Below are 144,179 nucleotides of genomic sequence, written 5' to 3' on the forward strand. Positions count from 1 at the left end.
TTTAGACAGGTGTTTGTGTGATGACAATACAATGCAAAATAACAAGTGCATGAACCAGGACACAGCTCTGCTCTCAAAGTGTGAGTGTAGACAGGCTCACAGGAAGGCTTCACAAGAGAGAGGGGCATCTGAGATGAGCTGGGTAATGTGTGGGATTGTGACGGATGGAGGTGGTTTGGGAGGGTGTTTGAAGGGGAGGAGACAGTATAGGCAGCACCCTGGAGTGTAAGGAGTGTAAACAGTGGAAGGAAGCATGAGCTCCTCAATTGACTGGGCTCAGAGTATAGACAGTGGAGCAGCAGCAGCTGAATCTAGAAATGGACAGTTTTGTGGAGAGCCTCGAATGCCAGAGCGAAGGGTGCTAACATATTTAGGTAATAAGGAGGCATTGTCGGTGTTTGAGCAGGGGAGGAAATTAACTGGACAGAGTATTCAGGTGGAATGGAGGAGAAAGAGATCAGAATGCGGATCCTGGTGTGGAAGAGGCACTGAGTGAGGACGCAGGCAGGGGGCAATGCGGTGTGACTCAGATACCTGTGCCAAATGCCTGTCCATGGGGGAGGTGTCTAGGGAGGAACCTTAAGGGCCAGGGTGACAAGATAAATGGCAGCACAAGTTACCAAATTAATGAGCCTAGGAGGGATAAGGTTTTTTTCATTTATTTTTGTTTGTTTTCATGAAGGAAGAAGAAAATCTAAAAATCAATTCAGTTTTGAACATTTTGAAGGTTTAAGATGCCAGGTCCAAGTGACAATGTTCAGCCAGGCTTGGAACTTGAGGACATGGCTTGGACAAGAGTCCTCAGCACAAGGGTGAAATTTGAAACCCCGGGAGCAGACTTAAATCGTGGAGGGGTGAGCATACCAGAGGACTCACCCTGGGGGCCATGCTCTCAGAGAATAAAGGTGAGGAGACGGTTCAGAGAAGGGTGTGGGGAGGTAGGTGAAGGTAACACCACAACACACATCGTGGGCACAGAGCAGGCTTCACAAGAAAGTCATAGCCAACAAGATGAGATACATGATCCCACCTTTTCATCCCTTCCCACAAGAAGCATTCAAGAAGCCAGGGCACAGCGCGGTGGTGTTCCAGGAAGGGATCCCTACGCTTTCATGGAGCAAGCGTGAGAGTTTGCCTTATAAATAATCCAGACTCAGGAGCCAGCTGTTCAGGAGAGCTCTCTTGGAATGTCAGCTACTAGCACCCTGTGTCCTTAGAGAGGCTGCAATCCTGTACAGCTCCTCCTGCTCAAGGAGAGGGAGCCACTGGTCCCAGATGGTTGTTGCCTGACAACCCAGATGGAACCTCCAGGGTCATTCAGTGGGCAATCCTGTCCCTCACTGCCCAGGAGTCATCAAAGGGGCGGTGAGAAGACAAGTGCAATAAAAAAACATTTATTGAGCACTTATTCTGGACTTAGTAGCCACTTTCCAGTATTACCTTGTTTAATCTTCACAACAGCTCTAGTAGGGATAAACTATTTTGAATCTTCATTATTCTGATGAGAAAACTGAGGCATGTAGAGTGAATAAGAAGCTTGTTCAAGGCGACGTAACCAATAAGTGGCCCTGACAGAATTCAAACCCAAGCAGTCTGGCTCCAGTGCTTAAGCTATATCACCACTGTAGCACACAGAAACGGTGTGATTGAAGTTGAAGGGAAGGTACAGAGTTTTTCTCGTTATGTCCACGGATCTTTTACTATCCATTTCTTCTCCTCTGGAGACAATGCATGTCTTCAGAGTTCTTACATTGTGGAAACATCCTCTACGTGGGAGGTGCTATGCTTCCTCTCTAAATTTAACAGCCTCAATTCTATGTACTCTGTTCTCTAATACTTTGATGTAGTTTCAATCCTTTTATCATTTTCTCCCTTCTTCTCTAGGCAAACTCTGGTTAATCTATATCCTCTAGCATCTGGCACCCAGGGGGCAAGAGAGGGACTATCCCCTCCCTTTGGACAATATATCCCTATTAACGTAGACTTCAAGTGTGCTAGTCAGACAGTGGTGGTATCAAGAGGTGACAGTGAGGGTGCTGATTTAGTCTTCCTTAATCTCCATCAGTCCCCCAACCCAAGCCACCCTGAACGAGCATACAGTCTAACTAAAAGCATTGTATCCTCTGTGCCATTACAGCTTCAAGTCTCCTTACCTCCATCCCATACTCTAAGCTCTTTCTATATTTTAATATCACTTTTGGAGCCAAAACACAATGATGGCTTATACTCTTTTTCTTTTCCCCCCAGCTCTATTGAGGTGTAATTGACAAATGAAAATTGTATATATTTAAGGTGTACAGCATGATGGTTTGAAATACGTATACACTGTGAAATGATTCCCACGGTCAAGTTAATTCTCACATCAATCACCTCACATAGTTACCCTTTTTTTCCTTTTGGTATACTGAGAAAACTTAAGATCTACTCTCTTAGCAAATTTCTAGTATGCAATACAATATCATTAACTACAGTCACTCTAGTGTGTGTTAGACTCCACAGAACTTATTCATCTTATAACTGAAAGGTTGTACCCCTTGACCAACATTTCCCTAATTTTCCCTCCCCACCCCCTACCCCCAGCTCCTGGTAACCACTGTTATACTCTCTGGTTCTATGAGTTTGACTTTTTTAGATTCCACATATAAGTGAGATCATGCAGCATTTATCTTTCTGTGTCTGGCTTATTTCACTTAGCATAATGTCCTCCAGGTTCATTCAAGTTATTGCAAATGGCAGGATTTCCTTCTTTTTCATGGCTAAATGATATTCTATTGTACATATATACAGGACATTTTCTTTATTCATCCATTTATGGACATTTAGGTTGTTTCCTTGCTTTGGCAATTGTGCATAATGCTGCAGTGAACACTGGAGTGAAGACATCTCTTCGAGATTGTGATTTCATTTCCTTTGGATATATATTGAGTAGAGGGTTTGCTGGATCACATGGTTGTCTGTTTTGAATTTTTTGAGGAACCTCCATATAGGTTTCCATATTAGCTGTACCATTTTACCTTCCCGCCAACAGTGTACAAATGTTCTCTTTGCTCCATACCCTCAGCAACACTTGTTATGGCTTGTCTTTTTTACAATAGTCATTCAAATAGGTGTGAGGTGATATCTTATTTTGGTTTTGATTTGCATTTCCCTGATGATTAGTGATGTTGAGCACCTTTTCAGGTACCTGTTGGTCATACATATGTCTTCTTTGGAAAAATGTCTACTCAGGTCCTTTGTCCATTTTTTAATTGGGTTGTTTGTGTTTTTGCTATTAAGTTGCATGAGTTCTTTACGTATTTTGGATATTATCACCTTATCTGATACATGGTTTGCAAATATTTTCTTCCATTCTGTAGGTTGCCTTTTCCTTTAGAAAGAAGAAAATGTAAACTAAACTATAGTGACAGAAAGTAAATCAATGGTAACCTGGGGATAGGGGAAGGGTTGGTAAAAAGGGCAGATAAAGGGGCATGAAGAAACTTTGGGGGATGGTGGATTTGTTTACTATCTTGATCGTGGTGGTTTTCATTTGTAAAACCATCAATTTTACAAGTGAAAAATATATGTCTAGGGACTTCCCTGGTGGTCCAGTGGTTAAGACTCTGTGCTTCCAATGCAGGGGGCACGGGTTCAATCCCTGGTTGGGGAACTAAGATCCTGCATGCCGTGTGGTATGGCCAAATATATATATATATATATATATATGCCAAAATGTATCAAATTGTACTCTTCAAATATGTGCAGTTTGTGGTATGTCAATTATACTTCAATAAGCCTGTTTAAAAAAAAAGCCCTTGAGTTTTTTGAATCTAAATGGAAGTCTCAATATGCCTCTGGAGCTCTTATTTTAGCACTAAATCTGAAGGGAGAGGCTGCTGGGGAGACACATCAAACAAAGGTGATATCTTGCCTGGATGTGTAGAGTGGCTGCCTCAATATTTGGAAAGAAACCTTGGGATAAGAATTGGGATAACTCCTTCATTAGGGAAAGACAAAGCTCAAAACGTTTCAAGACATCATCTTGTATAGCTCCTCATTATACAGATAAGAAAACTGATGCCCGGAGATTGGTTGTGATTTATACCAGGTCCATGATTGATAGTAGGGCAGGTTTAAGGATAAAAAGATGAGTAGACATGGCCAGGGGTTGGGGGGCTGCTCCCTATGAGCAGGGACTAAGTCCTCTGTCCCTTCTCCCCACCCCCTCAGTAGTTACTCATTGCATAGTCGTGACTGCTCAAGGGCCGTCACGCCTTTGAGTGGGTGGTCTTAGCTCCCGTTCCCCACCCCCGAGAATTAGTGAGAACCAGGTGGCCACTGAACACTCAGTATCCTGACCTGCAGTCTCTCCCAGGGCCTCACCCTTCTTCTGCCTCCCAGGGGAGGGCTCCATCCTGCAGCCTGGAAGATGGGCTTTTCTGCACCCCAGACGCTGCCCCAAGAGGCAGGAAATGCCAGGCACTTTCCTTCTCCCTACAGACCTTGTGAGCTCATTCTGGTAAAAGTTTAATGCCTAAAGTCAATTACACTTAAGACTGCTCTGCTGAGCCCCACAGCTCAGTGGCTCTTTTCTCAGAGCCACTGGGGCCTGTAGCTGCCTTCCTGCTCCCTTGATGAGATGCTGAGAAAACTTCCCTGCCCTTCCTCACAGTGCAGCGGGGGCCTGAGCTCTGCTTTGCCACCAACTTGCTGTGTGACCTTGAGCAATGCCCATGCCCTCTCTGGGCCTCACTTTGACACTAACAAAAAGGAAGCTGAGAGGGTATGCTCAACTTGCTCACCCTTGCAGCCCCTCATCTCTGGGTGAGAAGAGCAAGAACAGGAGGACACATCAAGATTGGAGGCCTGAAGGGGAATGGTCAGGAGCAGAAATGCCCAAAATACCCTGAATGGGCTCTGAAGTGCACCCTGCAGCCCCAGCCAAGTCTTGAGGTGACTGTGGCCCCTATGAACAGCTTGGTGACAACCTCATGAGAGTCAGAAGCACCCAGCTAAGGCACCCCCAGATTCTCATCCTGGAGAAACTATGTGAAATCATAAATGTATATTAAGTTGCAAAATGTTGGGGTAATTTGTAACACAGCAATGGGTAACTAAAGCAACTGCATCCACAGTCTGTAAATAGTCCTTCATTCAAGTTTCCTGAACCACCTGAGGTGGATTCTGCTTTCTGACTAGTACAAGGGCTCAAGGCAGCAGCTACTCCACAACTGGCACGGAAAATATTCAATATCTGATGGCTTTTCTCCCCAAGAACAAAAAAAATAACATGGGACTTTTATTTGCTCTAGGACTTGGCTGCTGTGGCTGTACTGATGTGCTCCATATGAATATCTTCTGACCCATTCATCAGATCTGGGCTTCTGGGGCAGAGCTGCTGTCCTTAGTGAGGGCCTTGGACAGGGAGAGCCTATGGATTGAGGAGGGAATAGGGCCAAGGGAGCGGAGGAGGACGGCGGGCGGGAAGGGAGAGAAAGGAAGTGAAAGGCAGACAGATAGGGAGCTCAGTGGCAGAATAGAAGATTCAGGTCTGAGTTAGTCCACAAGAACCCAGGAAGACATCTTCCCGGTCTCCACCGGCTCATCAAATGGGATCAAGATGAGAGCCAGAGAGAGTCCAGTACAGGTAAGAGTCCCTGGACTGGCAATTATGTGTGGTTAATTTAGCATTTCTAGGTGAGTTTTCTTCAAGGCGCTAAATCCTGACAGTGTTGGACTCTCAGCCTCACCGTGATGTCTGTCTCTGCAAGCCAGCATGGGCCCCTCAGAGAGCTCCAGCCTAGAGAAGACAGCGTCCCCTCCGTGGGCGGGGCACCTTCCTCCCTGCAGTCAGCCGGCAGCCTCATATTACTGCGCGAGGGTGGGGGTGGGCCCCCGGGTGCCCCCCCCACCCCCGGGGGCCCCCCGCTTTGTACAGCTGAGCAGCCTCGGGGCGCCTTCTGTGAGTCATTTCCTGTTATTCTCCTCAGAGAAGTCCTGCCATTCTTTAAAGCAAGATTTGACATTTTTACAGGACTAACTTCTGGGGCCTTTTTGTCAAGAAAAGAAGCAGGGATACTTTCTTTTATATTTACAAAGCCATTAATTGGCTTCTTTATAAAATTAGACTCCATTATAAGCTCAATCAGAGAGGGAGCACAGCTTTATTTAGCCCAAAACATCAAACAGTCTTAAAGGATTCTTTTAAATAACGAAGTGCTCAGGGGCAAGAAGACTAGTGAGGTAGGCTCCCCCGCCTTCTTCAGCTGAAAGCCGGCAGCATTGACTCCGTGATGCATTTGCTGTTCACCTGTGCATCTCAGGTGTGCCCACCTCTGCCCTGGAGAGGGAGAAGGGCAGGAAGGAGGGGTGGTCCAGAGCCATCACCGGAGCGCTGCCTGCAGCTGCGCTTCTGGCTCCAGGTACCCATCCAGCTCCAGAGAAGTGCCTGATGAGGAAGCCCCAAGTCTGATCCCGGCTCCAGACCTAGCCCAGGCACCCACAGCACCAGCCGCGTGGCTTACCACCCTGTGTTCTGCCAGTCACTGAGCTTTCAAAGGGAGTTTATCTCCACTCAGCCCAACCCAAGAAACTTCAGGAATCAGTGGTCTCCCAACATCCACATCACAGGCTGGGAACCTGGGACCAGTTGCCTAAATGACTTTGATTTCTCATTTCAGAGCACACAGAGCGTCTAGTGCAGGGTTTCTCAAACTTTAGCGTACAGATGCCTCACCTGGGGAGGTTGCCAAAATGCAGACTCTTCTTCAGTCACTCTGGGTTTGGGGGGACTGCTGAGTTTCTGCGTTTCTTCCAGGGTGATGCTGATGCTGTTGATCAAGACCATACTTTGTGGAGCAAGGATCTGGTGCAAACCCTTCCTGTAAACGGTTGGGAAGACCGAGGCCACAGGGGGAGAGTGACTTTCCCAAGATACTTCATCAGGCTGGAGGAAGGGTCTCAGGTGAGCACACCTGTCTCCTGTCACCTGGCCTCCCTTGTGATTCAATCTCACGGCTCTAGAGGGAAGTGCATCTGAAACTTTAATGCACCTGAATCACCTGCGGCCTGGTTAAAATAAAGATTCAGTAAGGCTGCAGGGGGACTGAGAATTTTCATTTCTAGCAAGCTCCCAGGTATGCCAGTGCTGCTGGTTCTTAGTGGTGAGGCCATGGACATCATACTTTATGAGGTGCTGTTACATGCATTAGCTCCTCTGAGGCTCACAGCAGCCATGGGACATGGTCAAGCCAAAGGTATTTATTCTCCCCCAATATAGGTGCTTTCCTACCTGAGGCCAGCCCAGAGACGGGCTGTGCTACTGAGGCTGCTGCTGGAAAGAGTTTAAGAGCAGGGCCAGGCTCACCTCAGGTTTCTGATGGTCAAGCCACTTACAGCTTAGTCTCTATGAAAGTGTTCCCCAGGGCTACCCTTAACTACTGGGACTGAAGTAGCCAAGGCAAAGTAAAGTTGTGGCAGAGGTGGTGAGGGGCTTACCCAATATCCACTCTCCTCTTTCGTTAGTAAAAGAAATCTGATTTTATTAGAGGTGTCAAAGTGCCTACCTTAAAAAAAATACGGTTTTAGGGCTTCCCTGGTGGCGCAGTGGTTGAGAGTCTGCCTGCCGATGCAGGGGACGCATGTTCGTGCCCCGGTCCGGGAGGATCCCACATGCCGCGAAGCGGCTGGGCCCATGGGCCGTGGCCGCTGAGCCTGTGCGTCCGGAGCCTGTGCTCCACAGCGGGAGAGGCCACAGTGGTGAGAGGCCCGCGTACCACAAAAAAAAAAAAAAAAAAAAAAAAATATGGTTTTAAGTGCCCACCTTAAAAAAATACAGTTTTAATTCTACCTTGAACCTAGGAGTAGACTTGCTCTAAGTTCTGGCCAATGAGTTATTGGGACATTGCTGAATGAGGCTTCTAGATAAGCTCCTTAAAAGAGGGGGCTAAATCAGTTGATATATGCCTTTTTATCCTTTACCACCTCCTCCTCCTACCTGCCTGGAATACAGATGTGATGGTGGGGCTTCAATAGTCATATTGTGACCATGAGGCGAACTAAAGAATAGAAGCCACATCCTCAGGATGGCAGAGGAGAAAGATAGAAAGAGTGTGAGACCTGAAGGGATCATGGCTCTGCTGCACTAGCTCTGAACCACCTACTTCTGCACATCACATTACGTTAGAGAAAAAGAGATGCAGATTCTTTAAGCCAATCTTTAGTGAGTCTCTGTTTCAAGTGATTGTGGGGAATTTCTAACTGATACAATGGTTCTGTCATCAACTTTGAAGGGTGACACAACATTTCCTATGTATTCCATTCCCAGAATGAAATAATTGAATTTAAATTGAATTTAAAATGACCAGAAATAGATAAATTTGAACCAGAGAGGGTGCCGCTGGGTCTGTGAGTGCAGTCTTCTCCCAGCCCTGTGCCATCCTCATTGCAAGGACTCTGCTGCTGTCTCTGGGCCAGAAACATGGGAGACAATGGCAGCTGCATGGGTCTCACATCCACGCTACCCAATAGTAGCGGGGTGACCTTGGACCCAGTCCTCAGTCTCTCTGAGCTTTAATCATTTTAAAAATGAAGACAATAATGACCATACCTATTTCATGAGGCAATTATGATCCTTAAGTGAGATATGGCTCAATTAGTATTAACATTACTATGTGTTAAGTATTTATTGATGTATATTGTTAGATTTCGAAGGGATTTGATGGGGATACAAAGATGACAAAAGAGTAGTCCGGTTCCCCCAAGGAATCTCCAATCTCATTCCTTTAGTCTTCATTCCTTGACTCTTGTTGCCTGTCTTTGATTGTTAGGAAATCATTTGGATGCTGCCAAAGAAACAGCTCTGCATCCTGGGACCCAGCCGCACAAGCATCTGGATGGACATTCTCCTGAGAGTCCATTTCCCAGGGTCCCTAGGGACTCTGCAAGGTGAGTTCTGAACGGGTTTCTCTAGTGTTCTGGACAGTGCAGAGGTCTTTAAGAAACTGGTCACCTCAGTGTCTTGCCTGGCCTTTCCATTTTGTCTTAGAAAAGGTTGTCCCTAAGTCAGTTTCCTTGGCATTAGAATGAGAAAGATAAAACCACTAGTGACTCAGGGCTGCTGTGAGAGCTCAAGGAGGCTTGTAGGTGAGAGATTGGGTGTGCTGCCCACCACCTGGGGACAGTCAGTGTCCGTCCTCCTTCTGGTGAGTCTGCCTGTGGGTCCTGGCCCCATGCAGCCCTCCTCTGCATCTCTCTGGCTGAGGGTCCACCTGCCAGGCCCCCCTGCAGCTGCCCAGAAGGTTGGTCGTGGAGAAATGCAGTAGCCCCCATGGTGCTGGGCCTAGAGGAACAGGAAGAAGGGGGAGTCACATGAATAATTGCAGCAAACTGACACTTACCCAAGTAAATGGGTCACTCCCTGGCAAGGCAGTCAGGGCAGCGCTGCCTCTGATGTCTGACTGTCTGAGGCCCATCTGTGCCCACCCCAGCACTGCTCCCCAGAGAAATACCTGCATAAGGGAACCTTTCCTTCCCTCTTTTCCAAGAGCTGCCTCGTTCTGCTCCAATGCCTGGTTGGGGCTGTCCCGGCACCAGCCAGGTCAGGAAGAGCCCCCCAGGTACGGGAAGGAGGGAGAGCATGGTTTGGGGGCCAGGACCAGCTTCCTTCCCATGCTCTCTCTCCACCCTGGTTGTTTAGCCATGGCCAGAAGGACACATACACACACTAGCTTCTCCCAACCAGGGAGACTCCCAGGTGATGGCTGAAGGGTTTTGGGGGTGAGTTCAGGGGACGACCCAGAACTTGCTTAGAACATTTCATCAGAGGAACCCGGGAGCCACTCTTGGTCCTCCTGGCCATCCCAGCCCCTCGGATGTCACTTGGCAGCTCCCTTCTCACTCGCAGCTCCACCACCTTTGTCCTCACTTCGTTCTGGGAATTAAGTGCAATAACCATGTAAGCCTCTTGGCACGTAATAAGCAGTGTCGGCTGGATCACTGTTAGTGTTGGTGCTATTCTCCCTGCTTTCACCGTCTGTCATGGCCTCAGCCTTCCTCCTTGGGTCAGAACAGCTCACTGGAGAAGTCAGTGTTGACCATGTCCCTGCCCAGGGCAGGGTGCACAGCTGCCGGGTCTCAAAGAAATGCATGAAAGCACTCCCCACTTTCCTAATGGCTCATGGATAAATCTCAGTCAAGCACTGTAGTTTTAATGCGGCTGAGGGAGCGGTCTCTGGATCTTCTCCCCCGACACTGCATCTGGTGGCCACCCATTCCCATTCTGAGCTTGATGGTGAGAGCTGGATGCTGTGGTCCACGCTTATCATTAGAGGCGGGAGGATGTGTGAAGCTGCCCGCTGGCCGGACACCAGAGCTCTGGGCTGGGCTTTTTACCCGATGTCCAGGGAGAACAGGCCTCCCAATGCTGACAGGGGTTACCTCGGTGTCTGAGAATGTGTGCACATATGTATGTGTGTGTACGTATGTTTCCCTAGGGCTTCCAGATCTACCACACATTTTCTGATGAAGTACATGGTAATTTTATGGTTAGTAGAACCAAGTAAATTATAAGATATAGTTGGAGCAGAGGAACCAGGCCCACATCAGATGAGAATGAAAAGAGCAGGGCCAGTGTGGGAGTCATGGGTGTGGGGGATCTGTTCCTGCCCTGGAACCTGCCTGCTGTGTGACCTTGGGCAAGTACCTTCCCCTCTCTGGGCCTCTGTTTCCTCATCTGTGAAACAAGGAAACTGATTAGATGAGCTCTTGGTTCTCTCTAGCGTTGACATTCTATGATCCTCTCGTTCTGGTGGAGACACTCTGGATCTCTTTTGGTCCCGTTACTTTTCAGACAGTTAGGAAATATGCTCCCTGGCTCTTTCTTGCCTTCCAGGGCTGGGTGACCCTGCATATTGTGCCTCAGGTTCCAGAGACCTAAATACTCCAAGGGAGCTGGTAGGGATAGACCATTAAACTCTGCAGTACAAACTCTCAGCTTCCACCAAATCACCAGCTTTCACCTGTTCCTCCCAAGCCCCTACCCAAGGAGGAGGTACAGCAGCGTCCCATCACAGGCCTGCTGGGCACAGATCACGGAAGACCTCCCCTCCCAGAGCAGAAGGCATGGAGTGGTGCAGGATCAATGGCCTGGGTCTAAGAATGAAGTGAACATTCCCTGGAACTAGGAAGGGAATTTTCTTGAACGATAGAGACCTCGGTACTTTGTACACTCTCTTCAGTTTGGCTGGGGAGAAATTTTGAGCTAGGGGTAATGAGGATGTTCAGGGGTCAGGGCAGAACCAGAGCAAAATACCCTTGTGATGTTCGAGGGAAGTTGCGTTCCAGGCCCTAGGTGTCCCAGCCCTGGCAAAAGATGTCTTACCAAGCAGGGCACCAAGCAGTCAGTTGCCACCTTCAAGAGACCATGCAGGTTTAAACAATGAGCATGACCATGGTGACTGGTGCAGGTGCAAGGCCAGGGCACCTTCCCAGATGCTCCAGACCTTGTAAGGAAGGCCTGGAGAGATCACTCGCTCCTGGGAGGAGGTAGAGAGAGGAAGCACCCCAGGGATGACTGAGATGAAGTTCTCATTCCTCGGAGGGATGGACATATGTCATTTAATGTTAGAAAAATAAAGTCATATAGCATTACTTGAGTTATAGTGCAGTAAAACCCCTGCTTGCTACATGCTGATCCTCAAATGGTCTGAAACAGGAGGCAGAACTGACATCAGTCATCCCTCTGCAGAAGATCCTTTGCCAGTCTTGGTCCATCTCACTGAACATCGTCCACCATCCTTGGCCAGGTATCCAGGCCCCAGTTCCCTTCCACAGGAGTGGCACCCACTGTGGACTGGTTTGTGTCCCCCGAAATTCATAGTTTGAAACCCTAACTCCCAATGTGGCTGTATTTGGAGATAGAAAATAATTAAGAAGATAACCAAAGTTACAGGAGGTCATAAGGATGAGGCCCTAACCTGAGAGTGCTGGACTTCTTATAAGAAGAAGAAGAAACACCAGAGATCACAAGTGCACAGAAGAAAGGCCTGGTGAGAACACTGTGGGAAGGTGGCTGTCGACAGCCAGCAGGCGAGCTCTCACCAGAAACGCAACCCTGCCAGGCTTGATCTGGAACTTCCCAACCTCCAGAACTGTGAGAAAATAAACTTCTGTTGTTTAAGCCACCCAGCCTGTGGTAGTTTGTCATGACAGCCCACGCTAATACAGTATCCAAAGTCTAATGCTTGACACACTGCATCAGAATCATCCAGAGTGAAATGCACTTGTGAAAAATGCAGTTTCTTGGAATCAACTGCAAACCTAAAAAAAAAAAAGAAGAAGAAGAAGAAGAAATCCCTAGAAATAGGGCTCTGGACTATACATTTTAGGATCACCCCTGGCAATTTTGACAGGGGCTGCTGGACAGGATACTCCTGTGAATGACATTTGGCTGCCCCTCTGCTGGTCCATTGCTGGGTCTCCATCCATCCTCGCTCTCTACCCTCCCCATCCAGAGGAGCCCAGATACAGCCCTGCCCCTTCCAGGAAAGCTCCAGCCTGTCCAGCCTGCCGTGACCCCCACTCCAGTGAAATCCTTCAATGAATTTTCTGCTCTGAGTGCCAGGAAGCATACCCTAGGGAGATCTGAGATGGTTTGTCATGTTCCAGTCATTTCTGACCAGTGAGAGGGGTTGTGGGCCAGGGTATACCTTTCTCCTTTGCATTAACAGCTGTTTCTCAACAGACACAGTTCCCACCCATCTGCCAGCTGCCCTTCTTCAGCTCAGCTCCAGCTCTGCTGTTTTATTGGCCACAGATGCAGACAGGTTGTTCTAGAATTACATGTGACAAGTGCATGAACCTTCACAGCCAAAACTGTGAGTTTGTTGAGGGAGAGGTCATCTGAGTGCCTCCCCTGGAACGCCAGCTCCATGCACAACTCCTGATACAGAGAGACTCGGTCCCAGCTGGTTCACCACCCCAGCCTTGCTGACCAGCACCTGTCTTCATCTTTCTCCCAGTGGTTGGGTCACAGGTCAGAAGGGCACCATCTCTGGCCTGGGAGAGTAGGTATCTCACTGCCCCTCACAGGAAACTGTCCCCGACCCAATTCTAATCTTATTCTGACTATTGAAGCAATTTCTTTTCACTGTAGAAAACCTGGAAAGCACAGGAAATTAACTGCATTGTTAAAAGTACATTTTCAGAAACCTCCTCTACCAATGAAACTTCATTTGTTCAATCATTCATTCAGCAAATACTTGAGCTAACGGTTCTTTCCCCAAATAAGCATTAGAGAGGGAGAAAATGAAGGTCACAGAGCAATTCTCTTTCTGCACGGAATCACTAACATCATTTTTGATTTAAGATATGTAGTTTATTTCAATTAAATATATATTATACTGAAATGCTCCTTGGACTCGTATTTCATCTTGGATTGAAATATCCATTAACATCCATTCTGTATTTCCTTTGTCCATTTAGATTAAGTTATATTCAGAGCTCCCGATTCTCCAGGGCCTGGCATAGCTCTTAGAGCACACCCTGCTTCTTCCAGCCCAGCTCTGAGTTTTTCCTCCAGCTGAGGGCTAAGAGGTTTGAGATCCCAAATGTTTTCTCTTCTTATAAGAATTTCTTCGGCCAACTTCTACTGAATCCATATCAGGCAATGCATTCTCCTCTGAACAGTGTTTTGTAAAGTGAAATGCCATTGTCTCAGGCTGGTGCTTTCTGATTTCACTGCCATCGCTGATTTAGGCATCTTTTCTTCTACCTATTTTTTTTCTCTTACTTTGAAATTATGAAAGTAGTTATCAATTATGACTCTAAAACAATTGTCATTTTAATGAATGTGCATCTATTTCAGAGATAATGTGAGCAACAGTGCACTTCTCCTGCCAGCACCGCCCCCATCCAATCCTATTGTAGCAAGGAACTCAGGGTACAAAATAAAATCACACCTCCTTTAGTATTCAAATTCATGTAACTCCAAGCTCTGTTCTGTTCCCTTTGAGGGGGTCTTTCTTCGCCAGTGCCACTGGCTCATGCAAACTTCAAGAATCTCAATGGTGAGTTCACTGTACTTAGTTCATCCAGCCAACTTGGAACCCCAGGGGAAAAGTCATGGTATCAATCCATTTCCTCCCAGATGACTCCTAGACCCTATGCAAATTGTCCCTCTTTCATCCCAGGCACCTTCCTATATCAGGAGTTTTGGTGGGATGTGGTTCAATGAATCTCAGCCCTGCAGAACCCCAAACCTCCCAAACAAATATCCTGTTATACCTTCCCATAGAGCAATGGGCACTCCAGGTCCTGAAGGGTGTCCCTAGTGCCTATGCCTTATCCCCTTGGGTCTCAGCTAAGCTCCAGGATTTAATCTTGGCTTTAGCACTTTTTAGCTGTGTAAACTCTGGGACTGCCTCTCTGATACCAGGCTTATTATCTGTAAAGTCTGCACAGAAAGCATATTGAAAATGGCAGCCACTCCCAGTCATAGCTCCTGGAGCAAGAGGGTCATTTCTCTCCTGCCTGAGTCAACAGCGGCCAGCCTTGGGAGAGGGGCCCTGCTTGGGAAGCCGATCTCAGAGTCTCAGAAAGCCGGTTGCTGGGGAGGAGGGGCCCGTGGAAACCACCAAACCAGTGCTCCTCACAGCAGGGCCAGGACCTGCTGCTTGTTAGGAACGGAGAACATGACCCACCCCCGACCTCCCCACCAGAGTCAGAACCGCTGGGGTGGAGCCCAGGAATCTAGTTGAACATGCCCTCCAAGTGATTCTAATGTACACTGAGATTTGAGAAACACGCTCTAAACTATCCCATCTCATCTTTCCCCTACTGCCACCTCCCTGGCCATTTTACACCAAGGAACCCCAAGACTCAGCCACGGGAGACCAGGTGTCCTGAGTAGTCCCCAGTGGGGTGCCATTCAGCACTGCCTTCTAAACCTGCTCATAGACCCCCTGTAATGGTCACCAAGCCAGCTCATCTAAACTGTCCTTTGCCCACAACTCAAACTCCCCCTCTCAAGATTCTGCTTCCGAAGCTCGTCTTGCCGTGGCTTCCGGAACAACCAGGCCCCACATCCCAGTAGCTCTGCATGACTTTCCTCTCCTTCCTGCTGAAGCCCACAAGACTACATCCTTCTCTAATCCTGGCCCCTTTACCTGAACCCTCTCTCAATCCCCTCAACACCACGGTTGAGCAGACAGACTAGTTAGATTCAAGTCCTGTCCCGCAATGGCTGTGTGACTCAGGCGAGTGACTTAATGCATTTGGGGCTCTATTTACCGCTCTGTGAAATGGAGGCGACAGCCTCTGTCTCCCAGGGCTGTTGTGAGAGTGAGATGATGTCCGGGCATAAGCCCTCGCCTGTACTGGCCGCTCAGTAAATGGGGGTGAGCATCTTGCTAAAGAATTAGCTGTCAGGAGGTGGAGAAGGAGGAACAGAGTCCACCTCACGGACGGTGCTTACAAGGGAAGAGAAGGGGATGCAGGCACTGGAGGAAGATTACCAAGTGAGTTACATTTCAGGTCCTCAGTGCTTGGCTCCCCACTCCTCCTCCACTTTGACTGAATGGAATTCTGCTTATAAACCCGACAAGTGCATTTCTCAGTGAGGGTATCTTTTCTTTTATGTGTCACTGCTCCACTCCCTAGACCCCAAGGACAGTCCCAGGCCCTAGCCATGGATGCTTGAGTAGGCAGTAGGTGGCTGGGGAAGGCGTGCTGTAAGCCTCACCCTGGTACCCGGGGCTCCTGGCAGGTAGCGACACCTCGTGGACTGGCCTGCCCTTGCATGACTGTCACATCGTCGTCCCTCAATCTTCCAGCGCAGTTGTGGAGCTGCAGTGAAGAAGGAGGCCATTCCACCTGGAGGTGAGACATTCTGCACAGGGACCAGACTCTGCCACTTAGGTGCTGGGGACCTGGTCATTTACTTCACCTCTCTGACGTTTGCAACCTCCTCTTCAAAGTGGGATAATAGGTGTGCCTATCTCATAGGCTGAAACGAGATGATATAAGTAGAGTGTGAAGGCCTGGAGTCTGCACACATGTCATAGGCACTCAGTAATGATAGTTATTTTTGCTGTTATTATCATCTCCCTGACTCGGGAGGCACCAAGCCTGAGAGGACTTTCCAGACCTCTTACTCCAGACCCATCAATTTTCCAACTGCGAGAGCTGCCCAGGACGAAGTTGTAGATGTGGGCGAGGTATGAACTGTGCACAAGTCCCCTGCACTGAGGACCCACCGCCCAGCTCTGGCAATGCTGGAGGCAGAGGCAGCTCCCACCTCTTGGGACAACCTCAGCGGCAGGCAGCTGCCTCCAGGTCCTGCTCTTCTGGGGATGGCCCACCTCTAGCGACCCACTAAGGGGGGGTGTGAAAACCTGGCCACCTGCCTGATGTAGGACGCCTCTGACGTGCACCTGAGTTCCAGAGCTGCCCATGGGTCGATCACAGCTGACCTTTCCTCCTGCCTAATCCTGCCACCGCCCCTTCCTCACAGGTGCTGACCCAGGGCTCTCCTCTGTAGGCTGACCTCCCTCCCTGAGAGTCTTCCTGACCTGTGGCAGGAGGTGGGCAAGGCATCTGTCAGCGGACGGCCATGTCTCCCGGCTCCTGGTTCCTGCCATCTCCACGCAAAGGTACAGAATTGACGCCTTTGGCCACACCTGGTGGGTAGGAGGCCCCTGACTCTGAAAGATTAGTCACAGCCTCTGCGACCTCACCAGAATTTCTGCACCCACCTCACTGTCCTCCCCACTGCTAATCTCCTCCTCCTTAAATCGGTCCCTTCACAGCATCCTTGGTGACCTTTCTAAGTCCAGCCATGTTGCTTTCCTGTGTAAAATGACTCCTCTTTCCCTATAAGATACAGCCCGAGCTGGGCTCAGTGCCGGGCTCCTGCCCATACCCCAGCCATGCAGCCTCCTCTGAGCTCTTTCCCCAACACCTGGAACTTGGGTATTTCATACAGCATATTCTTTCCTCTTACATTATTGCAGGAGCCCCTCCCTCTGTTTGGAATGCCTCCTGCTCCCCTTCTGAAATGTTTCCCAGAATTGAGCATCCCTCCGGCTTCTTGTTCTTAGTCCCACATTGCTGGCCCCGATGCACTGTCATTGCTAGCTTGATGGACTGTCTTGCTCGCTCCCCTTAAGGGTGGGGACTGTGCCTCAAGTCATCTTGGTGTCCCCAGGCCCTGGCACAGAGGGAATGCCCTGTACATGACACAGCCCCACCGGGCCAAGTTCTTAGATCCACCTTCGGCTGAGGGGTGGGTTAAAGGACTAAGGCATCTGAAACTCAATCTTTCTTCCAAAGTCTGTGAGCTCGAGAGGAGCTGCCTGAATTGCAGGGCAGTTCTGATCTGGGGATCTGACTGCAGGCAGCGTGTGCCCACCGCCGTCCCCATGGGAACCGTGTCAGGCAAAGCTCCAGCTCAGAATGAACAGCGTGCCTCGGGCCTGAACCTGGCGGGAGCCGACATGGGCACAGGGCTGGCTCGGGTCACCCGCAGCCCTCACCTCAGGGGGCCAGAGAGGGGCTGCAGCTGTAGGGACCGGGTGGGCAGGTCGCCATGGAAACCAAGCTGCTCTTCTTTCCCTGGTACTTGGAGTTCTGACAGGAAGGCCAGACTCCACAGAGCGCCCTCACCCCTGGGCTCCTCCTCACCCTCTCAGTCTGTGTCCAGGGCACATCACAGGCTGGGGCTCGGAGGAGCACGGAGAGCAGAGGGACCAAGAAAGTGGCAATGACTCTCTCCCACTGCCATGATTCCTGGGGATGGTTACTGCCTGAAAGAGTTGGCTTGTCCAAGGAGCAGTAACAAAAGGAGGCAAGAATCACATCTGGGGAACCTGTGGTGTCAAGAGCCTTAGAGTGGGAGACCTTGTGTTCTCATCCTTGTCCTCATACTTCAGAGCTGGGGGTCAACCTCTCCATGCCCAGTCTCCCCACATGTAAAACAAGGGCCATTTCATCCACCAGATGTCCATCAAGTATCATTATTGAAAGTAAAGTATAAGCTACAAATCCCTCGACCATGTAAGGAATTGGTGCAATAGCAGGCTAAAAACGTCATCTGTATTCAAAACAATTAGATAAATGAAAGCATGACAACTCGCTAATGGATTAAAAGGAACAATTCCTTTATTCCTTCGATTAGCCTGAGCTTAGTACCTCTCTATCCAGACAGGCATGGTGCCAGGGGCTGGAGACCCAGGATAAGTCCTGGACCCTGCCCTGGAGGGCCTCCCAGGCTCACAGAAAGGGTTTGTGTTGACCCACTTTGTGGCCAGCACTGTGAAGCATGCCAGAAGAAGCACAGCCACACTTTTCTCAAGGAGCACAAATAAAACTTCTTAGGGCGATGAACAGAAGATATATGAAACACAGAAGGAAAGTAGTAACTTACTGGGGAAGAAGACCTCCTTGGGTGTCTACTGAGGAAAGGAAGGTTCCTGGGATGAAATGGAGATTGAGTTAGAGGGGGTGAAAAATAATTCTCTGGTTGTCTAGAGCAAAAGAAATCTTTGCAAAATATGTTACTTTCTGGAAAATAATTCTCCTTTAATACACTAAAAGTGAGCACCCAGGTCCAGCGTGTGTGTGTGTAGGTTTCCCTCACATCAACAAGTAAATCTGGTTTGACACCCAACAAGCTGGGTGTCTTACAGTTCAACTCAATTCTGACACCATCTATGCAGAGATAGCATCAGATTCCACATGCTAAGGGCTCAGACCTGCAAGACTGCCCTCCCCTTTAGATGCCGATTGCAAGCCCAGGTTGTCACTTGCCCTTCTGACCAACTGGCTATAGAGTAGGGGTTCCCACCACCCTCTCCTTGGGTTGGATTAATTTGCTAGAATGGCTCACAGAACTCAGGGAAGCCATTTGCTCATGAGATCACAGGTTTATTGTGAAAGAATATAACTCAGGAACAGCCAGATGGAAGAGATACCCAAGGCAGGGTATGGGGAAGGGGCACGGAGATTCCATGCCCCCTCCCAGACCCACTCTCCCAAATCTCCATGTGTTCACCAACAAACAAGCTCCCCAAACTCACCCCATCCTTTTGGATTTTTATGGAGGCTTCATTACAGAGGCACTATTGATTAAGTCATTGGCCACTGGGGACTGATTCAATCTCCAGCCTGCTTCCCTCCCCAGAGGTTAAGGGGTGAGATCAAAAGTTCCAATCCTCTCATACATAGGTGGTTCTCCCTGCAACCAGCCGCATCCTTAGGTACACTCCAAAAGTCACCTCATTAACATAGCAAGAGACACCTTTATGGCTCTCATCACTTAGGAAATTTCAAGGGTTTCAGGAGCTCTGTGCCAGAAACAGGGAGATGAAGATCAAATATATATTTCTATTATAAATCACATCACATACATGCACCACAATGTTCAAAGCAGCACTGTTTACAATAGCCAAGACATGGAAACCACCTAAATGTCCATCGGCAGATGAATGGATAAAGACATGATGTATATATACTATGGAATATTAGCCATAAAAAAGAAGGAAATAATTCTATTTGCAGCAACATGGATGCAACTATTAAGTGAAGTAAGTCAGACAGAGAAAAACAAATACCGTATGATATCACTTATATGTGGAATCTAAAAAAATGACACAAATGAACTTATTTGCAAAACAGAAACAGACTCACAGGCATAGGAAACAAACTTATGGTTACCAAAGGGGAAAGGTGGCGGGGGGGGGGGAGAAACTAGGAGTTTGGGATTAACATATACACACTACCATATATGAAATAGGTAAACAACAAGGACCTACTGTGTAGCACAGGGGACTGTACTCAATATCTTGTGATAACCTAAAATGGAAAAGAATCTGAAGAAGAATAGATATGTATAATGGAATCACTTTGCTGTGCACTTGAAACTAACACAACATTGTAAATTCACTACACTTCAATTTAAAAAATCTTAAAATCACATCACATAATGCATTCACTAATTTCTTAGCTTCTTATTTTCTGTGCCCCCCTCCCCCCAATTTAGAATGTAAGCTCCATGGGAACAGAACTTTATCTTTTCATTTCTATAAGCTTAGCACTCAACAAAGACACATCATAGGCTCTTTTGAAGCACTAGTAAAATAAGTAAATACAGGATGAGGGCAGATAGGTATTGAACAAATGACTTGAAGAAATGCTTTATATTCTCAGTGAGGTAAATTGGTCACAGGGTAAAATCCTGTCATCAGGCCTTAAGTGAGTCCCAAAATGTTCAGTCATGTAGAATGTGTGTTGCATTATCACGTCTCACCAAGTGACCAGGATAAGCCAGGCGCCAAGGAGGGGAGCCAATCACTGATCGCTGTCTGTCTGAATTTGTATTTTCATGGGATACCTCCTCACAAGGCACATTATTGTGGTCATTTTCAGAATTATTTGTTCGATGTCTGTCTCCCGATTAGACTGTGCGCCCTTGGCACTTAGTTGGTACTCAATAAATATGTGTTGAGTGAATGAAAAACTTCATATGAGGGTATAACATGAGTTTGGTTTGGAGAGTCAGGGAATCTATTCTCAAGGGAGTAATATTCATTTTGAGGAAGAAGGGTCACTAGAAATGAGTAAGTGAAGGGAAGGGGAAGAAATGTATAAGAAAATAAGAAAGAACATCTGTAGAGTCTCCGAGTTGGAAGACAGTGTGGTGTGTTCAAGCATCTGTTAAGTGGCCCAGTATCACTGGGGCATGGAAATGGGGGTGAGGTGGGGGATTGTCATCCTGAGGCTAAGAGATCATGAGAGCTCACGAGCTACTTCTAGGATCTGGGACTTCCTTGTAACAGCGATGGGCAGACAAGGGGTTTTCGGCAGAGGTGTTTTCTGATCAGATTCTATTATAAAGAACATCCCAGGTGTTGTGTGGAGAGTGTGGAGTGGCAGTGGGAAAAACGAGGTTCAGAGAAATTGGATGACTTGTCCAAGGACACAAACGTACCAGCAGCAGAGCCCACCTTCCCTGATATCCAACCCAGAGCTGTTTCCCCAGACGATGCCACTTCTGAGAATTCTGAAGCCTGGGCTATCAGCTGGGAGGAGGAAAGAAAGTGGGAAAAGGGTGATTTCTAAAAGCAGAGAGCAGCCCTTTTCTTGCTGTGCAGATTCTGTCACGTGGTGATAATGGCACTCAGTCCTGAATGAAAGGACTCCCTGCTCCCAGCCAGCACTCCCTGCTCCCAGCCAGCACTCCCAGCTACTCCCTCTTACTCACCAGACCAGGACTTGCAAAACAGAGACCCTGGGAGATGGAGCCCTAACCATGGTCCTCAAATATTGTCTTAAAGTACCGTGTTTGTTGTAGAAAAAAAATTTTAATACGAAGAGAGTTTAAAAAAAAAAAAAAGGAAAAAAGAAAAATTACTCATAATTCTACAATATACATACAAACACATAAACTTTTGGTGTCTTACCTCCCAGGCAATATTCTCTGCAGATAGCTAGAATAGTTTTATATTTTCATAAAATATAACAGCCTGTTGTTAATGCCTTTGTATGAACATGTTTTAAAATGTAAAAAAAATTTTTATTGAGGTATAGTTGATGTACAATATAGTGATTCACAATTTTTAAAGTTATACTCCATTTATAGTTATTATAAAATGTTGGCTATATTCCCTGTGTTGTACATTATATCCTTGTAACTTATTTTATACAAATAGTTTGTACTTCTAATCTCTTACCCCTATATTGCCCCTCTCTCCTTCCCTCTTCCCACTGGTAGCTACTCTATATCTTTGAGTCTGCTTCTTAAAAACTTTTTGTCACAGAGATTCAAGCATACACCAAACTGGAGAGAATAGTATAATAAATCCTTACCTACCCCAATTCCACAATTATCTACGCATGGTCAATCTTGTTTCATCTTCACCCTTCCCCTCTTGAGTTATTTTGCAGTAAATCCCAGACATTTATGGGTCGAATGACATCATGTCATTCGACCCATAAATACTTTGGAAGTTTCATCTTTTGAGGCAGTTCAGGCAGTTCAGATGCCATTGCCTGGGTGGACCACAGGCAAAGCATCTTTAAGAGGTTGCCAGGGGCAGAAGACGTGCCATCCTCCTTCCCTACACCCACAGAGCTGTTGTGATGCCCAAACCCTCTAGCCTCCAGCCTTTCTACGAGCTGTGCCTTAGAGCAGGGGTGTTGGCCCTTCTTGGCCTGTCCCTTTGAAAGTTTTGGTTCCTGCAGGGGGAGACCAGCATTTCATAAGAACTGAATCCTGACCTGAAAAAGCTGTTTTTTGTTTGATTTGGGAAATTTTGTGTAAATGAAGTTATAATGCAATAAAACATCCAGCCAGTTTCTTGCAGTATAAACTGGCCTTGAGGAATGACTCCCACGCCAGCCCAGGGTGAACCAGGCAGCCTCAGAGTAGTCAAGATGGGCTGGGACCCCTCGGCTTCACTCCCCTCTCCCTCTTGGTCCATGGCCATGTGGACAGGTTACTTTCTCCTGCTCTTTTCTTTTACCAAATCTGAGGTCTCAGGCCTTTTTGGTAATTTCATTTGAAACTGTTCTTTCATAAGACCTGATCTATTTCTAAGTATACATGAAGAATAGGAAAATTACTCAAATACATTTTTCAATTAAATATTTTCAGAATACAAAAAATAAAATTTTAAAGTTTTAGTTGGGGAAGGGGAACAAAAATATTTTAATAAATGTGAGTGTTTGTTCTGGAGGCAGAATGTAGAGACAAGGAAGACACCCTGTGAATCCGTGCAGCCCTGCTCTCTGGGGTCAACGGTGGGGAGTTGCCTGTCCGGCTATTCGAGGCAGCCTTGCTCCAGCCTGGGCGGCTATTGTGGACGCCAGAGGCACTGTGATCTAAAGTGCAGCTTCTTTGCTTCGTCAGGTTTCAGCATTTCCCATGAGATCATTTAAAATCACATTTGTTACTTTACCATCTAATCACACATAAGCTTCTCCACCCCCTCCCCACGCCCTGCTTCCATCCAAGGAGAACACTTTCTGGAGCACCAGCAGCCAGGGTGGATCTCGTGACGGGAAAAGGGAATGACACCCAAGAAAGCAGGATTCCTTGCACTTCCAGTTGAACGACAGTGAGGTTCCCAGCAGACAGGCTGAACCACCTCCCTGAGGACAAACAAGTGTAAGTCTTCACAAAACTGGGGGTCCTGGACTTGCCTCCCCTCCCAGAGTCGCTCATAGCCTCCTGGCAGAGCAGACGTCGGTCAGTGTCTTACCATGCTTGATGTTAAGCTGAACGTATGTTCCAGGAGCTCATGGTTTCCAGTGGAGGCGATCTGGGGTAGAAGAGGTGACCTCTCATCTAGAAGACAATCAAGATTGAGCAGCAAAGGTATGACTGTGGGACTCGGGGGCCTGTCTATGGCTAATGGTGTAAAGATTTGTTTGGGGTGATATGGGAAGAATTATAGGCTTTGTCCATGATCCAAAAATGAAGCATGTTTTGTAGGCTGTTTGAATACATGACCTTCCCCAAACACCCATAGTTCGTAGAAAATAGTCACAATTAATCTGTTTGTGTAGAAGACTCTGCTGCTTCCCTTCCTCTGAAGAATCAGGGAAGAAATATGGCTAAATCCAAAAACTATCAAATATATATGCCACATTAATGTCAAGCTTATGCTCTTCAAAGAGTCACACTGATATAAAGAGATGTTTTATTAGCCAGTGTAATTTCAGAAATTTTACCAAAGCTGTGGTAACAGAGGACAAATATCCTAGTAGTATTGATGAAACTTTAAATAAGAATGGACATAGAAAGCAGAGAATGCATGGTCTTTGGGTAGGAGGTGATACACTCCTTCAGAGATAAGCCTTGCCTCAAACTTTAGGCAACAAGTCCTCTTGTTAGAGAAATACGAGTAAGGTTAAAAGCAGTGGTTTCCACTCTTGGTCACAAATCAGAATAACCGGGAGAACTTTTTAGAAGCAGACTCCTGGGACCCACTCGAGGCCTACTGAATCTGAAGGTCTAGGAGTGACTGCTAAGAATCTATAATTTTTTCAATGCTCTCCAGAACATTCTGATGGGCAACAAGGTTGAGGAATGCTTGTTTTAAGATTGTGGTGATAAAAGACAAACTCAGGTGACCAAGGGTGTTTTCCAAGCTTCAGGGAGAATTCATACATGTTCAGAAAGCTGACAACAGGTCGAACCAAAGCCACCTCTACTTCGTTTTTAGCCCCGAATCTGCAATCCAGAAGAATGACCCATTCAGAAGTTTCTATGGTTCTGGCTTTCTTTGGCTTTTTTTCCTCCCGTAGTTCAAGGGCACTTAGTGTACATTTGATTCTTGATCATGATTTGCTCTTCGAGATTACCTGATTGGATCAGTACCAGAAAAAGAGAGAAAAGTCTGCTATGATTTTAAAATGTAGTTTGAGTTGGCTTTCCTGGACTTGCAAAATGCAGCAGGCAGAAGCAATCCCACGTGTGTATTCTGAGTAACAGCAGCCTAAAGGTTGAGCTTTCCAGCCGCATGACATGGGAGGAAGGAGAAAATGATGGTGCGAAATGAATTGCTTTCAGTTTGATGGAAGAATTTGTTTTGAAATAGCAGAAAGTTGGTTTCAGATGTTAGGAGGATTTTAGAGTGGTCTTAAAAAGTAATTTACGGGTTCCCTGTCCACTCACTTAGCAATCAAATAATGGTGATAATAATAATAATGATAATAATAATAGTAACGAACAAGCATTTAATGTGAAACATCAGCAATTTTTTTTTGCCCCAGGCATAAAAGTGGATCTTTGCAAGGATGGTTTTAAGAAAATCATCATCAGAAGGAAATGGAAAAGGAGAAGGGTCTGTAATGGTAAATGGTGGATAAAGAGTCTTTCACAAACAAATATTGCCAAAGAAATGCTGTTCTAGGAGGAGAAAAAACACTGATCACTGACTCTGGGTGTGCATTCCCTTGTGTCAGAGCCCAATCACGCAAAAAGACTCCTGAGACATCAACTTTCTTATGAGCAGCAGCCCCATGGTTCCCATTAGCACCCGCTCCACCCCAAAACAGACCTGTCCTGGGTCCTACATACAAACCAATACCATGAGCTTGGAGTCCATGCCTCCTGGGCCCATGAAAGAAACAATCTCCCTTCCTCCTCTGCAATTGCTGTGCCCTTTCTGGTACATTGCTCATTAGAGGGCTTGCCCTTTCTGCATAATCACTTCCTGCCCAGATCTTACCTGTCCTTCAAAGTCCTGGATAGACCTTTTTCTCCCCTAAGGCCCTCTTTCCTCTTCTCTGCTTCTGCCTCACTGTTTCATTTATGTTTCTTTGTATGGTGTATGTCCCCTATTACAGCTCCCACCAGAGTGTGAGTTTCTGAATGGCAGGATCTCAGCATCCTTGATTTGTATACCCCCATCACAACTTTGTACACACTAACAGCTCAGTAAGTGCTTCCTGAATAAAAATCATGGCTTGGGGTTCTGGATCATATGGGAAGAAGATTCAAGCACAGTAGCACCTTTTCTCACCTTCCTGCTTCAAGCAAATGTGTTCTCTCCCTTGCCTGCTGGTATTAATTCTGGGAGCTTAGAACTCTTTGTCCTTGGGGAAGATGTCACTGTGGTCCATCTTGCTCATTAGACCCCCATGGTCACTCTTCTTTCCTTGCTATTCATTATCATGCTTTCCCCTGGTGCTCCAGAGAGGACTAGAGTTGTGTTTCATGAACTGGATCAGAAGAGCAGGAAGAGGTCACAGTGACCACAGGCAGGTAGAGAGAACAGTGACTAAGAGCACAGGCCTACAGACGGAGCTGGACCTTGGGTAGTGTCCCAGCTTTGCTGTTTATTAGCACATCAGGCAACTCTTCCCCTTCCTTTTGTTTCCTCAACCGTGAAATGGCCATAATAATACCTATTTCACAAGATGATTGCAAATTTTAAACAAATGTATAAAGGACTTAGCCCAGCCTATTAGCTACTATTCCTATTATTATTTAGTCCAATGCCCTCATTTTATAAAGAAACTGAGACCTGGAATTTCAGTTTTAGTGACTTATTCTTAAAGCCCACCCATTATTTAAGGTCACATAGCTGGTTACTGGCACAAGAAGCAGGGACCCATGTTGTGAGGTATTCCCCCTGCCACGTGGCACTGACTGGCTTCGAGGTGACAAGAGGGGAGCCCTCTTGGAGATGCTTTGTTCACATTCTGTAGGGAAGGGCCAAGGCACTCAAAGCCCAGCATGTATGCAACAGCAGATGTGAGCTTGACCTTGCATTAGACACAGTCCTAGGGAAAAGGAGATGGAGTGAGTCGCGGCATTATTATTATTATTATTACTATTATTATTGTTTGAGGGGCTCACAGAGCTGACAGGCAGGACAAATTAGGGATGCTTCAGGCAGAGGAAGGCCTTGTATAGTGGGTGGGCTTTAGATAGATGGAGAAGGGGGGTTTACTGTGCACAGAGGAGGGAGAGGTACAGCGAGGAGACATAGGCAAAGAATCAGAGAAACCTAGAAAGTGCCAACTCTGTTGACAAAAGTCAGGGTACTGGTTACACGGGGGAGTCTTCTGGGGTGCAGGAAATGTGCTATATCTTGGTCTTGGTACTAGTTACACAGGTGTTTGCATATGTTAAAAAAAAGCATCAAACTGTAAAGTTAAAATGAGTGCCTCTTATTTACTTTGTGTATGTATATATTACCCCTCCATTTTAAAGAAATCCCCCAAAATAATCCCCCCAAAGAATCAGTGTTAATATTTTTATTCTTCACCTTCTGGACAGAACAGATAAGAATAATGACTTAAGTCACCAATAGGCTCTGACCTTGGCTATGTCAGCCTCAAGGCTTTACTGCCTTATCTGTAGAAATGGGTTAATAATGGGGTCAGCTTGGAATGTCCTGGTTGGCCCACTGGTTCAGTGCTCATCCAGACACTGCACTATATCTCCTGCTCCCATCTATTCCAGTCCTGGCTCTGTGGAACATCAGTATGAGGGCAGGATAAAGGGAATCCTGGGGAAACTGACAGCATGATTGATGGATATCTGGGTTGTTGTCCCAGCTCTTCCTCTTTCTAGTTGGAGGACTTGGGCAAGATCCATTATCCACCTGGGTCTCAGAGTCTTTACCTGTCATCTAGAGACAGTTGTCCTACAGGGAGATTATATGTTTTGATGTGAAATCAGATGGATTATGTAGCACTTCTGGGTCAACTACTTAATAATTATGTTCCCTTGGGGAATACTAATGTTAACAGCAAACTTAATATATGTTCTAGTCATTGCTCTAAGCACTATAGATAAGCGTTGTTCTAAGCACTTATTTAATTCTCGTGATAATCTCTTAGTGCTCTTATTATGCCTGCTTTATAGATGAGAAAACTGAGGACAGAGGAGTTAAGTAAACTTCCCAAGGTCCCACAGTTAGTAATTTTGTAGAGCAGGGATTTAAACCCAGATAGTCTGGCTCCAGAATCCAAGAACTTAGCCATTACACATTGCCTCTCTACATACCGGTTTCTTAACCAATGGAAAATATTTCATTATACTGAGGGAGAGGTAAAAATGTGTTAAAAAATTTTAGAGAAATCAAATATTAGATGAAATCACATAGTGCATTTTAAAGATCTGAAACACTAAGCATGCACCATATAGGTTTTAAAATGTGACAATTTCACTGAGACCCCATTTTTACCCAGTGACAGTCCTTCATGCTTTACACTGTGCCAGGCACTGGGGGCCACAGAGCTGTGGACAGAATAAATTTGTTTCTGCCCTCACAGGACTTACAATTGACTGAGGCAGACAGGTATTAAACAAACACACAAATAAATTTAATTATAAACTGTGATAAGTGTCAGGAAAGGAAAGGATTCTTTGGGACATCATCTTGAAGGTACCTAATTTAGAAAGGCAAGATCAAGGAAGGCCTCCCTGAGGAAGTGACATTTACTCAGTGGCCTAAAAGGAGACACACTATTTTTGTTAGAATTTGCCAATTGAAAGCAGGATTTGAGGACCAAGTCAGAATGTGATTTGTGGAAAAAAGATTCCTTCAATGCCAAGAGCCACCCAGCAGCACCAGACTTTCTGAGTACCTTTTGCTTCCCTGGAATAAACTGATGGGCTACATTATATTGGTTGGCATTTACATAATATTCACAGTGCTCTTGCCTTAGAAACTTTTCCAAAACCCATTTCTACCTGTCAGAATTTGCATGTATTTTCTTTAGAAACCTAGCAAAGAAAAAGGGGGATTATTATTCATGAGAAGCATGTTTGACTCTAAAATAATTAATGTTTAAGAAGAAGATTAACAGCCATAGAATTGCCTCATGGAAAGAGGCCTCATATAGGTGCCACTGCTTTCAGGAGGTGTTCAGCCAAGGCCAGACAGAGAGAGAAAATACTCCAGTGGGAGCCATCAGCCTGGGTGTGAATTTGCATATTCTTTAGGGTCTCTTAGCCCACAGTGCACTTGTGCCTCTCCCAGCTAGAGTATGTGACATTCATATTACGATACATACAGTCATAAAAACACTCTAAAAACAGTAAGCCTTCACCAGTTTCTCTCATCTAGGTTGGTCCTGCTCTTCTTCAAAACCTTCAGGCACTTGTCTTTATGGCTTAAAAACTCCATGGTCAGAACCACATAATTTAGCCCTTATTTTTTTCCAATTATTTCCTAATTGTTAGGATTCTTTTCTCCCTGAGAAGTCTGAAAGGCCCCCAGAGCAAGAAACATGGCTTTTTGTCAAGATGGAAGGGCCTCAGTGTATACCTAGACCAATTCCCTCATTGTACAGATGAGAAAACTGAAATCCAGAGAAAGATAATACGCAATGACTGAGCAGGGTTTATTATAGACCTGTGGCTGCGGTTCCAGTCTTCTAACTTTTGGCCCAGTGCTCTTTCCTCTGCACCACCTCATCTTCCACAACACCTCAAAGAGCTAAATGCACATTAAGCCTTTAGCAATTACTGAGAATGGAAGAATTTCTGAATATTTGACAAAATGAGAAAGAGCTAAGTCTTCCTGACTCACCCTGCAACATCTAGCAGCTCAGCTGAACACTTCCACGCTATGGCAGTTTGAAGAGAACCTCTGAACCTTAAAGGCACAAGGCCATGTTCATATTTGACTGTAGCCAAGAGAACACAGATCTGTTGCCTCATTCCCTAGAGAGTCAAGAAGCAAAATAAATATGAAAGGCAATCCTCTTATTCCTCCAGGAGTTGCATCCAGAAAGAAACTGAACACATCAATCATGTCAGGGAGAAATAGTTCTACCAGGTGCATGATCAAGCCCAATCCTGATGTTTCCTACTGCAAAGTCAATCTGTCCTTAACTAGACAAAACCTTAGTTTCCTCACAAGATCACCCTCAAAATGAGTCAAAGCCATCGCATTACTTCCAGATTCATAAGACACCAGCACTCATGAAATCTCTAGCTTACTTAAATATACCTGGTCATGTTTTAAAAACTATAAGAACTCACAGCGCTTCTCAGCCTCCCTCACCGAAGAATTCTGAAGGTCTGTTAATGATATACTCTGATAGGAACCTGTTGAAGAGGATAGGAATTCTGTTGGGGAGGGTAATAGAAGTAGGAGAAAGAAGAAAGATTCTATATGTTTTTAATAAAAACTCTTATCCACAGCATGAATTCCCTTCACATTTTGAGTATACTGTAATTTGTATTATCTCATTAAATAAACACTTTTATTTGGGGCAGCTGAACCATATTAAAAAGTATTCAGGGGCTTCCCTGGTGGCGCAGTGGTTGAGAGTCCGCCTGCCGATGCAGGGGACACAGGTTCGTGCCCCGGTCCAGGAAGATCCCACATGCCGCGGAGCGGCTGGGCCCGTGAGCCATGGCTGCTGAGCCTGCGCGTCCAGAGCCTGTGCCCCGCAACGGGAGAGGCCACAACAGTGAGAGGCCTGCGTACCGCAAAAAAAAAAAAAAAAAGTATTCATACACTAAAGGTGGGGGATGGAGAAATAAAGTGGAAACATTATGAGGTTTTAATATTGTGTTTAATTGTAAATGATCTCAAATGTTTATTTAGTTTGTATGCTGAGAACTAGTGGTATGGAATTGAAATAGGCTAAATGGCTATTGGCTATTTTATCACACGTATAATGGGAAATTTTAAAGTTACATTGTGCCTTTGCACCGCATTTAGCTTACAAAATGCTTTCACATACATTACTCGATTCTCCCAACAACAGTGTCAGATTAGCAGGGCAGATGTTAGCATCTCCAGTTCACAAATCATAGAAATGAGGGTAAGACAATTCAAAAAAACCTAGTTAGTGTCAGAACCCAAGCTTCCTCCCTCCAATTCCAGTGCTATTTTAACAAAACCACACTACCTCTCTGTTTTGTTTTTGTTTGACTAATTATAACTTGAAGTCTCTAGAACTGACTCAATCCACCATCCTGAGTTTCTGGGTCCATAACACTCCAGATCAGGTGATGAGGAACTTGATTTCTTCCTTACTGACAAAAATATTTTCCTTCATTCTGATTCTGTTTTCAATGGGTTGGGGTTGTGAGACAAAGACCCTGAAGAAAAGAATATTTTTCTCCTCTTCAGCTTCATTTGGATCTCTGTTCTGTTGGGCAGAGATGTTTTGATTAAATCCTTGTTAGGCACTTTCTCCCAAACTTTCACATTTCTTTCTTCCTTGAATTACTCCTTTCTTCCACTTTATCTCCCACAGAAATTTGATTATTCTCAGCACTATAGCCTGACACACTCATTGAGCCCTACAGCAGTTACTCACCAAGCCTGGTAGAAAGCCATTCCCACTCAATTCTCTCACCCATCCCCACAGTTCTTGTTCAGCACCATGGACAGCTCAAGGGCATACTAGGCATTGCCTTGCTCTTTCACCAACGACTGATGGTGTATGTCGTTTTCACCACACTGTAAATACTTTTTGTTGTACTCCATACCTGGACAACAGATCAGCTAGCTATTATCTCTGAATCATTCGGAGGTAAATTATACTCAGCAAAGATTCCCATAGCCCCATTCCTTTAGCACCAGGGACAACTCAGGACTATTCAACTTCAAAGACAACTCAGTGATATTTTTCTGTTGTCCCAGATAGCTGAGGCTCAATCTCTGACTACTGGGCAGGAGCATGGATAATGTGGTCTCACCTTCATCACCAGAAACAGCTTATTGCACTTTCCCAGTGGCATCGCTACTTCAAATTCTATCTCTTCTCTGGATAGCTTACTCACATGTCCAGTTTCCCTGTTGCTCCAATCAGATGCCTAACAATTAAAAATTTCAGGGCAATGGACAGCTCAGTTAGACACATATCAGTATCACCAACTATCTAAAATGCTGACGCTTTAGGGACTGCTCTAAGTCTTCACTAATATGGCCACATCCCTCAAAACGGGACAATTAATTCCATATTCCCATTAGCATAGAGACCCCAGCAATATCCCTAGTGCTAAAGCTAGCTAGGTTGCTCATTACACTAACTAAAGAGCCTAACCACACTCTCAGCACCATGCACAATACAGTTTCACTCAGATGTGCCAGTCGCTTGGTTACTATTTCTCAGCACCAGCTTAGTCACATTCACAGTCCACCCATGAAATGTCCAACCACATTCTCAGTCCTAGTGACATCCTGATAATATGCTTGCTGTTCCACCAGGCATCCAAGTCATGGAAGCAGAACCTGAAGCAGCTTATTATCATGGTTCTACTTTTTGGATAGCCCTCATAACTAGTTTAATCATGTTTGTAGTTACACCCATACCCAACCACTCTCTTTCAAAAAATCAAGCGATATAGTCACATCCTTTCCACCCCATGGTACTTACTCATGCTCCCCCTGAATGCCCATGACTAAAACCATTCCCACCCCTAGAATAAGGCTCAGCAGTTCTTAAAACTTCTCTTCCTGCTCTTCTATGACACTGACAGATTTTGTTCTTCTTCTTTCTGGCTATAGCATCTCTGTAATGTTCAACACCTCTTCACCCCCATAGACCTCCAGGTTTCAGCCCTCACTGTTCTTCTTCCACCTTGAAGAACAAATTTTATCCAAATCAGGGTGGATTTTAGGAACACCAGCCTCAAGCTGTTAGTGAACAGAAACCACATTTTTCCCCCAGTAACTTGGAATATGGTCAGTTTCTGCCCACCCTGGTCTCACAATCCAAGTACCAGTGCTTTCTCTTCCCTTTTTCCTAAAACTCAAAACCACTATTCATTTAATAAATATCTGCTGAGTATTTACTAAATGCCAGACACTATGCTATGGCCTGGAGAATCAGTGCTGAACGGGATAAATGTGTTCCCTCACTGAGCTTACAATTTAGTGAGAGAAGTAGAAAAGCAAATGGCAATTACAAATCAGAGGTTTATAGAGAAAACACAGTGAGTTACAGCAGCACAAAATGGGAAGCCTAACAGAGACTTCATATGGGGTCAGAAATGGAGGAGTTATCTGAAAACCAACAGTAAAAGAATGAGAGGGGATTAATCAGGCAAAGCAAGGTGGGGGAGTAATTTCAGGCAAAGGAAATAGAACCTGGAAAGGTCTTAAAATGAAAAAGAATGGGTCAGACTCAAGGAGAAACTAATAAAAATGGTATGCCTCTAAACAGTGCTGGAGAGGTAAGCACACAGTTTGGGTTATCTTGAGGGCTGTGGGGAGCTTTAGAAGGATTTTAAATAAGAATATAATATAACCATATTTGCATTTTAGAAAGATCATTTGGTTACAGTTGGAGAATAGATGAAAAAGGACTAAAGGGGAAGCAAATATACATAGGGGGTCATTGGATGACAGTGATTTAACGACCAGTATGATGGAGAAGCTAAAGAGACATGGAGAGAAGATACTAAGGAGATGGAATCAACAGCACTGGATGTCTTATTGGATGTGGGAATGAAATAGAAAGGACATCACGATGATAGCTAGGTTATGGACAAGCACAGAAATAGGCTATTGGGGGCCATTCACAGAGGGAGAGAGTCTTAGAGGAGAGGCAGGTACTAGAAAGGGGTGGAGAGATGGTAATAAGTACAGTTCGGGACATGTTGAGTTTGAGGTACCCAGTAGACATTCAAGTGGAGATGCCAAATTTGGGTCTGATCCCCATGGGCATAATAAGAGCTGGAGATAAAGACTCAGGAGTCATCTGCATATACATGAGAACTGAAGCCATGAGTATGGATGAGATGCTCTCAGGAGGTGGTGTCAGACAGACCTGGGATTGAGAGTACCTGTCCTGCCACTTATTAGCTATGTGATCTTGGGGAAGTTAATTTTGCCACTCTAGTTTCTCATTTATATATTAGAGATAATACCTCATAGGGTACAGTGATGGTTAATATGTTAATGCATGCAAATTGCTTAATCCAGAATCTGGAATATAGTGAATCTCTGTAAATGTTATTATCAGTGCTATCGATGTTATTATTATTATTATCATTATGCAGAATTTTAAAAAGCATAATTTAGAGCCCCTAGAGTCATAGTCACATATGGGAGAAAGTGAGGAAAAGGAGATTGAGTGTGTCAGAGCAGTTGAGGACAGACTGTGTTTCAAGAAGGAGGAAGTAGTCAAAATAACCAATAACCCCATCAAGATAAGAACTGAGTTCTCCCTGAATTTAGGCAGAAGAAGGTCTCTGCTGCCCTTGCAAGGAGGCATTTTAGTGAGGTAGTGGGCACAGATGTTAAGCTGCTAAAACTGAAGAATGACCAGAGACAGTGAGTGGAAATGAGTCCTTTATGAAACTCAGCAGATAATGGGAGGAGAGAAGAGGGAAGAACTGAATGGGCTATGTACTAAGTAAAAATTTTTAAAGTTGAAAGAGACTTGAGCATCTCTAAAGGCTGATAGGAGGGAACCAGCAGACAAGTCAGGAAAGAGAAATGAGGTAGTGAAGGGATAAGATCCAAAACAGAAGGAAAAGATTGGCCTTAGCCAGAATGAGGAGTGATGTTCTCCCTGTTGTAACAGGAGGAGGGAAGATAGAAGGGTGTAGATTGCAGGTAAGTTGGAGGTTTGGGGGCATGAAGTTGAAGGAACTGTGTTTTCTTCGTGAGGTAGGCAATGTGGTCATTGTCTTACTGGAAGGGGAAATGGGGAATAGCAGTCAGGAAAGACAAACAGTATTTGAAATATCAGACTAGAAGAAACTGCTGCCTAGTGAAACCATATGATTCCTAAGTGACATTGTTGTTCCTCATCACCCCTCAACAGTACAGATTCAGAGAAACCTGAGTTAAACTCATTTAGACTGACCTAGGCTGGGTATTTAGGAGAAGGACAAGGGAGTGGTCAAAATGGTGGACCACAGGATCTGATCTGGATATGGAAAGAAGTGTTAAGCCACGGACAAAGAGAAAGCAGCCTGGGGAGTCCAAATGGAGTTCAGAGAGGGGGAGAAGCATTGAAAATGTCAATAAAAAAAGGTTGTGATCAGAAAGTAGGAGGAGACCCAAGATAAAGTAGATCATGTACCAACGTCTTTGATGAATGCAGGAGAGTGCCTGCTACTCAGTGGTCATAGAAATGAGGAGAGAGGGCAGTATGGCTGGATCTGGTGGGGGGCAGGGGGTACAAAAATGATGAAGGAACAAAGACTAGAAGCTCATGGACAGCATAGATACCACCCTGAGGTATGTGGAGTAAGATGAACTGACCAGCCTCCCTCGAGAATGCTGCAGGGCAGTGGGGTCCTGGGGGAGCTCGGTGTGAGTTAAGAAAGGAACTGAAGAGGTGGGGGGTTGGGGGGGAAGAGTTCTAGCAAGCAAGGTGGGAGGGAGAGAGCCAGTGGGCAGGCTGTTACTTCTCTGTGGTTATGTCCACTCTCATAAGAGTATAAATTCTTCCTGAAGAAGAATGAGAAGATGGAATTCCCCTCTGAGTCTCTGGAAACTACCAACTTCCATCGATTCACCCCAGAGTCTCTGGTGGAGATTGAAAGACGAATTGCTGCTAAGCAGGAGGCAAAGAAAGCCAAAGAGAAGTCCAAGAAACAGAAGGACCAGGAAGAGAAGACTCGGCCCCAGCTTGACTTGAAAGCGTGTAACCAGCTGCCCAAGTTCTATGGCGAGCTCCCAGCAGAGCTGGTCGGGGAGCCACTGGAGGATCTGGACCCCTTCTACAGCACACACCGGGTAAGGGCTACTGGCCGGAATGGCCATTCTCAGCTCTGGGAGAGGAAACCTCTGTCCCACCCAGCCCAGGATTCCTCCTGCACCGTGGGTGATGTGGCTGTCAGCTGGACTCAGTTAGTGAAAAATATATCTAATTCACCTCCTCAATACTCTCTTTGAATCTCTATGGTGTTCACGGTGGAGGTTAATTAAATCCAAATCCTCAAAAGCAGTGACAACTGCTGTGGAGTTTTCAGAGGAAGTTGGCTATTCCCTTGGATGAGTTCTGGCCTCAGATCTCCAGAGGTGTTGGCTTTCTATGCAAGTGGGGAGCAGAGATCTTGAGGCTGGGGGGAGGGTAGAATAGGGAAGGGGAACCGAAATCAGGATGATTTAAACCAGTGGTCCTCAAAGTATGATCTCAAAACCCCTGGGGTTCCCAAAACCCTTTTAGTGGGTTCAGGAGTTCAAAACTATTTCTTAGTAATACTTAGATGTCATTTGTCTTTTTTACTCACATTCTTTTGTGAACATACAATAGTTAACATAGAGGCTATTGATGGAGGATCACATCTGTCTAACAGCTACTGGAATGTATGCTTGTATACTCCTGTGTTTTAAAAGGTCCTATCTTTTTAAATTTCTAATATTATATATATATATATATACACACACACATGTACAAACATATATATACACACATATATATACATACACACACATGGTATAAGCAAAAAGGTATAAACATTAACAAGAGATCATTAAGGTCCTCAGTAATTTTCAAGAGTACAAAAGGGTCCTAAAATCAAAGTTTGAGAACCACCAGTTTAAACAGTTTCATGACAATTACCCTGTTTGTATTTTATCTTGGATGTTCTATACAGCTGAAAAAGTGGTGTGTGCATGTTTGGGGGTTGGGAGGGGCAGGAATCAGCCATCTCAAATATGGTTTGTAGAGAAAATAAAAAAGGCCTGAAATGACTTTCTCCTCTCACCTGCCGAGAGCTGTTATCCCCCAAAATGCTCAGAGGAGGGAACCAGTAGAGGGTTTAAAAGGGGAGACCTAAGAGGTGGAGAACAGAAGGACCATCACAGACCAGGGATGATCCACTAATCAGAAGAGGAATTAAATGCAACCAGAACTTCACCCCCCTGCTGCCAGAATCCTCTCCCTGGGCATGATGCATCTCACCAACCCTGGGTCAGCTGCCTGTTCACTGGGCAATCTCAGAGGCCCATCTTGATGCACAGTCAGCCGCAGGGCCTGGGGTCTTGCTAGAAGGGTGAGGATATGGCTTTTAGCCCCTGATCCTCCCTTACTCTCTGCCCCTCCATTTGCCTCTCATTGACCCGTGGTTCCCAGAGCCCTACTTGCTCCCGAGCCTGAGATGATCTCACTTATGCTCAAACCCATGGCTGGAGGAGGATGCATGTTTCTCACTGGAGATCCACCCTCTGTTGTGGTTTTTTTTTTTTTTTTTTTACATCTTTACTGGATTATAATTGCTTTACAATGTTGTGTTAGTTTCTGCTGTACACAAAGTGAATCAGCTTTATGTTGTGTTTTGTTTTAGACATTTATGGTGCTGAACAAAGGGAGGACCATTTCCCGGTTTAGTGCCACTCGGGCCCTGTGGTTATTCAGTCCTTTCAACCTGATCAGAAGAACAGCCATCAAAGTGTCTGTCCACTCATATCCTTTGCACAGTTGCTCCTTCCACATGTTAGAATCAAGCGGTGCCCACTGTGTCACGTACCTTCTTTGGGGGTTAACAATAGAGCCTTCCTCCAACTGAATCCTAAAACAATGAGATCATCAAATTGAAAAAAAAAGTTTGTGTTTTTAGTGTGTTCAACACCCAAAAGCAGTCCCAAGACAGAGGAGGTGTTCATGCAACCCACACCTGGTCTGGGATTCAACTAGACCAGTCTGGACACGTGTGTGGATGCACAAGTTGAAAAGGGGAGATTGCTGATACACCCAGGTACATTCTCATCATATGTGGCCTGTTCTTCCCACAACATAATAACCAGTAAGAGGGTCCCTAGGCTTCTTTGGGCAGATATGATAGGTGTGGGTTGATATTCTGTGTCCTAGCCACGCTGGAGAGTGATTGTTTATTTGGCAAAAAATCAACTCTTGAGAAGGCAAATAGAACAGACTGCAACGGGCAGAGCGAAGATTGTCTAAATGGGACCCCACTGGTCATGGGGTACTGCCTACAGCACGTTACCCCCAAACTACTGGCAGGTTAAAAATGTCAGTAGTCTGAGGTTCATGCCATTGAGGAACGTAGTAATGGTTAGAAATACGTTGGTCAAATGTCTGTATTAAATTAATTGCTTTATGTAGCTTCAGAAGCTGCCTCGAACTTTTCTCTTCTTTTTTTTTTTTTTTTTTCAAGACAAGCCAAACTAGGACAAACAAGAGACTTTGGCTTGGTTTCCAAGGATCTTCCCTAGCGACTGTCCAAATTGGAAGTTCCTAATAACAAATTCAGCCTTGGTTTCTCGGAGGTTGATTTGCAAGACCAGCCTTGCCTCGGCTGCCTGTCAGATGGTAGCCAGCCTCTTAGCGGGTGTCTAGTAAAAGGGCTCTCGCCTCACACTCTGGGGTAGATTGTTGGATTGCTGGACAGCACTTAGTGACCTGGTAGCTCACTACATTACATTTTCCCTTTACATGTTTTACCTTTATGGCCAACCAGTGGGAATCATATTTTCTTAATTCAATCTCGGCTTTCCTAATGCTGTAGAAGAGTATTTAATAATAATAATAGGGGCTTCCCTGGTGGCGCAGTGGTTGAGAGTCCGCCTGCCGATGCAGGGAACACGGGTTTGTGCCCTGGTCCAGGAAGATCCCACATGCCGCGGAGCGGCTGGCCCCGTGGGCCATGGCCACTGAGCCTGCGCGTCCGGAGCCTGTGCTCCACAATGGGAGAGGCCACAACAGTGAGAGGCCCGCGTACTGCAAAAAAAAAAAAAAGGCTCCTATTTGCTAAATACCTCCTAAGCATCAACACTGTCATAGGTACAGAAACCCTTGAAGAAGGGATTAGCACCTCCATCTTACATGTTACTGTTACTCAGAGGCATGAAATTAATTGCCCAAGGTCACACAGCTAGTTAAAAGGTCCAGCCTGTGTCCTGCTTAGGGCAGTATCAGCAATAAGGAAGTAGGCAGTTAATGGAAATGAATTAGGGTAATTTTTTCTCTAAGTATGTCATCTCTACATAGTTTTTTTTTTAATATACAATTACATAAAAATTACAAATAAAGAAAAACAGCAAATATACAAACTCCTTTTCATCCATCCTGGTTGAATTACATCTAGTTAAGTAAGAAACAACTAATTAGAAATAAAACCCCTTTAAAGAACCAAGTAACCAGTAAATATTCCTTTTATCTTGAGATTTGATGAATAAATAATTGCTGGGTGGAGTCACAGCTGGACAGAAAAGCTGTTAAGGGTCTCCTTCTCACAAAAGTCTGAACTTATATATTTAAATCTCATGAACTTTGTAGCTCCAGCCCCCCACATATTATTCAAGGTATGGAATTCTCAATCTCCTATTATTAATATTTCACCAAAATTATAATTCTAATCAAATTTGCTCTGAATGTTTTCACAAGTAATATTATCAGAATATATCATAATTCTTTAAAGGTTTGTGGAGTTGGGGATATGATTTTAATTTAATCCTTGGGTTAACATTTCCCCCCAACCTGAACACATTTCTTAATTTAATTGCAAGTCAACAGGAAAATGTGGTTTAATTAGTAGAATTTCCCTTTTCAAAATAGATGGGTTCCTAAGTAACTGTAAAACAGGGCACATTAAAGAAAACTAAAATAGATTTAGATACTTCTGCTCAAATTGAAATTATGAAAGATGAGTGGTTCACTCTGTAGGTCAAGCTTATATCTTCAGGCGTTTTCTTTAGGAAGTAATTGTTAGGAATTCAGAAAAATGTCCAATGGGGGAAATCTATCTTTGGACTTCGCCACCAACATTTCTGCCCCATCTATTTACCCTCTTCCACTCACCTTACTTTTCAGTGTCTCTATCCACTTCTTGTAATGAATCTGCCCCCAACCTCTCCTTTAAGATTCTCCCCTCTTGCTATTCAGAGTTCTCCTCAACAGCCTAATCCTGTTTGGAATCTTCTCCTTGAGCCGGCATTTTACTCCCCTGTGCCTGCCTCCATTCCTAACCAGAGGTCCATTTCCTCAGTGTGCCTGATCTCAGCTAAATTGGAAAAACAATCTGACGAACCTGATTGCCATGAAAGCATGTAGCCCTCCCCTTATCTCTAACTTCCTAGGAGTATAGAAGTCCCCCCTTATCCATGGGAGATACATTCCAAGACCCCCAGCGGATGCCTGAAACCACAGACAGTACTGAACCCTATATGTTTTTCCCTATACATACCTACCTATGAAAAAATTTGATTTATAAATTAAGCAAGAGATTAAATTAGGTATGAGATTAACAACAACAATAAAAAATAGAGCAATTATAACAAAATACTGTAATGAAAGCTAGGTGAATGTGGTCTCTCTTTTTTTTTTTTTTTTTTGTGGTACACGGGCCTCTCACTGTTGTGGCCTCTCCCGTTGCGGAGCACAGGCTCCGGATGCGCAGGCTCAGCGGCCATGGCTCACGGGCCTAGCGGCTCCGCGGCATGTGGGATCTTCCCGGACCGGGACATGAACCCGTGTCCCCTGCATCGGCAGGCAGACTCTTAACCACTGCGCCACCAGGGAAGCCCTGGTCTCTCTCTTTATTGTACTGTATTCACTCTTCTTCTTCTTGTGATGATGTGACATGATAAAATGCCCACGTGATGAGATGAAGAGGCGAATGATGTAGCCATTGTGACAGGACATTAGGCTACTATTGACCTCCTGATGATAAGTCAGAGGGAGGAGCATGTGCTTTGGGTGACCCCAGATCATGGAGCCATGATGACGTCGATGGTTGGGTGTCAGAAGCAAACAATGTTGATGGTTGGGGATCCCTCGTGGGAGGGAGTGGGAAGGCTGAAATGTCATCACATTAACTCAGAATGGTGGATAATTTAAAGCTTATTTTCAGACCACCATTGACCACAGGTAACTGAAACTGCAGAAAATGAAACCATGGATAAGGGAGGCGCTACTGCATTCTCCTTGTCTTTTAGGAAAAAAGAGACATTTGCAGGATGAAATTTCAGGCCATATTGTATAGTAAAATACAGGTGTCAGGGCAGAAGGACATTTTGGAAAAGGGATTCTGTTTATTTTCATCTTGCTCAGCGTTCTATTTTCAGACAATCTGAGTCCACATCTCAGCGCCATGGTTGACTAGCTATATGACCTTGGAAAAATATTTAAGCTTTGTCAGCCTGTTTACTTAGCTCCAAAGTGTAGGTAATAATATCCACCTGTAGGTTAGTTGTATTAGAAATAATGTGGACGAAGTATTCAGCTGAGGGTAGGCACTCAGTGTCAGCTGTTATTATGTGACAAGAACATAAAGTTGATCCTAGCTAAAGAGTTATGGATTTAATCAATTCAGCATCAAGGCGATCAAAAGTGACCTCAGGAAAACATGGTGACTCTCAGCTTTTCCTTAACACAGGCCTCTCAGGTGGTTCAGTTTATTTATAACCATCACTATTTTGGTCAATTGTGTGGGCATGACCCAAACCGAACTTCCAGAGAGAATGGAGTGAGTAGATTTGCTGTCATTCTTGTGCCTTTCCTTTCTGTCCTCTCCTTCTGTTCCTTCACTGGGTGACTTTTTTCTCTTATTCATCCTGCTGGGTCTCATTTGGGTAATGTGGAATCCTATTGCCTATCTGACTTTGCAATGCTTAGATATCTTCTCTGTGGACTTTGTTTCATAAACACACATATGATATTCAGCTTCAAAGAGCTATAGATGAGTGGTTCTCAACCTTGGCTGCCCATTGGAATCCCCTGGGGAGATTTAAAAAATATTAATGCCTGGGTCCCAGCCCCAGAGGGTCTGATTTCACTAGTCTGGGGTGGCCAGGGCAGATGAACCCCCTGCCTCCCCCCTCTCACCTGTTAGGTGCACACCTGAATGCAGTTGAGGGAAGCCCTACTCAGAAAGAGAAAGAGATGCAGAACCAAGAACAAATGGTTCTTGAACATATTCAGAAAATAACCCATGAATGAAGCTGTTGGCTTGTGTACCTCAAAGTGACCATAAAATTCCTGAGATTATTCTATCTCCCTGGGTTAATAATAGAATCTCTGTAGTTTCAGACTGTGAGGCCTTTCCAAAAACATTCTTCACCAAACCATCTGGGACGGTTGCCCCCGGCCCAGCTCAAGCAGGGCATATTTTTGGTATAATAACAGGAGCTTTGTAGAGCTTTCTCTTTTTCCAACTTTGTAATTTTTGTCTTTTGCTGACTGTAAATTAATACATACCACAATAGAAAATATGTTCTATTTCTATTAATAAAGAAGAAAAATAAAGTGGTCATATTAATTGATGCTGAAAATTCATTTGATAAAGTTTGATATCTGTTTATGATTAAAAACTCTTAGAAAAGTAGAAGTAGAAGGGAACTGCTGTACTCTGATAAAGGGTAACCACTTTAAAGAAAGGAGTAAACATCATACTTAATTGTGAACCACAGCAAGCTTTCTCTTTGACATCAGAAGGAAAAAAAGCAAAGATCTCTGTTACATCAGTTGTATTCAGCTTTGTAAAGGAGATCCTAGCCAGTGTAGTAAAGCAAGGAAGAGAAATAAAAGGTATAAGAATAAGAAAAGAAATATGTATAAAATAGATAACTAATAAGAACCTGCTGTATAAAAAAATAAAATTCAAAGAAAAAAATAAGAAGTACCAAAGATGCCATGATTTATGGATAATATAATTATGTACATAAAATAGCCAATGTAATCTAGAGGTAAACTATTAGAATTAATAAGAGAGTATAGAAAAGTAGGTACAAATTAATATACATAAATCAATTGTATATATATACTAGCAACAAACAGAAAATAAAATAGTTTTTAAGAATACCATTTACACTGGCAGTTAAAAATATCAAGTTTCTAGAGATAAGACTATCAAAGTATGAGTAAAATCCCTAAAAAGAAAATTATAAAAATATTAAGTAATATTACAGAAACCCCCAAAATGGAGAGATATATTGTATTCTTAGATTCAAAGTCACAATATTGTAAGGCTCCCCAAAATGACTAATAAATTTAACGTGATTCCAGTGAAAATCCCAACAGGCTTTTTGTGTGTGTGTGTGTGGTACGCGGGCCTCTCACTGCTGTGGCCTCTCCCGTTGCGGAGCACAGTCTCCGGACGCGCAGGCTCAGCGGCCATGGCTCACGGGCCCAGCCGCTCCACGGCATGTGGGATCTTCCCGGACCGGGGCACGAACCCGTGTCCCCCGCATCGGCAGGCAGACTCTCAACCACTGCGCCACCAGGGAAGCTCCCAACAGGCTTTTTTTAATATAACTTGACAAACTGACTCTAAGATTTATATGAAAATGCAAAGAGCCAATTATAGCCAAGACACTTTTGAGACAGAAAAACAAGGTAGGAGAAAATAATGTGCTCTACTGGATATCAAGATTTACTATAATCTCTAATGATTGAAACAGTATGCCATTGGTGTAAGATTAGTCAGACCAGTGGAACAGAATAGTTGGCCCATAACCAGGCCAATGCACATACAAACCTTGAATTGCTGACAAAAGTGGCACTGCAAAACAGCAGGGAAAGGGCAGTGTTCAGTAAATGATGCTGAAGAATTAGGAATCCCAACAGAAAAATTACATTGAACATCCAATTTTACACCAAACACAAAAATCAGTTCTAGGTGGATTAAGATCTAAATTTCTTTCTGAAAGACAAAGACATCAAGCTTTCTGAAGGTTTAAAAAAAAAAAACAACTGGGCGTCCCTGGTGGTGCAGTGGTTGAGAGTACGCCTGCCGATGCAGGGGACACAGGTTCGTGCCCCGGTCCGGGAAGATCCCACATATCGCAGAGCGGCTGGACCCGTGAGCCATGGCCGCTGAGCCTGCGCGTCCGGAGACTTGTGCTCCGCAACGGGAGAGGCCACAGCAGTGAGAGGCCCACATACCGAAAAAAAAACCCAAAAAAACTAAAAAAACAACAAAAACCACAGAGAAGTCTCATGACCTCAGGTTAGGGAAAGATTTATTACATATGGTATAAGAAGCACTAACCACAGAGGAAAACACTGATACATTTTAGGATGTTAAAATTAAGAATTTCTGTTCATCAGAAGACAACTTTATGAGAGTGAAAAAGTAAGCCTACTGAGAAGACATTTGCAACACATGTACCTCAAAAGTGTGTACATCCAGAATAATGAGCCCCTACAAATTGATTAGAAATGTGTCAGAGCAACCAACTGGAAAATGAGCAAAAAATTAAATAGATATTTCATAAAAGTAGAAATCCAAATAGTCAATAAACATATGAAAATATTCTTAACTTTTTTCTTAATCAAGGAGATGTGAATAAAATCACATTGAGACATTACTATACCCTCATCAGATGAGGAAAATTCTAAATTGTGACAGTACCAAATATTGAGAAAGATATGGAGCAACAGAAACTCATATCTTGCTGGTGGGGATGTAAATTTGTACAACCTCTTTGGAAAGCAGTGAATATTATCAAATAAAGGTGAAAACACACATACACTGTGATCTTTTAATTATACTGTTAGGTACATACACTCAACAGAAATATGTACTTATGGGCACCAGGATACAGCTGCAAAAAGTTCATGAACATTCCACATAAAAGTCAAAAATTGGAAACAACCAAAATGTCCATACATTTTTGAGTATATTAAATATCTGTTATATTCTTAAAGGGGGATAATGTATAGCAATGAATATGAATAAACTATACCTCCACACAACACCAAGAATGAGTCTTAGGAACATAATATTGAACAAAAAAAGCCAGACACAAAAGATTACAAAAATATAATTCCATTTATATGAAAATTCAAAAACAAGCAAAACTTAACTATTTTGTTTAGGAATGCATACTCAGGAGGTAAAAATATAAATTAAAAAGGCAAGAAAAAAATATCAAAAATTAGGATAGTAGTAACCTCTAGGGCAGGAGGTTATGGGTGTTCAAAATGTTCCATTTTGTGACATGACTAGTTGTCACACAGCTGCTCTGGACTGAATAATGTCCCCCCAAGTTCATGTGTTGAAGCCCTAATTGCCCCCCCATGTGACTGTACAGGAGAAGGGGCCTTTAAGGAAGTGATAAAGGTTAAATAAGGTCATAAGGGCAGAGCTGTGACCCAGTAGACCTGATACCTTTATAAGAGAGGAGTGGACACCAGAACTCTCTCTCTACCATGTGAGGACACAGCCAGAAATAGCCATTAGCAAGCCAGGAAGAGGGCTCTCACCAGAACCTGACCACACTGGCACCAGCCCCTACAACTGTGAGAAAGTAAATATTTGTTGTTTAACTACTCAATCTGTGGTATTTTGTTATGGCAGCCTAAGCTGACTAATACACAAGCATTCATTTTACAACTAATTTTTGTTTCATGTGCATTTTCATTATGTATGTTACATATCATAATGAAAAGCTTCAAAACAAAATAAATTTAAAATAAATGGCCATTGCATTAAATACAGAATACTGAAAAATATGTCAGAAGACAGTAACTATGTAGATAAATTGCTGTTAGAATTGTAGTTTATTACCTCTCTCTCTCTCTCTCTCTCTCTCTCTATATATATATATATATATACACACACACACACACATATATATACTAAGATGATATAGCATGTAAAATTTCTATCCTTTTAAACTTCTAATGCAAAGCATTTTCTATCAAAAGTAAGAGTTATTTGGGGATTCTGGTTAAATATGGAAAATAGCATGAATATGTTTTACCCCGACCCTCTCAAAATGCCAATGAAATGACAGCATGGGAATAAGAACAGTATAAATATACAAGAACAAAGAGAAGTAGAAAGGAAAGCACAGAGGACAAAAGATGTCAAAACAATCTCAGAAGACCGAAAGTGGGTGGAGGACGGTAAATGACTCAGCAGACGAGGGCTTGTTAAATGACAGTGCCTGCAGAGGGGGATAAAAATGAGGATCAAGTCATTTTACCCCCTAAAACTCCAGAGGCCCTGAAAATGTTGACATGGTACAAATAGCAAAAACTGGGACTAGAAAGAGGGAAGAACATGGGAGCAGAGGATGTTCACTTATTGTCACTTCTATAGTAGCAAGAAATTAAAGAGCATTCTTTAAAGTTGATACATCAAGAAATGAAGAATAATTACATTTAACAGTACAAAGGTAAGCAGGAAAAAGATATTATTAATACAGTCCGATGATGGATAAAACAGAGGGAAAAGGAAAGAGAATTAATGGAAATCAGAGATATTATTTAAAGAGATAGCATAGTAAAGGCAATGTATTACATAGTTTTGATTATAAATGTATATTTTAAGGCAACTACCAGAACTAAAATAGAAACTCTTCTAAATTCAGAATCATACAGAAAAAAGTAAAGCAAATAAAAAATATCAGACAATGAAATATTTTAAAAACTATTAAAAACATAACACAAGGACTTCCCTGGTGGCACAGTGGTTAAGAATATGCCTGCCAATGCAGGAGACACAGGTTCGAACCCTCATCTGGGAAGATCCCACATGACACGGAGCAACTATAAGCTTGTGCGCCACAACTACTGAGCCTGCGCTCTAGAACCCGTGAGCCACAATTACTGAAGCCCACTCGCCTAGAGCCCGTGCTCCGCAACAAAAGAAGCCACCACAATGAGAAGCCCTTGCACCGCAACGAAGAGTAGCTCCCACTCGCCACAACTAGAGAAAGCCTGCACGCAGCAATGAAGACCCAATGAAGCCAAAAATAAATAAATAAAAAACATAACGCAAAGTAATATAAACAAAGATCAAATAAATCTATCATGTCAATAAATATAAATGGATTTTACTCACCTGTTTAAAAAAAAAAGTCATGTTATATAGCAAAGCAGTATTGAACTCTATGTTGACTAAAAAATATACCACTCAAAGTGATACAGAAAGGTCAAAATTAAAGAATGGGCAAAGATATAGGCAAAGGCAAACAGAGCAGGAGGCATGATCTTAACATCAGAGAAGGTAGAATTTAGGCCAGAAATTATTAAACAGGACAAAAATGACACTTTGTAATGCTAAATAATCCATAAACAGTAATGTATATATTTGCAACAAATAATGTGGCAACAATGTTTATAAACCAAAAATTATATACAAGACAAGAATAAAATAGACAAAAATAGACAAGAATATTGTAGGGATAGGGAAGTGTAATTAATTTCTTTCAGCCCTATGACAGATCAAATGTATAAAACAGTATGTAAAGATACAGATAACTGGAGTAACAGAATAAGATAGATCTAATTAATATCTTTCAAACTATATTCCCTGAAAAATAACTATACAAATTGGCCGATATTAAACAACAAAACCTTAACAAGATCCAAAGAGTAAAATAATAAAGAAAATATTCTCTGATCACACTACAATAAAATGAGAAAATAATAACAAAATTAGAAAAAAAAAGAGACCTTTCCACTTGATAATTTTTAAAACCTCTTTTAGAGAACTCTTAGATGGAAAAAAAAAAAAACCAAACTAAAATTATAAAATTTCTAGGGAAGAAAAAAATTTTTAAAAACACTATGTATGTATGTATCCATTTCATATATATTTTACTGCTATCTAACATTCCATAATATATTCTCCTGTATTTCCTTCTAAAAGTCATATTTCTTTCTACATTTAGATAATTCATCCTCCCAGACTTTTGAGTGTATGTGTATGATATGTGATAGGCTTCTCATATTTTTCCATAAAGATTATTCCAACACCAATTTTAATAGATTATCATTTCTCTAGTGATTCCTTCTACTACCTCTGTCATGCACCAGATTCCCATGCATACTCAAGTCTGTTTTCCTAGTAAGCTATTTGTCACTCCTGAGTCAACACCATACAATCTAAAAGCTTTATAATAAGATTTGACCTGGTTGATCATAGCACCCCTCCTTATTTGTCTTCTTTAAAATTATCTTGGTTCTTCCTGTTTCTTTACTTTTCCATATCAATTTAAGGGTCAGATTTTCAAGTTCTTGTCTTACAACTCTGTTGAAACTTTGATTGTAAATGCATTGAATTTATCTATTACCACAGGAAGAACTGCCACAATGACATATATAATTGTATCTCCTAATATATATATGCCTTCTTTTATATTCCTCCATAACATTTGACATCTTCTATAAAGTTCTTACATATCCTATCTCTAGGTACATTATATATCATTTTGCTTGCCCTTTTGAATATTTATTTTTATTGATAAAATAAATTAATGTTATTAAATTTCTGTACATTGGTTTTGCATTCAGCAACCTTGCAGAACTCTTTAACAATTCGTACTTAACAAGTATATCATCTGCAAATAATGATGAACTTGTTTCTTCCTTTATGATTCTTATACCACTTGTTTATTTTTCCTGTTTTATTGAACTGGCCAGGGCTTTCATCACAATGCTGAATTGAAGCTATAATAGTGAGCATATTTCTTTTGTTCTTGATTCTAAATAATATGCATGTAGTATTTCACTATTATCATGATAACTATGGGATTCTCATAATTACTCCTTATCAAGTTATGGGAATTTCTTTTCACTTCTGGTTTAAGAGTTTCATTTTGAATGAGTGTTGGTTTCTATCAATATTTCTGTATTTATTAAGATTATCAAATAGTCTTTTATCTGTTAATATTGTAGTTTACATTAATAAATTTGCTAATCTCTTTTAATGGTTCTAGCTTAATCAATGCTAGATTCAGTTTGCCAGCACTTCATTTGACCTATCTTGGTGAATGAGGCTGACTTATAATCTTCTCTCATAAACTGTCCCTTTGGGTTGCTTTTCCATCTCTCTGCCTCACTGTCTTCTTTCTCTCTTGTCCCTGAGAACTCCAAATTCTCACTCTGTTCTGCAGAGCAATTCAGCTCTCTATCCCCTGCAGCATTTCTCAATAAGTAATAGAAGGATCTCTACTGGTCACTAGAAGTCTCTCAGTAGCCTCTAAAAAATGTGACAGATTCAGAAGAAAAAGCAATGCAATCATTTTATGCACAGATAATTTAAAAACCTGAAATGTAAGATTATTTGTAATTTACATAGAATTTCTGACTTTTCGTGTTCTTTAGAGCAGTGTATGAACTTCAAGGACTGACAGTTCATACTGGTTAACATGGAATTAATCATGGGTACTTTATCTTAACTAATGTATTTTATTGTCCTATGACATTACATTTACATTTGTTAAACTTGCATTTCTCATCTTTACCACTACATAATATTACAGTTCAGAAAATGAACCATCATTTCAAAAGTGGTTTGCAGAAATATAACAATAGTGATGAAAATAGAAAAATAAATCCTGTAAGTAATGAATGGACTCTGTCACAGACATAAAGCTTGAATCTGTATGTCATGAGACAAGTGGACAATGGTTGTGGATAATCTCACAAAAGCTGATAAAAAATAAATAAAAAAGGGAGCATGACAATGAATAATGATAATTAAATTTTATTGGATCAATGAGCCTTTTGTTCTAGTATCTAAGTTATTATCTCAACATTTTATCAAGTAATAATAGAAAGCTACCAAAACTTCCATATTATTTTCTAATAAAGTTTATCAACCTCACTTTTAAACCAACTGACTGTCTCTAGTACAAATATAAAGTAAGGATTTCCAGTACAAAATTGTCAAAATTTGATGTTAAAAGTTGAAAGACATGAAAACTATAGAGTCATCATTTGCCCTCATAGCAAAAACAAGCACAATTATACCCTTGCCAGTAAGATATGAAACCAGCTTCAAAATCAATGGCAAATATTGTAGTTGGAAAAAAAGCGAGAAATAATCGATAGAATTCCTTCATCAGAAATATTGGATTTCTTATAATGTGACTGGCATTTAAAAATCAATGACTCTTATGTATATAAACAAGCAGACATTGTACTTTATAGTTGAATAAAATTGTGAATAAATCAGTTGTCAGTACAGTTTCACCATATATGTGAGAGAGAAGTGATCAATGACTTTTTGTCCTATTTATCATGAAGCTGATTTTAAAAGATGAGATTTCTGGTTTAATTAAAGATTAGTTTGTAAACTATGAAACAGAGTTAAAAAGGGATGTTAGCTTCTACACCAATGTTCATAGCAGTATTATTCACTGTAGTCAAAAGGTTGTTTCCAAATGTCCCATCAACAGCTAAATGGATAAATGTCCATCAACAGATAAATGGATAAATAAAATGTGGTAGGTGCATACAACAGAATATTCAGCTTGAGAAATGAATGAGATTCTGATATATGCCACAACATGTATGAACCTTTAAAATATTATGCTAAGTAAAGTTAGTCAGACAAAAAAAGGACTAATATTGTATGATTCCACTTATGTGAGGTACCTAGAATAGGCAAATTTATGGAGACAGAAAGTAGAACAGAGGTTGCCAGGGAGCAGGGGAGGGAGGAATGGGGAGTAGTTGTTTAATGAGTACAGAGTTTCTGTTTGGGATGATGAAAAAGTTCTGGAGATGGATAGTGGTTATGGTTGCACAATTTTGTGAATGCACTTATTGCCACTGAATTGTATACTTAAAAGTGGGTAAAGTAGTAAATTTTATATGTATTTTACTACAATTAAAAAGAAAAGATAGGGCTTCCCTGGTGGCGCAGTGGTTGAGAGTCTGCCTGCCGATGCAGGGGACACGGGTTCATGCCCCGGTCTGGGAAGATACCACATGCCGTGGAGCGGCTAGGCCCGTGAGCCATGGCCGCTGAGCCTGCGCGTCCGGAGCCTGTGCTCCACAGCGGGAGAGGCCACAACAGTGAGAGGCCCGCGTACCGCAAAAAAAAAAAAAAAAAAAAAGAAAGAAAAGAAAAGATAGCTGAATTGATATTGAAGAAGCTCCAGCTAGATGGTCAGCAAGGAAGGGCATCGCTATACCAATGGAAGATGTTGCTTCCAATGTGGTATGTACATTATTTGTGAAAGTAGTGAGGGTCCATAGCATACTTCCAGCCCTGATTCGCTGTTGAGGGACATCATGGAAGTTGTGATTACAAACTGACTGTGACCACTTAGTATATGTTTCTTCAGCCTACAGGGCTGAAACAAGTGAGTACAGGATGCTTTTCTACACTGAATTGCTCTGGCTGGCAAGCAAGAAAAGGTTTGCAGTGTTTTCCAGCAAGATATTAAATCTTTTAAAATGACTATTTCTGTGAATACACATGGCATGTCTCAGGAGTACATTTAGGATTTTGAATAGTCTGGATCTTTGACTTCAGGGTCTAAATATCAGAATTTTTAAATGATTAGACATCATGACTTCTTAAAACTTAACAGTGGTGCAAATGGCTCAGTGGCTGAGAGTTTGACTTTTCCCCAGTACCAATGCTTTTCTTCATTCATCAGGAAAAACACTTAAGATATGTCTTTGCATATGAAAAATCACATCCAAATGCTGCAACTGAACATGCAGAAATACCTTGCGAGCCAAATGTCACCAGAGAGAGGATGTGACTCCATCAGCTGCTGTCTCCCAAGCCGAGAACTTTAACCTTCTAGCTTTCAGTGGCACTAAGCTGGGACACTTGTCCTCTGGTGAAACACTGAAAATAGCCTTTGGAGAGAACTCTCTCCATAATTTCTGGATCTGCATTTGACCTAAAAGGCCAAAATATCTGTCAAAGCTTCCCAACAACCTATAATTCTGAGTAAGATTTTCTAATTTAGAAAACATAAAGAGTGGGGGGAAACCCGACAAGCTATGGCAGCTGACAGCTCAGGTTGCTACCCAGGCAGATGTAGATTTCTTTGTGAATGATTTCAAACACTATTTCTACTCTCACAGATAGGAAAGAAACATTACTGCTATGCACTTTTAAAGTTAATTTTTACTTTTATTTAAGATATACAGATCCATGGTTTAAAAGGTCACATAGCTCCATAAAGATTATAACAAAAACAGCAATTTCATGTTTCTCATCTCCTCACCCCTAATCCCATATTTCCAGAAGCAACCACTCTCACCATTTGTTTACTGCTTTCTTCTGGTACCTCTCTAGCTCTAAAGATATACTCATACTACTATTTTTAAAATTTTTTCCACATTAGATATTATCTATTAGCTTTCTGTTATGGAAAAAAAAGGGGATTAGGTCCACATACAAACACTCATTTTCTCTCACACTCCTCTTCCCAATATAGTTATATCATAATTTTTGGTTAGATAATCAGACAATATGTACATTGTCTGACTACATATATGATTATATAATAGTATTGCTAAGCAAATACTATTCACAGCTGTATCATGCAGTATACTTTGGTTACATTTCCTTTTTGCACAATGTTTTTGCTTTCTCTAGAGTTAATAAGGATTTAATTTCTTCATTTGCTCAGTTTTCTGTATATTTATCAGTAATTTCTGTATTTTTATCACTAAACTCTTCTCCAGAGGTTTAATTATTGCTTAAAGTTACTTGAACGTATCAGATTATCCATCAGTTTCCATTTTTCTTGGGGAAATCCTTCTTAGAGTCCCTCAACTCCTGCCTCAATCTGGTCTAGATGTTCCCTAGGCCTGATGTACAGCTCTTTTCCAGAGATTTTTCCTTCTCCATCCTCTTTTGGATTCCATTTGTCACTCCCCTGCATCCCATATCTTCCTCGTTATTGTTTACTTCCTTGTTTTGGTGGAGCATATCCTCTGGTAACTTTCTTAGATGGGTAAGTGGGAAATAAATTTTCTGAGACTTGGCATATCTTTATACTAGCCTCATCTAAACAGTTTAGCTGGGGAAGCAGCTATAAATTAGAAGTTATTTTCCTCACAATTTTGAAGGCATTGTTCCACTGTCTTATAACCTCCAATTTTGCTATTAAGAAATCTGATGGTATTTTGATTCTCAATCTTTTGTATGTGACCTGTGATTTTCACTCCTTCAGAAAAAGTTAGGCTCTTCTCTTTGTGCACAGTGTTCCCAAATTTTGTGTTGTTGTGACTGGATATGAACCTTTTTCATTCATTTTCCTGAACACTCATGGGTATTTTAGCTGAATATTTTGATCCTTCAGTTTAGGGAAATTTTCTTATATTATTTCTTTGGTAATTTTCTCCTGTCTATTTCCCTCTCTGTTTCTTTCTAGATCTCCTATTTTTTTTTTGCCACTGCATGGCATGTGGTATCTTAGTCCCCTGACCAGGGATCGAACCTGCGCCCCCTGCATTGAGAGAGTGGAGTCTTAACCACTGGGCCACCAGGGAAATCCCTAGATCTCCTGTTAATCAGACATTGTACCTATTAGTCTAATTCTCTAATTTTCATATTTTTAATCACCTCTTATTTATTTCTTTTTGTTCCACTTTCTGTGAGATTTCCTCAACTTTATTTCTAGCCCTTCTATTAATGTTTTACTTTTGCTATCATATTTTTGTTTTCACAAGTTCTCTTTTGTTCTTTGAATATTCTTGTTATAGCCTTCTATATGTATCCAGTATCTTCTCATCTCCTAACTCTCTAAAAATATTAATGATAAGGGTTTTTTCCTGACTCTTCTTCTATCTGCATTGTCTTTTTTTCTTTTTCTTTCTTTCCTGTTTAGTTCTTTCAGTCTTTGGTGTTAGAAGTAGCCTTCAGATTCCTGATGATCGTTGGCTGGCTGTCCATATTAAAAGTGCAGCAACTTCTTGAGCTGTTAACCAGACTGACAGGCTTCTAGGAACTTACTGAGGGGAAGAAGTGGGTGGGTGGGAAGGTTGTCTGCCTTTTAGTACATATGTAAATTTTTCCTTTATACTGCTGTTTCAGGATGCAACTCTCTCCCTCTTGTTCAATCCAGTCTATTTCCAGATCAGAGGAGGCAGTTCCTCCCTGAATGGTTGGTGTGGAGGGGGATTTAGAAAGCCCAACTGCTTCTTGTAAAGATTTTCAAACTGCCCTTTCAGCCCCTCTTGCCACTGTCTCCCCAGGCCCCACTTTCAGAGGTATTTAGCATCCCTAAGTCCTAAGGAGCTCTGCCATGTGGGTTGGCTTGCTTCTGGGAACTCCCTGCTTCCAGCTAAGGTTTCAGCTTTCTAGGGTCTGCTCTGTCAGTTACCACTCATCTGTCTTCACTCTAATTTCCAGAGTGCTGTTATGTTCTCCATTATCATTGCCCTAGTGAATTTATGCTTTTTAAAAAATTCTTTTTACTATCATTTAAGAAGGATTTCCAAAAGGTTGGAGGTAAATACATGTCTTCAATCTGCCATATTTAATCAAAAGTCTTTTCATTTTTCATACCAGGGTTTACATTTAAAATTTTATAATTTTAAAAATGTAATGTATCCAAAATTAGGTGTGATTTATGCATGCATCTGAATCCCTTTGGTCAGTGGTTCTAAAAGTGTAGTTCCTCAGGCCATCAGCATTAGGCTCTGCTGGGAACTTGTGAGAAATGCAAATTCTTGGGCCCTACCCCAGACTTACCGAGTCAGAAACTCTGGACGTGCAGGCCAGAAATCAGATGCTTGAACAAGCTCTCCAGGGGGTCAGATGCGTGCTAGAGTCTGAGAACCGCTGCTGTTGGTGATGGAGGGATTCTGAACACTTGAGAAACACTACCCTACTCTCAACCTAAGCTTCAGATCCATCTCTTCAAATCCAAACCCACAAAGTGCCCAGCAGAGTGGCTGTTTTGAGATGGCTTCCTCTAACAGGATCCATCCTCCTGAGAAAATGTATGTGAACTCAGATGCTTTTTTCTTCCATGACACCTAGTTGTTTACTGCCTTAGACAGTAAACAGACTGGGATCCCTGAGGCCAGAAATGCTGGCAGACCAGGCACGGTATGAGAAGAAAAGAGTCAGAAGTAGAGAAGTTTGGAGAGGAGGGATGTAGTTGGGCCTCCTCCCTCTTCCATATTTTCAGCCATCAACAAGTTGAGAGAGGAGTTGCCAGCTTCCCTCAGGGCAGAAATCCTCGGGGAGCCTCATGGAACAGGAGGAACTTTGTTCTGAACCTCATGGTGCCAGAGGTTCTCAGCTGCCATCGCCCTCTTACCTTCAGAGCAACAGAGGCTGCCGATCATCCCACCCCACCTGTATGTGTGACTCCTCTGAGTTCCTCCGTCTGCGCCTCATCTCCCTACCTTCCCTTCTTCCCCTTCCCCACATTGGTGATGATCTTTGCACATTCTCCTTTGGAACAATCACAGCCACTGTCCCTCTGAGCTCTCTCCAAGGCACAGTTAATACTCCCTTTCCACCTTCCCTCCCAGGTATGTCTTCACTGTCATTTATACCTTTGAAGCCTTGATAAAGATACTGGCAAGAGGATTTTGTCTAAATGAGTTCACTTACCTGCGAGATCCTTGGAACTGGCTGGATTTTAGTGTCATCACCCTGGCGTGAGTATTTCTCCACACTGACTTGTATGTGCATCTGTGTAGGGCTTGTAGGTGTGTCCAGGCTGCCACTCTGGGGATGTTTCCTTATCTCTGTCCAGCTTCCTCTTTCGGGACTGTGTGGCCTAGGGTTTCTTTGCCAAAAACTGTTGCTTTGGGAGTCATTTTCTAGGGTTAGTCCCATACACTCAGGGAGAAGTTGGAGACCTCAGATCTGAGCTGATAACTGGCCTGTCAAAGTGGATCAGACAAGGCTCAGCCTTGTACCTACCAGATATGAACGTCTTTACCTGAGAACCAGTGCCTGAGAAGATGGGTTGGCCACACCCACATGCTTGAATATCCATCCACACATAGCACACGGAGCCTTCTAGATCACAATACATCTTCTCAGAGGGGCCATTCTGGAAAATATTGCCTTAATTAAATCAGTGTTCATGTCAGTCTATAAGTGGAAGTGCTAGTAGGTTCTCAGTGTCTGTTCTGGGTCCTTCCTAGGCTGGTGTTACCCAAAATTGTCCTTATTTATGCTGCCTGAATTCCCAAGTACCTCTTCTTGCAGAGATGCTGACTGACTTCTGGTCCTACAGGTATGTTGGTGAAGCCATAGATCTCCGAGGGATCTCAGGCCTGCGGACGTTCAGAGTCCTTAGAGCTTTAAAAACAGTGTCTGTGATCCCAGGTGAGCCGCTTTAACCAGTACATTTACTCATAGAGCTTATGTTGGTTTCCACAGCCTAGTGTCCCACTTTGATTTTCACAAGAGCCCTATAAATTTCTGGGACATGGACTACTGTCCCCATTTAAGAGACAAAGAAACTGAGGCCCAGAGAGTAGAAAACACAATCCCAAATCCTCATCACTAGAGGCATTTGTGACCTGGAAACCTCATGTCCTGATTCTCAGCCAGCACTCTGTCCACAGTACCCCATGGTGTCCGTAAAGAACAAGAAGGTCAAGTCTTCGTTTTATGTTCTCATTGTGGGGTTCAGGCAAGCCTCCAGTCAGATTCTCATTTATACTTTAAACCAAAATGTAAACTTGGAAACAGTGAAGAAGGAAAAACGCAGTCCTAGGCTCTGGTGAGTATCTTCCCCATTTCCATGGATCTGAAAATTTGGGCCTCAGCCCTGTCTTTGGACCCACAGAAGAGAAAATAATGAGACAATTCTTGATTACAGGCAATTCAGAAACAAAAATAGTGTACCAGGGCTTATCTTACCAGGCCTCCAATAAGTAGCCCAGTGATACTCCTCATCTTCCACTGGGTTGATGGAGGGGATAGTGAGGCCAGAGAACAGGTAACAGCCCTGAGATGGGACTCAATGCTTCTCCCTTGTGGCCTGATGGGTTATCTCCCCTCCCTCACCCCTGAGAACCCATGCCCTCATCTGGGAAATAGAAATACTCACGCTAGAGTAGAAGTCCCTTTCCGCGGTTCTGTGACTGTTTCTGCAGGGAACGACTGAAAAGTCTTTGCCAACTTCCACTGGACAAGCTTCTTCATGAAGAAAATCAGAGCAATAAGTAGTCAGTTCTGCTGCTTGGTACCTCTCTCACCTACTCCCAGCCAGGAAGACCCTGAGTCTTGTCTACAAGACCTGGCCTATCCTGACCCTCCTCCTCTCCCTGCCTCATCTCTCTCCTGTACCCATCTCATACCACATTCCAGAATCTGCCTGTGGTTCCACAGACACTCAAAGCTTTTGCTCATTGCCCAGCCCTGGGCCATGCTGCTCCTCTGTCAGGAAATCCCTCCTCCTCTCTTCACTCAACTCATATGCATCCTCAGGGCTCTGCCACGCTCTGACCTCCTCAAGGAGACTCCCTGGTCCTTCCCATCTTCCCCACCCTCCACCCCATTTTACCCCGACTCCCAGGCTTCTGTGAGGGGCTGTTCCTCTGTGTGCCCACCTGCTCAATAATGCTATGGAGTTTCCCCTCACTCATCAGACAGCCCCACCACAGGCCAGTGCCTTAACCATTGCTCGGCTCCCAGAGGGGACCACATGGGGCAGGGGGTGTGCTCAATGGGTTATTTGTTGACCAAAATGAGAATGCAAGGCTAGATCACAGTCTGCTTCCCTGGTTAGAGCTCTTTCTGCTACCTGGGAAGCTGCTTTCCCGAAGAAGGTGTTTTCCTTTGCCAGAGCAACAAATCATCTTTCCTTAAACAAGCAGGGGCCCCATCTTTGCTGCCAGCTGTGCTACTTCTCAGATTCTCTGTTTCTTCCTCAGTGACTCTCAGTGTCCCTCATGGCTTCACACTGTTATGTACATCTGTGTCTTTGCATCTCTGTCTCATTCTATCTCCCTTGCATGTCTCTCTCTCCCCCTCTCTCCCTCCTTTCTTCCTCCTCCTCCTCCTCCCTTTCTCTTTCTCTTTCACTCACTCACACACACACACTCACACACACTGAGGTACGTGTGTCCCCAGCCTTGAGCTGCCTCCCAGGACTGAGATAAGGACAGAAAAACAGATACCAAATGACTGGAATGAAGTTAGTAGCCTCACGCCTAGTGTAGTGCCTGGAACATAGCAGGTACTCATCAATTACTTTTTAAATTGAATTGCTACTCTCCAGAATTTATTAGCTTTAAAATGAAATGCATTGCCTGGATATCAGTTGCTTCATCTTTACAATGGGACAATAATCTCTGTCTGCCTCTCAGGCTTATTGCAAGGTTCAGATGAGAAACTGGGGTTGGAACTACCCTAGAGTTTGTAAAATACCTCACACCTGTGTGTAGTGAGAGGGTAGGATGGCTAAGATGCAAGTGTGCCAGGCACACATGTGTGTTCTGCGTGTGGCACCTCATCCACGTGAGAGTATCAGTGTCATCTTCCCACAGGGCTGAAGGTCATCGTGGGAGCCCTGATCCACTCGGTGAGGAAGCTGGCTGACGTGACCATCCTCACCATCTTCTGCCTGAGTGTCTTTGCCCTGGTGGGCCTGCAGCTCTTCAAGGGCAACCTCAAGAACAAATGTGTCAAGAATTGCACAGTTGTCAACGAGACGGCCAATTACTCTTCTCATGAAAAACGGGAGTGGAATTTCTGTCATAGGGACCCAGGTCTGGTTGGCAGGGGGTGTGAAGCCCCTGCATACCTGTATAGACATATATTTTGATTCCTCTTTTCTGCTGAAATTCTTCTCATGAGTTGTGTTTTACTTTTGGACCCCCCCATTCTCTGTTGCCAAATTTCCTTTTACAAGGAAATGAGCTATAAATCCAGAGGCAGGTCATTCTGCCTCTGCTGAAGGAAGCTCAAAGCTGAAGCCACTGCTCAGCTTTTCTCTTCCCAGATGAGACATTTCCCCTTCCAGGCGTCCCAGCATATCCAGTGAGGGCACATGGCCAAGGGCTCTCTCCTCACTCTGGCAGAAGACTCAGCAGGTGTTGATTTCACCACTCAAGGCTTGAGTTGAGGGTTGAGAACCATGTGAGGCTTTCAATTCTTGCTTTATTTTGCAGATTTCTACACCAACAAACCAGGCACTTCTGATCCCTTACTGTGTGGCAATGGATCTGATTCAGGGTGAGTACCCAAGCCATGACATAGCACCAATGCCCAGCAGCCCTTTCTCCTTCTTGTCATCAGCTTTTTCTGGGTGAAGCCTGGGTTGCAAGTCCTGAGGAAGATGTAGAAATTAATAAGTCATGGCCTCTGCCATCCCAGGCTCATGAGGAGGGAGTGTATGAGTTAGCTCTTGCTGTGTAACAAACAACCCCAAGATTTTGTGGCCTAAAACACCAGCCATTTACTTAGCTCAGGATTCTGCAGATCTGTACATTGAGCTGAGATCAGTCTACTGTTCTTCTGATATTGACTGGGCTCATTCATGCATCTGCAGACAGTAGATGGATTAGCAGGGGCCTGGCTGATCTAGGATGGCCTCAGCTGGGGTGTTTTGTCTCTGCTCCATGTGGTCTCTCACCCCCCCCCCCATCAGACTAGCCCAGGCTTATTCTTCTGGTGGAGGCAGGATTCCAAGAGAAAGAGTGGAAGTGTTCCAGGTCTCTTGAGGCCTAGGCTTAAACTGGCATAATGTCACTTCTATTGCATCCTATTGACTAAAGCAAGGCACAGGCCAGTCCAAATCCAAGGAATGGGGGAATAGACTCCACCTGTTGCTGGGAGAACCTGCGACATCATATTAAAAGGGGTGTGGAGACAGGGATGGGAATAATTGTGGTCATTTTTACAAACAATCTGCCCCAGGAAGGAACAAATATTTATTAAATATGTTTTATGTCAAATGCTCTACATTTAATTACGACTCTATCACATGGGTTTCATTATCCTCACATAGCAGAGGAAGAAACACATGCATCAGACTTTGCAGTTTCAAATTCTTGCAGAGACCAGACACATAACAACAAATGTGAGGAGTAGGCTGGGTGGGAACCATGATCATGAGAGTTCATGCTCCATCTAAAGGGGTAGCCACTTCTCAGTTCAGCTTTTGGTTGTCATGTGGAAATGTGGGTCCACTGTTTCCAGAACGTCCAAGTTTTTAAAAGAGAGACAGGAAATTTCAATTTTTATGTAAACTCTCTTAACTATAAACATTGGCTACCAATTTCAGAAAATGTCTACATATTGTGGGCCAAACAAAATATTTTAGCAATGCAAATTCAGCTAGCAATCTGCCAGTTTGTGAGCTCTGATGCATATACATAAAGATGCTATGCTGTGAAGTACAAGTGCTGTCCTAGAGGCTCCCTGGGCTGGGGAAACACAGCGAGGTGATGGTGTGAGGCAGGGAGGATGTCAGCGAAGGTTTCCTAGAGGTGGTGACTGAGGTGAGATTGAAGGGTAAACAGGATGTCTTCAGGCTTGATGGACAAGAGATGGTTTGGATGGAGCCTTTACTTTTTTAATTTTTTTTTAATTAATTAATTTATTTTTGGCTGTGTTGGGTCTTCGTTTCTGTGTGCAGGCTTTCTCTAGCTGCGGCGAGCGGGGGCTACTCTTCATCGTGGTGCGCGGGCTTCTCATTGTCGTGGCTTCTCTTGTTATGGAGCACAGGCTCTAGACGCGCAGGCTCAGTAATTGTGGCTCACAGGCTTAGTTGCTCCACGGCATGTGGGATCTTCCCAGACCAGGGCTCAAACCCGTGTCCCCTGCATTGGCAGGCAGATTCTTAACCACTGTGCCACCAGGGAAGCCCGGATGGAGCCTTTAGATAGCAGAACAGAATTTGAGACAAAGCAAAGGGGTAGAGGGCCCCTCATGTCTGCCTGCTGCTTTGACCACGGGAACAGGTGTGAGCAGAAAGAGATCAGGCAACAGATCAGAAAGACTCATCCCTCCCATCTCCATGGCGAGGGGGTCTGGAACCCCGAGCCCACACAACCCCCTCCCTGAGTGGCTAACAGCCCTATATTGCACAAGTGGAGGTGGGTGGGAACTTTATGGAGTTCTGCCTTCATCAGCTCCCCAGGAAAACAATCTCAGCTAGAGCTGAGGGGTGGGACTAACAGGAGAATTTGAGCAACACAGGCCCCTTGGCCTCTTTCTTCACAAATGCACTTGGCATTTGGTTCTTGAGTTCAGGAAGAGGGTTGTTCTGATGTCAGTTTTTATTTGCATTTGACTTAAATTGAAACCGAGGACCCGTCAGTGTCCTCCTCCTGTCTGGATTATGGCATTTCTCATGAGGATGGTTCCACAGTAGCCCACGCACTGACTGTGGTAAAGCTGTGGGGTCCATCCATGGGGCCCCTCTCCAACTCTGAGAGAGACCAGCTATCCTGCTGCATAGGTCCTGGCCAGGTGGGGAAGGAGTGGATAGGGCTGGGATGTTAAGTAGAGGCCAGCTTAGATGATGGGCAGAGTGAGCCCTGACAGGCATGCTGTGAACACCGAACCTGGGTTCTGTGCTGAGCTGCAGAGAAGCCAGAGCCCTGAGCAAAAGCCCACACTGACCAGTGACACTGCAGGGAGAAAGTCCAGGGTCTCAAAGTGGAGAACAAGTACCAGGAAATACTTGATGATTTTCAGCATTCTTTCACATACATTATTCTACTCCATCTTTTTGGTAGCTTCAGATTAAAAACACCAAGAAATTTATTTCTGCATTTGACATACAATATTTGCTATGCTGAAGGCATCTTGCAAGAGCCTTTACACCGTGGTCTCATTTAATTCTCTGAGCAGTTAGCTGTTGATGTGTAGCAGCTATAGAGGTGTTCTACGGCAGACATAGAAATAGGCTGCCCTTAGTGTTAACTAGCAAACCTACAGGTAATGGGTTAACTAGCTCCTTGGGAGAGCAGAACCAAGAGACTGTCTTTATATGAGGGTCTACAGAGTCTGGAAACTCGCAAATCTTCAACCAAGGTTGGAGACAGAATTGGGATTTAGTTATAATCAAGTTGTCAGGCCCTAATCAATTGTGTGGGTTCCTGGATGTGTGTTTGTATGGATGTCTGGAATAAGAAGACCCCCCAGGGTTGGTGTTGGTGGAGGAATCCTGAAGTAGAATCCAGAACTACAAAAAAGGTGCTACTGTCTCCTCACCCAGGCCATCTCACTGGGGTGCAGGGGAGCACTCACATGCCTCATGCTTAGAGATGGTTCGTGATACCAACTCACCCTCTTACTGTGAGAGAGAGGGCAGTGCAGCCCTCGCCATCCCAGTGCTCACCAGGCAGTCATCTTCAATTTGGCCTTCCTTCATAGGTCAGTCTTCATAAACTACTTGACAGTTATATTTCTCCTTTTAAATAAATCCATTGGCATCTGTGTCCTTTTAGACAGCTGACTTCTTCCCCCCAGCTTCCACATCTGTTTTTTTTTTTTTTACATCTTTATTGGAGTATAATTGCTTTACAATGGTGTGTTAGTTTCTGCTTTATAACAAAGTGAAACACTTATACATATACGTATGTTCCCGTATCTCTTCCCTCTTGCATCTCCCTCCCTCCCACCCTCCCTGTTCCACCCCTCTAGGTGGTCACAAAGCACCGAGCTGATCTCCCTGTGCTATGCGGCTGCTTCCCACTAGCTATCTATTTTACGTTTGGTAGTGTATATATGCCCATGCCACTCTCTCACTTTGTCCCAGCTTACCCTTCCCCCTCCCCATATCCTCAAGTCCATTCTCTAGTAGGTCTGTGTCTTTATTCCCATCTTACCCCTAGGTTCTTCATGACATTTTTTTCCCCTTAGATTCCATATTTATGTGTTAGCATACGGTATTTGTCTTTCTCTTTCTGACTTACTTCACTCTGTATGACAGACTCTAGGTCCATCCAACTCACTACAAATAACTCAATTTCGTTTCTTTTTATGGCTGAGTAATATTCCATTGTATATATGTACCACATCTTTATCCATTCATCTGATGATGGACACTTAGGTGGCTTCCATGTCCTGGCTATTGTAAGTAGAGTTGCAATGAACATTTTGGTACATGACTCTTTTTGAATTATGGTTTTCTCAGGGTATATGCCCAGTAGTGGGATTGCTGGCTCATATGGTAGTTCTATTTGTAGTTTTTTAAGGAACCTCCATACTGTTCTCCACAGTGGCTGTATCAATTTACATTCCCACCAACAGTGCAAGAGGGTTCCCTTTTCTCCACACCCTCTCCAGCATTTATTGTTTCTAGATTTTTTGATGATGGCCATTCTGACTGGTGTGAGATGATATCTCATTGTAGTTTTGATTTGCATTTCTCTAATGATTAATGATGTTGAGCATTCTTTCATGTGTTTGTTGGCAGTCTGTATATCTCCTTTGGAGAAATGTCTATTTAGGTCTTCTGCCCATTTTCGGATTGGGTTGTTTGTTTTTTTGTTATTGAGCTGCATGAGCTGCTTGTAAATTTTGGAGATTAATCCTTTGTCAGTTGCTTCATTTGCAAATATTTTCTCCCATTCTGAGGTTGTCTTTTGGTCTTGTTTATGGTTTCCTTTGCTGTGCAAAAGCTTTGAAGTTTCATTAGGTCCCATTTGTTTATTTTTGTTTTTATTTCCATTTCTCTGGGAGGTGGGTCAGAAAGGATCTTGCTGTGGTTTATGTCATAGAGTGTTCTGCCTATGTTTTCCTCTAAGAGTTTTATAGTTTCTGGCCTTACATTTAGGTCTTTAATCCATTTTGAGCTTATTTTTGTGTATGGTGTTAGGGAGTGTTCTAATCTCATACTTTTACATGTACCTGTCCAGTTCTCCCAGCACCACTTATTGAAGAGGCTGTCCTTTCTCCACTGTACATTCCTGCCTCCTTTATCAAAGATAAGGTGACATATGTGCGTGGGTTTATCTCTGGGCTTTCTATCCTGCTCCATTGATCTATATTTCTGTTTTTGTGCCAGTACCACACATCTGTTTTTAAAAAAAGGATTATTGAGATGATTAAATTATAACATTTGTAAAGCACTTAGGAGTGAGAGAGGCACACAGTACGTGCTCAGTTATTGGACAGTGGTGGGTTTTTTTGTTTGTTTGTTTGTTTGTTTTTTGCGGTACGCGGGTCTCTCACTGTTGTGGCCTCTCCCGTTGCGGAGCACAGGCTCCAGACGCGCAGGCTCATTGGCCATGGCTCATGGGCCCAGCCGATCTGCGGCATGTGGGATCTTCCCGGACCGGGGCACGAACCCGCGTCCCCTGCATCAGCAAGCGGACTCTCAACCACTGCGCCACCAGGGAAGCCCGGAAAGTGGTGTTTTGATTGTTGCATGTAATTGGTCAGTGAACTTGGCTAACTGTGAGTCCTTTGAAAGACAACTCTGCAGGTGATGCCAACTGGCTCAGGTTTTACTGACTCTGCCTCCCCTGGTGTCAATTTGCAAAGAGCTCACCATCTTATGGGGTCATGTCTGGGCAGCCAGCTAGCCTCCTCCAGGCCATTTCCCTTTGCATGAAACTCTGACGTGAAGGTATTATGTTACCAGGGTGGGGTGGGGCGGGGGGGGGTACCTCTTCTAGGGCCCGAGATGAGATCTTGTCTAACACTCAGAAATGAATCATAGGGACTTCCCTGGTGGCACAGTGGTTAAGAATCCACCTGCCAATGCAGGGGACACGAGTTCGACCCCTGGTCTGGGAAGATCCCAGATGCTACGGGGCAACTAATCCCGTGTGCCACAACTACTGAGCCTGCGCTCTAGAGCCCGCGAGCCACAACTGCTGAGCCCACGTACCACAACTACTGAAGCCCGCACGCCTAGAGCCCATGATCCACAGCAAGAGAAACCACCGCAATGAGAAGCCTGCGCACCTCAACGAAGAGTAGCCCCTGCTCGCCACTAGAGAAAAGCCCGTGTGCAGCGACGAAGACCCAACGCAGCCAAAAAAGAAAAAAAAGAATCGTCTGAGGAAACGTGCATATTGACAAAATAAAACACTTTTTTGTAAATGAGTGTTTGAGCAGACAGCAGCAGGGTAGGGAACCTAGGAGAACTGCTCTGCCTCATGGCTTGCGGTCTCAGGATTTATGGAGGTTGGGTTAACTTTCTGGGTTGTCTCTGGCCAGTCATTTTGCTTGTGCCCATATTTGGTCTGACTCAGGGCCCTTCCTGGCTGCACACACATCTCTCAGTCAAGACAGTTACTATCACGAGGGTGTCTGGGAGGTTTGCAGGACTATTATGGGTTGGCGCCTCCTCCGTCCTTTTTTCCCCTCCCAAATTCTTCTGGTTGGTTTTGGTGGCAGCTTGTTGGTTCCATGTTCCTTATTGAGACCTCTTGTTGTGAGACAACTCACGTAAGCAGTTCTAACCTGGCCAGGACGGGTGGTTTCAGTCAGTAATTCCCTAACATTATCGTCCCCATTTAATGGGCAAGAGAAACTGAGACCTAAAGAGACTGAATGTCCAAGGTCACTCACCTAATAAGAGGTAGGCTAGGCCTTGAACTCCAATCTTTGACTTCAAACCCTCAGGTCTTCCTACAACTCTGGACTGTCTTGCCCGCACTAAGTGGGAGGCTGTGCAATTGACAACCTTCTCTGTTCTTGCTGCAGCCACTGCCCTGAAGGTTATTTCTGCCTTAAAACATCTGACAACCCAGATTTTAACTATACCAGCTTTGACTCCTTTGCTTGGGCTTTCCTCTCACTGTTCCGCCTCATGACACAGGATTCCTGGGAACGCCTCTACCAGCAGGTATTGATCTGCATGTCCCCATACAGACTCGGTTGGAGGCTGGGGCATTGGCTGCATGGCTACATTCTTCCTGGAGGACCCTGACCATGTCAGGGGCCCAAGTTCTCTAGGTACAAGTCTCTCTTCTTTCTTTTGAATCTGCAGACCCTGAGGGCTTCTGGGAAAATCTATATGTTTTTTTTCGTGCTTGTTATCTTCCTGGGGTCTTTCTACCTGGTCAATTTGATTTTGGCTGTGGTCACCATGGCATATGAGGAGCAGAACCAGGCAACCACTGATGAAATTGAAGCCAAGGAGAAGAAGTTCCAGGAGGCCCTTCAGATGCTCCGGATGGAGCAGGAGGTCAGTGAGGGGTGGATCTTTGTGAAATCTGTTGCAGGTTGTACATTGTTGGGCAGATATCTGGACTAGCCTCTTAGAGTAAGACTGTCATTTTAGGGAACCATAGGAAGATTCGTCTTATCTCAGGGACCATCTTAGGTTAGACTTTCTCATAAAAAATGAATGAAGAGCCTGTGCAACTGATTCATTGAGGGGTGCTCTTAGGAGGAGACTGAAGGAAACAGGATGGGACAGGGGAAGAATTAAACAAGGAAGTGACCTCAGCTAGATACTACCTTTGGCCTGATCCCATGGGGAGCTCCAGGGCATGACTTGTTCCACAGGGTTACCCCTACCTGGAGGCAAGAATGCTGGCCCTTTGTACCTCCATACTTGCTCCAGCCAAATGTATAGTCAAAGAAAGTGTTCTGCAAATCCTGCAGCTGTAACCCATTAGTAACTAACATTCAAGCAGCTTGAGATGAGGGTACTGACCTGGTAAAAGAGATCTGGACAGGGCATCAACAGAGTTTACTACAGGGTGTGAATGAGGGAGGTGATCCAGAGGTGACTCTTCCTGCCATGTCTTAATCCAACCACCACCCAGACCCTAATCCTGATCTCCTCTGGTTTAGATGCCATCACCTCTGTGACACCCCGTGTCTGGGGGACACACATTTATGCTAAGCTCATCCAGATACTGCTGTTCTCTCCTTTCAGGTGCTGGCAGCCCTGGGGGTTGACACAGCCTCTCTCCACTCCCATAATGGATCCCCTTTGGCCTCCAAAAATGCCAGTGTGAGAAGGCACAGAATGAAGCCAAGGGTGTCAGAGGGCTCCACAGATGACAACAAGTCACCCCAGACTGAGTCTTACAACGAGCACAGAATGGTAAGGGGCTCAGGTTTGTGCCTTAAAGGTGACCCACCTTTCCAGCTGCCATGGACAATATGCTGAAGTGGGAAGAGGTTTGTAGCAGAGAGATATCTGGAGGCACAGAGACTAGGAGGATGTTTTGATAATACAGACCCTGCCTGCCACGCCCCCCAACCAATGGTAGCCTAAACTAGGACAGGGGCATTATGGATGGGGAAAAGGGTGGATTATAAAGACTTTTATGGGGCCTCGAGGGAATAAACAAAATTGGGACTGTGGAATGTTGGAAAAGAAGGGAGAAGTCCAAAATGCCTCCCAGGTTTCCAGATTGGGCAGTTAGGTAGGTGGTGATTCTAAGGCAGTAGCACTGGAGAAGAACCCTGGATTGTTTGTGACCTTGAACATGCTGACCTTGAGGTGTCTGTGGACCTGTGGACATCAAGGGTCAGCTTCCTTCTGACACTCTGATCTGCAGTTCTGGAGCAGGAGTGTGGTCCTTGTTCGTGGTGCTGAAATCATTTACAAGCTTCTTTCCGACCTCATGCCTCAGTCCCTGCAGCTCAAATTCTCCCCTACTGTTGGCACAGGAGATCCCAGCACCTGTCTCTGTGATAACAATCCAGCCTGGGAATAACTTCAGTACCTCACTTCAGACCCTGTAGCAATTCTCCCCACCATCATGACCCGCTACCTCCTGCTCCAAGATTCCCTGTACTCACCAAGTTTCCTCCCACCAGCTCCTTCTCCCTTGAAAGTCCTATGTACCCCAAATATACCCTTTCCACAGGCCTAAGAGATAATAACCCCTTTGTGGTAGAGTAGATCCCACAATAACAGTATGGGAAAGGGGATCAACATGGCTATTTTTCAAGGCTGCTGACGCTCACTTCTCTCCCGATCTCTTTTCCTTGTGCTCCTCTGAAGGATGTTCTACTTTTTGGAATAGGATCTCTACAACCCCCAGACTTCCGTGTTCATGGACATACACAGGCACACTCCCATGCACACTGACCTCAGTGACACGGACACTTCAGCATTTATCAGAGTCTGTGCCCTTCCCTTCCCTGCTCTGCCTCTTTTGAGCAGCACCTGATATGGACAGGGCACAGTTCAGAAGCTGTTTCAAAGGGGATTTGACTAGGGCTCTGACAACCATGGAACAGGATGAATCACAGCTTCCGTGGACGTGTCAGTGACACTCTGAATTGGGCTTTAATTTCTCCTATTCAGTCAGCCTCGCACAGATTAGCACTTGGATGTCCAATAGTTGTCTGGTGTGTGTCTGTGTGCTTGTATCTCCAGCTAGGTTTACCTTCAAAAGGAAAAAGAGGAACCATGTTTTGTTAATTCAACAACACTAGGTGCTTGTTATAAAGAGTTGACTAAAACACAGTCCATTTCCCAAGGACTTCCATTTGGGTGGAGGAGGAAGATATAAAAATAGCTGTGTGTTGAGTACTTTGTTAGGGACACATAGGTGGTGTTTGGGGAATAGAAGAGGAAACGTCTACTCTTATGAGGGCGAGGGTGTATCAGGAAAGGCTTCATGGAGGAGGGGATAATTTAAGTGAATAGTAAATAGTGAGTAGGGGTGTCCTCTAGTAATTGAGGACTGGGAGGGTTTGGGGAGGAATATTTTCCAGGCAGAAAGGAGGTCATGTTTATGCAAAGACAGGGAGGCATTGTTTGGGTACTTCCTTTATACTAACTGATTAACTGGAGTCCATTCAATAAGGCATCCCCTTCCTTCTTTCCCAGGTGTGTTATTGTAGTAAACAGACCATAGGAAGTTTTAATAAAAAGCCATTTTCTGACCAGTAGTAATGAGAGAGAGGTTGGGGGTAGCACTTAGCAGAGAGACACAGCAGGGGTTTCAGGGAACACACAGGAAACCAGTTGGTTTGCTTGGAGGATGCATTTTAAAGGCACGTCCGATACTTAGATTCAGAGTTCATTGTCCACCATTTGTCAAATAGGTTAATTGTGAAATATTAGTTGGTGGCCAAGGAGGCACTGCTTGCCAAATACGGGACCAAAATTTTCTTCTTAGTTTCTTGGTTTGCTTAGTGCCCAAGTGCATATAACTCAGTTGTCCCATCTTTAATAAGGATATGCCAATTCTGTACCTTTGCTTCAAAACTAGGAAGGATTCGTGGATTTTTATGAGTTCAATGTCCTTGGACATATATTCTAGGCAAAAAGCGCTGTGTTTTTTGTTTTTTAAATTAATTAATTAATTAATTAATTTTTGGCTGTGTTGGGTCTTCGTTGCTGCGCATGGGCTTTCTCTAGTTGCGGTAAGCGGGGGCTACTCTTCGTTGCGGTGTGTGGGCTTCTCTTGTTGCGGAGCACGGGCTCTAGGTGCGCGGGCTTCAGTAGTTGTGGCGCACGGGCTTAGCTGTCCCGTGGCATCTGGGATCTTCCTGGCCCAGGGATGGAACCCGTGTCCCCTGCATTGGCAGGCGGATTCTTAACCACTGTGCCACCAGGGAAGTCCCTAGTGCTGTGGGGGACTTTAATACTGAATTACAGTGATGGTTGTTGAACAGGACTGGGCTCCAAATGATCAAGAAAGCAAATTTCACTTCTGTGGGAGAGGGGGATAGGTCAGGAGAGCTTTAATTGACAAAGTGTCCCAACTTTAGTAATTTAGTAAATAAAAGGAATTAAGGAAGGGGGAAAAATTCAGCAATATGATCAGAGTTTGATAGGAAGTCAGTATTTAGATTTTAGAAGCACTTTCTATGAGCTGAGGACAGAATTGATAACTTGTCTGGTCAAGATCGTGGTCGTGGGAACTAGCCAACCCAGCACACTAACTCTCCAGGGGCTCTGGGCCTCTGAATTAGCTCCTTTCCTCTGGCAACTGTACGCGACACAGTTCCCTCGGAGGAAGATTTTGATGGGAAATGTTTATTGATTTGGAGGAATGGCACTATTCTTCCAGGAAATTAGGCTGCAACTCTCCCTTCAATCTCCCCATTGTTGACTGTTCAATGTCTGCCTCGAGGGATCCTAGAAGCTCATTATATTACAAAGCTCTTATCTTCTCCTTTGCAAAACAAACTCTCACACCCATATAGGCTGGATCTAATGAATTGTCGAGCCTAATTTTCAGAAAATAAGAGCACTCATTTGTTCAACAACCCTTTACTAAGCTTGTTCCTGTACTGGTGTACATAACTGTCTACTGAAGTCACAACTTTGCATTGAAGCAGGGAACTTAAGATACCTTTGTCCAGCACCATGGCCAAAGGCTGGCAAACAACTGACCCATCTGGGTGACAAGGTTGTCCTCTGACACATCCTTGGCCATGATGACCTATTTGCTGATCTTGAACACCTTGCAATCTCTTTTTGATCTTGGCCCTTTCCCAGGCTGTGTCAAGAATATTCTTTTCCTCTCTTTTCTCCCCATGTATACCTAGAATACCCCATAGGTCTGTGTCTTTAATTTTCTATGGGAAGGTCACGAGGCTGAGGGCAGGGAGGTGGGAGTGGGGGTGGGGGGGAAGTGTTGGGTTCCAGATTTGCCTGCAGGATGCTCTTCCAGCCTGCCTTCTTTCTTGCTCTTTTGGGGCAATGCCCAGTCTTTCCTAGGCCTCACCTCAGGGAGACACCAGGCTAGCCATGGCAGTGTGTTCCATTTCCAGGCCCCTGGCCGAGACATCTCATTCCCTGATGGGGTCACAGATGATGGAGTCTTTCCTGGAGACTGTCAAAGCCATCGGGGCTCTCTGCTGCTGGGTAGGGATGCAAGCCAGCAAGGCCCCCTCCCTAGGAATCCACTGCCTCAAACTCCCAGCCCTGGCTTAGGGCGTGGAGAAGATGGACCCCCAACATTGCCCACTGGTGAGCTTGAGCTTGCCCCTGGAGCCATCGAAGTCTCGGTAAGTTTGTGAACGCTCCAGACTCTTTGGGGCTGCTCTCCGGCTAGAGGCCTCAGGCCAAGAAGCCCTGAGTGTCACCCGTGGAAGGATCCTTTAGACATCACTCTGCCCAGCGCCTCCCATCTACCCCCATTTTACAGACAAGGCAGGTGAGACCCAGAGGGAGAGATTGGGTTTAACTGAGATCAAACAGGTTTTCTGGTTTACTCTGCAGGACGGTGATACAGACTATTTTCCAACTGACATCATTTTTTCCCCCAGAGTCTCTCTGTCCCTACTCACTATCATTGCTTTAGAAATAGGCCTGTTTGCTTCCTGGACGAGTGTGAAAAAAAAATGAAAGGTTCTTCTCTTCTTGCCTGTGACTCTGTGAAAACTACCTTGGGCTTGACAATTAAGACTCAGAGAAATCCTGGGAGGGGCCCCGGACAGATCTTAGCAGAAGCAAAGTATCCCTGACTTTAGTTGGAGAAGCAATAACTTGCCAAAATGCACAAATTAGGCAACAGTGACTAACTGGCCAGCACTCTTAATAGAATAATCACAGAGTGTAATGGCAAATCAGGGACTCCTCATTGGATTGGAGCTGTGATTTAATTTAAGCTCTCCCTCCATCTTCAGTAATGACGCTTCTAGTGTATTTTCTTTTTTTCAGTATGCGGGCCTCTCACTGTTGTGGCCTCTCCCGTTGCAGAGCACAGGCTCTGGACGCGCAGGCTCAGTGGCCATGGCTCACGGGCCCAGCTGCTCCGTGGCATGTGGGATCTTCCCGGACCGGGGCACGAACCTGTGTCCCCTGCATCGGCAGGCGGACTCTCAACCACTGCGCCACCAGGGAAGCCCAATTTTGGTTTTTTGTTGTTGTTGTTTTTCGCCTTCTGGCCAGCCCAGGACACACAGTGGTTTACAAACCGACTTGTGAGCTGACCATTATATGGCTCTAGTGACTTGGATAAGTCTTACAGTGTTACCTTAGCTCCATCTCTGACTGGATGCGTGGGATTCAGGGTCCCAGCAAGAAACAGATGAACCACTGCAGTGGGCAAGTGGAGAGGGTTTATGGAAGTATTTACAGAGATGTGCGCTGGGCTCAGGAACTAAGAAGGGGCAGTGAGTCGCCGAGGAACTAGCCACAGTGGGAAGCTGTAATAAGCCTAGGCTGAAGGGGTGAGGGGAAGGACCAGAGCCCAGCAAGACCTGCCCCTTTATGTGAGAGGCAGCCTGATGGAAGGTGGCCCAGCCACAGCCCAGCAGGGAAGAAGCCAGCTGGCAGATAGCCAGCTCCTCTCTCCTCCCAGCCTCGGATCTCCTGTCTGTCCCTCCCACTGGCCAAACCTGACCAGAACCAGAGGGTGAGGGTGATGCAGTTTGCTCAGGTCACCCTCCATGGGTACAGAGCAGGGCAGAGATGGTAGAGAGTAGGTCTCCAAGACCTACCAAGAGAATCACCAACCCAAAGTCCTCAAGTCAAAGCCAGCCTTCAGGGTCCTCTTGGAGGTACTTTAACTCTCTAGAAAATGCCTCATTCAGGAAACTGTGTTATTACTCTGTGGATTACCACTTTCCTGGATATTCCAGCGTTGATTCATTTTAGTGAAATTATCTGGCTAGTGCAAGATTAACTCTTTAATCCCTTCCATGTCACATGGACCTGAACATCAGTCACAGCTGTGCCATTTGCCAAGTGAGTCACCTTTAGCAAGTCCCTTAAATTCTTCAAGCCTCCATGTCTCCCCTTATAAAGACCTTATAAAAAGATTTCTAAATGGCTGAAGGGTTAAATGGAACCACAAAGTGCCTTCGTTTATATACACATCTGACCAATAACAGCAGTAGATGCTAGAACCTTTTGTTGAGTCCTCAAGGTTGAGAAATTTCTAAACTTTCTTTATATGTACTATATACCTATGAGCTTCACCTACAGCAAATGCTCAATAAATGCTTGTTGAATTTGGATTCTGAATGGTTAGTGCAGTGCTGAGTCAGCTACAATGGGCCTGGGACTCCTCACATCCAGGGTAAGTGTGTGACTAGAGTTAGGGCCCTGGCACAGAATCCAGACAGAACTTCCAATAAAGGCCCAGAGAGAGAAGAGTCAAAAGGATTGTGTCAGAAACTAAGAATTGAACAATCAAGACACAACAAATATTCCCTCAGAAAGAGAGAGACCATGTGGAATAGGAACTGGGTCATATGTTGGGAAGAGAAATGGGCCTCTTAGGAGGGAGGTCAAGGAAGCCTATCATGGAGTAGGAATTCTCTGTAAATGTCATATGCGCAGCCCGGCAGAAGTCCAATAATGACTGCCTGGCCTGATGCACCTGCAACTCCCACTACCCTTTGGTAGAAACCTCAGAGACCCTTGAGGCAGCCCCCTCCCCACCGTGGTGCCCAGGAACCTGTCTTAGGGAAGGACTCTGCAAAGCCTCAGGTGAGGCCAGGTCATCTGTTAGCTACGAACTCAGCCTCTGGTTGCACCCCAGCTCTGTGTCACGCTGTTCCTCACATCTGAGCTCTTACCCCAAGTTCATGGAGCAGCCCCTTTACTCCAAGCATGACTGCAGAGGACCGTAGCTTCACTGGGCAGCTCGCAACCACCCAAGAGAGGCCAATAAGAGGCTGAGTGATCTGTTTTTGCCACTGAAGACTTTAGGGGAATGTCTTGACTCTGTTTGTGTCCCAGCAGGCATCTGATGCAGGACAGAAGACTTACTTGACAGCAGAATACTTGAATGAACCTCTCCGAACCCAAAGGGCAATGAGTGTTGTCAGTATCATGACCTCTGTCCTCGAGGGTAAGTATTGCTCATTGGAACTTCCACTCACTGTGCCATGAGGAGTCCCCATATGAGCAGAAGATGGGATGCCCCAAACCTGTGTCGAAGAGCACCCATCTCTGTGTCCTGAGATACTCCTCATTTTCATGCCCTTGTCCCCATTACCCTTTATCAGTGTGGTTTTTAAAATGTGGATAAATTTTCAAAAACAATAGAATCCAGTGAATGAAATGCTCTAGTTCATTTCTTGTTCCAATTATCACTGGCTTCATATGTATTCACAAAACTGGATTTTAAAAAGTGATCCAGCAGGCACAGAGAATTTCAAGCTACCACTCAGGTATGCAAGAAATTTAACAGTCTTTAATTTTCAAACATGGAAAAATTGTTCCCATGTGTTTCATGGCAGTGACTTTTGTGGTTATAACTTAGTTTCTGTCTCAAGCTTGTGCTGAACATTAGAAGGCAGTTTAAGTAAATTAATCCTTCAGTTTAACTAAATCCTTGTCAATTTGGGGTTCCATCAATCAGGTGGGAATCCACTCAGCCTCCCCAGGGATGGATCTAAATTCTAACTGCTTACACCAAGCCACAGGGTGGAGGAAGAGAATGGCCACCTGGCACTCAAGTACCAAAGAGCATGGCTATATCCTTCTCACCCTGAGTATAAGACCTGTCTTCTTATCCAGCCTTTCTTTTGCCTCAGGGCATGGAAAACATGGCCTTAGTCATATCTAGTTATTTGTCTCCTCTGGACAAATTTAAAATGTCCTGAGCTGGAGGATGGAGAAAGGAGTTTGGATGTTGGTGTGTCCCTGAGAAGGGGCCCTGTGTACTCTCCTCCCAGCCCTGGGCTGAATTCTAACTGTAGGGGAGGGCATGGTGGACAACAGACAACAACAACAAAAAAATGTTTGAGTGATTTGAAAACAGAGCCAACCTGTACCTTACTTTCTAGGTGAAGCCGGAGGCGGCAAGTCTTAGACAGAGACCCTCATGCCTAGTATGACACAGAAACTGTAGGGTAGCATGGGCCAGTAACATGCCTGGGTAGAGAAGAACTGAGGCAGCCTCAAAGGGTGCCCTGTGGCCCCAGCATGACAGGAGAGTATCTGGATGATCACCTTGTTCCCATTGAAGGCTGCAGAAGGAGATGAGTGAGAGGCAAAGAGGGAACAGCCATCTCCATGGCTCTCCCACCAGCGACAACCAAATGGGAACATTGATGACTCAAGTGAAATACACTTGGCAATGACTTAGGACCAGCTCAACCCTCCACCAACCTTCAGCTCCCCAGAACTCAGACACAACTTCAGATAACGAAGTAGTAGCAGACGTTGAATTAACCAAAACAAAGTCCCCTGGTTGGAGACTTGAAGTATAAATTGAATTCAGTTACGGGAGAGAAAACCCCGTAAGCTACATTCCTTGCGTAACTGAGTTTGTGTTTTGAGAAATGTGTACCTATGCTAGCAACAGCAGTGTTGTTGTTATTTTTGCTCGTGGATAACTGTTTAATAATTACTCATCAGCAGAGCGAGGATTAGAGAGGTGGAGGAGGGAAGGTAGAGAGAAATGCTGGTCTGGAAGATTGAAGGGATGAAATGGAGAAACACAGGGCAGTGACAAGCTGGGACCAGTCAGCGTGGTTGTGTATTTTTCCCAACCAGGTTCAGTTGGTTGGGCACAGGTACAGAGTCATCTCCACGTTGGGTTTATTCAGAGTTGGGGTTTTGCCAGGCAAGTACAATGGAGGGGCGAGAGGGCAAGGGAACTGAGGTGTCTGCAAGGGAGTATAAAGGGGGTGGACATGAAATGTAAGCTGGGTAAGTTGAGAAGCAAAGACATGCATGACCTATGCGATGGATGGTTAAAAAGTGTACGGTCCATGGCTTGGAGGACTGAACGGGGACAGAGGTTGGGTTGCACTTGCTAGACTACAGGGGCTGAAAAAGGAGGAAAAGGGTGAGTGCTGAAGTGGAGATGGGAGGTGTTATAAGGTGTTATAATGGGAGTTGTAAGTAATGACAAGGTCTAGAAGCTGGCCATGGGGTGGGGGTCTGAGTCCATGCCCGGCTGACAGCTGTCATTGACCACACCTGTGATGCAGAACTCGAGGAGTCTAAACAGAGGTGCCCACCCTGCTTGACCAGCTTGGCTCGGAAGTATCTGATCTGGGATTGCTGCCCCACGTGGGTGAAGCTTAAGACCCTTCTCTTCGCGATTGTGACAGACCCCTTTGCAGAGCTCACAATCACCCTGTGCATTGTGGTGAACACCATCTTCATGGCCATGGAGCACTACGGCATGAGTCCCACTTTCGAAGCCATGCTTCAGATTGGCAACATTGTGAGTGCCCTGGCAGCCACTGCCTGTGCTGTCAGATCTGTGGGGCTCTGGGTGGGGTAGCAGCATGCCCTCATTCACTGGAGTGTTGATCTTGCTGGCTGAGAGCAGTGTGGGAGATGTGTAGACACTTAGTGCAGGAAGTCAAGTCTGGAGGACCAGGCTGAGCTGCTGGGAATTGTTTTGGACCATACAGCTCTCTAACTCCTTGTAGGCTGCAGACTTAGGTGGAAGGAGGGGTCCCAGAGGAAATGTGACTGCTCTTCTCCAGAAATCTCCCCCTTTCCCAGAATCCAGGGATGTGAAAATGATGCCAGTAGGTTCTGGGATACTGTGGAGCCAGCATGCCTTACGTTTCAGCAGCACCTAGGCTAAGAAGACACATGCTATGTAAAGTTGATATGAAAAGGGGAAATGGAAAGAGAAGGGAGAGCTTATTGCCAAGAAGTCATCATAGACCCCAAAGGGTCAGATGGAAGAGACCTCTGAGCCCGCACCTTGTTTTACAGTTGGAGAAGTTGAGGCAAGAAAGACCAAAGGCCTTTACCACTGTGACAGAGCCCAGTGCCATTTTTTAAAAAAGAAAGAAAGGCAGGCACTGTGTGGTGCTTGTGATGAGTCAGGTGCTTTATAAGTGTTTTCTCAGCGTCACAACGCGCTATGAGGCTATCACCACCCTCGCAGCACAAAAGAGAGCCTTAAGACTCAGAGAGGTTCAGTATCCTGCCCAAGGTAGCACAGGTGGGGAAGGTGGAGCCAGAGGTGACCCAGGTCTCTCTAGGGCACAGGACCTCATCGCCCCACCCCCACACCACGCTGACTTGCCTACAAAGGGCACTCAGTAGATGCTCTTTGCATCTCACAGTTGCCGTCTTGTGGCATCAGTCAAGTCCCTTAAACCCTCAGCCACTTCCTTCTCTGTAAAAGGGATGTAACTACCTCTGTTTCCCAGGCTGGCGAGAAGCTCTGATGAGAACAAATGCGAGAAAAACACCTGACTCTGATCTTTGGTTTCTTCCTTACCTGTCACCCTTCCCTGCTGGTTGTTGTGTGACCCAAGCCTGGCCCTGACCTCTCTCAATGTCAGAATTCTATCCTGTTTAAGACCATTAAAGATACTCAGAGCTGAAAGAAGCTTAGAGACAATGTATTATTATTGTTCTTACTAATAGCTATTATTGATTAATGAAGTACTGTCTGCCAGGACCTTTGCTAAGAATTGCGTATGCATTATCTCACTTAAAGCCCATTATACAGATGAGGAAATTGAGGTAGAGAGGATGCACTCCTTGTCCAAGCTTATACAAGCTAGGAATGGCTGAGTTGACATTTTTCTCTGGGTCTGTGTTGCCCCACGATCCCTGCTTTTAAACTACTGAACCAGATTGACTTCTCATTTACATAATTATATAATAATTATTATCCTAATGATTATCCACTTACTCCATGTCCAACACCATTCAAACGGAAACACTGAAGCATGGAAACACTAATGTGTATTCCCTGAGCACTGATCCAGAGATTTCTCTCTGCTGCCACACTGAGTGTTCCCATCCCCAATCCGTCAGGAGCCTGCAGATAATATAGAAACAGAATAAAAACGAGGTAAAGGGATTTGCCACTTTATAAACACGACATTTTCCCCCTGCTCTATTTGTCATTGTCACCCGACCCCACAGACCCTGCTGAGATGGATCCCTGTTTCTGTCCGCAGGTCTTTACCGTGTTTTTTACTGCTGAAATGGTCTTCAAAATCATAGCGTTCGATCCCTACTATTACTTCCAGAAGAAGTGGAACATCTTTGATTGCATCATCGTCACAGTGAGCCTGATAGAGCTGGGTGCGGTCAGGAAGGGGAGCCTGACAGTGCTGCGGACCTTCCGCCTGGTAATGTACTCTTTTGGCAACTTGGGGAACCTCCACGTGGACATCCAAGGAGGCTCCCCGCTGGAAACGGACTCTGTCCTTTGGGGACCGCACCAGCCAGCTCCCTCTTCCTCTTCGTTCCCTGTGGGAGGAGGCAGGGCATAGCTCCTGGGAGCCAGAGACGTGGTGCTTTGCACTTACTCAAAGTGGGGGTGTGCCCTTTCCTCTCTGGGCCTGGCTCCCCTCATCTGCGCTAAGAGGAGACTTCCTAGCACCCTCTTGTTCTCTTACCAAATAACAGTAAATGATAATCATAGCAACTACTCTTTCTTGAGTTCTGACAATGCATGAAGCACAGAGCTAAACCCTTGACATAACACATCTCATTTTATGCTTACATCACCCTGAGAGAGTTGCTTTTACTATCACCACAGATAGATGAGGGAAACTGAGACAGAGTGGTTAAATGATGGCCCAAAGTCTCCCTGCTGCTGAGTGAGCCTCAGACCTGCATTTCAAAGCCAGGCTGCCTGACTCCAGAGTCCCAGCTCAGATCATCCTCTGATTCCCTTGGTCCCCAAATCACAGCCCCAATGTCTCACCCACCTCAAAAACTGCCTCCTGTCCTGGCTCTTCTCCCAACTCAGCTCCAGGACGCCTTCTGCAGGATGCGTTCCCTTATTCTTAACAAAAGAGATGTCCCCCTGATGTCTGTGTCTGTAAGGCAAGTCACCCACCTTGTTTTATTTCTTCAAGAATATCGTGGCCCCTACACTTCATTTTAGAATCAATCTGCCAAGTTACATACCCACCTACACACAAAATTGTTGGGTTTGGGGTTTTTTTTTCTATTAGGACTGCAGTAATTTATAGATCAGTTTGGGAAGAAATATAACCTTTATGTTATGTAGTCTTCTGATCCACAAAAATGGCACGCAATCTATTTATTTCAGTCTTTCAATAGTTTTATAATTTCTCCATAAGGGACTTCCTGCATATCTTTTCCTAGATTTATTCCTAGATATTCCCTAGTTCATTACGCTATTTCAAATGAAACCTCTTTTTAAATGTTCTTTTCTGGGGTTTGGGTTGTTTTTTTGTTTGTTTGTTTTGTTTTTTTGCTAGCACTTTGCTATTTAATATTTTTGGATCCAGATAGCTTTGTTATTAATTCTCATGACTTATCTATGCAATCTTTTAAATTTGTTAACAGAATCATATCATATGCAAATGATGAGTTTTGTTTCTTCTTTTCTAATCCTTATACCATTTGGTTCTTTTTATTACATTTCTGTGCTGGTTAGGACATCCAGTACACTGTAGAAAAGATGTGTTAATTGCACACATTTTTGCTGTTTTCCTGATCTCAGAGAAAATGCTTTCAGTATTTCAGCAAGTCTGATATTTGTGGCAGGTTTTTTAAGAAGATTTTTTAAAAAAACTCCTTTATCAGTTTAGGAAGTTCTCTTTTTTGTTTGTTTGTTTTTGTTTTTTTGCGGTACGCGGGCCTCCCACTGTTGTGGCCTCTCCCATTGCGGAGCACAGGCTCCGGACGCGCAGGCTCAGCGGCCATGGCTCACGGGCCCAGCCGATCTGCGGCATGTGGGATCCTCCCGGACCGGGGCACGAACCCGCGTCCCCTGCATCGGCAGGCGGACTCTCAACCACTGCGCCACCAGGGAAGCCCGGAAGTTCTCTTTTGTTAAGGATATTAATCGTGAATGGATGTTTAATTTTATCACACAGTTGTTCTGCATGATTAAGATAATCACATGATTTTCTCTAATCTGTTAAAGCAGTGAATTATACTAATTGATTTTCTAATGTTAAATAAACTTTGCATTCCTGGGATAAACCCAACTTGATCGTGATACACTTTTTATACATTGGAAGATTCAGTTTGCTAATAATTAAAGAAATATTTTGCCTCCATATTGATCAGTAATATTTGGCCTGTAATTTTCCTTACTTGCATTGTCCTTGCTAGGTTTTAGTATCTAGGCATCAAGGTTATGCTAATCTCCATAAAAAGAAGTGAGGAATATTCCTCTTCTTCTACACCCAATCTTTGGGTAAGACTGGAATTATTGTTTCTTGTAAGTTTGGTAGAATTCACTAATTAAGCCATCTGTAAGTCAAGATTTTTCATTACTGATTTAATTTTCTTAATGGCTGTGAAACTACTCAGATTTTCAATTTCTCAAATTGGTCTTGGTAAGTTATTATTTTTCTAAAAAAATTTCCTTCTTATCTAAATTTTTAATTTTATTGACACTAAGTTGTATACGCTATGCTGTTACATTTTAATGCTCCATATCACGTGTACTTATGTTATCCTTTTCTTTCTTTAAAAATAGTCATTTGTGCTTTCTTTTATCTATTTTTATTAGTCTCACCAAAGATCGTCAATTTAATGTCTTTTCAAAGAACCATCTATTAGCTTGTCGACCCTCTCTACTTCATTGGTGTTTTCTATTTCAATTAATCCTGCATCTTATCTTAATTGCAGCTTACATTCCACATATTTTATTCTTTACTAACTTCTTAGGTTGGAATTTTCAGCCTATTTCCTTTTCCAATATATTCATTGAAGACTTCAATTTCCTTCTAAGAACTGCTTTAATATGTAGATTTTTCCTTATTTATTTATTTTTTAAATTTATTTATTTATTTTTGGCTGAATTGGGTCTTTGTTGCTATGCGCAGTTTTCCTCTAGTTGCGGCGAGTGGGGGCTACTTTTCGTCGTTGGTGTGCGGGCTTCTTATTGTGGTGGCTTCTCTTGTTGCGGAGCACGGGCTCTAGGCGTGCGGGCTTCAGTAGTTGTGGCTCGTGGGCTCTAGAGCGCAGGCTTAGTAGCTGCAGCGCACAGACTTAGTTGCTCCACAGCCATGTGGGATCCTCCTGGACCAGGGCTCGAGCCCGTGTCCCCTACATTGGCAGGCGGATTCTTAACCACTGTGCCACCAGGGAAGCCCCAGAATTTTCCTTATTGTTTGGTTCTAAATATTTCCTAATTTCAAATTTGATTTATTCTTTGACTCAAAGGCTAATTAGAAGCATGATTCTTAATTTTGAAATGTATGTGGTTTTTCTAGTTATCTTTATGCCATTGAGTTCTAGCTTAGTTGTATTATACTCAGAAAACATACACTGTATGATTTTAATGCTTTGGAATTTATTGATAATCTCGTTTTGGCTCAGTATAGTGAAAATGTTCCTTATGCACTTGAAAAGAATGCGTCTTCTGCAGTTGTATGGTGCAATACTCTGCATATATATCCATTGGGTAGAGAAAGTTCATTGTGTAGTCCAGATATTCTATATCCCTGCTTATTTTTGCCTGCTTGTTTTAGCAATTACTGAGATGGTAGTGTATAAAAATATCTTTCACTATGATTACGGCATGATGTTTCTCCTTACGGTTCTATCTGGAGGCTGTGTTATTAGATGCATACATATTTTAAGTTATTATATCTTCCCAGTGGAACGAAACTTTTATCAGTGAGAATTGACCTTGTTCATCCCTAGAAATGCTTTTTGCCTTAAAAGTCTCTTTTGCCTGTAGTAATTAAACAACTCTGTTTTCTTTTAGTTTGGAATTTGCCTGATATATCTCTATCTATCCTTTTACTTCCATCCTTTGCATATCTTTAAGGTTGTTATATGTCTACTGTAAATAGTATGCAGTCAGATTTTGGATTCTTATTCAATCCACTCTTTGTCTTCTAACCAAAGCATTTAGTCTACTTATTTTATTGTGAATACTGATATATTTGGATGTGTGTCTATCATTATATTCTCGGTTTTCTATTTGTTTCCTCTGTTTTAGCATTTTTGTTCTCTCTCTTCTTGATTTATTTTGAACTGTTTGTTTTTCCTTGTTCCATTTTCCTCCTTTATTGGTTTGGAAACTAAATACTCTGTTTCTATTCTTTGAGTGGTTACCTTAGAAATGACAGCGTGTATTGTTAACTTAAAGTCAAAAGTTAGCTAAAATCTTTACTTTTCAGGACAACTTTTTATTCCGGTTACCCCTTCCCAACTTACTATCGTGTTAATTATTTTAATTTTATCTTGTTTTTAAAAGCTATATGACTTAATTGATGATAAATAATTCCAGATTTGTACAAACACTTCTGAAAATTCAGTAGCTTAGCCCAATAAAGGTTTATTCCTCACTCATGTCATAGTCTGATGCAAGCCAGTCAGCTCTAGGTGGGACTCCTTCTAGAAGTGACTGTGCCATATCTGAAGGCCTGTACAACCTTCAAAGCTTGCCTCCTGCTTGTGGAAAGATGGCAAAGTTTACACAGTCAAAGGCATTTTTAGTCAGGGCTCATGGTTTCTTTTGCAATACAATTCCTTCAAAACTTAGATGGTTTCAGACCTCTGTGTGTGTTATACATCCAGAGTGCTTTCTTTGACAAAGTTCTCAGTTCCGCTTTGTTTCTTTGCTCTCTTGTCCTCCTGCCTCTCTCTGCCTCAAATGGTGGCTACACCATTAATAGCATCTTTGCTAAGATGTGCTTCATTTCATTGAAAAATTTAACTGGTCTTGAACTCATAAAGACTTAATCCCATTGCTCACTCTTTGAGATCTAAAGCAATGTACTTCCCTAAACCTTCAAGACTCTAAACTTCTGGATTATTTTATTTTATTTAAGTATAGTTGATTTGCAATGTTGTGTTAATTTCTGCTGTACAGCAAAGTGACTCAGTTATACATTAAACTTCTGGATTCTATTTCCTTTTATTTCTTATCAATCAACCAAATATTCCCTGAACTCATCTCTTTCTTGTAATGTCTTGACAAACGTAACCAACTACAACTGACACATGATACTAAGGTTCTGTTTTACAGACCCTTTGCCTAGTGCTACTGGTCCATGATCTGCCCCAGAATTATTGCATACAATCATTTTGCCCCTGCAACACAGATCAACACTTTCCAAGGATTCTTCTATCAGTTTCCTTGTTGTACACCACGGGATCACTAAGCCAGTGCCACATATCCAATGTGTTGAAATGGCTCTCTGCAATGTACCAATTTCTACATTACTCAAGAGAAGTACAACTAGTTGTAATGACAATCTCTAAATCTGTGAGTTAACATAATAGAGGCTTATGTTTACAGCATATTCAGTGCTGGTTGGGAAACTCTCCTGGTTTGTCTGCTCCAAGTAGTGACTCAGTGACTCAGGATGGTGTGATGTCACCACCATCTTCAATGGGTGGCCTCCATGGTGGCCATAGGAGGGGAAGAGAAAGTGCATGATGTTTTATGGCTCTGCCTGAAAGCAGTGTACATTACTTCTGTCTCCGTCTCCATTCCATCAGCCAGAACCCAATAATATGACCTCAACTATTTGCAAGTAAAGTGGGAAAACAGCCTTCTTTTGTGTCTGAGAGGAGTAAAAGTGAATGGTGACCATATAGCCAATCTCTGCCCTACCCTGTGAAACTTTACCGTTGTGTCCATTCAATGTTTGTTTAGATTCACTCTCATACTCAGCGCTTCCTTGCTGCTTATCCATTCTTGCACATAATACGTTCCTTCTGGGATCACTTTCTTTCCGCCTGAAGTGCATCATTTAGAATTTCTTTCAGTGAGTGCCTTCTGGCAGTAACCTCTCTCAGTTTTATCTAAAATTTGCTGTTCAATTTGCCCTTATCTTTTTTTTTTCTTTTTAATTTGGTTGTGCTGGGTCTTAGTTGCGGCAGGAGGGCTCCTTAGTTGCAGCTCGCTGGCTCCTTGGTTGTGGCATGAGAACTCTTAGTTGTGGCATGCATGTGGGATTTGGTTCCCTGACCAGGGATTGAACCCAGGCCCCCTGCATTGGGAGCACAGAGTCTTAACCACTGCGCCACCAGGGAAGTCCCATGCCCTTGTCTTGAGAGATATTTCTTATGGGATCTTGCCTTAATGGTGGGAGAAATTCCTGTCATACTGTCTACCTTAGGCAGCCCTGGGATGTGTTTCCTGATTGCTGTGCCTCATGAGACCATTAAAACTTATGCTCAGATTCATCAGTTTTGCAAATGTCTTCAGAGAAAAGCTGACTTCAGCAATCTGTTTATATCTCTGAATTCCCGTAGTTATTTAATTTTTGGCTAAAGAATTACTTATTTTATTGACAGATCATTAATGCACTTAAGATTTTATTATCTAGCATTTTTAGTAACTTTTTGTTGGAAAGGGGAACCCAAGGGGGACCCAATATAGTCTACCATATTACTCCATCTTCTGATATTCTTCACAAGTTCGAGGCCCATTTCATCACCAAGTGGTGACCTCCTCAGTAGAGGGCAGATGTTAGACTTACCTTGCATTCTATTCCAAAAGTAAAGCATCCTCATTAAAATAAGTTCCAGATTAGATCTAAGGTGAACACAGACCGCCTCCCTCACAAAGAAAAATATGTATGGAGCTTCCTGCATAAGAGGATTAAACCTTGGGACTTATTGCTGTGTTGGGTGATAAAACTGCTGCTACTGTGTCCAGCACAGCATCCCAGCTCCTTGGCCAGTGCCTGGCTCTTAGTAAGGGCTCCATAAATACCCCATGACAGCTGAGCTCACATATTTCTTTCTAACAAATTAGAGAACCACACAAATGTATTTTTTAAATGTTTAGGCATCTTTATGCATGGTGCTTTTGTTCTCCTGTGGGACTTAGCACATCTGGGTTTACAGTGAAGACTTTCTGGGTCTTTGCCTTATCTCTGCAACTAAACCATTAGTTCCATGAGGACAGGAGTCCACAGACTTCTCTCCATATACCTCACAGGCTAGTACAGTGCTATGTATGTGCGTGGCTGGTGTCCAACAAAGTAGGTAGATTGGTTGGTCAATTAAATAAACATATGAATCCCAGGTTCATGAAATCACAGATACTTGCCATTTCAGAGATGGTGGGGGTAAAAGATGTTGTCCACGGCCTCAGGATGAGAAATGCCCCAAGATGATGGGTAGCCAATACCTCTCAAATGCAGTGGGTTGTGCCCTACCTGCAGGAAGCTAGCCTCTCTTCAGGTCAAAGGTGGGCTCTTCTCACACATTTATGAGCTCCATCATACCCCACTCCACCCCATAGAATAGATCGACATCCAGGAGGCTTGTGGCTATAGAACAGAGTACATGTCACACGACCAACACCCCAATATGAGACCCCTGACTTTGCCACAGTCAGTGGAGCACATTAGTAGTACATAGGGACCATGTAGAGTTGGTCATATTTTTGAGTAACTGGTGACATACGAAGAAAGGTCTTTGAAAGCAGCTTCCCGGGATCAAGCCACGTTGATGGAATGAGCTACCTTGTGCTTTTTCTGTTTCTGGCCAAGACTTGAGATGAAAGGTGATGGAAGCAGCCACCAGGACCTGACACGGTCTCTGTTTCTCTGCAGCTGCGGGTCTTCAAGCTGGCCAAGTCATGGCCGACCTTAAACACGCTCATCAAGATCATCGGCAACTCGGTGGGGGCTCTGGGGAACCTCACCATCATCCTGGCCATCATTGTCTTCGTCTTTGCTCTGGTTGGCAAGCAGCTCCTCGGGGACAACTACCGTGACAACCGGCGCAAAATCTCAGCACCTAACGAAGAATGGCCACGCTGGCACATGCACGACTTCTTCCACTCCTTCCTCATCGTCTTCCGGATCCTCTGTGGAGAGTGGATTGAGAACATGTGGGCCTGCATGGAAGTCGGCCAGAAGTCCATCTGCCTCATCCTTTTCTTGACGGTTATGGTGCTGGGCAACCTGGTGGTGAGTGCATGGGCAATGCAGGAGACTTCCATATTATCCTAGAAAGTCTGACATTGCACATGTCTTGCCCACATTGTACCTCCCTGACTGAAAAGTCTTCACACTTTTCCAAGTTGTGCGGGACACATGAGAAATATCTGTTGGGAAGCAGCTGGAATAAGCCCATATGACAGAGCAGGAAAGACCTGATGTAGAATCCCAGCTCCACCTCTAGTAAAGTTGGGTGCCCCAGCACAAGAGACAATCCCCCAAGCTTTAATTTCCTTAAAATCAAGAAAATAGTGCTTACTTATGGTCTTACTGGGAGAATTAAATTACAGGAACAACATACACAAATTGCCTAGTGCAGTTTCTGGGCCAAGGCAGGAAGTCAATAAATGGTAGCTGTTAGTTGTTGAAGGAAAATTTCCCTTCCCCATTCTAGGGTTCTCAGAAGGTATTCCTGTCGGGGGTGGGGGGGAGTAGAGTTACATAGGTTCTAGCTAGGAGCAGGAGGGGAGGCACAATGGGACAAGAGGAAGGAGAGGAGCTGGATCCTGGACAACATCCAATGCCATGACAATAACAAAATCCACTCGCAGGTTTGCGGGGAGCCCCTCTGGAGGCCTTTCTCCCAATTGGCCCCAGCACCCCTTCTCTGGCCCAGTCTGGCTCCTTGGCTTCAGTTGTCTCCACTCCCTCAAGTTCTGGGTGCCTTTGCTCTCCCAGCCTTGACCAGGGTGAGGGGAGGGTGTTATTTTTAGGAACCCCTTTCTTTTTTTTTTTTAATTGAAGTATAGTTGATTTACAATATTGTGTTAGTTTCAGATGTACAGAATAGCGATTTGGTTTTTTTCCATTATAGATGATTACAAGATGTTGAGTATAATTCCATGTGCTATACTGTAAATCTTTGTTGCTTATCTATTTTATATATAGTAGTTTGTATCTGTTAATCTCATACTCCTAATTTATCCCTCTCCCCTACCTTTCCCCTTTGGTAACCATAAGTTTGTTTTCTATGTCTGTGAGTCTGTTTCTGTTTTGTATATAAATTCATTTGTATTATTTTTTAGATTCCACATATAAGTGATATCATATAGTAATTTTCTTTCTCTGTCTGACTTATTTCACTAAGCATTATATTCTCTAGGTCCATCCATGTTGTTGCAAATGGCAGTATTTCATTCTTTTTTATGGCTGAGTAATATTCCATGGTATATATAGACCACATCTTCTTAAGCCAGTCGTCTATTGATGGGCACTTGGGTTGCTTCCATGTCTTGCAGGAGCCCCTTTCTTATTGCCTTGGAAGTCAACCAACTTGAATTCTTTTCCCATAAGAGTTTTACAGATAAGAGAAAGCTAAACCAAGAGAGGGGATGAAAAAACAAATCCAGACTCTTCAAAGTCTTTCCCAACAGGGTCCCTGAGCCAGAGGTGCCTTCTGCCTGCTCTCCCGAGTAGGGGGCTGGACAAAACTCCTTTCTTCCAGGCTGAGTTCCCCATCCCTGCAGTGTCACAGAGGCCCCTGACCCTGAGGCAGGAAGTTTGCCTTTCCGAGCACTTTTATATCCTCGTGCCATTTCCTCTTCACAACCACTCTGACAGGTAGGGGGTCCCGAAGGACACGAAGTTGGAAGCAGAGAGGAGATGTGGCCAGGATACCAGAGTGAGCAATAGAAACCAGGGTATGGCTGATGAGGGTGGTCCTGGGCAGGCCCATGCCTGCTCCTCTCTGTTGTCCCTGAATGTCCCTTTGCTCAGCAGGGGTGACCCTCCTCTATGGTGGGGAATGTACTTGCAAGCCTTGTCCACGTGAAGCAAGTTGCTTGGGGCATCCCCGAGGCTCCTCTCAGTTGCTGTCAGAATGTCTGTTCCCCCAAGAAGGAAAGCATCTTGGGTGGGCAGGGAGAGGCCCCAGTGTGGCTGTCCTGCCACCCAGCTGCTGACCTGGTGGGCCACGGAGGGGGTCAGCTCATCGATTGAGTGATCTTCCTTTCCACGCCTTCTCTCCAGGTGCTTAACCTGTTCATTGCCCTGCTGCTGAACTCCTTCAGCACCGACAACCTCACAGCCCCAGAGGACGACGGGGAGGTGAACAACCTGCAGGTGGCCCTAGCGAGGATCCAGGTGTTAGGCCGGCGCATCAAGAAGGCCCTTTGCAGCTTCCTCAACTGGCCCTTCTTGCTCCCCCGGCCCAAGGCAGAGCCCCAGCTGGTGGTGAAACTCCCACTCTCCACCTCCAAAGCTGAGAACCACATTACTGCTGACACGGCTGCGGGGAGCCCTGGAGGGCTCCTGGCTCCCGGAGGCCCCAGGGATGACCACAGTGACTTCATCACCAATCCTAACATATGGGTCTCTGTGCCCATTGCCGAGGGCGAGTCTGACCTCGATGACTTGGAGGATGATGGTGAGGAGGATGCTCAGAGCACCCAGCAGGAAGTGATCCCCCAAGGGCAGGTGAGAGTTCTCCCACGGGACAGCCACAGGAAGCAGGGTGGGGACTTAGGGCTGGAGTGACAAGGGGCAGTAGGGAAATTTTGATGAAGAGGTTTTCCAACCTCAGGGCTGGCGCAGCCTTGAAGAGCCCCAGGCAAGCCCGGCATGAGACCCCTTCACATAAGGAGGCACAGGCCATGCCAAGCTTTCTGGAGGAGGTGACATTTAATCAGAGCCTGGAAGAAAGGGTCAGAATTCACCAGGCAAGCAGGGAGCAGGGGCATTGCTTGAGCCCCAGGCCACTTGGAGTTGCTTGAAATTGTCTTTCATATAGCTGCCCCATTTGCTCCACCCAACCCAGGCTCTGTGCAGGAGGTGCTAATAAGATTGCTCTAAGAACAGGATGTTGTCCAAGAGCAAGTCTCGTCTCATCTTCGCCAGCAGCCTAAAAAGTCCTGATCGTTATGTGACTCATTCATCCAGCTTTTCCCGACAGGGGATGTCACAGGGAAATGACACTTGTTCCTTTGGCACCAAAGAATTTGAAGCATATTTTTGGGTAATACATATATTTTTAAATGCTTTGCATACTTCCTTTCTACCTTAAGCTGGTAAATCAACCCTCGTTAACCTCTTCTCAACAACTCAGGGCATGCACGTCTCCACAATGTAGGAAGGCAGGGGTCCCTGTGGGACCCGGGGACAGAGCGCTGCTGGCCAGGCCACTAAGTCTGTAGCTCTTCCCTAGCCTCCGTCCCTCGCAGCTGTCCCTGCTCTTGTGTTCCAGCAGCTGCTGTTATCAGCTGTCATATTTTACATGCCTTTGTCTGGGTGACAGCCGAGGGCAGGGCGTCACCATCCCCAGAGTAAAGGACATAAACTCTGTGACGCTGTCTCCACTCAGAGTCATTTTCAATTACTTTGAGGGTTCTTGGGGTCTCCAGAGGGCAAAGTTCACTACCACTCTGACCCCTGGACAAGTGATAATGATCATGGCTAACATCTATGGAGCCAAGCACTGCTTGCAAAGTGCTTCACGGGTATGAACATATTTAGTCATCAAAATAACCAAATGAAGTAGATCTTGCCTTCTCAAGTTTTCAGATGGGAAAAATGAAAATAAGAGAGGTTAAATAACTTGCCTAGTGTCACACAACTTGTAAGTAATGACACCAGATATTACACACAGATCTATCTGGCTGTATGTATGTATGTTCGTTGCATATGTTAGGTCCTTGGCTCTGGCAGATGACTCTTCAAAGTTAGAATTGCTTAGCTGAGGGTGGGCCCAGGTACCCAAGTTGGGGCTTTCTCTCACTAGCAGGAGCAGCGGCAACAAGTCGGGAGATATGAGGACCACCTGCCACCCAGGAGCTCAGGTTCCGGAATGTCCTCTGAGGACCTGGCTCCATACCTAGGTGAGAAGTGGAAAGACGAGGCTCCTGCTCAGGGCCCTACAGAGGTAGGTATGTGAGCTTCCTGGAGAGGTTAAACAGCCTGCCGGACAATGACCAGTGGGATGGAGGGGACTGGAGGATAGGGCTGGGCGTGGGGTATTCCAGACTACGCTCAACTGTGGAGGCTCATGTCTCATCTTGGGAATTTTTAAAGTCCTTCCAAGCCTCTGGGCTAATCAGCATGATTTCACCGGGAAGAATGAGGTTCCATAGACTGGGGGCCCGAGGACCTGTTCCTCAACCTCTCTGAGCCTCCGTGTCTCCATCTGGGAAGCTAAGTGGTAATGGCTACTTGGTAGGATTCTTTTGAAGCTTCAATGAGATGCTGCTTGTCAAATGTTTAGCTCCTGCCTGAAATGGAATAAGTGCCCAGAAAATGACAGCCAAGAAAAAAGGAAACAAAAGACAGTGCACAGAGAAAGTTAAGTATCTTTCAGAGCCAGCAGATAAAAGTCAGAGTTGCTGTGGGTGAGGAAGTCTTCCCTGTGACCATCTCCCACCTCCCACCCCCACTTTCTGTTGTCCACACTGTCTTCTCGGGCCAAAAGCAGACGGGTGCCAGGGAGAGGCTATCTGTACTGAGTGCTGTACTGACAGACTTACATAGACTGAGCAGGAAGAAGATCTTATAAGAGGTAAAAATAAACTTGGTGGTTTCATTACAAATCTTTAAAGAAAACAAGCTACATTGAAAGAGGTATCTCTAGAGATTTAGCATCTGTAATAGCACTGTATTAAGTGCAAGAAGTTAACTTGACACCTAGCCACTGAGTGCCGATGGTGACAGGCACCGGGTAAGCAAAGATAAGGAAGACATAATTCATCCCAAAGTTATCAAGCCCATCAGCTTGAGGAGTGCCAGCCACTGGCTGTGTGCCTCTGGGCAAGGCTGACCCAGCGGGGTGAGAGAAGAGGGTGGGATGAGAAGGGATTTGAGGGCTCTGGGTGAACACCAGCCTCTTGGTTCCAGTTGGGTGAGGGTTGCCATCTTCTACGCATGGAGAACATGTTTCTGCTGAGCATTCTAAGGACTCCCCTGGCTAGTTTTCTCTACTCGGTGTTTTCAGTACACTACTGCTGGGGGTTGTTTTTGTTTTTGTTTTGATTTTGTCCATGACCCTAGCCAGGCAGGGAGGGTCTGACAGTGACAGATGGGGACCCACCCCACCATTTGGGTCCATTAGTCAAGCGATCAGGTTTACTAATATGAGAGCAGCTTCAGCTCCTAATTGAATTCATCTGGAGACATTATAGGGCTGAAGCTGCCAGGAGGGCAACAGGGCCCCTGCGGCATTGCTCCATGATTAAATATTCAAGCCCAGTGAAGGCTGAGAGTCTTTATGGGTGTAATTACTGTGTCTCGGGCCATCGCCAGCCCTCCATCAGGGGCCTGGAGGTTTAAAGCCTCACACAGCTGAACCTCTGGGGCTCTTCATAGAGCATGACTGTTCTGGGGCTCAGCTGGCAAGGCACCGAAACAGAAGGGACGCCGTGGTGGGTCCAGCCCTGAGGGGCTCTCTCTGCATCTCGGAGCTCTGAGCCAGTTGGACCTGTGGTGACAGTGTGCAGATTCACTGGGCCCCTCAGAGAGCTGGGTTCACTGCCGGGGCTTCTGCCCTGCAGGGAGTGGACGACACGAGCTCCTCAGAAGGCAGCACTGTGGACTGCCTGGATCTTGGGGAGATCCTGAGGAAGATCCCTGAGCTGGCGGATGACCTCGATGAGCCAGATGACTGCTTCACAGAAGGTAGAGTGGCAGCCACAGACCTCCTCCACTTGACATTCATTAGGGCCAGAATCCAGCGCAACAAGTACTCATCTGGTCACCTCTGTGTCCAGGGTTCTGGCCTGGGGTCCAGGGGAGACAGGCAAGCAGTGCCCCTTGCTCCTCACTCCCAAGCTTGAGAGCCCAGCATCAAACACAGATGCCAGACTCGCAGCAGCTGACTGGTGGGATCTGCATCTCATGCCACATCAGACATGGCAAACAGATGCTCTGCCTTCCTCATCACCCTCGAAAACACCTCACTGAGTTATAAACCAGCCCTCCTGAGGTTGAAAGGGAAAAGGCAGCCACCGCCATAAACTCTTGACTTGGGATGTAAAAGGACCCAGAGGAGGGCCATGATGCACCTGTGTCCCTGCATCTCCTATGTGACTCTTAAAGGCAGAACCTGCATCTTACTCTTCTTTTTCCTCAATGTTTAGAACAGTGAAGCCTGTTATATTCTCAATAGATATTTGTGCAATAAGTGAATAAACATATAGTTCATGCTATGAAAGTAAGTGTGGCCTAAATAATTCAACAAAGAAACCACTTAATTGAGTTTCCACTTTCACGTGACCCTGAGCTGGGCTGCCCCCAGGCCCCATTCCAGCCATGTGGAGACCCCCCAGTTCAGCACAGGCTCAAGGCATAGCCCCTCAGACACCCCCAGGCTCAGGCCCCATGTCTTGTCAAAGCTCCAGAAAGGGTGGGATAAGGATAAGGGCTATGCTATCATCTGTAGGGAAGAAGATGCTTGGGAGGAGGTGAGAGTGGGCAAGACCAGTGGTGGAGAGGGACGCCTGAAGGGCACAATGGAGAGACCACCTGAAAGGGACCCCACTTCTCTCATATTCCAGGAGAGAATTCTTTTCCAAAATAGCGGCAAGTGGGTTTCCCTGCAGAGTGGTTTCCCTTCAGGGCTGGAGTCAAAACATGCCTCCTTTACTAGTGGGACGTCACTCACCATCAGTCCCCTCTCCCCACAGGCTGCATTCGCCACTGTCCCTGCTGCAAAGTGAACAGCTCCAAGTTTCCATGGGCCATGGGCTGGCAGGTGCGCAAGACCTGCTACGTCATTGTGGAGCACAGCTGGTTCGAGAGCTTTATCATCTTCATGATCCTGCTCAGCAGTGGAGCGCTGGTAAGCGGAGGTAGGGGTTCCATGCCACAAAGCCCTCCAGGTGGGGTCTCCACCATCCAAAGGCCCTGGAGCTGCAGCAGTGGGTTCCCCTGATTCCTGGGCTGAAAGTCCCCAACGTGTGGCTGGAAGGCGAGCTGCAGCCCAGCACGAGGACTCCTCTTAGCAGGAGGGCATGGTAGGTGCTTGAGGGGCCCGTTTCATGGCCTGTTACACCTGGCTGCTTGGATTTCAAGCAGTGAGTGTATACATCCCACTTTATTGTTGGGAAAACTGACACTCAAAGGGTTTATGGGACTTGTCCAAGATTACCCAGCTTGTCAGTAGGAAAACCTAACTTTGCCTTCATTTGATCCCAAAGCCCCTGATTTTCCACCTTCTGACCTCCCAACACACTGCCCTTTTCTGAGGGCCCAGTACGAAAAGGACCATCCTTCCCTGCCCTATCAAGCCGCTTGCAAGTACTGCTATCACTCACTCAAAGTGCATGGCAAATCATTACAACGGCACTTCTCAAAATTTAATCACCCGGGGAACTTGTTAAAATGCAGATTCTGATTCAGTAGATCTGGGGTGGGGCCTGAGAATTTGCATTTCCAACAAGCTCCCACGTGATGCTGACACTGGTCCACAGGCCACACTTTGAATAACAAGGCCTTACAGTCCTCTAGATTCTGAGTTAAGAGACACTTCTTAAGCCCCTTGCTGGGTGTCGAGCTTTGTAGGACAAGGAAGGATGTTCTCTCTGCACCATGGCGTAGGCTCACTACACAGTCTCAACTAATTTTCCCAATGAACCAAGGTAGACGTAGACACAGGAAGGGACTCATCCTTGGCTGTCCACATTTTATGGATGAGGACGTCACAGCCTAAAGACACGGAGGTACCTGCCCAGGCTCCCAGCTCATTAGTTAAAGGGAGGACTAGCATCCCACTCTCTTGATTCATGGTTTCCAGTGTTTCCACTTGCCTTTTGCTCCCTGTGTGCCATTTACTCCCTGAAAACAATCTGCTGACCATCTGGGCACCCACTTAAATGCCATATTTCCCAGGAAGGGAGCCCAAACTGCTCAGGGTGTTGTCTCAGCCATAGGGAGGGGCAAAGGTAGGTGAGAAGGTTTGATCTGAGAGGTGGAAGGAAAGCTAGGCCAGCAAGGGCACAAAGCTGAGGGAGAGGAGTCTCACAGAGCAGGCTGGGCTGCCATCTTGGAGAGGGGGTGGCAGCGTCTGATGGTGCCCACTGCCCTGGCACAGGGTGGTGACGGCCCCCCTAGAATAGCAGTCTCAGCACAGTCCTGAGTGCAGAGGCCACACTGCGGGGCAAAGGGAGGCTGGGCAGTGCATTCTCCACACCTGCCCTTCCCTCTATCCTGCAAATGATAACCTCAATCATTTGATGAGGACTGAGTGCTTTCTTCATCACCTCCTTCCCTTGGCCCTCTACTCCCCTTCTCCACACAGCCCTGCTGCTCCCCTGCCCTCCCCTCCCGGCAGGGAGCTCACATCCTAAACCAGCTGCTGACCCCACCCCAGTGTTCTCCCTCCCCTCCCCATCTCCTTCCCCAAGGGACTGAACTGGCTGGCACCAAATTTAGTCTTCCTTATGCTTTTACTTTGAGTACGTTTAAAAAAAAATAACATGAGTTTTTATCTGACAAAGTAAAGAGAAAAAAAAATGCTTGGAAATTATGGGGAAATGCAAAGAAAAAATATCACCCATTTTCCTATCACTCAAAGAGAATCTCACTTTGAAAACATTTTGGTGCATTTCCTTCCCATCTTTCTTATGCATGTAACACATAAATATTACAAAACGGAAACCACATTTGTGCATTCTGTAATTTCTCAGTAAATTTTCTCAGTAATATGGTCCTCCTACCTCATTAAATGGCTGCAGTGTAACTAACCCCCAAGCTCACTCCTAATAAGCATTGAATATCCTATGCGCACTCCTTTGGAAATGTTGGCTTATTTCCCGTCTTAGGTCTAGCTTTAGAAGTAGAACCAGAAGCAGGAATTCTTGTGCAGTTTGTGGAGGGTGTGCTTTGAGCTGGAGCATGTGAAGGAATTAGGACAGAACAGGGAATGGAGCTGGGAAAAGACATGGGTTCCCATGAAGCCCAGCCTCAGCCTGATCCCACAGGAACTCTGAAGCATAAAGGGCCTCACGGGACAGTACGACCTTGAGGCAAGGGGATGGTCAGACACTGGCTGCGGCTGCCCCCAGAGGGGTGGTATAGTCTCCTAAGGTGGAGGCACTTCCCTTCAGCCCAGGGACGTGTCCTCAGGCAACAGGGGCATTCACCAGCCTTTAGCAACCAACGTTCACAGCAGCTGGAGATGGTCATACTGGCTTCTTAAACAGGATCTAGGTGGGACACCAACAACATCTAGTGTCCTTAGGATACATTCTTGAAGGCAGAATTGCTGGATTTCTAAAAGCTTTGAGTCATATTACCAAGTTGGGGTCCCAAAAACCGAACCAGTTTTCACTCCGCCCAGCTGTATATGAGAGTAGCTGATTCCCCACAGCCAAACTAACTGTGGGGTTCCCCCCCACCATCCACTCCCACCCATGCCCTTTCCTCTTCATCAATCTGATAAAAGAAAAATGGCATCTTCTCTTCATTTGAATTTCCTTGATTACCAACGAAAGGCAGCATTCTTTTTCAGAGTTCACTGGTGAGTCTTACTTTCACTTTCGCGAACATCCTTTGTTGCTTTTATTTTTAAACTAAGTCACTGTTAGCAATCCCTTTGGTTCACTTCCAAAATCCAATTAGAGAAGGTTTCCTTTCTCACTTGTGTTCAGCTCCCCTGCAAAGTATAAGCAGGGCTGTGTGTCCTTGTTGGCTCCGAGGAAGTCCTCATTTGTATCTCACAGGGCCTCCTCCACTACCCCACCCTACCTCCCAGAGCAGAGAAAAAAAAATGATGCAGGCAAACTGGTTACCAAAGCTCTCTCAGGGGCTGACTGGGTCCTTCCCTGTCCCTGGGCCCCAGTGCTGTGGGTCTAGGCTGCCTACCATTTTGCTCCTTTCCTTCCAGGCCTTTGAAGATTTTTACCTTGACCAGAAGCCCACGGTTAAGGCCTTGCTGGAGTACACCGACAGGGTGTTCACGTTTATCTTTGTGTTTGAGATGCTGCTCAAATGGGTGGCCTATGGCTTTAAAAGTTACTTCACCAATGCCTGGTGCTGGCTGGACTTCCTCATCGTGAACGTGAGTGTCTCAGTGGGCACTTGTGGGCTTTGGGGTCCTTTCCCCTGGCTGATGGCTGCAACTAACGCAAAGGAAGCTTGGAGGCCTGGCCTTCAAGGGTGACTCCAAAGAAAAGTCTTAGCAAGGGGTCTGAGAATAACCCTGCATACCTGTGATCCAGGTAAGATCCAGGCAGTACATGATTCCAACACAACAGTGACACTCAGTTGAGTCTTCAGTTCCTAGGTCTCCATCCAGAAAGACCACTTACTACCTCTGTATTTTACATCCAAAGCAAGATGGCACATGACCTTGCATCCATTGTCAGGGGTTCTAGACCTAGGGATGCTGAGGACTTCCTGGCACAGAGAACCTGCCCTCCCACTGACTCAATGATCCCCAGCCCTGGCTGCACTTTAGAATCACTTGGGAAGCTCTTAAGAACAGAGTGAACAAACACTACTCTTCCCAGAGATTGGGGTCTTACTGGTCCTGGGTGGAGTCCATGCATCAGTATTTTGTAAAAGCCCCTGGGCATGTCCAATGTGTAGACAGGATTGAGAACCACTGAGCTTAAACCACTGATGTCTCCCCAGTGGCACTAAAAGGGGCAAAGAGTCCCTTTGGAGAGGTGATGAGCTGGAGCTCATGTGTTCAGATGAACCTGTGGCCACTAGCCCTGCATTAGGGGATTTACCAAGTGCCTCCCACACATTAAACTTGAGATTCCTCAAAGGTGTGAGGAGACCATCCTCAGTAAAGTCTCCTAAGAGCTCTCCTAGCCCCCAAAGCCCGGAGAGAGCTCCTCCTCCTCTTAACAATACAGTCCTCTATCTATCCAGGCCCTTGCAGTCTTGGCTTTTCAGGATGGCTGCCTGAGCTATTTGTTCACTGCTGCACGTCTGAGGGTCCCTGCAGGTGGGGGAGGCACGTGCTATGTTTGCCTCTGCTTCCCACACTCCCACAGCCACTGGTGCCAAGGTCTGCACATCAGAGGTGTTAGGAAATGTGTCTGTATTTGGTGCTTGCCTGCTGAAGCTGGATGGGGTCCAGTTCAGAACATTCTGTCCAGCCTCCTGTGTTGGCAGGTCCTCCACAGCAGGTCTGTGCACCTAATTCTCTTCTTTCCTGATACCAATGCGCTAGCAGCATCAGGCCACTGTACCACAGGGATTAGCTGTGAGGCCTGCAATCTGAGTCACAGGTGATAATTTTGTGCATATCATATAATTATTCATAAAGGAAAGGAAAATTTTATTCCAGCTACCCACTCTTGTTAGGGGCAGTCACTCCTAAGTAGGTCTCACTAGTTTCAGTCCTGATCCCCTGATGTGGTCACCCACTCATCCATCCATCCATCTGCCTACTAATTCTTCCTTCTGACCATCCATCCCTCCTTCCATCTATCCAACCATTCACCCTTCCTTTTTCCTTCCTTCCAAACATCCATTCATGTTTACTTCTTCTGTTTATCCTGTCAGTCCTCTCCTTCCATCCAACTCTTCTCACTCTTCTTTCCCTCCTCCCTTCTGCCCATCTATTCATCCTAACCTTCCTTCCATCCGTCTATCAATTTGTCCTTAACCCTTCTATCTTTCTATCTTTTGACTTGTCTTTCTGTTGAACTATCCAGTCATCTAACCTTCTATTCACTCATTCAAGCACCTACCATCCAATTTTCCTTCTGTTCACACATTTTCCATCTTTCTATTCTTCCTTTACCTCATCAATCTATCCTTCCTTTCTTCCACCCATCTGTCCTCTCACCTCTTTTTCTTCCATTCATCCATCCACCCACCCATTCTTCCATCCAGTCAACCTTCCATCATTCTCTAATCTCTTCCATTCCTCTACCCATCTCTCTATCTTTTCATTCATCCGTCATTTATCCAGCCATCCATCCTTCCCCAATTCATCCATCCCATTCATCCACTATCCATGATTTTATATTTTATCTTTCTTCTTTGCTTTCTTTCTTCCATTCTTCCTTTCAACTCTCATATCCATCTTTGTATCATTTAGTCCATTCTTCTATCCAACCATCATTCAACTTTCCATCAAGATTTCTTCCTTCTTTCTTTCCTTCCTTCCATCCATCCATCCCAACATGCCTCTCTCTATTTTTTCAATTTATCAAATGCTTATTTATATCAATAACTACTGCATAGAGGATTGTTTTATGAAGTGCTCTCGGGGGGATAGAAGCCAAGAAATAAAAATTCCCTATCTCCAGGAGTTTATACTTTACTCTTCCAGCAGGTAGGACAACAGAGAGAAATAAACATATGATGAGGGAGGATGTGGTGAGCACTGCTGGAAATAGTTAGTGTCTTAGGGACACAGAGACATGAACCTGCTTCCACTCTGGGGGTGGGGTAGCTGGGCAGGCTTCATATAGGAGGTGGCATTAGATATAAGGCTTAAAATGAGCAGGAGCAACAAGGTGCAAAAAGAACTGGGGGTGGTCAATCTTAATGAAAGAACAACCCTGGGCAAAGGCACAGACACAGGTACATTTAGGGAACAACTTGATTTGGGTAGGATACGTGGGTGAAATATGACTGGAAAAGCAGGCTGTGGCCATATAATACAGGCTAAGGAGTCTGGAGCTTATCCTGAGATGATAAAGCATCAATGAAGGTTGGGAGTAAGAGAGAAACATGATCATAATCAAATTTGCAGAGGAGAATGGATGGGATGGATGCAATACGGGAGCCTAGAGACCAGTTGGGAGGCTTGTGGCTTGAGCAGTGGGAATGGAGCTGGGCTTGGATGGGAGGGCTTTGCTGGAGAGGCCCCAGCTCCTAATTGCCCCAACTGCAGATTTTGCACGTGAGGCAGCCTTCCCAGGGGCTGAGCAAAAGACTGAACAGGGTCCAGCATGGAACTGGCCCCAAACCTCCTGCTCTCACTTAGCCAGGCAGCTGGGTGCCACCTGCTGGTGTCTGGAGCCTTGCCTGGTTGGAGGAAGGGGGTTGTTTCCATTCCAGTTTTCTGTCCTGGTGGAATAAGCCACCATTCAGAGAACAGGCATTGTTTGGGGCTCTAGCACCCAAGTGTAAACCCTTCCCTTTCTGACATCCCCTCCTAGCTGTCAAGATAAGCTGAGCCTGAATTCAGCCCACCAGTCGTGGTGCAGTTGGGGGTCTCCCAGGATTGGGTCACAGCCTCTGGCAAGCTCAAGCCAATGCATAGTGTATCTCCCTGGCACCTTCAAAGTTCCTGGAAGGTGTGACCATTTTTCCATGTAAGTTTGTGCCTTTGCAGTCCTTGGTCCAACACTTTAAAAAATGCAAAACTGACCAACCAACAGGGACTCACAACTCAGTCATTATATCTCAGCTATCTGTCAAAGCTGAATCTCCTGGCCCCATGCCAGTCACTCTTCCTGGAAAACTGCAGAGCTGTGAGGGCCTCGGAGTTCTCTTAGTCTGATTTCTCATTTTACAAAGGTTGAAAGTACAACCTGCACTAACAAGGCACTGACCCAAGGTCACAAAAATATCAGGGTTGAGAGGGAACTAGACCCCACCCAGCCCAGGACTCTTTCTTCCCCACTTTTCTCAGCACGTACAATCGAGCCTCACTTTATATTCCTCAAGATAGACTTTCTGCATAACCCCCATGAAGGGCCAGCATCTCTCCAAGTCTCTGAAAGTCAATCAAATTTTAAAGGCTGTTGGGAACTGGCTGGTGCCTCTAGAGAGGAAAGGGAAGGCTGATTTACTACACTGGGAGCTTGATCACCTACATACAAGGGGGTGGCGATGTGGGAGACTGAGATTTTCTTGGCCAAAAGTTCAGATAAATGATGAATGAAATTTTTAATGAAAGAGAAGAGATTGGACTCTCACTATACCTCTCGTTGGAGTTCAGAATAAGGTGGGAGCCAGGATGATGGCTCTGACAGAGTAGGGAGTGGGAGGGATTTCCTGTCTCCATCCACCAGGGTCAACTTTCTGGAACCCTAGGGTGATGCTTTTCCTCTCTGCCTGCACTCAGATCTCACTGACAAGCCTTATAGCGAAGGTGCTGCAGTATTCTGATATGGCATCCATCAAAGCCCTTCGGACCCTCCGTGCCCTGCGGCCACTGCGGGCCCTGTCTCGATTTGAAGGCATGCGGGTAAGACCTATCTCCTAACTGCTCTGGTCTGCAGCATTTGGTACCCATTCCCCCTTTACGCCCTCCATACTACTGACCCTGAGCTCCAGGCCCTACCCCCACAGGTCAGCTCAGGGGTCCCCACTTTCTGCTGTCACGTTGGTGGTGCTGCAGTATCCTAACTCTCCTAGTTCTCCTTCAAGTCCCTCTGTAAGCCTGCTTCCCTTCTCACCTCAAACGTCACATCTACCAGGACTCAGACCTCACTCTCTCCTGCTCTTAGTGAGGCAGTCCTGCTTCACAGCGTCACAAGCATCTCTTACCTCAATCTCCCCACCCTGCCTTTTGTCCTTATTGCCAAAATCTCCGGAACACCCCAAGCTCTTCATCTTTCCATGACAAATGAGCCTTGCCTCTGACACTCCATTTAAATGCAGTGACATCAGCGGCTCAGCATCTCAGTCACCACCCACTGGAATGCGTCTTCTCTCCAACCCAGCACAGTCATTGGGTCCTATGGATTCTCTCCTTTCATCCATCCCTCTCCTCATCCAAGGCTTTCAGCCGCCACCTCGCCCTCACTGTCTTCCTCAGGATGGAATGCTCACAAGTCTGGCCCTTGTCTTATGGGGGATGAGGGACTGCTCATTTTCTCCCCTCCCCTTCCACATAATTATGAAAGTCTTCTGGTACAGAAAGCAAGGTTTGCTTTCTTCCTCCACCACTGCCTCAAAGAAGACATCGTACCTTCAAAACAAAAGTGGACTTTTAAAATTAACTTGTATCTTTACAAATCACAAAGCTTATGATTGAAATACTTTGATGTTTATTTTATTTTATCTCCAGGTTGCTAATTTACAAATAAACAAGCTTGTGAATATGGATTTGGGTTTTCACTGATTCTTGACCAAAGCACACTGTAAACTGTATTTTATAAACCTATAGTTTATAAAATAAAGCAAAGTTCTAGAAGTCTGTATGTGCAAGTACAAAACACACACTGGCACCCCTAAATGAGTATGTATGTGCTTGTAAGTGTGTCCATCTCCTCAATCCTAAGGAGAGACACTGAAACCTGCCCTGAATGAACTTTAGAGAGAATGTATAAACCCATCCTCACTGCCCAGTGCCTCTGTCTTCTGAGTCTGAATTATGGCTCTAATTAACCCACTTCTCTTGCTTCCACTGGCTCATGAAGCAGCCCGAGTGAGGGTAGAAAGAACTGGGATCGGGCAAGAAGGGTGTGGCATCGGTGGGGTTCCAGATCTTTCTGCCTTTCCCCCCAGGTGGTGGTAGATGCCCTGGTGGGCGCCATCCCCTCCATCATGAACGTCCTCCTCGTCTGCCTCATCTTCTGGCTCATCTTCAGCATCATGGGTGTGAACCTCTTCGCAGGGAAGTTTCAGAAATGCATCAACAAGACCAGTGAAGGCTTTCTTCTTGTGCCTTGGACTACTGTGAATAACATGTCTGACTGTGAACGTCAAAACCACACTGGAAGCTTCTTTTGGGTCAATGTGAAGGTCAACTTTGATAATGTTGCAATGGGCTACCTCGCACTTCTGCAGGTGGTGAGTCCTGAGATCAACCATGTCTCTTCCTTTGGCTGCTTGATAAAGTGGAGGGCCTGGGGTCTCCCAGAAGATGCTATGTGGAGACTTTGCAAGGGGTAGCACTCAGTGTGAAGTGAGATTATTCCCTGTTCCTACAGACTGCACCATGAGGCTAGAGGGCCCTACCAATGAGTGTGATCTCCCAGTAGTGCAATTAGACCAATTTGGGCTAATAGAATAGAATAAAGGGATAGGCCTGCCGTGGGGCTATATCAGGTGATGACTTAGAATTCACTACTTGTACAAAATAGACCTGGTATAGCCACACAGACTGAACAGTCTTCTATTGCAGATCGTCTCCTAGAGGATAATAAATTATGTTCCAGTCTATTGTAATGATAGATAATGCTTGTGATGATGGCAGTCAATAACATTCATGCTTCCATTCATTCATTCATCCTTTGCCTTCATCCACTTGTTCATTCACTGTTAATGCAATTGCTTACACATTTGTCATGCAGTTACCCACAGCTTCCCGCACTCCACCCTTTGTTCATGCATTCGTTCAACAACAAGTCCCTGAGTATCTATGGTGTGCTAGGCACTGAAATCAGAGTCATGTCAGAACTGGCTCCAGGGGGGCCAATGCTCTATGAGAAAAACAGACAAATAAGTGAATCAAAACAGAGGCCGATGTAGATGGATGGGCAGACACTGAGTGCCCTCTGTTCCTTGTTTCCAGGCAACCTTTAAAGGCTGGATGGACATCATGTACGCAGCTGTCGATTCCCGGGAAGTGAGTCTCAGCCCGTGGTGACTACCGCCTCCCGCTCTGTGCCTCCCGCCCACATTAGTCTATTTGAAATGGGGTGAAGGTGGCCTTGGTACTGGAAAAGGCGATCACCCAGCAGTCTGGCACCATCCCCCCCTGGAGCAGTGTCCAGCTGGCCTTCTGTTGGATATTTAAGCTGACCTAGTCTCCTAGGCTTCTCAAGTTCTTCCTCTGTTCACCATTGAGGAAATTATCAGATAACCTCTAAAGGACTGTGCATGAGGGCGCTCCCTGGGCAGAGGCAGGGGCAAGGGCAGTGGCTAGCTAGAACAGTGGAATTTCAGGTACTGTCACGGCAGCCAGGTGGAGGAGATGGGTGCTGTTGGGGAAGGACCCTTTCCTGCTGGGGCACAAGACGCCGCTGATGCCCTGCCCCATATCCCCTCAACCCATCTCTAAGTTCACTCTCATCCTTTGTTTCTTATTCTGTCTGAGATTTGATTTTCTTCAGTGCCTCAGAGCTGGCTCAGCAGCTTTTCCCCCAAGGGCAGAGGACTTCGAGTCTACAGGGGCAACCCTCACAAATAAGCTCTGGGAGTCTGTACATAAAAGCTCTCACTTCCCTGTCCCTTGGAGGTACAATTCTGAAGTGTGTTCTACAGTCCTTAGAGCATGGAGTGCCTGTTGCCCATGGTAGTGGTGCTGCCTTTATCCTGTTCCTGCCTCCCCCTCTCTCACTTCTGCTTCCTGGGATCACCTCCCAAATAAGCCACCTGCAGCCAGGTCCTTGTCTCAGGGTTCTTTGGGGTAAACACAAGCTAAGATGCCCCCTCGTCCCCATGCCCCCACTTGTCTGCTCACAGGTGAACATGCAGCCCAAGTGGGAGGACAACGTGTACATGTACTTGTACTTCATCATCTTCATCATTTTTGGCAGCTTCTTCACACTCAATCTCTTCGTTGGGGTCATCATTGACAACTTCAACCAACAGAAAAAAAAGATAAGTGGGGCTTAGGTGTTTCTGTGGTAGTGATGAGTCTTAGACTTACCATCGATCCCCGGGCCTCGTGACTGAAGCAACACTAGTCACAGCCCCCATGCCTGACCAGGAGCCCAATCTTGGCTTTTAGCACCAACACCGACCTTTGCCCCCTGATTGCAGGCTTCACCCCTGTCTGGGGTCTGGGCCCAGAAAGGACTGAAGGCTGCCATCTGGGGGCAATAACAGTGGTGTGTGTTATCCTATCTCTCTGCACTTAGGGGGCCAGGACATCTTTATGACAGAGGAGCAGAAGAAGTACTACAATGCCATGAAGAAATTGGGCTCCAAGAAGCCCCAGAAGCCCATCCCACGGCCCCTGGTGAGCCCCAGAGCTCGCCTCTCTAGCAGAAAGTGTCTGGAAATCCAACCTGACAGCCCATGCCTGTGCTGGTAGGCGTCTGGCCAATGCTCTCTGTGGAGGAGGAGATCTGGGTTGATTTTGAGGATGAGGTAATGAGAGTTCCCAGGCCCAAGGAAGAAAAGTCTGCAAGAAGCAACTCTGATCTTCTGGAGTGAACATACTCCTGCAGGTGTTCCAGATAGACCTGTTTAGGGAAGTACTTGAGTTGCCCAACAGGCTTAGGGTTCCAGCACCAGATCAGGAACAGATTAGGCTAAATGATAGTAAGGATGGTTAGAGCCCTGAGATGAAACATTTGTGGTTATGCATTTTGATGTAGGTTGCAACAGATCGCCAGCCTCCCCCCACATTCTACCCCATGCCTACAGGAAGACAGAGAGGAAATAGCCAAACCCAACCACCCTGGGATCCTGGGCCCAGTCATGGTCATGGTCAGGTGACACAATAGGAACCAAAAATTATCCTACTCTAGTGTTTAAAGATTGACCAAAACTTAGAGGCATACTCCCCTGTGATTCCTTTATTCAAAAAGATCCATGGCACAATCCCATTAGCCCTTCCCCACACAAGGGCAAAACCTAAGGACCTTCAGCAAAGGTACAGGCCTTTCCCTAAATGAATCAGGGAGACATACATTCTGTTGGCCAAGACATTATAATTTCTAAATCAAGGCATGGGGTTTGCATAAGATACTAAAAACTTCATGAGCACAAAATCTTAAAAACATTTACAGGAGGAAAAGAAAATGCTATGACCTTTCACATGCTTTACTTGGAAACAGTGGTCACAAATGTATTACTATTCTCCATTCTGATAAGAAGTGTTACAATGGGGAGTGATAAGATGTTCAGACCTCTGTAGGGGCAGAGGTGTCCTTCCAAATACCTCATAAGATCAAGATAACTGGGGTTGAGTTAGCCTGAGGGAGAGTCCCTAAGGCTCAGGGAGTATCGCTCCAATGTCCAGTGGGCAGGAACAGGCTCAAAATTAGAAGATGTAGGTGAAAGGCTGAGCCCAGCCAATCAGAGTCAAGCCGGGGTTACGGGAGAAGGATCCTAAGACCTAATGAGAAGCGAGCAGTTAGGTCCCTGCTGACCTTTTCTGGTGGCTGGACTGATGTTGAATCCACATTTGAACAGACACCAAGGTGTTCGGTGGTGGGGTCAACCCTTGGCAAAATCATGACAGTTTTGGGTACCCTTCCCTACATACTTGCTCCATCTCTCTATAACATCTCAGCTTCTCCCCTCTCATCAGCCAATCCCACAGGCCACCATAGCTTCCTCCTCTCAAGGAAGACAATTTCCTTGGGACAGGGTGAGCTACATTTCCAAAAGGGACCCTGGAAAGGACACTATCTTAATATAAAGGTAGGAACCTAATGCTGAAACTCCAGGCACTGCAGTAGGAGTGGAAGTCAGTGGTTGGGCAGGAAGACCTACAACAAAATCATCACGTCTCCTAATCAAGCCATCCCCAAGGTCCTCCAAGGTTGGCACTGGAGGAGGTCTTCCATGCGGATAAGCAAAGTGAGACCTCATAGCCCAGCTGTGTTCCTGACATTAGCCATCCCTTTGAATGGGAGGGGGTGTATATTACTAACTAACTAACTATCCACACTATAATAGCTTTAGTGGGGGAACATGGCTCTCTCCTTAATATTCTGGTCCAGGCACAGCAAACATTATTTCCTTTGTTCCCTTTAGCATAGCTGAGGCAAGGCTGGAACATTTAAACAAGACTTTGAGGTTTCAGATACCAAAAGGGAAACTAGCAGATCAGGGCCCAGGCGGCAATTGCAGCCGGCTGCTCTCCAGGGCCCACGAGCCTTGGCCCATCCTAGCTCCTGGCCAGCATCCATATGGCAGGCGACGTCTTGGCACCCACCCCACAGTGGGACCAGCCTGATCATCTGCCCTCCACAAAGTCCAGAGCCAAGAAAGAAGCCCAAGCAATAAGAGAAATGCCCACTCCCGCCTAAGACTCACCTCCCCAGCTCCAGTTTCCTCCTCACTAGATTATTGGCACTGGAAAGGCCATCTTCTTCCCTGAGGGGTCCCAACAGGTTGAGCTGGTCAGGTAAGCTGAGCATTGGCACAGGACTCTGCTCCACAGGTGCATGGGTGCCAGTTCATGGCAGAGCCAGCCTCGGATGACATAGGGACCTCCAACACAGGCATGTACATACTACTCCTTGCCACACGTGAACCCCAAGTTCTAAATCTTATGCTTCATCCATAGCAGAGCCTAAGGCTTCCACAAGACTGGGAAATTTTATTCTATAACATTCCCTACTATAGAAATCACTAAAATCAGGTTTCACATACTCCACTTTATAGGAAAAGAATAGGCTCCAGAATATCACATCATCAGTCACCCACTTCATCATCTCTGAGAGCCCCGAGGGTTGCAAGGAAGGGATCCCTGCCCACAAGCTAAGCCAAGAGCAGCTAGAAAGCCGCTCCACTCCCCAGCAGCTGAATATCCGGGGCAAACTTGATGCCCAGAACTTAGTAATGTTGCCTGCTCTGTTTAGTTAGAAGTCATGAATGGGCCTTTTTTTTTTTTTTTTTTTTTTTTTTTGCCATTTTCAGTGATGAAATGAAAGCTATTAGTGGCTCAGCATCCCAGAAAAGACATGAGCCAGCAGCTATGCCTGGAGCCAGACCCACTCTGATTCTTTGCTCAAACCCTGCAGGGTAGCAACCCATCCCCACCATGAAGCAGAAAGCAGGAACCAGCCCTGTCACAGCCCTTCTCCCCTTTGTGGCTCCTGGGAGCTCCCTGGTGAGACTCATGACAGGTTCCTTTCTCCCTCACAGCCGCTCATGCAGAGCCCTGGACACAGTACACATTCAGGAAGTGCCTTCTGTACAGAATTAAATGTAATCAACCTAGTGGAGTGGCTTTATAATTCTGTTTGAAGTGTGTGTAATTCAGAGCCGTCCGTTCTGTCATCCATTCACTCATCTGCCTATTGATCATCTGTTGCATTCCAGATACTATGCAGACCCTACGGATAGGGCAGTGAGATGTTCCTGCCCTCACAGAGATGACAGTCCAGTGACACAGGAAAACAATGAGTAAAAATCACACACATATTAATTCACAGGCCGGAGAAATTGCCAAGGGAGAAAGAATGGCGTGAAGAGCGAAGGGTACATAGGACTGAGCCTTGAGGAACTCTAATATCTAAAGGTTGAGTAAAGAAGACTCTAAAAAGAGCAGACAGAAAGGCAAGAAGAGAACCAGGGAAGTAAGCCCTCTGGGAACCAAGAAAAGAGAGTTTCAAGGCAGAGGGGGCGGTAAGCGATGCCAAACCAGTATGTTGGACGTTACGAGTGATCTTAACAAGCACCATTTCAATGGCAGGATGGGGACAAAAGCTATGTTGGAGTAGGCTGAGGCGTGAATGGGAAACAGTGATTGCACACAACTCCTTCAAGAAATTTAACTGTGAAGTGAAGAGAGAAGTAGGCTGGTAGCTGGAGAGAGATGTGAGATTCAGGAAGATTTTTCTCTAAGTTAGGAAAAACTAGGTCATTAGAGATTTAGGTAAGGAACCGAGAGCTAATAGCCAAGAGTGGCCAAGTGTGGCCAAGAGTCTCACTCATCAGTAATGAAGCAGAGGGACCAGGAGGTCAGTAAGTGGTAGCGATGAAGAGGGGGCAAAGGAAGGCTAACTTGAAGACACAGGCATCAGAGGAGGAAGGGTTTTACAAGACACAGGAGGAGCAAAGGTCTGGGAGTGACAATGGGGAACAAGAGGGACCTCAGCTCTGCCCCCAGCCCTAGGGTCCATGGCATGAGGAGAGTGAGCAGCCACTGAGTAGGAGGAGAAGTTTGCAGATCAAGGCAGGTGAGTTCCACAGAGCTCAGAAGTGTCTGAGAAGGTGAGGGTGGAGGATGAGGTTGGAATCAAGAGCTCACAGACCAATAAGATGTTAACAGCACAGGAAAGTCTAGAGGGCCACACCAGGAAAAATTTTTTAAACACCATAAAAATAACCCCCTAAAAATGATCTCTTGGTTGTCCAGACCACTCTGCCTCTCTCCAAGAATGCAAACAACCAAGACCTGCTTAGACATCTGCACAGAATGAATCAGCTGTATGTATGCATATATCCCCATATCCCCTCCATATTGAGCCTCCCTCCCATCCTCCCTATAGCACCCCTCTAGGTCATCACAAAGCACTGAGCTTATCTTCCTGTGATATGCAGCAGCTTCAAGGCTATGGGGATTTAGGTGGCCCAGAGAAAGGACTGGAGGGGCACTGCAAGTGGAGGGAAGAGCATGGACAAGGACAAAGTGCCTAGTGACTCCGTGGGGCCAGGAGAGGCAATGAGGTAGAAACAACTAAGAGTGAGATCTTGGAGGGTTAGGATTCTGCTTCTGCTGGGATGTGGAGTGTGAGGGAGACAAAAGAGACAGACTTTAAAAACCCATCTGTGAAGAACACAGCCTCTCCAGATGCCTGGTTTATGTTGCTAAAAGGCCCGATGTACCATCTCTTGTTTTCTCAGAACAAGTACCAGGGCTTTGTCTTTGACATCGTGACCAGGCAGACTTTCGACATCATCATCATGGTCCTCATCTGCCTCAACATGATCACCATGATGGTGGAGACTGATGAGCAGAGTGAAGAAAAGACAAAAATCCTAAACAAAATCAACCAGTTCTTTGTGGCCGTCTTCATGGGCGAGTGTGTCATGAAGATGTTTGCCTTGAGGCATTACTACTTCACCAATGGCTGGAATGTATTTGACTTAATTGTCGTGGTCCTCTCCATTGGAAGTAAGTGGGCATCGCATGTGGTGGGGACACCCAGCCTCTACTTGGTCTTGTTTTGGCTGCTCTTTCAAAACCAAGGGGACAGCTAACAAACTTTTAAAAACCTACGTTGTAAGAGGAGCCCAGTATTTGCTGCTTTGCAAGAGCAGCAGATTTAAAATGCCCGGGGCCTCTCAGTGAAATGCAGAGGTTCCACTAGCCTTCTCCATGCTGCCATGAAGGGTATTCAGGCACCTACTGTGTGTGCAGCCATCGCCAGAAATTTGGGAGCCGATAGGGAACAATCACGCACAAGAAAACCTAAGATGATGGAGTTTCCAATGGGTCTTATCTTTATGGCCTTCAAAGCAGAGAGTGGGTGCTGTGGTGTGAGGTGAGTCATAAAATACTTTCTGGGAAAGGAGGTGGTTGCCAGAAGAGTGAGGAAAGACTAGGAGGAGATTGTTCAAAGGAGATTCTTAAGTCAAGGGTCTGGAATTAAATCTCTGTATAACTGTCCACTTAGGGAATATGAGTGACAGTAAAGTCAAGGGACCAATGCCAAGAGATCAATGCTATTATGACCTAGTCTGGGTGTTGTTGAATGACAGGCTCAGTATTTGGGGGCCAACGGTGTTCAGAGAAAATGAATGGAGTCAGAGGTTAAAGTGGGGATTGCAGCCACCATAACTGAGTGCTTGCTGAGTTCTGAGCACTGGGCTGGGATCCACGGATCTCCACAGCAGCCCTGGGAAGGAGTGTTACTATACTCATTTTATACATTTAATATGGAGCCTCAGAGATTAAGAAAGTTATGCAAGGTCATATAGTTTGTAAAGGGTGGAGCTGAATTTAGACCATGCTAATGTTCTTTTTAATAAACTAACAGCCTCCTACCAACAACCAAGACATCGTCCCTGGCCTTCGTGTGGTTTAGCCAAAGTTGGATCCTATAAAGGCCAAATCCCAGCACACCAGGTTTACTTTGCTTTGTAAATATATCCTGACCTATTATATCATGACCTCCTTACTTTTCACGTCAGGGCATAGCTGTAGATTTTATTTTCCATTGATTTACTATCAAGAGCTAATAGCATCTGAATACAACAAAGGCGGCACTTAATCTCTGTATCCTGGTGCTGAAACACAGCCTTGGGTTGTGTTTGTTTGGGAAGTTTAAATTTATTTTTGTTTTTTGTTTTGTTTTATTTTCCTATTGCTGCTGGGTTTTCCAGGGGTGGGGTGGGGGAGGTTTGTTTTGTTTGTTTGTTTGCCTTCCAAAGTGAGAGACTCTAAAGGCCATTTATTATTATTTTATATTAGAGAAGGGAGCTTGCTTATGTGACTTCCCATATCAGTAATATAGAAATAAAATATACTCAGAGTACTCCATTCTATCATGGGGCCACCTTAACTACCAGTTCCTATGACCTACACAGCAACGCCCGTCACTGGAGAGAAATCACTCATAATGACAGCTCGAAAACAAGTGCAAGAACCCACTAGCCATTCTTCCACTCTCCCTCCCTCTCCCCTTCTTCCTTTCCACCTGTAAGACATGTATTGATTGTCTGATTGTTACAAGTATGAAGACTCATTCTCCCTTGTAAAGGTAGGCTAGTTGGCTGGCAGAATCTTAGTAGATTATAAAAACACATATGTATCTCACACTATGGGAAAATGCCCCAGTTAAACTGGACTTTAAGAGAGGGGCTTTCATAAAGATTTCATAATACAAAATTATAATTATCCCAATTCTCCTCCATTTCCTTCCTCCTTCCAACACAATACTGTGACCACCCATATTCATAGGACAAAAGGCGAGTAGGAGAATGGGATCAAGGGCACCCTGGCGAGGAGAGAGAGCTTCTATCATACCCCTCACCATTTCTCCTGAGAGGTTTTGGATCCTGTTTGACCTAAAGGCCTTGCCTAATCTTTGATGGTCTTAACAGGCCTCCACAGGTCCCCAAGACCAAGTTTCACCAGTCTTCAAGTTAGATATCATAGGGAGATATACACACTCTTGTTCATAGTTCGGGTTAGGGGGCTATAAATGACCTTAAACTAGCCCATCTCTAGGCCCTAACACAGAGTTCAAACACAGCTGGAAATGAAAGAAACAAATAAAATCTATTATGCACACAGCTGGCCATTCAAAACCATTCTGTTTTAGCTGTCAGCAAGTTGCCCAAGTCCTCAGGCCCCTTATAATTAATACTAGGCTCTGTACAATTATCCACAGGACCATGTGCCAGGAACTGAGTCAATCTTCACAGTAGGAGATAGGGAGATGAATCACAGTGGGTCCCAGCCTTCACAGAGCACAGGACCAGGGTGGAAGTAAAGGCATTACCCAAAGGCTGAATTCTCAGGAAAGAGCCGGGTCTATGTTACAGACAAAGACAGACAAAGGACTGTGAGCATGTGGAACAGGGTGCAATCACTTCCAGCTGAACTAGGCTGCAGAAATTGGGTTTTGACCATGTAGGTTGACTAAGAATGTATCTGGATGGAGGGAAAGATAAGAACATGGTGGGAAAGGTGAGACTTACTCGAGGGAGACAGGATTTATGCAATGGACACTTACTGAGCCCCTACTTTATGCCATCCACTGTGCCAGGCTCAGAGGGTCCAGAGTCCCTGAATATGGATGCTCACTTGGAGGTCCATACCAGGCAGAGAAGAGGGGGTGTGATCCAGTCAACTTTGTCAGGGCTCGTGGTTGGAAGTACTAATTAGATCATTTCCCCTTACTTTTAAAGGCCTGGTGTTTTCTGCAATTCTTACATCACTTGGAAATTTATTCTCCCCAACGCTCTTCCGAGTCATCCGCCTGGCCCGGATCGGCCGCATCCTCAGGCTGATCCGCGGGGCCAAGGGCATCCGCACGCTGCTCTTCGCGCTCATGATGTCCCTGCCCGCCCTCTTCAACATTGGGCTGCTGCTCTTCCTGGTCATGTTCATCTACTCCATCTTCGGCATGGCCAACTTCGCCTACGTCAAGTGGGAGGCTGGCATTGATGACATGTTCAACTTCCAGACCTTCGCCAACAGCATGCTGTGCCTCTTCCAGATCACCACGTCGGCAGGCTGGGACGGGCTTCTCAGCCCCATCCTCAACACGGGGCCTCCCTACTGCGACCCCACCCTGCCCAACAGCAACGGCACTAGAGGGGACTGTGGGAACCCCATCGTGGGCATCCTCTTCTTCACCACCTACATCATCATCTCCTTCCTCATCGTGGTCAACATGTACATTGCGGTGATTCTGGAAAACTTCAATGTGGCCACGAAGGAGAGTACGGAGCCCCTGAGCGAGGATGACTTTGACATGTTCTACGAGACTTGGGAAAAGTTCGACCCGGAGGCCACCCAGTTCATTACCTTCTCTGCCCTCTCAGACTTTGCAGACACGCTCTCTGGCCCCCTGCGGATCCCAAAACCCAATGGGAATATATTAATCCAGATGGACTTGCCCTTGGTCCCTGGAGATAAGATCCACTGTTTGGACATCCTGTTTACCTTCACCAAGAATGTTCTGGGAGAATCTGGGGAGTTGGATTCTCTGAAGGCAAATATGGAGGAGAAATTTATGGCAACTAATCTTTCAAAAGCATCCTATGAACCAATAGCAACCACCCTCCGGTGGAAGCAAGAAGACATTTCAGCCACTGTCATCCAAAAGGCCTATCGCAGCTACGTGCTGCACCGCTCCATGACGATCGCCAATCCCCTACCTGTGCCCAGGGCTGAGGAGGAGGCTGTGTCACTCCCAGATGAAGGCTTTGTTGCATTCGTGGTAAATGAAAACTGTGTGCTCCCAGACAAATCTGAAACTGCCTCTGCCACATCTTTCCCACCATCCTACGACAGTGTCACTAGAGGCCTTAGTGATCAAGTCAACTTGAGCACATCTAGCTCGATACAAAACGAAGGGGAGGCTGCCACTAAGGAAGCCACTGGGCCCTAGTGAGGACCCTCCAGCATGGGCATGTCCAGGTCTGACGTATCCTTCTGCTCTGTGACAACGTACCACCACCGCCTCACCAACGCATGCCACTGGTCACAATGTCAGAATGGGGCAGGGAATACAGTTGGTACCCACCTTTGGAGAAACCCTCACACACTAACAAGAGTCAGAAGCCAAGGGCGTCTCCGCTGTGACTTCCCTTTTAATTTTCAATATCAGATGATGGGTTCCCTTACTTTCCAGAAAATGTCCCTGGAACATTTTATTTTGATGGTGACCAGAGCTTACATTTACCAAGACAAACACCTCAGGACCAGAACTTCCAAAGATACATGGCAAGAATGTTGCTAAAGGTCCAAGGTCATCCTCTGTGAAACGCCACATAGAGACTGGCAGTGTTATTTAGGATTTTGCATGACTGCATGCTGAGAGCTGCCGGACAGCTGCTCCAGCCCAGGGTAATACCTGTGGTCTATGTCATGAAAGGCCTCTGAGATACCCATTAAAATTAATATTTTTAAAGGTATGTCAAACCCAATGTTATATCCTAAAGCATCATTTTAAAAAATTATGTGACACTGACATGTCATAAATCACTTCTTCACTTTCAGGGTTCCTGATATTTTGCAGTTTGGGTTCAGGCTGGGTAGGCAGGAAGGAGCACTGTCCTGGGAGCCTGTTCTCATCCTAACTAACTCTCCCACTGCTTGCCTGGCTGACCTGGGCCAAACTCATTCCCCTCTGAACCACTTCCCCATGGTGGTGGGGGGCAGAATGGACAGTCTTTGCAGCCTTTGCATTTCATGTTGTAGAACTCAGTGATGCCCTGTCCCAATTCAGACGACGAAAATACTCGCCCCTGAAGCGGCAATGGCCAGACCTTTCTGCTCTATGGCCAAAAGACAGCTTTTGAATATATTCTAGAGGCTGTTTCACATCTCATAGACTTAAGGATGGAGGTTTTCACATTCCCCTCGGACCAGGACTCCATAATTAGTATAATCAAAAATAAAGGAACATTTTGAGAAAGATGATCTGGGAGACAAAAGGTAAGGCCAATACTTTCTTTAACTCATCCTACAAATGTTTTAAAGTACCTATTATATGACAGGCACTGCTCTAAGCACAAGACATAATGAGAGTTAAGCCCCAAAAGATTCACTGGATTTATGCATTGAATGGTGGAAGGGTTGCCAAGGGATGATATTCAGGCCAAAGTCACATGGCAGGTCTTGAGATGAAAGAGATTAAGAAGTTCGTGTGATAGCATAAGACATAAAGGGTCTTAATGAGAGCCATGATCGTCTATTAACTCTTGGGACATTCCTTGCCATGATAACAAGGATCAGGTCAATTCATTGATATGTATTTTATCGCTTCATAAGATTTCCCATTTATTCAATTACAAAGACTAAAGACTGGTCCCCCTGACAGGCTTCATGGACACAGATTTTTCTGGGGCCGCACAGAAAAATCTATCCTTTCTCTATCACAGTTGGCCCAGCAGAGGCCAAAGAGGCGTTCGAAATGCTTATTGGGGTTTGCAAGCACCCACAGAAGCAGGTTAATAAGATGATGGAATAGCTGAGGGCACAGGCTGACGCAGTACAGATCAGCTGTTCTCTGGATGCTTGGTTTGTACCTAAAAGATGAGTTCAACCAAATGGCACTGGACCAGAGAGCACACATATTCACTGTGCAGCTACTTCAACAGCTAAATCTCATGCAGCCGATGAAAATGCCCTCGGAGAGGATGCTTGCCCAAGTGTTTATAAGACAGCTGGGCGGACAGAGAGCTTAGGGAGTGGCTTACTTTTACAGTGTTTTGTGGAAGACTTAAATGTACCCAACCATCAGACTAGTTTTATTAAGTAGATGATATTATTCTCAAATATATTCTTGTTACATATTTTGTCCCAGGTTGTGAGTTGAATTGTGTCCCCCGCAAAAGATAAGGACCCCTACCTAAAACTGTATGGTACCTAGGAATCTGACCTTATTTGTACTTAAAATCAGTTCCAGGTGTATCTATATTTGAAAGGCAAATCTATAAACGTTTTAGAAGATAATATAGGAAACTATCTTTGTGACCATAAAATTTTAAAAAGGCTGATAAACTTGACTACATTAAAATTTAGAACATAAATACATGAAAATAGATCATTAAAAAGAATGAAAAGGCAAGCTGTCAAGTGGATAAAATAAATAAAACACATCCAACAAAAGTCTAATATTCAGAGATTTTTATTAACATCTATAAATCAATACAAAACAGACAACACAGTAGGAAAAATGGCAAGAGATTTGAAAAGGCACATCACAAAGGAGGAAACCTGAATAATCAATAAGCATATGAAAGAGCACACAACCTAATTAGTAATCAGGGAAATTCAAATTAAAACCATAGTGAAATATCACTACACACCTATCAGCTTTATAAAAGTTTTAGAATCTAACAAATATCAACTGCTGGCAAAGATGTAGAGCAACAGGAAGTTTAATGCACTGCTGGAGCATGTAAATTGGTCCAACCATTTTGCAAAACAGTTTAACTTTACTTAAACTTTTTACATATACTCGTGACTTGGGTTTTCCACTGGTAGGTATGAAACCTAGAGAAATCCATGCACACATGCTCTAGGAGACATGAACAAGATTTCTTATTATCATTGTTCATAATAGACCCAAATTAGAAACAACCTAATGTCCATCAGCAGTAGAATAAATTAATAAATTGTGGTACATTTTTAAAATGTAATTTTATGTGGTAATGAGAATGAGATATAGCCTTGTACAAGTTTATGGATGAATCTTAAAAACATAATATTGAGTGAAAGAAGCCAGTCACCAAACTATATCTACTATATGATTTTATGAGGTTCAAGATCAGGCAAAATTAAATATACTGTTTAGGGATGCATAAAGAAAAGCAGGGATTTGTCCATTAAAGGCAGTGTAGAGGTTAGTAAGACGTGGAAGGAGGCATTGTGACTAGGTCTCTGGCAATGTTCTAAGTTCCCACCTAGGTGGTTCTCTTTATAAGTGCTGTCTCTATAACCATGTGTTAAGCTAAGCATACATATCTAGTTGCAGTTTTCTGTGTGTGTGTTATGGCTCACAAGTTCAGTTCTTTGAATAGCTTAGGTTAGATTCTCCTCCCTCTTCACAGAAGTAGTCACTATCTGCTGCTTTGAATTGTGGTGTTTCTGTCTTGGACTTGGATCATCTGAGCCGAGCTGTAAAAGGATTAGGAGTTCTATCGTAGATAACAGAAAAGGAAATTCTAGAGAAAGGGAACTTTCGACTATCAGCCTTATTCAATAACCATTACCTCTCACAAGTATTATTTCAGTAGCCTTACAGCTTGCCCCCATTTCTACTCTTGTCCCCAGCAGTCTATTCTCAAACAGCAGCCAGAGCTCAAGATCCACCCGTGGCTTCTATGTACTCCAAGTAGACGTTATTACCATGGTTTTACATAATTTAGCCCTTACTCCTCTCTGACCTCATCTTCACCCCAACTCTCTGTGCTTCAGCCACACTGTCTTCCTTGCTGTTCCTTACACACACCAGGCATGCTCTTGCCTCAGGGCAAAGGCCCTTGGAACTTGCTTTTCCTTCAGCCATTATATCCACATAGGTCACTCCCACATTTTCTTCAGTTCTTCCCTTACCAGCCTATCTAATTACCAGCCCCATCCAGCACTTACTGCACTCTGATATGTTATATATGTACTTTCTCATTGCCTGTCTTCCCCACTAGAATGTAAGCCCTGCAAGAGCATGGACTCCACTTGCTCACGGATGTACCCCCAGCACCAAAAACAATGTCAAAGTAAATTCACGATATTTGGCTAATTTTTTCTTCTTAATCTGTCCAAAGTTAGCTCCTCATGGCCCAGTACCCAAAGGCCAGCCATACCATAGACAATAGCATAGGATAAACATGTTAACTTCAATAAAAATCTCTATTTAGAAAAAGAGGAATTCCTGGCAGTCTAGTGGTTAGGACTCTGAGCTCTCACTACCAAGGGCCCGGGTTCAATCCCTGGTCAGGGAATTAAAATCCCGCAAGCTGTGTGGCACAGCCAAAACAACAAAAACATTTAGAAAAAGAGAAACCACATCCAGAAGTGCCAGTCCACAGTATACCTGGGAGTATGTACTGCTGGCCTTGACAGTGGAAGGATTTCTTGGTCCTGCTTCTGGGAGCATTCCTCATCCACTGTCTTACTCCCTCATGAGATAGGAGCACTGGGAAGCAATTTCTTCTAAGGAATGAACAGCTTATTGTACTTTCTGTTGGTTACCAGTGAGCCCTGGAAACTGTTTTCAGGTTTGAGCAATCTTGGGCTGTTATTTCCCTGGACTGAAGTTTCTGTGGCAATACAACTCCCTTGAAACACTAGTATGATTTCTATCTCTTGCATTTTACCAACTCATTAGATCTTGTCAGGTTATGGTCCTTCAATCTAGAATCGGGACTGGATATTTCTGCCTTTTAGCAATAGATGATTCGCCCTCCTTTACCCCTCAGCTGAATTGCCTGCATCCTGGCCTCAGGCAGCCACCATACAGAAATATTGTTTAAAAAAAAAAAAAAAAGAATTGGCTTGGGTATAGAGGCACAGCTTACCTGCCCCTACCCCAGTCTGTATTCCACTGGACAGCTCTTTAAATTGGAGTAATATCTCGTTTGCCCTGTAAGAGTACAGGGACAGGATCCCTTGAGGGAGTGTGGGAGGAGGGGAGAGTGTCAGGCTTCTCCCAGCTCCCATTCTTACCTCTATCGCTGTATTTCCAATCATCAATATGCTGGTAAATAGTTTAACACTTAGCTCTTCACAAGAAAAAAGAAATCCCTTATTTGTAGCATATTCTGATTTATCTGATGTAAATACTCCCACCATGGCCCATGTCAAGCTACCGATGTGACATCCCTGAAGGCAGATTTGAGAAGAGATGTCGACCTGGGTCAGTATAAGCTGGCTCCAGCACACCAGTTTCCAACCTCCCTGCTTTTCCTCCACCATTATTAGCTTGGGACAGAAACCTGTTTCTTCTACTGTCCAAGGCATGATTATAAGATCTTGGGTTGCTGGCCATAGTTAGAAAAGGCCTCTCTTTCCGCTTTCATATGAGCCAGTTTTGACAACTCTTTTTCTGTGTGCCTTTACTAAGCCTGCAAGAAGTAGCCCACACCTTTCCAAATTCTGTAGATTTTTCTATCAAGGTCCTTCAACTCCTCCTGTGAGAGGTAGGTGGTCTGAATCTCCAGATATAACAAGCTACAGCTAAAAAGCATAATAGAAATTTCCAGTGTCCCACCCCATTTCATCTTGGCCAGTGTCGCACTTTAAGGTCTATTAATAGTAACACCAGTTTCCATGTATCAATTTCTGTGTTGGTAAGAGTTATTTGGTTACAAGCAACAACCCATTCTAGCATAAAAGAAATGTACTGGGATTTCCCTGGTGGCAAAGTGGTTAAGAATCCGCCTGCCAGTGCAGGGACATGGGTTTGAGCCCTGGTCCGGGAAGATCCCACATGGCCGCGGAGCAACTAAGCCTGTGTGCCACAACTACTGAGCCTGCGCTCTAGAGCCCGTGAGCCACAAATACTGAGCCTGCGTGCCACAGCTACTGAAGCCCGTGCGCCTAGAGCCCGTGCTCCGCAGCAAGAGAAGCCCCCTCTCGCTGCAACTTAGAGAAAGCCCTCGTGCAGCAACAAAGACCCAACGCAGCCAAAAATGAATAATAAATAAATAAATTTATTTTTAAAAAAAACAAGAAATGTACTGGAAGGCTATGGGGAAGTTCGGAAAGAAACTAAACACTGAACACTCAGCAAGTACAGCAGCAAAGGCTAGTCAGGTTTCTGGGTATTAGGCACCAATAGACAATCTCTTCATGGGGCCAGGACCAATCAGTTTCTACTTCCCGCCCCCCCCCACCCCACACCCCTGCCGCCAGTGTCCAGATAGGATTCAGATTCCAAGGAGAGAACATCTGATTGGCCCAGCTCCAGCAAGAAAAGGGAGGGGCATTTTGATTGACAGCTCCAGCAAGACTGCAGTCAATTATCCCTTCCCACCCCTTATGCCCACCTTCCCCCCAAAAACGTTAAGGCACTGTTACCAAATGGAAGAAGGAGGCTAGGCAGACAAAAATGCCTGATGAGTGTTACAGACTTCGAGTTAAATTCATGTTTTGTAAAGATCACTCTGGCAACAGTGACAAATTACAGAGAAGTTGAAGTTGGAAGCAGAGAGATTAAGGAGGGGGTATGCCAAATGGATTTTTGAGTTTCTCATGCACATTGACTAAAAGTCACCAAGTCTGCTCAGATAGAAGCCCCACAGCATGGACTGGGGTGCCAGCTTCCATCTTCACCTCTGATGACAGGTCCAAGCCCTCTTCCTCCAAATAAATGCTCCCTAGGACCCAAATATCAGTCATGTACTCTGGCTCTGGAAAATCACTCATATATTGCCTGAAGTGGAAATATGTTTCAGGTGTGTTCTCCTGAGAAGCCCCAGATGAATCATCATCCAAGTGAGTTCAGGCAGAGAAAGCCCAGATTTGCCTGTGGGCATCAAATCTATACCAAGAAAGTTTGTGTCTACTGTTGACCCTTTAAAACACCAGTTCTGACCGTAGAACCAACAACCACAACAAAACTTGGTCAACATGGTTCATTGTACAAAGATAACAAATTCTAAAGGGGTATGCGTGAAGAGGACTCATTTTTTTTTTCCTGAGCAGAGCTGAGTTAATTGATTATTAGAAATGTGGCTGCTCTTGCTTACAGATTTAATCATATTACAAAGTAATATAAAGATGTGTGTGTGTGTGCCTGTCGAATATTGATGCTTCTTGTAGTTAGAACAGCGAGCCCAGAACCACTTGGAAGCTGAAGATGTCTGCAAATGATCCACACAGAAATACTCAACTCATCGGCTAAGCAATTTGGTGCTCTGGACCAAGCTCTGGATGAGGGCAGAAAGTCCCACTTTGATTCCAGACCTTCTCTTGCTCACATGTCACAACTTCTCTGAAAACCTTCTTTATCTATACAATGGGAATAAAGATTCCTGCCACGCTGAACTCACCAAGGAGGTTTAATGGAGATAAAAAATGCCTTCTCTGCCCACTGAAAGAAGCAGAAAGATAAAGGGGGAGAAATAAGAGAGCCCATCCTGCCACACTGTGTCCCAGGATGGTCCTCACATAGGGCAATGCTGCACCCCTCCCCCACTGAGTATGTATAGAGGTGTTGGGTGGGAAACGCTGTGCTTCACATGCAAAGGAACATCTAACCACACGCAGGGTCCTCCCTGGACAAAACCAGCATGTTGGTGGTCAGGATAGAAAGTAGCTCCTCCAAAATCCACTGTGGGAAGCCATGTTTGGATCCTACTGTTTTGACTCTGTAGCAGGTACTATTGGTGCCCCACACCACATTCCTTGCCTCGTCTGATTTTGAATAGAACTATGCAGCTTTTTGTCTCAGGGCTTTCTCCAAAGCCACTGGGCTTTTCCCCACACAGGCATCGCAGCCCAGAAGTTCAGGGTGAAGGGGAGATGTTGACAACCTTGAGGACAGTCCTTAACCAATGCAAGACAAGAGTTGGAAGATGAATTAATATCCTAGCCTCCCATACCAGGGAGGAACAATTCTGAGTCAAGTTTCTCAGAGAATCCATAGAAAGTCTGAGCCCTCGTTGTAGGGCCAGTCTTTCACAATCCTGAGAGTAAGTGCCCCCTTAACTTTTAACTCTCTAGGCTCACCCTACCCCTGCCCTGCCCAGTTGCTCACAGCACTAACCATCTTTGGGGGAAGTTTCTCGCTGCCTTAGCTAATTCTCTCTCTGCTTCTTCACTTTTGCCTCATGGAATCACCTCTGAAATAAACCTGCCCCCAAATCCTTGTCTCAGCTCCTGATTTGAGGGAAGACAAATTAAGACGAACGCCATGATAGTCCCCTGCTCAGTATTAGGAAACTGTTTTCTCATGCCATCCACACATCCATCATCCCATCTGCAGGCTTGCTGTATATGGCTCCTGGACAAAGGTCGGCAGGAAAGGAATCACTTCCCCTAGGTTACACGGGGTGTGCAAAGGGTCCCACCCAGAAGTGATACTGTCAGCTCTCCTCCTAGCTCCCTACCCATCACCCACCTGCTTCTGACTGATGAGACAGTTGAGGCTCCTCTCCCCACCTTCTCAAGCACTACTGAAGATTTGATTTTGGTGATTAACTGCCTTGGGAGCAAGTAGATCCTTGCCTCCCCGCCAAAACTGTTCTACGATGAATAAAAGTTTAATTACAAGCTTGAGTTTCAGTTTCTCACCACGTCTTGTAAACTGACAAGATTCTTGACAAGTCCACAACTCTTACGGCCCCCTTTTCCATCAGTTTATTGTATTGGGCTACTTTGATGTTCTACAACTTGCAACAAGACTCTCCAAACTGGGCCTTTACCCAGAAGTTGTCATGGTGCCTTTTTCTGGCACACGGCATTATATTGGGTTGGCCAAAAAGTTTGTTCGGTTAGTGAATACATTATTCAATCAAATTCTTGGTGAAAATGCAAAACGTGTCTTTTAGTTTTACTTAAAACCGAACGAACTTTTTGGCCAACCCAATACTACGTGACTATTGGTTAACAAGGAGCTTGGCTTGTGCCACTCAGAGCAGCAGAGGACTATGGGAGAAACTCCCCATCTCCCGCCTTGGTGTCCACCCCATAAAAGAAATCAATGAGCAGCCATAGCTCTCTCCTGACCACTGAAAAATAAGGGGTCAAACTGGTGGCTTCATTCCAGTGGCATCATTATGTGTGGACTGTGATGCCACCTAAGTCACCCACTGTCCCTTCTTTGGACAGAGCCTGCACCATGTTTTACATTGTTGTAAACCTCTCTGGATAGGGATCTCTTCGAGGACAATACCGAGCACTTCTAGATGTCCTTATCCTGCCAGTTGAAACATTTCCTGCAGCAGCCAGTTCTCAAAATCCCTCCTTGGATCTCTCCCAAAGAGAATCTATAGACTAAGACAAACTTCTCCCACAACACCCTGCCATGGTGTGGAGAGGACTGCTGTGTCCATCCTGGTCCTCCAAGAGCTGATGTCAGGTCAGAACTAGATGTGCAAGAGATTTACCGGGAGAAACATTTATAAAGAATAAAAGGAAAGGAGCAAGAGTCGGCAGAGAGAGCCTCAGACTGCGATGCAGGTCTGCCACTGTGAAAGGAGAGAGGGAAGGAAGGAAGATGAGACAGGAAGAACCTCAGACTACAGTGCACCTCTGAGAAAGTCGCAGCCAAGTTGGTGGGCAGTCCCAGAAAAAAGACTGCCCAGTGAAGTATTCTTTGTTAGGCAAGAATTGCCCAGCTCTTGTTCCCCCACCATCTTTAGTCATGGATGGGAGCAGCACAGGGAGAACATAGCTTCTGCATAAATGTTACAGTAGATCCTGAAGGTGCCACGGTTGGAGGTCACCAGAGCAGATACTCAGAATATATTGTCTGAGAATCCTGAGGCCTCTTGGACCAGAAAAGATGTTTTCTGTTTAGATCTAGCAGCACCTCCTCCCTGAGTGCCCACAGTCATCATGGATTGCCCTGAAGCAGAGGCGCCATTCAAGAAGCCCCCACACAATAATTCTGATATTTTTCCAGATCAGTACAGAGAAGTAGGCTTACCTCCTCCCCTCTTGCAGGGACGGTGCCTTCTCTTCTAGCACTGTTCACCGGGGTGTGGACTCGAGCGAGGCAAGCAAGGTGCCCTGGGCACAAAGTTTAGGGAAAGTGCTCATTCTCAAGTGCTGATCTTGCACTTGCATAAACGTGAGAGTTAAATTTTGCACGCTGACACCTTTTTGCCTCATCCTGGTTCACCCCATGACTGCTGCTTCTAACCTACCTACTGATCTCTGAAGTCTCATCAGCAGTAACAGCCTGAGGATATTCTCTGCCATTCATCAATGTGACGGCTACTGGCTCACTGTCCCCAAGCCTATTCCTGTCCTCAGTTCCAGAATGGTTTGTCCAATACACAGGTTTCTCAGATCCAATGATCATATCCTCCACGCTACATTCGCTACCTACTCGGTGGTCATATCCCGAACCTTGTCATCACTATCAGCAACACCAGTCATGTAATTTTGCCAGCAATCCCCTCTCCAGTACGCTTACCTTATTAGCTCCACCGAAATAATTCTTCAAATGCTGTAGGTCTTCCATCCTTTGCCTTTCCGTCACTCCCATTCTCTCCTTACACACTCTGATGTCATGGTCTACCTTGATAATCACATGCTTCCGAACACTTTCAAATCTTTTGTCACTTTCTCCTGCATCCTACTTGTCCAGTGAAACCTTAACTACTCCAGTTAAGCCCAAATTTCTACCCTCTCTGATCCTGCTCCAGAGAGTTGCTAGTCTCACTTCAGTTCCATAACCACAAACCTTAGATGGACTCTAAATACTGTCCAATGATCCTATTGTATTTCCCTAGAAAGTTCATTTTCCTACCCACCAAAATGATATTTTGTGCCTCCTTCTCTCTTCTCAAACCTCCAACCCTCCTAACCCCTGACTTCTCCCCCTCCTTCATTCTCAGTCTATGCTCCCAATTCTTACTTCTCTATTCAATGATGCGACTTCATTTTTGTCATTCACCATTCCTTAAATTATTTTATTTTTTTATTGAAGTATAGTTGATGCACAATATTATATATAACATATAATATATAATTACATGTTAATTATATATAACAGGTGTACACTATAGTGATTCAAAAAATTTAAAGGTTATACTCCATTTATAGTTATTATAAAATTTTGGCTATATCCCCTGTGTTGTATAATATATCCTTATAGTTTATTTTATACATAGTAGTTTGTACCTCTTAATCCCCCACCCTCATATTGCCCCTCCCCCCTTCCCTCTCCCCACTGGTAACCACTAGTTTGTTCTCTATATCTGTGAGTCTGCTTCCTTTTTGTTATATTCACTAGTTTGTTGTAATTCTTAGACTCAACATATAAGTGATATTATATAGTATTTGTCTTTCTCTGTCTTACTTATTTCACATAGCATAATATCCTCCAAGACCATCCATGTTGCTGCAAATGATAAAATTGCATTCCTTTTTTATGGCTGAGTAGTATTCCATTGTGTAAGATCTTACAGAAAAACCTGAACAAACTTTTTGGCCAACCATATGCATATATGTACATACCACAGCTTCTTTATCCATTCATCTGTTGATGGACACTTAGGTTGCTTTCATATCTTCCGTTTGTAAATAATGTTGCTATGAACATTGAGTACATGTATGTTTTTGAACTTGTGTTTTTGTTTATTTCAGATATATACCTAGGAGTAGAATTGCTGGGTCATATGGTAGTTCTGTTTTTAGTTTTCTGAGAAACCTCCATATTGTTTTCCACAGTGGCTGCACCAGTTTACATTCCCACCAACAACGGACGAGGGTACCCTTTTCTCCACATCCTCGCCAATGTTTTTTATTTGTGTTCTTTTTGATGACAGCTGTTCCTTGATGATTAGCAACGTTGAACATCTTTTCATGTGCCTGTTAGCCATCTGCATTTCCTCTTTGGGACAGAAGTTGTAACACTTCTGAATGAAATCTTGGATTGTCCCAGAACTTTTCTGACTACTCATGTAATAAGAAATCCGTTGGTCACTTTAAGTTCCAAAACACAGTTGATATGATATTTAGCATGTCAGTCCTATGTAATAGCCACAGTTTACAGCTTCATTCAGATTTTTGCTCCTCCCCCTCCCTCAGCTGAGGCAGGCTGCAGCAGGCTGCCAGCTGCTGGGAAGGGGAGTTGATTGCTTTCTCACTCACTTGCCTGCTCCTGCTTCCTGGATGCTGTCTCTGACTCCAACAGGGTTTGGGGGCTGGAGAGAGAAGGGAACTGGAAAATTCTCCTGCTTTCTGAGCCTGGCCAACATTTAACTATGACTCCCTGGGAGCTTTTATGAATTCAGCTAAAAGCTCTGGTTCCTGGAGATCTCTCACCTGCAGTTCCTTTGTCTGGAATAATATGCTCTCCTCCAGCTCATCTGCCTACTCACTTCCTTCCACAGCCCTGAGAAACCCTGAGGTGGTCCACCTCCAGGTTCTGTCTGCTGAGAGGCCCTGATAGATTCATAAACTCACTCTCTTTCGCTCTCTCTCATAACCCACATCTGATGTATGCGAACAGTTGTGGGTCTGACAAATACTCTGACAAATTCTGGGAGGGCCTCTCTGTCACAATAGAGTCACCTCTCCTTCAGCATCCCTACCAACAGCTAGAGCAGCCCATTTTTAGCTGTTTAATGTCCCAGGCAGGAGTCAAACACCAGCCAGTGCATCTCCCAGTTGCAGGGGTCCCAGATTTGGCCTCTTGAAATCCTCCTCACAGGGTTCAGATAAAAGGCAGGCACCTGACACACAATACATCTCCAGTGGAGGTGGGGATGGGTCTCTGTACACTGTCTCAGCCCACTCTAACCCCTCCCATCAAATAACAATCCTCAAAAATCCTTCCACCTTCAGGCAGATGGCCTATCTCCATTTCATTTAGTTGTTCTTCTGCAGTTTTCTCTTGTTCCTTCATCTGGAATATATTTCTCTGCCATCTCATGTTGTCTAACTTTCTATATTTGTGGTTGCTGTTCTACAAGCTGCAGGATTGTAGCTCCTCTTGCTTCTGGTGTCTGCCTCCTGGTAGGTGGGGTTGGTCCAGAGGCTGGTGCAGCCTTCCTGGTGGGAGTGGTGGGTGCCTGTCCATTGGAGGGTGGAGCTGGGTCTTGTCCCTCTGCTGGGCAGGGCTGTGTCAAGGTGTGTGTTTGTTTAGAGGCAGCTGTGGGGTCAGGATGACTTTTGGCAGCCTGTTTGCTGGTGGGTGGGCCTGTGTTCCTGCCTTGTTGGTTGTTTGGCCTGAGGGGTCCCAGCACTGGATCCTGCAGGCTGTTGGGTGGGACCAAGTCTTGCCTCCAAAATGGCAGCCTCTGGGAGAGCCCACAGTGAAGAATATTCACTGGGGCTTCCACCACCAGTGTTCTTGCCCCCACAGAGAGCCACAGCCACCCCCCCGCCTCCCCAAGAGATCCTCCAAGACCCACAGGTAGGTCTGGCCTAGGCTCCTATGGAGTCACTGCTTTGCCCTGGGTCCCAGTGCACGTGATACCTCATGTGCACCCTCCAAGAGTGGAGTCTCTTTTTCCCCCAGTCATGTGCAGCTCCACTCAAGCCCCGCTGGCCTTCAAAGCCAAATGCCCCAGAGGCTCCTCCTCCTGATGCCAGACCCCCAAGCTGGGGAGCCTGAAGTGGGGCTCAGAACTCTCACTCCTGTGGGAGAACCTCTGCGACAGAATTATTTACCAGTGTGTGGGAAATGGTGGGTATGGGATTTGATTATATATCGAAAGCACCTCTCGTATCATCTCATTATGGCTTCTGCTTTGTCTTTCGGTGCAGAATATCTTTTTTGGTAGGTTTGAGTCTTCTTTGTCGATGGTTGTTCAGCAGTTAGTTGTGATTTTGGTATTTTCGTGAGAGAAGGTAAGCTCAAATCCTTCTACTCTGCCATCTTGTCTTCTGCCATCTCTGAAGTGTTGGCATAGGTCTGTTCAACAATACATTCAATTTTTAGGGTAGTTGCAGGACTTCCAGAAAAAAAATACAACATCTAAAGCACGCTCACAGCGTATATAGGTGATCCATGGTTTTAGGATTCCTCTAGTTCCAAAGAACCCCAGAAGATTCTCAGGCAGGACTCAGGTGGCCCTTCCTCACCTGGACCTCGAAAAATTCTTCCACCTTCCTCCAGACAGCCTGACTCATTTATCCCTCAATGCAGGTGGAGTTTAAGAGTCATATAACTACTTCTTCAAAAATTTGTATCTTGGTCTAGCACCTCACTTTAGCATGTCAGATTTATTATATTTTGGTGTCTCAATCAACACTTACAATTTAACATCCTGTTACACTTCATTGAAGGAATAAAATGATCAGACATCTTCCCACAAGCAAATAGATGAATCCACCTGCCTCTATAAGCATTTTCTCTGTGTTCCTCCTCCTAAAATGGAAAAAGAGTTTCTGCTCCAATCGAAAGTCAGTCTGTGCCCTGGATCACATAACATCCTCATTCACCCTGTAGTTATCCCTCTTCCTTCATCATCAATGTCATCATTCCCACCATCCTTCAAATAGGTTCTGTGTCCCTCATCTTAAAACACACATACTCCCTTCCCCCTTCTCCCCACATCTCACTCCCGTCCCATCTCACTGCTCTCCTTCACAGCAAAACTTGACTGAACAGTGATTTAGACTCACTCTCTCCACTCACTTAACTCTTATTTGTTGGTTTGTTTGGTTGGGGTAGAATTTCTTTCTTTCTGATTCTTATTCTAACTTTAAAATATAGAGAAAAGTAGATAGCCTCAACCACCAGAGGGCAGACAGCAGAAGCAAGAAGAGCTACAATTCTGCAGCCTGTGGAAGGAAAACCACACTCACAGAAAGATAGACAAAATGAAAAGGCAGAGGACTTTGTACAGATGAAGGAACAAGATAAATCCCCAGAAAAACAACTATATGAAGTGGAGATAGACAAACTTCAAGAAAAATAATTCAGAATAATGATAGTGAGGATGATCCAGGACCTCAGAAAAACAATGGAGGCAAAGATCGAGAAGATGCAAGAAATGTTTAACAAAGACCTAGAAGAATTAAAGAACAGACACCTGGAAGAATTAAAGAACAAACAAACAGAGATGAACAATACAATAACTGAAATGAAAACTACACTACAAGGAATCAATAGCAGAATAACTGAGGCAGAAGAACGGATAAGTGACCTGGAAGACACAATGGTGGAATTCGCTGCTGTGGAACAGAACAAAGAAAAAAGAATGAAAAGAAATGAAGACAGCCTAAGAGACCTCTGGGACAACATTAAACGCAACAACCTTCACATTATAGGGGTCCCAGAAGGAGAAGAGGGAGAGAAAAGACCCAAGAAAATATTTGCAGAGATTATAGTTGAAAACTTCCCTAACATGGGAAAGGAAATAGCTACCCAAGTCCAGGAAGCACAGAGAGTCCCAGGCAGGAGAAACCCAAAGAGAAAAATGCCAAGACAAATAGTAATCAAACTGACCAAAATTAAAGACAGAAAAATTATTGAAAGCAGCAAGGGAAAAATGACAAATAACATACAAGGGAACTCCCATAAGGTTAACAGCTGATTTCTCAGCAGAAACTCTACATGCCAGAAGGGAGTGGCACGATATATTTAAAGTGATGAAAGGGAAGTACCTACAACCAAGATTACTCTACCCGGCGAGGATCTCATTCAGATTTGACGGAGAAATCAAAAGCTTTACAGACAAGCAAAAGCAAAGAGAATTCAGCACTGCCAAACCAGCTCTACAACAAATGCTAAAGGAACTTCTCTAAGTGGGAAACACAAGAGAAGAAAAGGACCTACAAAAACAAACCCATAGCTTACCCTTCCCCCTCCCCATATCCTCAAGTCCATGCTCTAGTAGGTGTGTGTCTTTATTCCCGCCTTACCCCTAGGTTCTTCATGACCTTTTTTTTTCTCTTAGATTCCATACCGTGTTACCATACGGTATCTGTTTTTCTCTTTCTGACTTACTTAACTCTGTGTGACAGACTCTAGGTCCATCCACCTCACTACAGATAACTCAATTTCATTTCTTTTTATGGCTGAGGGAAGAGATATGGGAAAATATGTATATGTATAACTGATTCACTTTGTTATAAAGCAGAAACTAACACACCATTGTAAAGCAATTATACTCCAATAAAGATGTTAAAAAAAACAAAAAAACAAACCCATAACAATTAAGAAAATGGTAATAGGAACATACATATTGATAATTGCCTTAAATGTGAATGGATTAAATGCTCCAACCAAAAGACACAGGCTCGCTGAATGGATACAAAAACAAGACCCATATATATGCTCTCTACAAGAGACCCACTTCAGACCTAGGGAAACATACAGACTGAAAGTGAGGGGATGGAAAAAGATATTCCATGAAAATGGCAATCAAAAGAAAGCTGGAGTAGCAATACTCATATCAGATAAAATAGACTTTAAAATAAAGAATGTTACAAGAGACAAGGAAGGACACTATATAATGATCAAGGGGTCAATCCAAGAAGAAGATATAACAATTAGAAATATATATGCACCCAACATAGGAGCACCTCAATACATAAGGAAACTGCTAACAGCTATAAAAGAGGAAATTGACAGTGACACAATAATAGTGGGGAATTTAACACCTCACTTACACCAATGGACAGATCATCCAGACTGAAAAGTAATAAGGAAACACAAGCTTTAAATGACACAATAGACCGTATAGATTTAATTGATATTTATAGGACATGCCATCCAAGAACAGCAGATTACACTTTCTTTTCAAGTGCACACAGAACATTCTCCAGGATAGATCACATCTTGGGTCACAAGTCAAGCCTCAGTAAATTTAAGAAAATTGAAATCATATCAAGCATCTTTTCCGACCACAACTCTATGAGATTAGAAATCAATTACAGGGAAAAAAACGTAAAAAACACAAACACATGGAGGCTAAACAGTACGTTACTAAATAACCAATAGATCACTGAAGAAATCAAAGAGGAAATCAGAAAATACCTAGGGACAAATTACAATGAAAACATGATGATCCAAAACCTAAGGGATGCAGCAAAAAAGTTGTAAGAGGGAAGTTTATAGCAATACAAGCCTACCCCAAGAAACAAGAAAAATCTCAAATACACAATCTAACCTTACACCTAAAGGAACTAGAGAAAGAAGAACAAACAAAACCCAAAGTTAGTAGAATGAAAGAAATCATAAAGATCAGAGCAGAAATAAATGAAATAGAAACATAGAAAACAATAGCAAAGGTCAATAAAAAAAAAGCTGGTTCTTTGAGAAGATAAACAAAATTGATAAGCCTTTAGCCAGACTCATCACGAAAAACAGGGAGAGGACTTAAATCAATAAAGTTAGAAATGAAAAAGGAGAAGTTACAATGGACACTGCAGAAATACAAAGCATCCTAAGAGACTACTACAAGCAACTTATGCCAATAAAATGGACAACCTGGAAGAAATGGACAAATTCTTAGAAAGGTATAACCTTCCAAGACTGAACCAGGAAGAAACAGAAAATATGAACAGACCAATCACAGGTAATGAAATTGAAACTGTGATTAAAAAGCTTCCAACAAACAAAAGTCCAGGACCAGATGGCTTCACAGGTGAATTCTATCAGACATTTAGAGAAGTGCTAACACCGATCCTTCTCAAACTCTTCCAAAAAATTGTGGAGGAACACTCCCAAACTCATTCTATGAGGCCACCATCACCCTGATACCAAAACCAGACAAAGATACTACAAAAAAAGAAAATTACAGACCAATATCGCTGATGAATATGATGCAAAAATCCTCAACAAAATACTAGCAAACAGAAACCAACAACACATAAAAAGGATCATACACCATGATCAAGTGGGATTTATCCCAAGGATGCAAGGATTCTTCAATATACGCAAATCAATCAATGTGATACACCATATTAACAAATTGAAGAAGAAAAACCATATGATCATCTCAATAGATGCAGAAAAAGCTTTTGACAAAATTCAACACCGATTTATGATAAAAACTCTCCAGAAAGTGGGCATAGAGGGAAACTACCTCAACACAGTAAAGGCCATATATGACAAACCCACAGCCAACATCATTCTCAATGGTGAAAAACTGAAAGCATTTCCTCTAAGATCAGGAACAAGACAAGGATGTCCACTCTCACCACTGTTATTCAACAGAGTTTTGGAAGTCAGAGAAGAAAAAGAAATAAAAGGTATACAAATTGGAAAAAGAAGTAAAACTGTCACTGTTTGCAGATGACATGATATTATACATATAGAATCCTAAAAATGCCACCAGAAAACTACTAGAGCTAACCAATGAATTTGGTAAAGCTGCAGGTTACAAAATTAATGCACAGAAATCTCTTGCATTCGTATACACTAACAACCAAAGATCAGAAAGAGAAATTAAGGAAACAGTCCCATTCACCATTGCAACAAAAAGAATAAAATACCTAGGAATAAACCTACCTAAGGAGATAAAAGACCTGTACTCAGAAAACTATAAGACACTGATGAAAGAAATCAAAGATGACACAAACAGATGGAGAGATATACCATGCTCTTGGATTGGAAGAATCAATATTGTGAAAATGACTATACTACCCAAAGCAATCTACAGATTCAATGCAATCACTATCAAATTACCAGTGGCATTTTTTACAGAACTAGAAGAAAAAAATCTTAAAATTTGTATGGAGACACAAAAGACCCCGAATAACCAAGGCAGTCTTGAGGGAAAAAAACGGAGCTGGAGGAATCAGACTCCCTGACTTCAGACTATACTACAAAGCCACAGTAATCAAGACAATATGGTACTGGCACAAAAACAGAAATATAGATCAATGGAACAGGATAGAAAGCCCAGAGATAAACCCATGCACCAATGGTCAGCTAATCTATGACAAAGGAAGGAAGGATATATGATGGAGAAAAGACAGGCTCTTCAATAAGTGGTGCTGGGAAAACTGGACAGCTACATGTGAAAGAATGAAATTAGAACACTCCCTAATGCCATACACAAAAATAAACTCAAAATGGATTAGGGACTGAAATGTAAGACCGGACACTATAAAACTCTTAGAGGAAAGCATAGGAAGAACACTCTTTGACATAAATCACAGCAAGATCTTTTTTGATCCACCTCCTACAGTAATGGAAATAAAAACAAAAATAAACAAATGGGACCTAATGAAACTTCAAAGCTTTTGCACAGCAAAGGAAACCATAAACAAGACCAAAAGACAACCCTCAGAATGGGAGAAAATATTTGCAAATGAATCAACAGACAAAGGATTAATCTCCAAAATATATAAACAGCCCAAGCAGCTCAATATTAAAAAAACAAACAACCCAATCCCAAAATGGGCAGAAGATGTAAATAGACATTTCTCCAAAGAAGACATACAGATGGCCAAGAAGCACATGAAAAGCTGCTCAACATCACTAATTATTAGAGAAATGCAAATCAAAACTACAATGAGGTATCACCTCACACCAGAATGGGCATCATCAGAAAATCTACAAACAACAAATGCTGGAGAGGGTGTGGAGAAAAGGGAACCCTCTTGCACTGTTGGTGGGAATGTAAATTGTTACAGCCACTATGGAGAACAGTATAGAGGTTGCTTAAAAAACTAAAAATAGAATTACCATATGACCAAGCAATCCCAGAGAAAACTGTAATTCAAAAAGACACATGCACTCCAATGTTCATTGCAGCACTATTTATAAGAGCCAGGTCATGGAAGCACCTAAATGCCCATCAACAGACGAATGGATAAAGAAAGTGTGGTACATATATACAAGGAATATCACTCAGCCATTAAAAGGAACAAAATTGGGCATTTGTAGAGACGTGGTTGGATCTAGAGACTGTCACACAGAGTGAAGTAAGAAAGAGAAAAACAAATATTGTATATTAACGCATATATGTGGAACCTAGAAAAATGGTACAGATGAACCGGTTTGCAGGGCAGAAATAGAGACACAGATGTAGAGAACAAATGTATGAACACCAATGGGGGAAAGTGGCGGGGGTGGTGGTAATAATTGGGAAATTAGTATTGACATATATACACTAATATATATAAAATATATAACTTATACGAACCTGCTGTATAAAAAATAAATGAAATAAAAGTCAAAAAATATATAGAGAGAAAAGTACAAATGATAATTCCACAAACACTTCTCATTTACCCATTATCTAATGGTTGATGGTATTGAACATCTTTTCATGTCCTTATTTGCCTTGTGTAAATCCTCTGCAGTGAAACATCTGTTCATGTCTTTTGTCCATTTTTCAATTTGATTGTCTGGGTTAGTGTTACAGTTGAGATTAGAGAATTTTGTATATATTCTAGATAGGAGTCCTTTGTCAGGTATGTGGGCTGCAAGTATTTTGTCCTTGACTGTAGCTTGTCTTTTCATCCTCTTAACAGTGTCTTTTGCAGAGCACAAGTTTTTCATTTTGATGAGATGCAATTTACCAAGTTTTCCTTTTATGGATCATATTTTTGATGCCAAGTCTAAGTCCTGAAATTTTTCACTTACATATTTTTCTAAAAGTTTTTTAGTCTTACATTTACTTTTAAGTGTGTGATCTATTTTGAGTTAATTTTGAAGATTTGGCTTAGGTTCATAGTTTTGCCTGCAGATGTCCAATTGCTCCAACACCATTTATTCAAAAGGCCATTGAATTGCTTTTGCACCTTTGTCAAAAATCAGTTGGACAGTTCTGTATTCCATTCCAGGGATTTTTTTGCTTACCCCTTCACCAATGCTACACTGTCTTGATTAATATGGCTATGTAGTAAGCCTGAACATTGAGGAGAGTGGTTCCTCCCATTTATTTTTCAAAATTATTTTAGCTATTGTAAATCCTGGGTCTTTTCATGTAGAATTTAGAATAAACTTGTCAATGTCTACAAAAACTATTGCTGAGATTTTGAGGAATTGCAGTGAATCTATAGGTTAATTTGGGGGGAACTGACATCTTTACTATATTGAGTCTTACAATTCATTAATATGGTATGTATCTCCATTTATTTAGGTCTTCTTGAATATTTTTAAATTCACATTCTGTAATTTTCAGCACATAGATCCTATACATGTTTTACTAGATTTACATATAAGTATTTCATTTCCTTTGGAGTAATTATAATGATAATTTTGTTTTAATTTTGATTTCCATGTGCTCATTGTTAATATATAGAAATGTGATTGTATTTTGTGTGTTGATCTTGTATCCTGTGATCTTGCTTAACTCATTGGTTAGTTACAGGAGTTTGTTTTTGTAGATTCCTTGGGATTTTCTAATTAGTAATAATGTTACCTGCAAATAGGGGGTTTTCTTTCTTTCTAATATGTATGCTTTTACTTCTTTTTCTTGCCTTATTGCACTGGCCAGAACTTCCAGTACTGTGGTGAATAAGACTGATGAAAACGGCCATCCTTGTCTTGTTTCCCACTCTTAGAGGAAAAGCATTCAGTTTTTCACCATTAAATATGATGTTAGCTGTAGGTTTTTTGTAGATGCTCTTTATCAAGTTGAGGAAGTTTCCTTCTATTCCTAACTGAGTGAGAGTTTTTATCATGAACAGGTGTTGGGTTTTGTCAAATGCTTTTTTTGGTTTCAGAAAATATGGTCATATCATTTTTCTTTTTTAGTCTGTTAATAGGGTGATTACATTAATTGATTTTCAAAGACTCAAATTATTTTCAAACCATCCTTGAATATCTGGAGTAAATCCCACTTGGTTGTGGTGAATAATGATTTTTATACATTGTTGAATTAAATTTATTCATATTTTGTTGAGGATTTTTGTGTCTAAGATCATGAGTGATATTAGCCTTTTTTTGTGCTGTCTTTGTCTGATTTTGGTATTGAGGTAATGCTAGATTCATAAATTGAGTTGGGAAGCATTCTCCCTTTTTCTGCTTTCTGGAAGAGTGTGTAAATACGATTCATTTAGAAATTTTTTTTGCCCATTTGGATTACCTCTTCTATGGTCTGCCTGTATTTTTTGTCCACTTGTCTATTGCATTTTTGTCTTTTTCTTATAAATTCTAAGAGTTCTTTACATATTTCAGATATAAATTCTTTATCTGCTACATGGATTAAATATGTCTTCTTCCAGCCTAGCCCCTCTCTTTCTGGTCCATTTAGAAATCAGTTGATGGCAGTAAAATGTGGTGGGCATGTGTGTGGCCTCTGGCACATGACTGCCAAGGTTTAAGCCCCACTTCTGATACTTACTAAGCCTGTGACCTTGCGTAAACGATATAACTTCTCTGTGCCTTTCATTTAATTGTTGGCAACATGGAGATAGTAAGAGCACGGACCTCAGAGCATTTTTTTTTACTATAAATATATAACTACTGAAAAGAAATTTAGAGCCATCACTTGCAAAGAGTAAGCCCTCACCATATATGTTAGTTACTATGTCTTTACTTTTGATGATTTTTATAAAAAGAGGATTTTAATACAAATATAGTCATATTTTTCAATCTTTTCCCTTTTTTAATTTATCTAAGAAATCATTCCTTATGTATTAGAGAATATAAAGATATTATTCCATAATTCTTCTAAAGATTTAAAATTCTCTGTGTTTACTGTGTTTCTATATTTCAGTCTTTAGTTCACCTGGAATTTTATTCTTTGGTATATGAGGTATAGGTCTGTGTTAGTCAGAATATAGCCTTGGCTGCTATAACAGAGAGACCCAAAATAACAGAGACTTAATGAATGAACAGTGAGAGGTTCATTGCTCTGTCACATAAAAGTCCAGATGAGAAGTCTAGGACTGAAAAGCAGCTCCAGAACCAGCCTTCTATCATGCTGCTCTGACATCTTCATCATGAAGCTTTTGTCTCCTGGTCCAAGAGGGCTGCCCTGGCTCCTACAGTTATACCCACATTCCAGCCAATGGGAAGTGGGAAAGGGGAGGGCACTTCCTCTCTTTCTAAAGGCATGATTGGAAGTTGCCCACACTTCTTTTCTCATAGCCCTCCTCATGGCTAGGTGTTGCCACATAACTAAGTTCTAACAAGAACACAATCTCTTCTAGTTCTGGTCCTCCATTATAACAATTCAGCACAGGAGACCAGCTTTGGTTGCACCCTCAGGAAATGGCACACCATCCACAATGGAAAGGGTTCTCTTTCTACCTTTTCCGTTACCTAGTTAACAGCTTACTACCTCATTAACGATTCTTTATATTAAATTCCCTCTATCTAAATAAGTGATGGGGACTTCTAACTTCAGCTTGGAGATGCAGAAAGCTAAAGAAAGCACTTCTTTCCTCCTTACAAGAGAAAAGTTGGAAATTGATCACTTTTGTTAAATCCCTGAGAGAACTGAGGTTATAGGGCAAACAACTAACTCAATATCTGGAGAAAGACAGGCCCCATAGGGAATTTTTATAAAACTCTAGAAAGATGCAAACTAATCTGTCATGGCAGAAAGCAGCAGATCAGTGGTCGCCTGTGACAGGGGGGTGGGTGTAGGAAAGGACAAGAAGGAAGGATTGAAAAGGGGCACAAAGAAATTTTTGAAGGTAATGGATATATTCACTATGTTGATTGTGGTAATATTTTCATGGATGTATCCATATGTCAAAACTTATCAAATTTTACACTTTAAATTTTACTCGATATAAATTATATCTTATTATTTTTTATATATCTTATTTTAAAAAACAGAGCTCATCACGAGCTGTGATCCAAGGATCAGTGTTTTGGTTGTCTACTGATATGTAACAACCTACTCCAAAACTTATGGGCTTAAAACAATTACCATCTAGTTTGCTCTTAAGTATGTGTATCAGGAATCTGGGCAGGGCTCAGCTGAGTGGTTCTTTTGTTCCATGCGCCATTGGTGGGGTGATTCACTCTGCTACATTCAGCTGGTGGTTGGGGTGAACTGGAAAATGCAAGAAGCCTTTACTCACATGTTGGCATCTTAGTGCTCCTTTTCATGGACTATTTCTCACCACTTGGCAACCTTGGACTTCCTCACCGCATGATGGTCAGACTTTGTACATGGTGTTTGGCTTCCAAGAGAGTGCTCCAAAAAATGAAGGGAGAAGCTGCAGACCTCTTAAGGTGAAACCTCAGAAGTTACACAGCATCACTTTTGCTACATTCTATAGGTTAAAGCAAGTCACAGGACAACCCATACTGTGGAGGAAGTAATGCATACTCAATCTCATGATGGGATTTCACAAAGAATTTACAGCCATTTTAATCCACCATAGGCGGGAGCCACTGCAATGGCTGCAGATTGCCTCTTTATATCCATAAATATGGTCCCAGGTTCACTGGGATGCTGATCTAGAAAAGCCCAACATCTCCCTGACCATGCTTGCCAGTAGTTACGTCCAAAGCACTAGGAAGGTGGTTTCTGTTATCCAAATGTCATGCCAGCACATCTAACTGGTGGAACCTAAATTCAAATTCAGAACCCTATCTACAGAGGAGCCTGAGAAATCTAGTCACCAACCTTCTGGCTTGGGTACAGAAAGGCACACTAGAAGATATTAAGTGGCAGCTGAGTGCCTGACCCACTGTGTCCATCACAGCAGGGACTGAATGGGGTCAGAAGCATCAACAGCTCTATTTTGCTCCTTGGTGTGGTCCAACAGGTATGGACCATGCATGTGAGCTAGAGGTGGATGGAGGTGCTGCCCACTCCCAGAGGCCTGGATACAACCCTAGGAGAAGGCATTCCTATTGGATATTTGTTTGCCTGGGAGAGGCATCCCAGCTGGGGCCCTAGAGTTACAGATAAAGGACTTACAGCTGAGGTCTGGACTCTGGAGATGGTGAGAGCTACTCAGTAGGGACTTCTGAAAGAACAAAAGGCATGCCAGTGGTCTCACTGTCCCCTGTGAGGGTCCTGAGGCCTGGGTATTGGCCCAGGCTGAAGCCAAGCTCCCTGGGAAGCGCAGCTGATCTGGTCCCCAACACTCCTTTCCAGTATGGGGGCCTCAGGGCTCCTGTTCTCTTCACCTCTCAGAAATTATAAGGCTGCCTGAGTCCGGAGCAGCTCCACTCTCCCACGGCGCACGCTCAAGATACCAGGGCCCTGGACTCACCCCCAGGGACCCCAGCAACAGCCACTGCCACTTCCAGGTCCAAGGCAGGTCTCTCCTTGTCCCGGGCCCATCTCCTACGGTGAAACAGTGAGGGGATGGCGCAGTTGATGTCCCCACCCCGGCGGCCCGGATGCTCTGAGCCGAGCCGTGAGAGTGGGAGGCAGCTCTTTTGTTCTCCTGTCAGCCTTCACTTGAGAAGACTGCGCTCCAGCCCTGCCTCCTATCTCTTCAAAAGCTGATACACTCACAGACTAGAGGCAGCTTTTGTCAGCCGCTGCCAGTTCGGAGCATTTCTGGTCCAAAGCATTGGCTGCCAGTGAAAAAACCCGTTTCCCTACGAAGTTTTCCGAAGTCTCTCATCAGGCCTGGGCCCCTCGGCTCACCCTCTTCTCTCGGGAGTGTGGAGGTGGCAGGGCTGGGGGTGGGGCTGGGGTGCCGGGTGCTCTGCCAGCTGCGGCGCCCCAGGACTCGCGGCGCCCCAGGACTCATGTCAGAGTTTGGACAGAGTCCCTCCTTGGGTGCCTGTGGACCTGTGGGCTTGTGGGCTTCCATTCTTGCGGAATGTTAGGGGATTTCATAATCCCCAAGCTTTCCTCTTAGAGATGGGAAAACTGAGGCCCAGAGGAGTCTGGTAGTTGGTTTGCACAGTGCTGGGACTTGAGTCAATGGGCGCTGCTGACCCCACATCCTCTTTCTGTATCTGTGATGATTTTATTTTTAGGAAGTTGTGGATGCCGGACAGGGGCAGGAGCTGGGGAGGCTCAGACGTTCCCTAGGTGTGGGACAGGGACTCACTGGCTGGCTCGCTCCCCTATTCTCTACCATGGCAGCACTGGGGAGGAAATGTCTGACAAAAGAGAGAAAAAAAAATCCAGTCTTTCGTTTCAAAGTCCACAACCCCTGTTTCTGGGCAACCAGAGCCTTCAGTTCAAGCTCATGTACAGAGCAGTGAGATCAAATACCTGAAGCCCAGAGAACCCGTTCCAGCTCTCTGGGGCTCAGAATAGTGGCTCTGACCATGGTCTCTTCGAGAACCACACACACCTCTTCTTTCTCTTCCACACACACACCCGCATGCTCACACATTGCTGAGGGAAGTACTGTTCTTCTTTTTGAAGTTCTGTTCAAAAAGGTAAAGGTGCCTCCTTTTTTATTTTTAATTTTTCCATTTATATTTTAATTTACATTCAGGCAAATTCATCCTTTTTAGTGTACAGTTCTGTGAGTTTTGTCAAGTGCAGAGTCATGTAACCACCACCACGGTCACAATCCAGATCTTAAAACGTTCCCTCCCTCAGGCTGCCCCTCCAATCCCACACCTCCCTCCACCCCCAACCCCTGGCAATCACTGATCTGTTTCCTGTTCCTTTAATTTTGCCTTCTCTGGAACGTGGTATAAATGGAGTCTTCCGATATATGTAACCTCTTGAGGCTGGCTTCCTTCATCCCATAACACATTTGAGATTCATCCATGTTATGTGTATCAGTAAGAATGCTTTGTAAAGGTAGAAAAATAAAACTGTGGTGGTAACTCCGTGCCCAAGCACAGCGCCCCTCTGGTGGGGGTCTCCAGCTCTGAGCACGGCTCCCCAGCTCCCCTGTAACCAGCATCATCCTCCATCAGCCTCAATTCCATTCCTGCCCTGAACTGCCGGCTCCCACAAACACACAGCCTACCCAGAACCTGGAATTCCTATCCCTCCCATCAGCACCCATCTACTTCTGATCCTCGTTCACCTGACCACATGGGGTGCTCCGGAGTCCTCATGGGGCTGCTGGGCCCTCATCCAGGAGAGAAAAACTCAAACGCTTGCAGGGCCATGCAGGTAATGTTAATAAACATAATACAACAAGAAATGGTGGGAACCAAAGAGAACAGGACAGTGTGTGTCCTCCCTAAAGACATTTGTAACACTATAAACTGTTAGGTACACTGTAGCTGCCCCCCCAACAGCCTCACCCCTGAAAAACACATCTGTGGGCTGCACTCAGATGCCCGGACTCTGGTTCACAGCCTCTGAATCTCTCACATTGAACCCCTTCCTCAAATCCACCATTGCGTTGATGCAAACTATGACACAGGGCAATGACATCACCGTTATGAAGGTGGCGGGACTCAGGGTGACCACGTGTCCTCTGTGGAATGCGATGGAACAGGAAGCAGGTTGCCCTATGTGGACTTGGGATGCTTCTGTGGAATATGCTTTGCGCCGGGGAAAAGGGCAGCTGAATGGAGACCCCACCCTGGCCACAGCAGTCTAGTGCTTCTTACTCCAAAAGACCAAACCCAGGAAGGTTCTTCTGTGCACAGAAGCAATCTTTGGCTCTTTTCTGATACCTGCCATATCGCATCCACCGAGGCCAACCCACCACCCCACATATACGACACAGGGTAGGGGGATGCTGCGGCAAGCTGCCCAGAGCGCCTTTTAGGGCTGAGGTATTATTGTCCCTCCAGCTGCCAGGAGTGTGGCTGCTGACAGCTCGCAGCTGCACCCCCTTCTGAGCACTGCCCTTGCCTTGCGGGAGCTGCCTCGCCGGCCCACCACCAATGATTGATTGAAGTGCAGGTAGAAAAGCTTGCTCCCTCTCCTCTGGTCTCAACTGGGGACAACTCCACGGGGTCACCCAGCTCCAGAGCTTCCCGTGGCCTCTGGCTGAAGCCTTTGTTGCAGCTGCATTGGAGATCAATGTCTCCCTCTGCCTAACCCTGTCTCCCTCACATCCTTACAGATGTTTTCCCCAGTGCGCTCCCTAGAAACCTCCTGCACGCAAATCTCCATCTCAGAGTATTTCCAGGGAACCCAACTGAAGGCAAAGAGTGAATAGGCTTTAGTTAGTACGAATGCCGAGTTCAGCCTGTAAAATATTTATTCTGTTTCTCACATGTTATTTCATTTGATTCTCTCAATAACTCATTCGGGTGGGTATATGATTATTCCATTTTGTATATGAGTAAAGTAAGGTCTGGAAAGGTTATATGTGTAATCCAAGGTCACATGGACAATAGTAATTGATCTGATCTGAACTTCTGACCCTCCAAGCCCTGCTCTCTAGTTCACTACACTGGCCAGAGCTGATGGGTGAGGGACAGCATTTTACAAGGAGGAGATGGGCTAGGTGGAGGCAGGAGCAGGCTGCCGTGTGCAGTTGTGCTTCACACATTTTGGAGGCAAAATGCGCATTCCTGGACATCAGAGATTTACGTCTATTTTCTCTCAGCTCTCCAGCAGATGGCAGTCGACTGTCTGGAGGAAGGGGACCATTCGAAGGCCAGCATCATTTGGGCTGGTGGAGACCTGGCAGAGTAAGGGGGTGGGTGTCTGACTAGGGCAGAAGGTAGATGTAGGACACAGCAGATCCCACCTGGCAATAGTCCCTCAATAAAAGCGTTAGCCTGCCCATCATCTAGGTATAAAGGGGGCATCAGGTCACCAACCCTTTGGAAGCAAGTCATGTTCTTGCCCTTGACCGTGAGCAAAGTCTCTTCCAAGGAGAATGCTGACAACCCACAAGGGTACCATCTTATTACTACTTAAACTTATCTGGGGTAGACACTGAAATGGAGGACTTTCTTCAAAATATAGTGGATTGAAGACATCTTTTAAAATTCCACTAAAATTATAGTGAAATAATTTTAAAAGGCATAAACGCTACAAGGCAGAAAGTCCGGAAGCGGAAGTAACAGTGGATGCGACAACAACTTTTTGGAAGTTTGAATGGGAACTGACTTAGCAGAGAGGGGAAGGCTGAATTCAAAGAGCCCTCGGAGGGAGGGGTGCCAAGGAGAGCAAAGGACCCCTCTGCCTCGAAACCCTGGGACGTTTCTGGGACTCAGACACTGGGTACCTCTGGAAGTGGGGAGGGGGGTGGGACCAAAAATAAGAGAGCTGGAGAACAGTATTGAGAGCACCTGAGCTTCCAGATCCCTCCCCACCCAACACAATCTGGCTGCAAATCACAGAGAATTCAGTCTCATTTGTTTACACAAAGATTCAAAGAAAATATGAAGGTGTGGGCTCTGCGGTTCACGGTCATTGGGGCCAACAGCTGCAAATCTCCTGGCCTTACCTCCGTGGTTGTGTGATGGCTTCGTCAGCTCCAAGCACTGTGCCCTTGTTCAAGGCAGGAGGAAGGGGAAGAGGGAAGACAGCTCATTCCAGTGCTCCTGTCCTCTTTTATCAGGAGGGAAAATGCTTTCCCAGAAACCACCGTTCCCCAGCCAAGCTTTGCTTATGGCTCGAGGCCGTTGTAGAGTCACGTGGCCAGCACCGGGTACATGGAAAATTGGACAGGCAAATACTTAGCTTGTCCAGCCTTCATAGGAGAGACAGGCAAGGAGAAATAAGATGGGAATGAATGTGGAGCGAGCAGAGCTCCCGGACAGGAGGGCTTCCAGTGGGGGAGATTGGGTGGGTGCCCACGATCAGAGGTCTTCTCTCTTGGGCTGGTCATTTTCTCAATGTGGAATTCCCCAATCCTTTGCCAGAGTTGTGGCACCTAGCAGAGGGAACCAGGGACCTCACTAGATCCCCTTAGTCTCAGGAAAGCTCCTCACTCCTGCCAGATGCCCCCTCCCAGAGCCAGAGTTAGTCGGCTGGATGGGGGACGACCAGCCTCTGTCTTAGGGGGTAGGGAGGAGGCGTCTCTGGGTCTACGGGCTTTGGTGTGAGCTTTCCACCACGCCTCCTGATTTTAGCCCCCAACTTGCACCTCCACCTTCTATGATGCCTAGTCCTGAGTGCTTATGGGTTCTGAACCCCTAATCAGCTTGCTTCTTCACCTACCCCTGCCTCAGGCATCAGCAGAGTGAAGCTAACAGAAACACAGGCCAGTTACTACTCTTCCATCTTCAATCCTACCTAGCATCCATCTCTAGGGGAATGGATAAATAAAATTCGGTGGGTGCATAACGCAGGACACTCTGCAGCTATCAGAAGCAAAGAATTCGCTGCCCACACCAAAACATGGATAGAGCTCAAAAGCAAAGTGTTGAGGGAGAAACATAAGAAAAAGGATGAAAGTTAGAACAATGCGCATTTATATAAATGGAAAGCACATACACACAAACGGCCAATAAACCGTGAAAAAGTGTTCCATTTCATTACTCATCAGGGAAATGCCAATTAAAGCCACAATATGAAACCTCTTCACACCCACTCAAGTGGCTAAAATGAAAAAGATAAAAATACCAAGTGCTAGAGGATGCAGATGAACCAGAATTCTCTAACATTCACTGCTGATAGAGTGTGTGTTGGTAGAACCACTTTGGAAAACTGTTTGGCTGTGTCTCCTAAAAGCAAGCATACTCCCTCCCATGGCCCAGCAATGCCACTTCCAGGCAGGCACCTGGCAGAAATGCACACAGATGGTCACCAAAATTCACACCCTATAATGTTCATAGCAGTGCTATTCACGGTAACCCCAGCTAGAACCACCAAACGCCCATCAGCCGAAGAGTGGATAAATAAAGTGTGGGATATTCACACAGTGGAATTCTATTCAATGAGAACAAACAAACTATATATACGACTACAAGCAGCAGCAGGGATGAAGCTCTCAAACCCAAAGCTAATCAAAAGAATCAGATACAAGAGTCTGTACTGTATGACGCTATTTAAATAAATATAAGAAGTGGGCAAAACTAACTTAGGGAATTCGATGTGAATATAGTAATTAACCCTGGGGACAAAGTGGTGGTAACAGGAAGAGGGCAGGAAGGGGATGTCTGGGGTGCTGGTACTGTTTAGTTTCTTGACCTGTGTGCTGGTTACAGGGATGGGTTCAACTAGCGACACCTCTCGCGCTGAGCCTTCGGGTTTGTGCACATTTCTATATGTAGGTTCAATAGAAGTAAAACATAAAAAGAAAAGCCTGGGGCTTCCCTGGTGGCGCAGTGGTTGAGAATCCACCTGCCGATGCAGGGGACACGGGTTCGTGCTCCGGTCCGGGAAGATCCCACATGCCGTGGAGCGGCTAGGCCCGTGAGCCATGGCCTCTGAGCCTGTGCGTCCAGAGCCTGTGCTCCGCAAGGAGAGAGGCCACAACAGTGAGAGGGCCCCGTACCACAAAAAAAAAAAAAAAGAAAAGCCTGGGGCAGTAAAAACGCATAAGAAAATCCATAGACACAAACAACAATACTGCATATTTTACAAAGATGTGTACATATTTAAAGATCTAGCTATAAGAATGGGTGCCTGTGTGGGGAGAGAGAGGACAGCGAGGGAGTAGATGACAGTAGTAGCAGGGAGCAGAAATAAAAGGAAGTGATACCAGAGAGGAATCCTGTGTGCATGCACAACAACAAAGTGCTTAACCCAACTTTGAACCTGAGCTAAGGGGAAGGGCGGAATAAAAGCAATAGGAGTTTTAAAAACCTTGGACTGTTTTCTGACTGCCGACTGCATGTTTCTTCTTTAATTAAATGGGGTCTGGTGAAGAGAAGGGAGTCTCCAAGATCTTGGCAAGGGCTCCTTGTAGGAGGTGCCCTGTCTCTGGCCCGTTGACCTCTCCTGCCCTCTGCCGCCACTCTCAGGCCACCAGATACATTGGCTGAATCTCCAAATTAGAACCGAATCAGAGTTCTATTTCCTCCTTCTCATGAGCTTCTCTCCCCTCGCTTAAATCCGGGGTGCGTGCCTCTCCGGCGGGCAACATCCAAGTGCCCAGCACCAAGGAGGAATGTGAGAACCCCACCTCTGCTAGATGTAGATGAAGCAGTGGGTCTCTCTAAGCCCACCCCCAGCAGTCTCCGTTCTCTCTCAGTCTACTGCCCGCTCCTCCCACCTAGGAGGGGTGGGTTCAGATGGTGCCACACTGGGCTGAAAAATTGACATTGTCTGCACTTCCCTCTGTGGCCGCTAGTGGGAGATGCTGGCCAACCTGAGGCCCACCATGGGGCTAGAAGCAGGTGGCCAGAACGTGGTTTATCTGTCCGTCGCCAGCCACCCTACCAGACCGAGGGCCAGAAAGGGTCCTGTGTCCGGATCTTTTCTGTAGACTGGCTTTCTTACTGATTCCCGCACTCTGGGCTGGCTGACCCGCCCCGTCCTGCAGGAACCGGTAGCTCCTCAGCATATACATAAGGCACCCAGTGACCCCAGGAGCCCCTCTCCCAAGTCCCAAAAGGAGGATGGCCCCCTGGTGACCTCTCCAAGATCCCAAAACTGGAGAGGCAGGTCATAGCCTTTGAACTCCCAAACACAGCACCTGGGTGCCCTCTGAGAACGATTTAGGAGCCTTGAAAGTGTGTCAGGAGAGATTAGAAGGCTGCTGGGGAAGAAGACAAACGCTGTGTGTGTGTGTGTATGTGTGTTTACATGTGTACCCCTGTGTTGACTCTGGGCAATAGCCGGTCCCTTCCAATGATGTTACTGGCCTGTGGGCAAAACCTGGTGGCCTGTTTCTTTTAAACAAGGATGTGTGTTCCTGGGTACATCTCCCTGTGGGTCAGCCTGCATGTGTGAGCGACTGTGCTTGTCAGTGTATGGGTCTCTGCATCCATGTATGAGAGACAGTCTATCTCATTGTCAGCATGTAAGTGCCTCCGTGTGTGTCAAGGTGTAGGTTTTCTGTAGCTCAACAGGGTGAAGTGAGTGCATGTGTTTCAGTGTGGGTGTGTCTGTTGGTTGTGTCTGTTGGTTGTTTCTGGTCTGGGTGTTGGTTGTTTCTGGTCTGGGTGTGTGTTTCTGTCAGTGCCTATATGTCAGTATAAGTGTCTACCATTGTGCAGACTTGTGTGCTCTGTGTGTGTCTCTAGTTGACTGTGGTTCTATGTGTGTGTCTCTGTGTCAGTGTGTCAGTGGATGTGTGTCTCTGAGTCATGCAGGTGTCCCTGAGTTTGTCAGAGTATGCCTGCCTCAGTGTCGGTGTGTGTCAATGATGTGTCTGCTTGTGCCCGTGTGGGAGTCTGTGTGTGTCAGTGACAGCAGGTGTCTCCGAGTGTCAGTGTATGTCTGTGTCCACAGGGGTAGGTGGCTTGGGTAAGGTCACCAAGTCAGTGAGGATGTGTGCGTGCGTACTCCGCGTGTGCCGGGGTGTGTGCCTGTCCTCGTCGGCCGTAGGCGGCTAACCGTGGCGAAGCGTCGCCAGGTCGCTGTGTGTGTACCCCCGCGTGTG

General features: G+C 44.8%; 1 protein-coding gene across 1 annotated transcript; it reads left to right on the forward strand.

Moving 5' to 3' along the window:
- The first annotated feature begins 15,786 nt into the window (after positions 1 to 15,786).
- Positions 15,787 to 111,778, forward strand: SCN10A (sodium voltage-gated channel alpha subunit 10). Its single transcript, XM_029244012.1, has 31 exons — positions 15,787 to 15,855; positions 16,490 to 16,628; positions 22,988 to 23,140; positions 23,268 to 23,350; positions 34,872 to 35,153; positions 36,707 to 36,834; positions 40,766 to 40,846; positions 54,577 to 54,705; positions 55,293 to 55,384; positions 57,556 to 57,777; positions 58,180 to 58,243; positions 64,679 to 64,820; positions 64,965 to 65,162; positions 65,862 to 66,032; positions 69,608 to 69,907; positions 72,594 to 72,702; positions 74,795 to 75,033; positions 76,745 to 76,918; positions 84,305 to 84,664; positions 86,663 to 87,109; positions 88,410 to 88,550; positions 90,169 to 90,292; positions 91,300 to 91,454; positions 94,500 to 94,673; positions 98,655 to 98,777; positions 100,043 to 100,327; positions 101,052 to 101,105; positions 101,945 to 102,082; positions 102,339 to 102,443; positions 107,012 to 107,282; positions 110,024 to 111,778. The coding sequence occupies exons 5-31, from the start codon at positions 34,884 to 34,886 to the stop codon at positions 111,229 to 111,231; spliced, it is 5,904 nt and encodes a 1,967-aa protein (XP_029099845.1). The 5' UTR covers positions 15,787 to 15,855; positions 16,490 to 16,628; positions 22,988 to 23,140; positions 23,268 to 23,350; positions 34,872 to 34,883; the 3' UTR covers positions 111,232 to 111,778.
- The last annotated feature ends 32,401 nt before the right edge of the window (positions 111,779 to 144,179 follow it).

This window comes from Monodon monoceros, unplaced genomic scaffold, assembly GCF_005190385.1.
Source record: "Monodon monoceros isolate NGI ecotype Baffin Bay Population unplaced genomic scaffold, NGI_Narwhal_1 Super_Scaffold_3, whole genome shotgun sequence".
Lineage (NCBI taxonomy): Eukaryota > Metazoa > Chordata > Mammalia > Artiodactyla > Monodontidae > Monodon > Monodon monoceros.

What these genes read in the sequence shown, in the direction of transcription:
- SCN10A (XM_029244012.1), top strand. Translation starts at nt 34,884, where the DNA reads ATGGAATTCCCCTCTGAGTCTCTGGAAACTACCAACTTCCATCGATTC. An exon ending in TGGACTTCCTCATCGTGAAC is followed by an intron (nt 94,674 to 98,654) that starts GTGAGTGTCTCA and finishes GCCTGCACTCAG; the next exon opens with ATCTCACTGACAAGCCTTAT. An exon ending in TCAACCAACAGAAAAAAAAG is followed by an intron (nt 102,083 to 102,338) that starts ATAAGTGGGGCT and finishes ATCTCTCTGCAC; the next exon opens with TTAGGGGGCCAGGACATCTT.